Source organism: Eublepharis macularius, chromosome 9, assembly GCF_028583425.1.
Source record: "Eublepharis macularius isolate TG4126 chromosome 9, MPM_Emac_v1.0, whole genome shotgun sequence".
NCBI lineage: Eukaryota > Metazoa > Chordata > Lepidosauria > Squamata > Eublepharidae > Eublepharis > Eublepharis macularius.
The window spans coordinates 64,126,308-64,270,486 of NC_072798.1; the positions used below are offsets into that span (position 1 = coordinate 64,126,308).

Below are 144,179 nucleotides of genomic sequence, written 5' to 3' on the forward strand. Positions count from 1 at the left end.
TGCCCCCCACTCAACTGGCCTGTGGGGGTGAAAGACGGGGGTCCGGGCCTCCCAAGTGCACTCCCGAGGTGGCACAATGATGTCACTCCTGGGACTGACATCATTGTGCCACCCCAGGAGCACTCCTGCACTTTGCAGAGGGCCAATTTGGGACCCAAACAAACCGCATTGGGCCTGTTTGGGGCCCAAATCAGCCCACTGCAAAGCATGGGAGCACTTTGGGGCCCTGCAATGATGTCATTTCCTGGAAGTGACATCATTATGCCACCCTGGGAGTGTGTGCACAAAAACAACAACAAAGGTGAGTGCCAGTTCCTCCTCTTCCCGCTGGGAGGGTAAGGAGGCCTGGCAAGCCAAGATCCTATGCATTGCAAGAAGAGGAAGTTGGAGGAAGGCTCCTTTAGGCTGGAGGAAGGCTGCTTACAGTGCGGTTGGATCCATTCTACAACAAGGAAACTATCTACCTCCTGAGCATCATATGAGTAATAAAAATTTGTTTATTGCTTGCACTGATCCTGTATTTATTTATTTACAGCATTTATAGACTGTCTTTCTCAAAAATAAATGTGAGCGCCAGTGCGGTTTAGTGGTTAGAATGCTGGACTAAGATCTGGGAGACCAGGTTTAAATCTCTGTTCTGCCATGGTAACTTGCTGGTTGACCTTGGGTCAGTCAAATGCTTTCAGCATAATCTATCTCACATGGTGGTTTTAAGGATAATGTTGAGGACAGCAAAACAATGTAGGTCACTTACAGTCTCCTTTGGGAAGAAAGGCAGATATAAATGAAGTAAATAAATAAATGATTCAAGGTGTGTGTAGAAAGACCATTAAGGCCAGTTCATTGAGAACCAATATGATACAGTGGTTGGAATGGAACTTGAGAGATCTGGCTTAAAATTCACACTCAGAGTCAAACTACATGGTATATTCCCAGAACACAGTGCAGCTGCAGAGAAAGGCATGATCCTTTCAATATCTTTAAAACACCATTCCCTGCAGCTGCTTTGTGGCCGTGGGGAAAGCAAGACCCAACTCATCACAAAATGTAACATACAGTTTTGCCATGACTCAGCCACAAAGTTCCTTGGACCAGTTGCTTTTGCTCAACCTAATCTATTAGAAAGGGTTGTTGTGACGGGAAAAAATGAAGAACTATGTATGCTTCTTGACCATGAACTTTTTGAGGAAGGATGAGATAAAATACATAGATATATTTCTGCAGAAAATGCAGACAGTATGACTAGGCATTTACCTAGGATCTTTGTCATGAAAAACCCTTCTGAAAGTGGAATCGGGGAATACATCTGAAAATCCTGCCTCTAGTGATCAGTGGATTCCCACAAATAGCATGGGGTGGGGCTTCAAAAGGATGGAAGAATTGGTAAAAATCATCCCACCCTTCCACAAATTGAAATCATAGGTAGGATTTAAACCCTATTACTTTATTGGCATAGTGTATAAATGCATCATAGTGGAAGGAGACTGTTTGCTTCTGACACTTGCTTTTGACACTTTTGACATCCCCCACTTTAGAGGTAAGTGGGGCTGGCAACTAGCCCGCTGGATTGGAACCATTGATTTCACTCACTTTCCTTCTCAATACCAAATCTGATGAGACTGTTAGGATAGCATGAAGATGAATGAAAAGTAAAAAATTGTGTTACCTCAGAATGCCTCTACCTGACCACACCTAGGGGGGGGGGAGGACAAACATTTGAGAAATTTGTGTTGTAAAATTGGGACAGAAGGCTCACTGTGACTGTTGTTCAGAAATATATGTTTACCACCTGACTTTAGATATCCCAAAACATTATAAGAAAAAATAATGAAAACTTTTCACGAGGCGTAGGAAAACAAATAATGGTGAATAATTGGTGAATACTTTCAAAATTAGTGAAATCACTAAACCAAAGCAAGAGTAGTAGGATTTGCTATGAGGTGTGTATGTTTCTATTTCACTAGTTCATGAAGTTTTCTCCCCATTCTCTTCTCTTTAGAGCCAGTTTTAGTCTGCTGCGATGGACTGCACTTTTAAAAGCCTGAAAGTGCTGTACAAACAACTGTTAAGGATTCATCCCTCACAGAAACAGAGAGCTTTGAGTGACATGCTACTCCAAGGAATCTAATTGGGTAGCATAAGTTAGAAATAGGAGGGTCAATTTCAGCCCTAGCTGAGAGGCATCAAGTGTAAAGGAGTGGGGAGACAGAGTCCTAACTGAGAGCAGTTTAACACTGACAGGAGAACTGCGGAAAAGTTGGCAAGGAAGTTTGGGACATAGGTGAAGATTCCTATTTGGGCCAAATAAAGGGGATAGATCTTTCCTTACCCCAATCAAACAAGAAGGTAGTTCTGGAGCATGAAGAAATTCCTGGTCAGGTGTAGTTGGAAACTGCCTTTGGGGACCTTAAGATTCAGTTAAAAACTGAAGAAAAGCACTGGTGTTTGAAAAGAAGGGGTTTGGTGTACTAGAAAGTGAATACTAGCATTCTTAAAATCCAAAAAGAAAGAGAGTACTAAGAACTAAACTACAAGAGACAATTACACGAGGGTGCTCATGTGAAGGGAGTCTCAACGTTAGCTGGGAAGCCAAGTTTTAAAAGACAGATTGGAAGGCTTTGTCAATTTCCCCTCTCTACAGAGTAGGGATGTGCGTTTCGGCATTCAGAATGCCGAAAGAATGCCGAAACAAAAGTGTTTCGGCTTCTTTCGGGGAATGCCGAAACGTTTCGGGGAATGCCGAAACGTTTCGGGTAGCCGAAAGAAAAAAGCCGAAACGTTTCGGGATTCTTTCGGCTTTCTTTCGGCTTTTCAATGGGAAAATGCCTCTGTCTTCCCGGACGTCTGGGGGAGGCATTTTCCCACCGAATAAGCCCAAAATTGGTGGGGACATTCCTCTAACCCTTCTCTAACAACCACCCAAGTTTCAGACAGATTGAACTTTGGGGGGTCATGTTATGGCACCCCAAAGCAGGTCCCCCCATCCTCCCATAAGAAAGCGAAGGAGCAGCATATTGTTAGCATGCTGCTGCTCATCTTTCTTCATTATTTCCTATGGGGAAAAAATGAAGAAGCAGGCTTCCTTTGCCAGGGGTGGCATTTTGCATGCAAAATGCCCCCTCACCCTCAGGGGCCCTTCTCCCACCCCTCCTCCCACCCCCCACCAAGGCTCAGCCTGCTCCCACTTGGGGGGGGCCATTTCATGGCCTCCCCAAGTAGGTGCTCTAATCTCTACCACTGACAGCTGGGGGAGGCTTGTGTTGCCAGGGGTAGCATTTTGCATGCAAAATGCCCCCCAACCCTCTGGGGCCCTTCTCCCACCCCTCCTCCCACCCCCCACCAAGGCTCAGCCTGCTCCCACTTGGGGGGCCATTTCATGGCCTCCCCAAGTAGGTGCTCTAATCTCTACCACTGACAGCTGGGGGAGGCTTGTCTTGCCAGGGGTGGCATTTTGCATGCAAAATGCCCCCCAACCCTCTGGGGCCCTTCTCCCACCCTTCCTCCCACCCCCCACCAAGGCTCAGACTGCTCCCACTTGGGGGGGGGCATTTCATGGCCTCCCCAAGTAGGTGCTCTTTTCTCTACCACTGACAGCTGGGGGAGGCTTGTCTTGCCAGGGGTGGCATTTTGCATGCAAAATGCCCCCCAGCCCTCAGGGGCCCTTCTCCCACCCCTCCTCCCACCCCCCACCAAGGCTCAGCCTGCTCCCACTTGGGGGGCCATTTCATGGCCTCCCCAAGTAGGTCCTCTCAGCCCCTAAAGTCCACCCCTTACAGCCCCACACAAACCCAATTCCCCCCCAGCTGCCACACACATACCCAAATCCCCACATTAGCCCCTCACAGACCCAAATCCACCCCCACCTGCCCCACACCCATAACCCCAGGAACAGGCTGGCAAAGGCCAGCCCTCTCCCTTTGTTCCCTATGCTGGGAACTTCTAAACTCTCTTTCCCTGGGCAATTCTGCACAGCCCAGGGGTGCCACAAATGTGGGCACAGCAGGGGGGCGCACCAAAGGGCATGATAGAAGTGTACTACACAAAATAATACAACCCACTTCACCGTTTTTGACAGCAGTTGTGTTTGTGTGATTCTCTGATGTGAAGTGAGTTGTGTTATTTTTATGTAGTACACTGCTTTCATGCCCTGTTGTGCCTTCCTACTGTGTAACCTAAAGCAGTTAAGGAAATAAAGTGCTTTTGACAGCAATATTTTGGGGTGATTCTCTGATGTTAAGTGAGTTGTGTTATTTTTGTGTAAGATACTGCTGCCATGCCCTTTGGTGCGCCCCCCTGCTGTGTATCCTAAAGCTGTTCAAGAAATAAAGTGTTTTTGACAGGAATTGTGCTTTTGTGATTCTCTGATGTTAAGTGAGTTGTGTTATATTTGTGTAAGATACTGCTGCCATGCCCTTTGGTGGGGGGTGGGAGGAGGGGTGGGAGAAGGGCCCCTGAGGGCTGGGGGGCATTTTGCATGCAAAATGCCACCCCTGGCAAGACAAGCCTCCCCCAGCTGTCAGTGGTAGAGAAAAGAGCACCTACTTGGGGAGGCCATGAAATGGCCCCCCAAGTGGGAGCAGTCTGAGCCTTGGTGGGGGGGTGGAAGGAAGGGTGGGAGAAGGGCCCCAGAGGGTTGGGGGGCATTTTGCATGCAAAATGCCACCCCTGGCAAGACAAGCCTCCCCCAGCTGTCAGTGGTAGAGAAAAGAGCACCTACTTGGGGAGGCCATGAAATGGCCCCCCCCAAGTGGGAGCAGGCTGAGCCTTGGTGGGGGGTGGGAGGAGGGGTGGGAGAAGGGCCCCTGAGGGTAAGGGGGCATTTTGCATGCAAAATGCCACCCCTGGCAAAGGAAGCCTGCCTCTTCATTTTTTCCCCATAGGAAATAATGAAGAAAGATGAGCAGCAGCATGCTAACAATATGCTGCTCCTTCGCTTTCTTATGGGAGGATGGGGGGACCTGCTTTGGGGGGCCATAACATGGCCCCCCAAAGTTAAATCTGTCTGAAACTTGGGTGGTTGTTAGAGAAGTGTTAGAGGAAGGTCCCCACCAATTTTGGGCTTATTCGGTGGGAAAATGCCTCCTCCAGGCATCCTGGAAGACGGAGGCATTTTCCCATAGAAAAAAACCGAAAGAATGCCGAAAGAATGCCGAAAGAATCCCGAAAGCCGAAAGCCGAAAGAGATTCTTGTTTCGGCTTTCGGCTTTAACGATAGAGAATCTTCTTTCGGCTTTCTACTTTCGGCTATAGCCAAAAATTTTTGGCTTGCACACCCCTACTACAGAGCCAGCAAAGATCACTCCTCAGAGGGTTTGTTTATTTCCACTTCACCTCTGGAAGGCTCTGTCAGTTTCACCTCCCCTTCTAGGAGGTGAAGAGGAGCAATTTTTGCTTCTCTGTAGAGAGGGGAAATTGACAGAGCCTTCCAATCTGTCTTTTAAAACTCAGCTTCCTGGCTAACATTGCGACTCCCTTCATGTGATCGCCCTCATGTAATTCGTCTCTTGTAGTTTAGCTCTCAAAGAAAGTATACTAGAGTATTTGGGGAAAACATGGGAACAAAAGCCTCTAAACATAAGAATTTAAGTATCTGTGAAGAGCATAAGAACTACAGTTTGCACATGTACTGATTTTACCTCAGAAATTTCTATATTGAATTACCTCAGAAATGTTCTACCCCTGATTTCACTTGATCTTTCCCCTCTAACATAAATAAAATAGCTAGTTACTTCTGATTTTTAAAAATGCCTCTGGTTCCATTCCTGCTGTTTAAGAACTAGGAAGAGGGAAGAAGGAGGAGGGAATGTCATGTCTGCATATAGTTTCACTGTAGGTGAGTTACTCTTACTATTTATATCAAGCATATATAGTATCCTCACGCATTAATAATTTGGTTTGTTTCTGTGTGTTGGTCATTCACTGCAATGTACACACAAAGTCATTTTGACCAAGCACTCTGGTGTTGTTTTTCTACCAAGAACTCTTACTCATTGTTTGAACGATGTTTGCTTTGTGTACCTATTCTGTGCCTGCTTCACCATTCTAACTTTTGGTGGACAGGGGGGCACCAAATGCCTCCCTGTGTCCATTCTTTCTTGGGTTTTCCCTTTAGGTTTACCAGACATCACCCTGGTCCGTTGGGCAATTAAGAATTTTAATTGCACAAGAGAGTCCTGTCTCTTATCTCCCTGAAATTGAATAGAGGATTCCATGGGTAAATAGACAGACAGACAGACAGACAGACAGACAGACAGACAGACAGACAGACAGACAGACAGACAGACAGACAGACAGACAGACAGACAGGCACACCTGAAAATGTGTTTCCCATTGAAATCAATGACTGTAAAAAAGTTTAAAATTCAGAAATAATGAAAATAAAGAACATGAATTGGAGTAATAGTGAATAAAATGAACCAAAAACATTTGTGCACACTCCTACTTAAAATTAGCATGCATATGTCCAGATGGTTGGTTGGTTCAAGCATGAGTCTGTCTTCCGCTCCTCTACTTACCTTCTCGTTTACAGACACAGGCTTCAGAAACTCTCTCTCTTGGATTGCTCTAAATGTTAACGCTACCCTTGCCAGGAGAAATGTTCTCATCAGCAACCTGTGTTAAAAATTGCTGATGTTCATGTATGCATTCCCGATTCTCTTTTCTATAGGAGTTTAATAATCATTAGGATTGTGTCACAACAATCCAGTGAGTAAAAAAATTAGTTGATCACATGCTGATCTCTTCCTGGCAGTTTTTAGCACCCAATAACAGCAGCGAGGACAGTTTCAAGACCTTGCAATCATCAGGGTGTAAGAAGACACCTGGCTTGTTTACCAATCCAATCTAGAAGTTGTTATCTTGAGATTTGTGGGTGTTGCAGCCAAACACTCTCACTGACTGCCTTGGGTCATGCACAGGTTACTGTGAACTCTATGGAATGGTATCCATTAGAGATAAAAGCTTGGTGATATTTTATCCCTTTACAGAAAGAGATAACTTGCAGCAGCCTTGGTCTTTCTAGTTTGTTGACTCTTATCTCCATTTCTCTTCACTCTCCGATTCTCCTCTTTGGTGTGCAAACATTTATTCTTTCTCCTGGGCAAGTTCCTTAGCTAGCAGAAAAGCCATATTATACAGCTCTATTGAGTGCAAATCTAAAGAGGCAGATTGGTTAGACAAAGCTTGCCTCTTGAGTGATCTGGAAGTATCAGGTAGAATTATTCACTTACCAGTCAGAGCAGTGTTCAGCACAACACTTATGAAACAAAGACATGGTCAAAGATGAGCAGCACCTATGTCCATTCCTGGACCAATGCCTAGCACCTGACTGCCCTGCACTGTTAGATCACAACAGTCACTTCTCCAAAGCAGGGCAGTATTCATTTATGTAGAATACTTACATGCTACTTCTTACCAGCTCGCAAATAAAAATTATGAATGTTACAACAAACTGTAAAAAACAAGATGGGAATTTGGACTCCAAGTGGGCCAAATTGGGCCTGTTTGAGGCCCAAATCAGCCCATTGCAAAGTGTACACGTGCTCCTGCACCCATGCAATGACATCATCAGAAGTGCCGGGGCCACAACAAAGGTAAGCCCCACATCCCCAGCCTCCCCCCAGCCTCCCCCCAGCACACCTGGCAACCCTAGCTCTGCCCCTCTCGTGGCACTCTGTTGCTTTTCCAGGCCTGCCTGTGTTCCCTTTCAGCTGAGCTGTCAGAGGCTCAGCAGCTCCATTTGAATTCCACAGGCCTGCCACTGGTGAACACATTGGGCATGGTTCTGCCACACACCTCTCCCCTTAAGGTGTCAGTGCTCCCTTCCACCTGTGCATGCCAATGTGACAAGAAATCTGCATTAGAGTGCCCTGAGCCTGCCTGATGTAGGTTTATTTACATGTATGGCTGCAGCGCTAACATCCACCTTGGACCCACTCATTATGTCCTTCATTTAGTGTAGTATTGTGTGATCAGTCATGAGAGTGAAAGGATTGCACAGTAAGTAACACCATAAAGATGTGATGGCCCATTTCACTGCTAGCAACTTCTTTTCCAAAGTCAAGTAAGCCCTTTTCCTGGGGAACAGCTTATGGCTAAGAAATAAGATTGGGTGTTTTTGCCCCTCATGTGTCTGCCCTAGGACTGCCCTAGGACTGCCCCAGTCCCACTCCCACTCCTGGGTCATCTGTGTAAATTGTGAAAGGTTGTAAGAAATCAGATTCCCGTAGTACTGATGGGTTGGTCAGGATTCCAACAATCCAGTCTAGAGCCTCTTGGTGCACTTGATCCCAGAAAACATATACAATAGTTATGAGCTGCATTAATGGCCTTCCTAATTTATTTTGTGCTGTTTGACTTTTTAACCTCTTTTGCCAATAAAAAGCAAAATCACAGGGTCATTGGAGCTGATAAACTAAATGAAACCTTTCTCATACAGCACAGTAACCTGACAGCCGCCAGCATCCAGTGATTCAGAAAAAAAATCTACATTTCCAGACAGATGATATGAGAATGTTTGCAATCCTCTAGATTATCCAAATTCAAATACATCAGAGAGAGGTTCACAATATGAATAATCAAACTTAACCGAGAGGTTTGTGTGTGTGAAGCTGGAATTTAGAATACACTGATTACTTATAGAAAATCTGAAAACAGTACATTATTACCTCTTTCCCTTGAAAGATGAGAGTGGAGTCTGTCCCATAATGATAGCCAGTGCACCAGCTCAGAACAAACAAGGCAGAGCACAGATAGGCATTGGATGGCATGTTAGGCTGTGACAGACTCAACTCAGACGCAGACTGGAAGAGGTGACTGAAATAATTGACCATTTTCAGAAGTTAGGTTGCCTTGCTCTTGCTTTTCTCTCTCACTGATTTCTTGCTTTGCTGAATTATATTTATTTCCTACCACTATTTTCAGTTCACTTTCTAGAGTCTCCTAATGACAATATATTTCTTCTTGCATCTTAGTGATGGGCTGCAGCTAAGTGGCAGAGCACATGCTTCGCATGCGTACATGTCCTTGGTTTAATCCCCATATGTGTAGTTGAAGAATCAGATAGTAGTGTTCAGATAAATGTTGGTGTTGGGTACTTTTCTGATTAGTATATGTACTAAAATCTTGCCATGTTTCATAAAAACACCAACTCAAATCCACTTTTCCGGAGTACTCATTCAACAAGGACCATTACAATAGAATCAACTTTATATAAAGTGCAACCAGCGCTCAGTTTCATCAATATGAATCAACAGTCTATATCACAATAATTAGTAATTAGTAGCAATAATAATCAATAGCATGTAATATCAAAAATCCAATTGGTGGGAAAGAATCTCATGTACACTCATGAAAGAATCGAAACAGTCAATATAAAGCAGTACAAATACAATACATAACAATATCAAGTCTTCCCTAAAGTGCACCCTGTCCAACAATGACTTGACCAAAGTAATATAATTCAAATTGGAATTGTTGTCTGATTGCCTGCAGATGTCTGTAGAGCCGTGAAACTCACAAGTGTCACGCCTACAGGTTTTGCCAGCATAAGTTGTCCAGCCTCGTTTCGTACTTTCACTTCTTCATAGGCATTCTTTTCCTTATAGCAATTCCTTCATTCATGAACGTACCACCATACTGGCATTCCCAGGACAGTCTAATGGGGAAATGGCCATTTAAACTTTCCCTGCCGCTTGCAAACAGCATGTCCCTTTAAACTATCAGCTGGCAGGCGGTAGGGGGAGAATCCACTTGCAAGTGGCCCTTTAAATGCCCAAATCCCACAAACCCCAGCCATCCCCTCCCCCTAGCCCCTGACAAAGAGAACTGTGGTTCTTGAAAGCTTATGCTACAGTAAAGTTGGTTAGTCTTAAAGGTGCTACTGGACTCTTTACTATTTTGCTACTACAGACTAACATGGCTAACTCCTCTGGATAAGAGCACAGTGTCCATTAGAGTCCAGTCCTTAGCCCAGGTTTTTACCAAGCTGGTCAGTGGGTTGTCAAGCCCCTGAAATATAGCAGGGGATGCCAAGACCCTGGCAGATCAATAATATTTCTATTGTTTTGCATATGAGGCTACCACAATAATGTTGCCTGATCATTTAATGATTGGAAGACTTAATAATCCTTAATGTGTCCAGCTTTCAGGATATTCCTGCCGTTACATTCTGGGGGAGGAACAGATAGACCACAAGAACATGTGTAGCAAGTTCTTACCTGGACAGAGGAAGACAGCAAATGAGCAGTGTTTAGGGGAATGCGCCCTTTGTGGGCAGCAACGGTGGTTCATTGGGAATCTCATGCAGGTTTGACTTCAGGTGTTTCTTTGTTCCCACTAAGCTGCTTGTGTGTTTATAAATGTACAGATGTTACATAGATATTCAATAGACTTAGAAGGGTGTAGCTCTGCTTAGGATGGTGCTGTAAACCTAGAACAACTACCCCTGTACTGTACTTGCAGAAGTTGCGTACATGTAACAATACATTCTTCATTTAGAACTGGATTTGCAGTGAATATGAGAGGTTTAACAATCTTGAAGGAGTCAAATAGTCACCTCTTTAATAAAGGCAGCCAAGGTCAGGATAGAAAGGAGCTTTTGCCTGTAGGTCTAGATTTGCTAATTCACTTACGTAACCACTTGATTTAAACAGCTGAACAATGTAAAGGTGCTCAGCAGATTTACCTCATAAAAATCTGAACATATCTAAATTGCACATTTTGCATTGCATGTTGGGATTATATGCTCATAGAATGAAGGAACGTGTGAATGTTTTGTTAGAATTGTGGTCATTGGTCTGAAGACAGAAGAAGCAGAAGATCTACACAAAATACAAGAAATGTCTGCATGGAGCTCTCCAAGCTCTTATTATTTAGCTGAAGTAGGAAATTTGGGCCAAACATAATGTGTCATAGAAAACCTCTGAACCAGCGTTGTGGGTCAGTCTCCACACATGCATACAAATAGGCGATGGAGCAGCACAGCTTCAGCTCAAGATGCATGAGCAAAAAGGACATATCCAGTTCCTGGAAAAAGCCCTTGCCATTGCATCCCAGCAGGGAGGACGATACTTAGCCTACACACACACTCCAAGTGAGACCATCAATTCTTCATCATTTCCTCCTAATCTGAGAATTTCTGCTATTTGAGCACCAGAGATATTAAGACACAGAGTCATAAACTGAAGTAAGCTTCAAATGAACTCTTGAATCCTGTGGAATGACTGAGAAGTCATCTGCCAGACTCCTCTGCCTACAAAGTCATCGCGTGGATGGAAATGCCAGGCAGAATCAAAACAACGTTGATCACAAGGCACGGATCACTGGGCACAGCTTTACCCAATTGGAACACCTGCCTCTTTTGGATCACACACAAGCTAAACAAGAATGGAAAGGCTGGATGGCAGTAGAACAATCGGATTCCGACTGCAAAGTGAAGCTTTCCAATGTTATGAGATGTTGTACATTGTACAGATTCCATGAGGCAACCTTGCTAGATTCCTACTTGCTGAGAAATTGATTTTATCAGGGCTTTTTTTCTGGGAAAAGAGGTGGTGGAACTCAGTGGGTTGCCCTCAGAGAAAATGGTCACATGGCTGGTGGCCCCGCCCCCTGATCTCCAGACAGAGGGGAGTTTAGATTGCCCTCCGCACGGTGGCGCGGAGGGCAATTTAAACTCCCCTCTGTCTGGAGATCAGGGGGCGGGGCCACCAGCCATGTGACCTTTTTCAAGAGCTTCCGGAACTCCATCCCACCACGTTCCAGCTAAAAAAACCCCCTGGATTTTATTCTTGAAAAGTGACATTAAGCTGGGACTGACAACAAACAACAGTTGTACTTAGCAAAATTCATCTAAAAGCACATAAAAAATCCCTTTTTGCAAAGGACCGGTGAATAAAAGAATAAAATGAAGAAAGACAGTAAAATTTTAAATTAATCAGCATGATTGCTGGGACATCTTATTGGTAAGAAAGAACTGAAGTGCTTCGACATCACTGGCCTTCTTCCTGCTAAGACCAACAGTTTCCAGTGACATTAATAATTAATAATTAGGTAGCAGGTAGCAACCCAATAGGTGTAGCTTTCTCAAGTATGAAGATGCAACATTAGGGAAGGTTTACTTAATTTCTGTACAGCCTGCAGCTTTTAAAGGCACTCAGCTTCTACTGGGCTTCTTTAGGATTCTTCCTAGCTTAGAACGGCAACTGCTTCCTTATCATATTGTCCCATGCCCATTTAATGGGTACTAGTTCTGTTCCTCACTATACTAACCAGATTCTCGTAATGATTTAATTTGTTCCTAATGCTCATTTGTAAATAAAGTGAGAAAATTCTCCCAATGCTGCTATTCAATACCCTGATACAACACTGTGGCTCTAGTAAAGAAAAACATCTGTGCAAGAAATTAATGCTGGGGTTTAATTTATCTGTTTACACAACTAACTGCTTGAAATTTCACAGAATCAAATACATGTTTTTGTCTTTCATATTGATATCCTACAATGTAGAGGCATGGGAAACAGGGAAATACTTCACAAGATGTTCTTCTGTTTTATTAAATTACCCAAAGGAACACACCAATAAATCTCAACGTGCCTACAGTAAAAATGTTTTGCTAATCTAAAGTGATGCATGCATTAAACATCAAATATACTAAATGCAACACGGGGAATATGTTCCCTTTTGATCCTTCTAAAGTGAAGCTGTTAAGGCACAAGTATTTGTGTTGTAAATGAATCAGACATGCAATTTCAACTAAATTTCCGTCAAACTGTATACAGGATTGCAACTAAATTAGCAGTATTTCTTGATGACATTGTCTTAAAGTCTGTTGCTAGAGAACACATCTGACAAAGCGGACTTCAATAGGATTTCCTTGTAAATTTCAAAAGGAAAACATTGCCTACTTGCCGAAGTTGCCCTCACATTCAGTGAAATCAGATGATAAAATTGAGGCTACCTGATTTACAGTGATATGTGATGTGAACTCCATAATAATATCCTTGCCAAAACAGAGATACTTCTGCATATGACTTTCTATTATATAAACAGAACCAGCTGCACTCATCCTGACATCCCTGTGATCCTTTATGAGAACCATCAAGAAATCATTCAGGTTGTACATGCAGGTAAGCTGTGTTGGATGCTTTTGACTTCTGGGCTCAGGAACAGCAAGTAATTTTTGATCTTTATAAAGTGTGCAATGAAAAATTGATGATGACTTGCTTGGTTGCCTCTTGTGATAAGTTTATTCTATGATTTATTATTTCACCTACTAATCTGTTTAACTTACTGTATTATTGATTTGTAGTATAAAATATAACAAAAAAATGAGTGAGCCGGGAAGGTTAAGACTGCCATCCCTGCCCACAGTCCTTTTGGAGAAGGGTACTGCCTGCTCTGGGTACTCCAAGGGTACTGCCTGCTCTGCACATTCCTCCACTGTGGCAGAGTCAATGAGTCCCAAAAGCCAGTGCCTCTTCTGGCAGTTTGGCTCTTGTCCCTGGCACACTTTGTTTAAGTGTCCCTTCCCCAAGTAGGCAGCCAAAGTCACAGACACACTTCCCTTGACACTGTGCCATGTTCAATAGCCTTGATTCCCATCTTTAGGCTACCCTGCTTCTATTAGTAGTTAGACATGGGCATGAACCTGAAAAAAACTGAACCATGGGGTTCATGGTTCGTGGGATTTCCAAGAACCAGGAACCATGAACTGGCACAGAACTGGGCCCGGTTACGAACCAGTCCGCGGTTTGTGGAGTTTAAATGCCCCTTTCCAGCAGGAAAAGGGGCATTTAATTGTTTAAGGGGCCCTTTCCTGCCATTTGCAAGGGGCAGGAGCCTTTAAACTATCAGCTGGCAGGCGGGGGAATCCCCCCTGCAGCTTGCCAGCTGATAGTTTAAAGGAACCTGTCGCTTGCAAGTGGCAGGAAAGGTTTAAATGGCCATTTCCCCCGGGGAAATGGCCATTTAAACTGGCCCTTTAATACGAACCAAACAAACCAGTAGTCCAGTTCATGGAAGTTCATGGAAATGAGCTTCCGTGAACCCTGGTTCGCGAACTACGAACCAGCCCAGTTTGTGGGGTTTTTGGGTTCGTATTTAGGTTTGTACCCATCTCTATTAGTAGTACCCACAGTTGATCCTAGATCCAGACACAATAAATTGTATGACTCAGAGGCCAAGCTGTATACAATACTGAAATTCTATGGACGGAATTCACAATGTATCTAAATTCATGTATCTAAAAAGCAGAATATGAATATGAATCAGGGCCATAGCACCAAGAAAAGGGGCATTAATGCCCATCACAATGTATTTACATAATATATATTTAGATATTATGCCCCAATTTTCTCTCCAGAATGGGGATGGGCCTCCCAAATGACACTGTAACCCAACTAAAAATCTTCCCTTATTGTTTTCAGCCCTGCAGCTGTTGTTGGAGGGGGGCACATTATCAATCCAGGAAACAACACAGATTGGAAATTAAAATATCCCTTCCTACCTACCACTGCAGTCCTGATCCTGGTCTGTACTCTACAGCTCCTTTTTTAGGACCAAAAGTTCTAAAACTTTTGGTCCTGGAAGTTCTAGCCACAGAACTTTTGGTCCTGGAAGTTCTAGCCACAGAATTTCAGTGTAACAGGTTGCCAAGCTCCTGGTGGGACCCAGAGATCTCCTGGAGTTAGAAATGATTTCCAGAGAACAGAGATCAGTTCCCCTGGAGAAAATGACTGCCTTGGAGGGTAGACTCTATGACATTATACCCTGCTGGGATCCCTGACCAAACCCCATCCTCCCCAGGCTCCACCCACAAATCCCCAGGAATTTCTGAACCTGGAGTTGGCAACCAGAGCTATACAGCCAGGTAGGGCTAATGAGCAGATACATCCCAGCGGTGCCCCATTGCCCACATGATATGATCAAAAGAAGTTCACTCTTATTGTTGAAATATTTTTATCTTTACACAGACTGGCCTACTAATTAAGTAGGCCCCTAATCAGAAGGGAGCCTTTGAAGTCTAAGTGCAACAGCCCTTGAGAAATGATCGCAGTAAATTGTATTCTGAGGTTCTCCTGTACAAACCCTGTGGACTGAAAACAAACGCTGAGCCATAAATTCTCTCTCTCTTACTGGGTAGATTTTTGGCCCTTAATTTAATGCCTGAAGTGCTCGTCTCCCAGCAGGGCATTATTTCTTTTTGTTCAACAAGACATCAGTAAACGCATAGAAGCGTGTGGAGTTCATATACAAAAGAATGAAAGCTTTTAGCTCAAATGCTGGTTGGGACTAATCCATTTAATTGCACTTTATAGGGTAATGCAACAACGTTTAGGAACAAGTTGTTTTAATTTTCCAGTAAGCACACAATACCATAGTTCTCTTCTACCTTAAGAGCATTAAAAAGCAACCCTTATTGCAGCCAAAGATGAGAAGGCCTGGACTGCAGGCTAACAATACTCTGGAAACTCTGTTGTTGCAAATAAAGTTCCCTCATGGGGCAGCACAGCAGTAAGAGAAGGAAACCCTTGAACCCACACTTCTGTTTACAGACACACACACACACACACATATATATATCAGAACAAAAACAAAATCAGAACAATTAAAACATTAAAATTAGAAAAGCCTATTTGCAAAACTCAAAAGTTTATGTCCAGTTTGCACGATTCTTTTTTTTAATATTCAAGTAATCCCAGTTGTTCCTCCATTAGACTTAGGGTTGCCAACTCCAGGTTGGAAAATTCCAGGAGATTTGAAGATGAACCCTATGGAGAGAAGAGTTTGGAGAGGGTTTGGGGTGGAATGCCATAGAATTTACACTCCAAACCAGCCATTTTTTTCTCCAGGGGAGCTGATCTTCTTAGTCTGGATACCAATTGGAATTCCAGGAGATCTCCAGCCTGGAGGCTGGCAACACTTGTTAGACTTATATGGACAAATATAATAAGAGATTTTGGCATAATGGTTATTTTAAGTAGTAATTGCCATTATCTCAATGATGCTTTTGCTTCCTTCCTGATGACTGCTGTCTATATTTGTGATAGTCAGGTTCACACATTTACTTGGTTCAAATAAAATGCCATACAAAGGCTGGAAAGAACTTCAGGGACACAGCTGCAAGATTCTTTTCCACACTCTTCCTTTTGTATATGGTGATGAACCTAATAGTTTCTCCTGATTTTCAGCAAACACATATTTCACTATTGTGTCTGAATCTGAGATGCAATCAATAGTTTACTCTCTCAAGCAGCAGTTTATTCCTTTTCAGGCAAAGCATCTTTGGAAGTAATACAACTTATGGTTTGCCCAGAAATCATTCAATGTACGCAGGTGGTATAGAGAAGGGAAAAGAGAGATCATGTGAGCAGATCTAACAACTGTTTCGGGCTTGTTTTCATAGCGCCAAACTATGGTTTGTTATTATACCTGAACCAAGTCAGTATGTTTGTCCATATGTAGGTCTGTTCAAATATGTAAAACTAGGTGCTGTGTGCAGCAGCTCTGTGATATGTATAAGCTCTGCAAATTAGCAGGATTGATGCTTGGCATGACTTTTGTATTGTGCTATGCTTCCAGAAAGTCTATTGTTTCTTATTGAATGTGGAATCAGAAACACATGTTCCATGATCTAAATGGGAGCAATGCAGAAAATGTGTTTGTTCACATGGAAGCAACATTTAGAATTTGAAATTACAAGCCATCATAGACTCATTTTGCTTCTAAATAGAAAGCAGCTGTGAAAACATGGTGACTCTTTTGAACACCAGAACAAGCATGCAACAGCCAAAAACCCAATTATTCAGCCTCCTTTCCATTTCTAATCATGCAAGGTTCAGCATGCAACGTTAACTACAAAATCTATTACAACAAACAAGTGAACCAAGACTAAAACCGTTTATATATAGCTCAGGCAAACTTAGACAGATTCTGTTCCCTGATTCATAGTAATTATACATAATTGAGAAGTACCACAGCAAACACACAAAACCACACTGGAAGAGCAACAAAGTGAACAGTGACTGACTAAATATTTGCTATATGAATTGTACGGTCTATATCAAAATTTGAGTTCTGTTATTTTGATGAAGTTGTACAATTTTTCATTTTACCTCTATTATAGATATTATTTCTGTGATTGGTGTAATACTTAGCTCAGGGAAGCAATATGTTTTTTTAAAAAAAATACAAAAAGAGTTTACAGAAGTAAAATTATTCTATTTGTTATAATGTGAGTTGCACGATAAGTACTGTGCCTCATAACATTAAAATTATAACATTGTTATCCTGCCTTTCAGCCTAATTAAAGCTTTCAAGACAGCAAACAATTAAATATATATTAAAAGTTAACCTAAAAAACCGTACATATATAACAGAAATTAAAGCATAAATGGAAGGGGGAGTCACTGAAGGAATGCCAAGCAAAACTAAAAGGTCTTCAACTGCTGGAGGAAGACAATATAAGAGTGCAGACAAATCTCCCAGGGGAAAGAATTCCAGTTTGGTGCCATGACCAAAAAGGCCATTTCACTGGTTGCCACTTGTCTCACTTCAGATGGGATGGGGACTCTGATAACTCAAAGATTACTATAATGGTCATATAGGTTCATATGGGAATAGATTTAGGGTTGCCAACTCAAGGTTGGAAAATTCCTGGTCCCAAGCCACTTTAAACATCAATACCGGCACCTTGAATTAGGTCTGGAAGTAAATAGGAGGCCAGTATAAATGGAACAAGACTGGACTGATATCATCCCTACAACTGACTCACAACAGTCAATGTTCTTATCACAGCATTTCTGTACCAATTGTGGTTTGTGGACACTCTTCAAGGGACTCGCATAGAGTGCATTGCAGTAATCTAATCCAGATGTTACCAAGACATCCACTTTAGTAGCATTTTTTTGATCCATGGAAGGCCACAGCTGGCTCACTTAATGAAGTTAGTGGAAGGCACCCCTGGCAACTGCTGCCACCTGCTTAATCAACAGGAGTCCTGGATCAGCAGCACCCCAAGCTATGTGTAACCCCATCCAGAACAGGAGATACTTTAATTCCTGAGTCAGTCTTTCTGTCCACCAGTAGCACCTCCATCTTCTCGAGATCAAGCTTCAATTTGTTAGCCCGCCTCACCCATCACAGAATTGCCTCCATGCCCCAGTTCAAGGTATCCACAGCCTCCCTGGGATCTACTGGAAGCCTGAGATTGTCACATATTGGTGACAATTAAGCCCAGATCTTCAGATGACAGAACCTTGCACTTTTATGTAGGTATTAAAAACAAAACAACCCTCCCCCCAAATTCTCCTATATTTAAAAAAATATATAAAATATGAGATATATTTTGATGCTATTGATTTAATTTAATGTATTACTTCTAGCATTTGAGGAATGGGAAATTCAAGGATATATGAAAAGGAAGGCTTTGCCCCAATTAAAATATCTACTTTATTTTAAGGTGCTCCTGCATTACAAAGCAGATTTGAAGTTGCTTTTTTGGTGGAATTCTTTTTTTTTTTGAGGTTAACAAATAAAACAATGCTGTCTATATGGTTTTGGTCAATGCTGTAAATGTTTGCTCTGCTAACTTCTCCACAATATAGCATGCAATAAATTGCAAAGTAAATCATTTTGCATTAAAGAATCTCTGATATGTGAGAAATAAAACTTTGGCTCAGATAATCTGTTTCCCATCCTTTGAGCCTCACCAGAACTGTGCTGATGGTAACATGATTGTAAAAAGATTCTCATGAGCTTAGAACAGAAAACTTGGAATACACAACTGCTCAGCCAACTTTACAGAGTTTATAAAAAGCTGACATGGCAAATTACAAACTGTGTTTATGGGAATATTTCAGATTAGTTCACCATTAATATCGTTCGAGGTAAGATGGCCCTAGACAAGCAGTTTGTTTGGAATTTGGGCCAAACTAATTATTTAGTTGCACAGGAGACAAAAGAATTATCCTCTTTTTTTATGAAGAGTAGATCAGGAAAGTTGTCCATTTCAGCATGGGGAAATGGTCAGTTTAACTCTTTCCTGCCATTTCCCTACTCAAAATCACCCTTCCTGTGCTACAAGGAGTTACCTCCTTGTTTGACTAGGTAGGGGAAGTCTTCTCTTCTTAGATCTATCCCCTTTCCTTGGCCCATTTGAGAGTCTTCATTCACTTCCCAAACCTCCTTGCTAACTTTCCCGATTTCTCCTGCCGGTGTTATAACTGTTCTCTCTGTTAGGACTCTGTCTCTCAACACACAACATTCCATTCTGCTAGGAATGGAGTCCCTCTTCATTTCCGTTTCCTACTACCCAATCAGATCCTTTGAAGTAGCCTGTCACTCACAGCTCTCTGATTCTGAGATGAATTGACCCTTATCAGTTCTGCAAATGTGTGTACAGCCCTTCCAGGCTTCTTTGATGTATGCACACAGACAAACTTTATTTTTAAATAAATGGCCAGTGGTATGTTTTGATCGACATCATATGTAGATGGCATGAGATGGACTGTGAAAACACCTATTTCTTCACTTGTGGCATGTTCTTGTAACTTTTGTCTTTATATTCCAATACGTTGTTTTGTTTTTATTGTTGGAACACAAAAAGGACTAGTAACAGAATACTGACCAGCACTTTTTATCCTTTGTAAATTATGTCCTCAAGGCTTTGACTTAGGTTTCCATCTTAGTTAGGGAAGGAAACACCCATACTTTACCTTCAAGCCCACTCCCCACCCACCCCGCCAAAGGATTGCCCACTCCCCCGTGGAAAATTCCTGGAGATTTGTGAGGGGAGCAGTGGCTGGGGAGCTCAGAATTTGGGGAACACAGGGGGTGGGGATGAATTCACACTCTGTATTCCTTCAACAGGCTCTGTCTTGAACAACCCATGATTCCATAGCTGCCCAGCCAATAAAGCATCACCATCAGCATATCTTTTAAAAATACCATGTCATCTTTCAGCATATTTAGGCTAAGGAAACATGTCAATTAAACTGATTAACTTGTATCAAAGCTGAAGTTAGTTATTAGAGACTTTATTAAAGAGAGTTCCTATTTTACTCCTTTACTAATGTAATGTCATGTTTGAGGAATTTCGTTTTTTTGGGAACTTGCGTATGGTAGTCCCTTTATTCAAATATGATGAAAAATGGAAACCAGTTTTAGATGTTTAAAATGCCAAAGAAGTAATCCCCCCAATGCAACAAAGTTTAAATGCTTGTTTATTGTAATTCTTCCAAGAGTTGTTTTGATCATTTCTTTTACGGTTTAATTTTAATCCCTTTCTTGTTTGTATTTTATGGTTTTATCATTTCTTGTATTACATCTTTTTCTTCTTTATTAAAATAATAATAATAAAAAATAAAAATGTTTGAGGAATTTCCTGAGTGCAAGCCATAAATAATGCCACAGGTGTTTATAAGAGAAACTTGCTAGTTCGGCATATGAGGTGCTTTCTGAAATAATTAATTTACCACATAATGAATACTTAAAGCATTTCATAATAGTGTAATTAAAACCAGTTCTACAAAGTGGGTCCCAAAGGCAAACTATAAAGCTTGTTTGACCAGTTAATACTTATTTATGCCAATGACAAAGTTTTAATATAAACATTTCCCTTGTGAAGAAGAGAATACTATAATTATTAGACATTTGAAAAGTGTAATTTCGTTATATATCTACATATATTAAAATGTAGTTAAACTTTCCAGCTGGCTGATTTTAAGCTAGCCAAAGTTAGACTCTTTTACTCCTGAGTCCATTCATTGTTGAAGCAATGTGCAATTTGTACCCATTTCAACAAATGAACACATGCAAATATAAAACATTTATACTTTTTTCCCTTTATGAGCAATGATTACTTGTACTTCTGTGCCAGAATTGCTCCTCCCCTTAGCCTGGAGGGTGCAATAAGAAGTGAAGCAAGAAAAGGTCAAAAGAAGGGCATATTTAATCTATTTAAACTGATTTATTCCCAGCCCTTACAGAACTACAGTTCCCAGGACTCTCTTGGGGATATCCATGATAGTTAAACTGGTAATGCAGTGTTTCCTATAGGTTGCTAGATTTCAGTGCCCAATATAAAGCATAGGTATTAAATGTGTGTGTGCGTGTATGCGTGCACACAATTATGTTCTAATTTTGGGTTCTTGATAATGGAAATACCAGTCATCCTAATATTTGTTTGCTGTTATTTTATTTATTTATTTATTTATTTATTTTGTTGTTGTTGTTGTTTACAATCAATTTTTCACACTGAAACACAATACAGATTACACAATATAAGTCAATGCACTCAAGAGGACAAGACATCTAATAAGCAACATAATAGGACTGGGATTGCAGAAATCTGAAACAAAGCATAGGTATTAAATAAGACATGTTAAACAAGCAGCAAATGGTGTTACATCAGTAGAAATACAATGTACTGAGAACAAGATAATGAATACAGCAACACATTACCATATACAGCAGTTATGTCTGCAGATCTGTTCCCTTCCTTGAAACATCTTGTGAACCATTCTGTTATAAAATGCAGCACCACGCTGTATAAAAACAGATGTCCATCACAAGGAAAGGTTGTTGCACATAATTTTTATCTGTCAACTGTTTACATTTTATATTGCTCCATAGCAAAGCTCTTTGGGTAGTTCTAAATAAAATACCATCAAATGCCAAATAAAATAAACAAAACAACAGTAAAAATGATAAAATGCCACATGCAGACTAAAAATATTAGAAACCAAAGGCAATGATTAAAAAACAAAAACACCCCAGATTTTACTAAAACCTCTCTGGAATAACCAAGTTTTCACCCACCATCTAAAAGCCCCTAGGGAGCATATGTCCTCCCTGTGCTTGAATTTTGATCATGGGGGGCGGACCACGATCATAATGCCCCTTAGGTGATGTTAATTAGAGGAATGCATGGGACGAGGTTTCTTTCAGATAGGCAGGACCCAACTGAGAGTTTTTCTACACGAGACGCCTCAGCACGTGTTTGTCAAGTGTAAGGAGAAGCAATGTTAGCGGAGAAGTGTAGTTTAAAAAGACAGAGCTGGTGGAGATGCTCCTCAGACGGTCTGTTAATTTCATCTTTGCCTCCCTGTCAGTTTCACCTCTTGAGTCTAAAACTGTGTGGGATCACAACCAGAGGACAGTGAGGAATGGAGATGGGCTAGTGCCTGGGCTTGGGCCTGGAGAGGTTATAATGGAATGAAGTTTCCTTTCTGGCATTTCACACAGCTCTTCACACAGCTCCAGTGTATAGCAAAGCATTTGCCCTGCTGCCGGTTCCCTCTTTTTAAACTACCCTTCCCAGCTAACATTGCATCTCCCGACACATGTTCTTTGCATGTCAGATGTCTCATGAAGAGAGACTCTGAGTAGGACTTTAAGAGTTCATTTTGTGTTAAGAAGAACCTCACTTATTTTTGAGGATGTTAATGTACTGTTAAACTACTTGCCTATCTCTTGGAATCTAACCGATAGTCAACAGAAATGCCCTTATAGTTGCTAAAAGACTTTTACTTCAACATTGGAAAAACAAAAGCCCAGTTCCTGTATATCACTGGATTGAAGGCCTTATAAATGTATCAACATTTGAACGTATCATATATAGAAGGCAATTGTGTATGGACTTATTTTTAGATATCTGGAAATCTTTTATAGATATTTATGTATAGATTTACCAATAGTGTTTTTGTAGCCAGCACTGGAGTTTTTTTTCTTTTCTTCTGTTTTTTTTTAAAAATATTTTCTGTTTCACACTCATAAAATAATTTTTAAAATTCACTTTGAAATGGGTCTAGAGACAAACAGATAACATGAAATTACTGATACTGGTTGTCTGCAGTTGTACTGCCAGGTGAACTCCAGGTCCCACTTTGAGGTTGACAACCTTGTGTTACATGGTCCCCCACAGCATGCACCTGTTTTAATGTCAGCTGTTGTCTTTAGGACCGAGTGAAGTTTCTGAACCATCCTCAGGCAGCCCTCTATAGAGTTCTCTGCAGTAGACAAAACTAATCTAGAATGTTGCCAGTGTTCAACCCAAGCCAAAACATCCAGATCAAGTATTAAGAATGGACTGTTTTGTAACCCATGTTTCCAGTTCACTGGTCCTTTCTCCTCCCCTGACTATTGTGAAATAAAACTAAAGTACTGTTCACTGCATCAGGCAGGAGAAAAGGAAGGGTGAGATCTCTTTTAAAGATATGTAGTATAATTGCTAGATGTTTGGGAGCACGCATCATTAGCTGTCTGACAGGGCACATTAGCAAATGTATTATAGCATACAAATTCTTGTGGCTCCATAAACATATACGAATGATAACTATGAATAATAATTTTGTAATTTCCTTGTTATTTGCTATGGCTGTGCTGAAGCAATAAAGATATGTATGTATGTATAACTATGAATTGATATGCTTTTTCCAAACAAGAATGGTTTGGGGGCTTCCTTTCATTGGTACAAACATGGGAGTTTGACCATGGCCGATTCCAGATGACTAACCTTAAGTCGCTTCATGCCGCCCTCTTCCGGATCGCGACGGGGAAAATGCGAAATATCGCGTTTCCTCGCGCGAGTTTTGCGCGATGACGCGCAAAACTCGCGCGAGGAAACACGATATTTCGCATTTTCCCCGTCGCGATCCGGAAGAGGGCGGCATGAAGCGACTTAAGGTTAGTCATCTGGAATCGGCCCATGATTTACAGTGTTCTGTATTCTTCAGTACAAGGCGATTTTCAAAGGTATAGATAATCAGTGAATATACTGTTTACATATGGGGCATTTCACCTACTGGCCCAATCTCTGTGGTGCTTCCAACCTCTATGCATAGGAGCGTACATGTTTAGACTCCCTACATGTGAAACATCATGCCATTTTTGCAAAGTACAGATTAGGTGTACTATGCATGTATACCAGAGCCTATGCATGTTCAGGTATACACTCAAGCCTCTGGAAAACACATCCACCAAGAAGTACAGTGGGCACAATTTGGATTCTCCACCACCATGCCTACATTCCTTGTCATCTGCATAGTCTTTCTTAGTCCACTAGTTACAAAATGTTTTCATAAAGTAGAACTGATATGGCAACACAATTGAAAATAAAAATTGTGGGAGCGGGGGGGGGGGGGGAGCAGTCACAGCTATCCCCACTGAAGCCAAATGCTAAGCACTCTATTTTCCTCTTCCACTCTAGCTAAATGCCTCTAAACTTGATTCAATAAGAAAAGTTGCAGCTAGAATTTAAAAGCCCGTCATAGTGTATGAGAATGTCAGCTTTGTCAGCACCCACACATGCAGACAGAAATGTGGGATGGTTCCAATGCACAGTACATGTAGCTGCTTTAATTTAAAACTTTTTAAAAACATGCTGTTGACTTTTGCAACTTCTAATGTAGATTGAGCCTTCTTTCTCAATGTGTCTCCTTCATTTTGGTTAACTTTTATATCCCAGATTAAAAGATGAGCAGTTAAGCCTTGACTATATTGCTACTGCCCATGCAAAGCTAAGTGTATGCCTTAACCTAAGCACTTTTCTGGAAAAGCCATAATAAGCAGAGGCATACCAGAACCTAAAATGAAAACAAGCTTAGTATCATTTACTACCATATTGCCTCTAGATTCTTGGCATGGAAATAGAATAAGGAAAACCAACAGAGGCCAAGACATTAAAAACTTCATTTCCCTTGGCCTTCTCTTTAGAAAGGTTTAAAGTCTGCTCCTCCCAATGTTACCCAAATAGGAGGTCTCCTTAATCAGTTGGGGGAATTAGCATTAAAGAAGACAAGCGAGAGGGGTAAACTCCACCAAAGTTTATGGGGATTGTATTGTCGAAGGCTTTCACGGCCGGAGAACGATGGTTGTTGTGGGTTTTCCAGGCTGTATTGCCGTGGTCTTGGCATTGTAGTTCCTGACGTTTCGCCAGCAGCTGTGGCTGGCATCTTCAGAGGTGTAGCACTTTGGTGCTACACCTCTGAAGATGCCAGCCACAGCTGCTGGCGAAACATCAGGAACTACAATGCCAAGACCACGGCAATACAGCCCGGAAAACCCACAACAACCATTTATGGGGATTGTTCCCTTAGAGAACGCTCAAATAAACAGGCAGCTGTTCAACTGGAAAGATTTCTTTATTAACAGAGGAATAAAAGGAAGCATACAGAAAACACACACGGCATACACAGAGACCTAACTAAGAAAATAATGAGGAAATGGGAAAGCAATTTCAGAGGAAGGGCAATAATTACCACTCTCGGAGAGGAAGAGGTCCACAGAGGAGCAGCAAAACTACCAGTGTTTCACAGAGAGAAGAAACCCAAATGGATTGGAAGTGCAGGGACTGATACTGAGACACTCCACTCTTTTGAGTGTTTTCTCCTCAGATCAAGATTTGTTTTGGCCATCTACCGTTCCTTACACTGCTTTTAATCCTGTTGTGGGTGCCATCTTTTTTGTCCACACTGCCATGAAATAAAGAGGACTATATGGTGATGTGTGGATGTCATCATTGGCATCACCACCACCCCTTTTGAAAATTTCCACATATGATCAATCACGTTATGATGATATGATATTATGATGACCAGAGGCACCCAGCACTAAGGCATTAGCAGTGGAAAAACAAACAAAACGGAAGTGACAGGAGACCCAACAGGACCCGTGTGCAGTGTTGGTGCAGAGGAATCCCAAACTCAGAACTTTTTAACCTCAAAAGTATATAAAACCTAAAAGAGATCCATGTAACCACAACACAAAGAAACTGTTAGTTCTATCCCCTTTCCTTGGCCCATTTGAGAGTCTTCATTCACTTCCCAAACCTCCTTGCTAACTTTCCCGATTTCTCCTGTCGGTGTTAAAACTGTTCTCTCTGTTAGGACTCTGTCTCTCAACACACAAGATTCCATTCTGCTAGGAATGGAGTCCCTTTTCATGGGACAATCACAAACCACCAGATCGCCATCGCGCAATTGCCAATTTCGTGGGTTTTTGAAGTTCATAATGCAGTTTGTGCCCATCTCTAGGTGAGACCCTGAAGGATTGCACAGCAAGTGCAAAGAGATTAGGAGGATTTGGGGAGGATGTAATATCAATTCCGGGTGAAACTCTAGGAATTTCTCCTATCTGTATGGTAAAGACTGTAGAAACGCTGGGAAATCCCTGGAGTGTCACAATGGAGACCATTTTCCAGCCATCCCCCGCCCCCCATTCCTCAATTTCTTAAGGGAAAGGGGTCGAGGACAAAGATGGAAGGGTTACACTCTGCAAGTGGCCAGATGGCAAGCCTGTTTTCTGGCCCTAAGCTTAGGTAGAGCAGTAGTCTGACCCAATACAAGAATGTGAACCACTTTTTAGTAACTCTTTTGTTTGGGTTAAAACTAACTATGTAAAAAAATATGTATGTCTTTTCTAATGGCCTAGTTTATTGAATAATCACCTTCTAGGCAGGAACATTAAACCACATAAGCACCACTCTAAGGTCATGAGGAATCAAGTTTGTGTCACCGTGTGGTAACGTCTTATCTTCACTTGGCTGATAGTGTGACATTACATCTACTAGCTGGCCACCAATCCCTCATCACTTCAGCATTTCTTTCCAGCATCAGTACCAAATCAACCCAAGGGGAAGACAGAGCAGTTGGAAGGACCCTAAGAAGCTTTTCTTTTCCAGCAGATCCATCATTTCACACATACATGCACACACATATGTGTTTGTGTGTCTGTACGTATATACATATAGGGACTGTAGACTTACTATTGTGCACTATTATCATTTTGTCATGTCAAATTGCTTGTTTTCTTTCAAAACTGTTTTAGCTCTGTATCACATTTCAGCTTTTTTTCAAATGGTTCTGATACTCTATTGGATTGTTTATAGAAATCCCCAGCTGTTGATCAGATTGAATAATACTGGGTAATCCGCCTTGAGTCTCAATGAGAAAAGTGGATATAAATTATGTAAATAAAAAAATATTCAAGGATTCAACGGCGCTTCATAATTCACTGATTTTCTTCCCACCTGTCCATGAAATGAAATATAAATGGCTGACCTCAAAGGATAATTTATTATGGCTTTAATTTTCTACCTTCCTAATGTTTTGATTGGGACTACAAAGTCCCCCATTGCATGCAAGAACTGATGCATGTATGTGCATGGGCTCTTTGCTGACATTTGGCTGAATGCACAGGTGCAGGGGATGGGAAGATAAGGACTGATATCTATAGGACCATGGAGAGCATGAACTTCTAGCTGCTTACTCTGAGCTTTTATAATAAGTATCATTAATTCTCTGTGCTATGTAATAAATTGCTTCTGGATAGGCTTTCACAAACTATTCCCATGCAAGTTTTGTGTGGTTAAATTTCAGCACTGAAAAGAAAAATTCACGACAGAACCAAAACAGGAATCCAGTGATATAGCTAGAACTTGAAGCCATATCTGTTTCTATGGTGTATGTATCTAGGGAGTCTAGAAGCCTTTTGCTTTCATGTCTACATATCCCAGTTTGCAAGATTCTTTTTCATTTCCCCTGTGTCAAAGTCATTATCAACTGACAGAAAATATTTACCAAGCCATGGGGAAAAGGGATTTTATGCATTCCGACAGGTCTTAGGCCATTACTAAGTGTACCCATACCACAGTTGTCAGCAACCTGCAGCCCTGTGCTGTCTTATTTCCATACTACAGATTATTCAGACAATAAATCTGGGCAAAAGGTTTCTGGAGAAACTGAGCTTACAGAAAAATCCCAGGAGGAGCCTAGTTGCTATTTTTGTTTAGCAAAATAAATTTCATTTATTTTCATTTTATTTATTTTTATTTTCAAAATTTCATTTTGATGAGACTGCCATGGAACTCATCTGGACTCCATAAAGAAAATTAGCATCAGCAGGATAGAGGGCAGTGGGTTTTTTCCCCTTTAAGTGTCAACCCTGGCATGGATTCTTTTTTTTTTTAAGATAAAGAGCATGAGCTGTGAGTTATTTTAGTACATGGGAATAGCAGCATGGTATGAACTGAAACAATAAAGGAGTTGCTTTGTTAAAACAACAAGGAAGAAGATCAGACTCCACATATCCTGGCTGTGTAATCAGGAAGTTGTTTCAAACAAATTAAAGCCGGTTGCTTTCTTTCTGTGTATTTTAGAGAAGATGATTTTTTAGCTAGCAGACGGCTCGTTTTCTCCTGGCCAGCCTTTCTTTTCCTGGATCCGGGCCATATGTCATTAGTGACCTATTTTTGCTGCAATGAGATCAGCTGTATGTCGCAGGACCCTGAATCAGCAGCTTTTCCCCAGGCTCTGTCTGCTCAGGCCTTCAGCCAGTTCAAATTCTCCAAATGTGCTGCTTCCATATTCCATGTATAAGTCTGTACAAAATAGCATTCAGCGATAAAGAAGTCAGGTGGGACTGATGACTTCCTTCCGAGCCAGACCTTGAGGCTCAGCTGTAGAACGTACAAGCAACTGAGATATCCCAGTCAGAAATGGTGTCTTCTAATTCAGACTGGCTAATCTTAGCAGAACACTGCACACTTTTGTAGGAGTCCTTCAGGAGAGACTGTCCTTCAGGTGTTATGGAATGGGCGATAGTGGAAGAAAGCATGTAAGAGCAAATAAAGCCAGGCCATGAATCACCAGAATTGAGTCCAAAAACTGTTTGCGCTGTGATACAGAAAGCAAGATCCTCATCCAGTTTGTCATACCACATTTGCGAAGTAAGCGTTCTAACAGTGCAATCCTAAACAGAGTTACACCATTCTAAGCCCATTGATTTCAATGGACTTAGAGCGGAACTACAAGTGACAAAAGGCACAGATCGGACACTTGTCAGCTTCCCTCAAGTTTTGATGGGAAATGTAGGCAGCTTGGCGGAATGTTGGACGTGACAGTTGAAAAGTCCATTGGACAGCAGTCAGAGAGCCAAGCTGCAAGACTAGAATGCCTACATTTCCCATCAAAACTTGATGGAAGCTGACAAGTGCTCAACCTGTGCCTTTTGTCACTTGTAGTTCCACTCTTAGACTGGAGTAACTCTTCTTAGGATTGCACTGTAAGTCACAGAAGGGCTTTCAGGTCTGCACTTTTTGTTTTATAAAAATCACTGATGGAAAGCATTCAGAGAGGATCAATCTAATATTAAAGTATTCTAGAAGTGAAAATGGTAATGATGGGACACCTTATGAACATCTCAAAATGAGCTTTGTAAAAGGCATGAAATTGCAGTGTATGTTCAGCACCTGAACTGGACAGAATTTCAAACAAATATATATTTTTTTAAAATATCATAATTTGTAAACAATTTCGAACTGTTCGTTACTTTGCTTTCGAAAGCTGACTGAAAAAGTTAAGAAGACAATCCAATCCTTTCTGTGGGCACAGCAATGAACAAAGATAAAAATACCTGATAGATAATTCAAACTTGATGCAATGAATGTCACAGAGGTTCTTTGAAAGATAAATATGGTCTCCCTGTGCTGTTCCTAGCCGTTTAAAAGAAGACGATCCAAGTGGAGGGCAACCTCAATTTGCAAAGCTGTGTTGGGGTCAAACCCACTCTCGCTGCCCTTGTGGCTGTTATTCTATGATTGATTCAATCCAAAGTACTCCAGTCATACCAAATGCCAAAAAAATCAATAAGTATCTAAATCTGAGCCCTATCTTTGAGCTTAAAGTCCATGCCAAATGGGTCTCCTGCCCTCTTCTGATTGGTAGAGTTGCCAGATCTGGCTTGGGGAAATTCCTGGAGACTTAGAGGTGGTGCTTGAGTAGGGTGGAGTTGGGGTGGTGGTGCTCAGCAGGGATATCTCATTTTAGAATTTCCATTTCTCCTAGACTCTGTGGTATTGGTATACCATAGAGCCCACCTGACAAAGCTGCCATTTCCACCAGAGGAACTGATGTCTGTAGTCTAGAGATCAGCTGAAATTCTGGGAGAACTCCAATTTCCACTTTCAGGTTGGTAACCTTACTGATTGATCCTGCTTGTTTCATATAAATAAGTCAATATAATATAGCAAAACCCATGAATAAACCTCTGAAGAGAAGAAATTATCAAAAGGTGATAATTTAATTGTTCAAAGGAAGCCTAATAATTGTAGGACAGCATTCAAATCTGCCACTTGCATTCTGAAGTGGAACTGTGCTGTATCCCATTATATTTCTGAATATGTAAACTGGGCCTTGCTTCCAGAGAGATATACTTGAGGTTGTACTGACAATGTGGTAGATTAATGTTAACATTTCTTGTTACATTTTGGGTATATGCCTCTTCTAACATAACCTTTTCTAAATTCATCCATGCTATATATGAAGCATTAAATTTTCATTAAGGCAACCTAGACTCCAGAGAATCCCCTCTGTGGTGGGTAAGTTTGTGCCAGCACATGTATGGCTCTGCACAGATTGAAATAATAAGAACATTTGATTTATATACTGTCCTTCAGGACAACTTAACACCCACTCAGAGTGGTTTACAAAGTATGTTATTATTCCTCACAACAATCATCTTGTGAGGTGGGTGGGGCTGAGAGAGCTCTAGAAAGCTGTGATTGACCCAAGATCACGCAGCTGACTTCAAGTGGAGGAGTGGGGAATCAAACCTGGTTCTCCAGATTAGAGTTCCATTGCTCTTAACCACTACACCAAAATGGCTGAAATGCTGCACAATGTAGACTTTCCCAACTATCAGGAGATCAAATTTAATTTAATTGTTAGCAACAACAGCAACAATGATGAATGTTTATAATGATTAATAATTACTAGTAATTTTACTATTGTTCGTAATATAATCACAACAACAACAACAATAATACCACCTCGGACTAATAGATTCTGAACAAAGAGTCCACTGTCAAAGGATGTGGCCTGAGCAGCTAGGTCAGTGATTGCATTGATCTAAAAATTCTAAGGATCTATTCAGAGGCATACCATTGTATTTTTAAAAAGACAGAAAGCCTTTGATTAATATGTTCCTTATACTAGTAAGCAAGGAAAGCATGCACATGTGGGAAGTAGATGAATACAGTTATATTTAAATCATTACAATCTTTTTCAAATTCTATTGGGTACTACCAATAGTTGTTTGCTGCCTCCAACAGGACTGCTAAAGAATTTTTTCATACTTGTCTCAAAATATCTTAGCGGCATTGCAAGACGACTACAGTGCAATCCTAAGAACACTTTCCTGTGAGTAAGCCCCATTGAAATGACCTGAGTAGGATTCTAAGTAAACCTACTTAATCCTAAATTTTCTTAGTTACTAATGATGTTCAAAGCAATTATCTACATTTTTAGGTAGCACATATCCAGTACAAACTATTGCATATTTATAATGCAATCCTAAATACTTATGTCGATGGACTTAGAAGGTTGTAAGTCAACATTAATTTATTTAGAACGTTAGCCACCTCTCTGCCTTACTAGATTCAATGTGGCTTAGAACAAACATAAAAATACTTCAGTCACCATTTAAAATAACAATTTAAAACTACCAATAAGTAGAAAAACAAAACTAATCAAATGCCAACCTGAATAAAATCATCTTTACTGTGTTTAAGTTTGCAATGTTAGAAATTTATCCATCCATTACTAAATCCTTCAGAGTCATAGAAAAGACCTATATCCTCAGAAAGTTAGCAAAAAAAATATGGAGGCACATTGATCAGAGGGCAGATTTTATGGAGTTCCTAATTTATTCTATCCTATGCATACCTACTAGTGAAGAATATATGGATTCTGAAATATTAGTAAATTTATTCTTTATTCATAATCATTGTAATGTTGATATTCATGATGATTTGGACTTGAGAGCTGATAATGCTGAAACGGCACAAGTAAGTGTGATCCAAATGAGCCCTTAATCTTGAAGTCCCACAATACTGCTGATGGTCACAGGACTCACTTGCCTAGCCAAAGAGCTTTGGCCTATTCATGCTTCATGTTCCTGACCCACAGGCCAGGTGGCCAGTGTGGGACTTTAGCTTGTTTTGATTTCCAAAGATAAAGCAAACAAACAACATGTGATATCTTACTAGGCACAAGATGACTTTTGAGTATTTACTTGTAACTGAGTTTGTTTGTTTTTTTTAAAGAATTTATTGGTGAGTATACCTTTCAAATGTAATACATACATTCCCTTAATATCTAATTAACCCTATCCCCCACCCTTTTCCTCCCCCCTCCCTATCGACTTCCAACAGCTTTCCAACCCTTAACCCCTCTTATTACTTAATGATATCCCTTACTCTAAGCACATTCTAATTTTTTTTCAGATATTGCATCATATATACCCAATATACTATCAATATAGTATACATCTATCAGTTATACTATCAATATAGTATAGTATACATCTTACACCCCTCAATATAGCAGACCAGTATAATATAGTATAATATATAACAAGAATCTTAGTTTGAACATATTCTATTTCTTTTAAACATATATTCTATCAAATATACCGCTATCAATATAATATGTATTATAAAACCGCTACAGTATGCCATGCCACCAATGTGGCACAGCACACAACACAATATTGCACGGTCACATTATATAATATACAATCTGATCCACTAACGTAATATATTATATATAGTATACCCCATTATTTATTTAACTATACTCTTATTCATATACTCTGAATAAAATTCCCCTAACCCTTATACTAGCTTAGATTATAGTTACATTTCCCCTATATGGTAAGATCCCCCCTCTCTCTCTTATCCTTCTTTTTCTTTAAAAATTCTCAGACTGCCACAGTTCTCCTTTTACATCCCATTTTTTCCCCCGTAACTGAGTTTGTTTCTTGTGCCTAGTAAGATATTGCGTGTTGTTTGTTTGCTTCACTATTGGGTCCGTGATACTCTCTGTGTTTGTTTGATTTCCAAGGAGTCAAAAGTAAGCAAAGTCAAAATGAATTGATTACCATTTGTAGGTGCAGTTACATTTAGATTGGTTTTGGTACTACTACTACTACTACTACTACTACTACTACTACTACTACTACTACTACTACTACTACAACAACAATGTTCAATTTATATACTGCCCTTCAGGACAACTTAACACTCATTCAGAGAGGTTTACAAAGTATATTATTATTATCCCCACAACAATCATCCTGTGAGGTGGGTGGGGCTGAGAGAGCTCTGAGAGAGCTGTGACTGACCCAAGGTCACCCAGCTGGCTACAAATAAAGGAGTGGGGAAATCAAACCCGGTTCTCCAGATCACCATCCCGCCAATCTTAACCACTACACAACTAAACACTTGTCCTTGCCACTGAAAATAGAATAACTTTTCGATATATTCTTTGAGATATTCTCTCTGGCATGGCTCTGTTTTCAAAACAAACCTGGTAACCCAATAAAATTGGCCTGAATACGAAGTACCAATAAAAAGGTGATATTTCCATTCTGCAATTAACTCATGTGTTTTGCAAATGTAAGCAATCATTATTCTAGTGAAAAATGCTGGTCTAAATTCTGCTGAGGTACATGTGTTGCAAAATGCTGAATTTAGACTGAAATGCCTATGACCAATTAATATTGACTCCAAAATTCTCCTAGATATGCTTTTCAAACACAGGGGAAAGGTCATAGTAATACATCCTCTTTGTTCTAAGACCATTCTAATTCTGTTTCCTGCCATCTGTATATAATACAAAGCAAAAATGTTTCATTTGAGGGTTCTGAAAAACCCTTTCGTGGGCTAATCTAGCAACTTTTTGTCCATCTGGCAGGTTGCAATATCAGCAATTGACTTTTCCTTTTCATTTGCATGTTGATCCCATCTTTCCCCAGCCTCATCTTCATAAAATGTGTCAAGCAAGTTGACGAGTCATACAGAAAAAGCAATCATGCCTGGACACTAAAGCAAAGCCAACATCTGCTTGGTGGACCCTTCAAACACCAGGCAGCATCCCATTGAGAATGTGTGCGATTGCCATCAATAACACATACAAGCATCTGTAGGAAAGTTTTTCCTTAAAAGCAACTTTGGGATGCTGACTTTCAGCAGGAAAATGGTACTGAAGGGGTAAAAAGTCTTCCATGCCCCACACGTTGCTGTTGTAATTATTGCCACAGTTACTGCCTTCCATAGGAAAAAAGATGACTTTTAAAAGGATCGCAATTGTTTCTTAAATCAATTAACCACTAACAAGGCTGACTTTTCCTCTGCCAGTATTAATAGTTTATTTCTATCCCAAAACTAGCACAGCGGAATGAATAACAGTTAACCCCCTCTCTGCCTATATGCTGCAGTCCCAATCCAAACATCCACCCACCCTCACTCCATGTCTTTTAAAAGAAAATTAAAGAGGTCTAGAAGGCCTGTGACTGTGAGCCTTCTTCAATGAGAAAGCAGGAAACATTCATGCACCAGCATCACCAAGCAGGCAACAGGGCTGTAGAGCCGCTTTGCCAGCTCTATCCTTAGCTCATTGTTTCATGGCTGGTGCAGGGATACCCCTCTGCTCCTCCTGCTAGATGCTGCTTGATGAATACACGAAGCTGCCTTATACGGAATCAGACCATTGGTCCATCAAGTTCAATACTATCTCCTCCAACTGTCAGTGGCTTTCCAGGGTCTCAGGTTGGAAATTTTTTCACATCAGCTACTAACAAATCTTTAAACTGGAAATGCCAGAGACTGAACCTGGGACCTTCTGCATGCCAAACAGATGCTCTGCCACTGAAACATGGCCCTTCCCTTATTAATGGATATATAATTATTTGTTACCTCATTTTTTTCTATGGGTAGCTCTCAGGGGCCAAGATCTCATAGCCAGGAGAGGCAGTCTACTTGTTGCAGGGAATATTTCCTGATTTTTAGAACGGCATTCTTGAGGAAAGGCACATGGGCAGCAAACAAATCTCCACTTTGGCCACTAATACTTTTAAGAGGAGCCAGTGAAGTGGTGAGAAATTGAGATCTCTTCAGCATTACAGAAGTACTTAAGCACCATTCTGCTTTGTGTGGCACAGCCACTTGAGACCATAAGACGTCATGGCCCAGTCCTTGAAAAAGCACATTAAGGAATGCTTCGTTTTGGCGAAGTATTTCTCTTCCAAATAACTATCTAAGCACCATAGCAAAATTGGAGTTGGAGAATTGGCATGTCTTTAAACAAACTTGCAATGTATAGCCAGGAACAAGCTGAGTGGGCTTCTATAATATTCTATAGGTCATCACCTAATCTGGATTGCTATAGTAGTAGCAGATCTACTCTACATTGTCCATATGTAGATTTTGTGGGGTTAGATCATTAACAATGTGCTTCAGTGATCACTTCAGCACCACAGTAGACTTATTGACACAGTAGACTTATCAACCATTGAGATCACATATATGAAACAATATATGAGATCTGAGTGTTAGTCCTTTGTGCAATGTAGTATTGGATAGTTATCTTTCAGCCTCTTGGATGTTATCAGATTTGTCCATGACGACAACTGCTCCTCCCTTGTCAGCTACTTTAATCATGATGTCTGGATTATTTCTGAGGAGATTTATAGCATTTCTTGCAGTTTGGGTGAGGTTGTATTGTGGGAGATGATGTTTCTTGATCCTTAAGAACCACCTTATACTGGAAACCTATCAATCGGCAAACACATCTACATGCCTTGTTACTATCCCAAACAATCCATCATCTACAGCCAAGCATCTGCTCCAATATCTTTGACAGAGATTCTCACCAGCAGGATCTACAACAGACATTTCTGTAAGTACAGTACCCACCTGATATAGTAAGGAAACAGATTGACAAAGGCAGAATGATATCAAGGGATAACTTGCTACAAGGCAAGCCCAAATGAAACAACAATAGAACACCACCGGTAGTCACATACAGCCCTCAGCACAAACCAGTTTAACACATCATCAGTGACTTGCATACTATGCTGGATAATGATACTCTTCTCTCATAAGCATGGGGAGGCAAACCTTTTTTTGCCCACAGATAAACACCTAACCTTAAACAACTTCTTACTTAGTAATGTACTTCCCAACCGTGACACAGACTCTGGGACCAGTCTGCAATAAACCAAGATGCTAACTCTGTCCCCATATTTACTCTGGCAGCACAATCACTGGACCCAACAACACCCGTTATACCATCTCAGGATCATTCACTTGTTCATCTTCCAATGTTATATACACTATCATGTGTCAGCAATGCCCTTTACTCTACACTGGACAAACAGGTCAATCTCTATGCAAAAGAATAAATGGACAAATCTGACATTAGAAATCACAACACTCAAAAATCAGTCGGAGAACATTTTCATCTTCCAGGGTGTCCCATTGCTGACCTAAAACTGGCTGTCCTCAAACAGAGAAAATTTACAGAGATGATTGCATGTATGACTGCACAGGAGTGGAGGAGAAACTGGGTCGACCAGACTCCATTGAGCTCTTTATGGTTATGCCAGTTCTGGTCTGAATTGAGCCTTAAAGAGATTTTAATCAGAAAAGTTTTTCTTTAATTGTCATTCTGCTGATTAGACTCTACCAATATACTTAACAGTTTTACCTGCACCTTCTTGATAGTGAGTGCATTTAGTATTGCAGATCTTATAGAACACTCTTGGGTAAGAGATTTCTGGGTTAACAGCACATTATTGACATTAGATCGCCATCTTCTGGGAGGAAAGAAAAATCAAACTACTTTTTGGAGAGCTGACAGAAATTAAATAATTTAAAATTGCCATGATGGTGTGTATTTTTATGAGGCATAATATTTCTGTATACGTTTGTTAAATGATATATGGTATTCAAACATTCTGGCACTATTTGTCTTCCTACACACACAAGTGCAGTAGAACAATGTTAAAAATCATACTCGCTTCAATCACTTGCTATGTAATCTTCCTCTGAGAGAAGGTGTTTGTGTTGCATGTTAGAGAGGTGACATCAGATGCCATCTATGAGGCAGTGTTACCTTGGGAACACCCATTTCATCTCAGGTGGCCAATTTCTTTCCACAGGCTGCTCCACATGGAAGCTTTATACTTGTGATCATTCAATTATGTCTTAACAAGATTGTTCCTTAGAACATGAAATGTAAACACCATCTATTACAGTGTGCAAAATTTGGGGAAGGATTTTTGTTTTAAATACTAAGGTTCAACACTTAAATGCACTTCAGTAAGGTTTTAAAAAACTGATTTCAAATAAATACACATTACAATTTCAATTAGTTTTACCCTAGATTTTCAAACACAGAATACTCTTTATTTGCTGATACAGTCATCCTGACAGAAGTTTTACATAGGAAATAAAAACTGCCAACTTGTTTAAATTCTTATTCATTTCATCTTGACATACTCAGATCTAAGACTTTTGCCTCTGGTGCCCAAATGAAATCCCCAGCTGAGTTTGCAAAGTCCCCTTTTCACAGACCAACCAGCAAAGGCCCAGGAGAGTACTGTGTGCCACCGAGAGGAGAGGAGAGCTGATTTCATCTGGTGCTGAGTGAAAAAGAGTGATATTGCTGAAGCTCATACACCCTTAGCTCAGACTAGAAGCTTTGGTGACATATTCAATCAGGCCATGATGTTAGCATGAACAGCACACATAATTAGGGAACATTAATAGGAGGCACTGGGGCAGTAGAGGCTATAGGGATGGTTCAGAACCAAAATGAATGATATTTGCATTCACAGGGAGAGACTGAAAAAGGAAAACAGGTAACAGTACCTTAATTTTTTCCAAACCACCTCATATATATGCTTTAATTGTAATGAGAATTCTACATTGATTTTGTTGCCTATTGATGCTGGAGGCATCCTTTACATTTTGATATGAGTATGGCCTGGCTAGATAGTTTAGGTGTTCAACGTTTACACACTTGCTTCCAACCGGTACTTGGAACAGCAGCAGATTCACCAAGAACCTTGAAGAAGTGATAATTATCACCAGATACTCTACTCAGAATAGGACCAATGACTTGATATTGAGAACAAGTGACAAACTAGGTGTTTTATTTGACCCTAATAGGCTCCCTGGTTAAAGCAGCAAAGGTAGCCTTGCCTCTGGTGCCGAGGTCCTCTGGTGCAGAGGGACTGCTTGGCTGCTGTTAGAATCATGAGACTATGCCCCTAAATTGACCTTTCTGTAAATGTTGATTAGCATTCTGCTCTGGTCTACATCAGGTAGTGACAAATGTTCACACATTATTGTCACAGTGACATCATGAACTGAGAACTCATTATTGCATTAGCTCTTCAATTGTGCTGAGGTACTGGTGGTTGAGAAATCTAGCTGTTGTACGTAGTAGCTAGATTGTCAATGACCTGGTTGGTCTCCGGAACGTGACATACAGTAGTTCTTAAGACATCCTTTCACTGCAAAACTGAGTGATTCTGCTTTTAGAGGGGACTAAGGACCAAACTACAAGTGACGAATGACACAGGTTGGACACTTGCCAGCTTCCCTCAAGTTTTGATGGGAAATGTAGGCAGCTTGGCGGAATGTTGGACAAGTGACAGTTGAAAAGTCCATTGGACAGCAGTCGGAGAGCCAAGCTGCAAGACCAGGATGCCTACATTTCTCATCAAAACTTGAGGGAAGCTGACTAGTGTCCAACCTGTGTTGTCACTTGTAGCTTGGCCCTGAGAAAGCTGAAAAGAACAGAATAGCTGAAAACAGCTCATGTAAAAGCCCCTTCAGTTGTCACTGGTTTTGAAAGCGCCATGGCTAAAGGCTTCCTTCTGATTGGTCATGCTTGTTTCTTCACTCAGGAAAAATGGTGGACAAAGTGTTCTGGCCTTCCTCTGCCCTCAGCACATGCTCGCAACTATAAACATCACATGAACGGGATGATGTGCTTCTGGGTACCTCACCATTTTCAAACAATAAGATGCAAAGTCACAGGAATCCTGTTTTACTTCTGTTTTTGCACTTCGACTTTACTATACTACTAGATGCATTAGAAGAGCTTCAAATGTGACTTTGTAAAATGTGAGCAGCCATTTACAAGATAAGAAAGTTTGCTAAAGCAATTGAACAACTAATTTAAGTATGAGCCTAGATGAAAAAAGATTAAATTACATCCACTGAACTCTCAAAATGTCTGTATAATTTAGGCATTGGCTTCTCATGACTGCTTGATTCCGACCAAGATATCAGTCTAAACAAATGGAGGACTGATAGTCTTTCTGGAAGATCTTTAACAGTTTAAAATGGCTGGATTTGCTCTGACCACATTTTTTTTTAAAAAAAACCATAGACTCACTTTTTCATGCATTCACAATTTTTAAATTCTTGGTTCTCTCCAACTACAATTTATTTAGACCCCAGCCATTGACAAGCTTTTTCAAGAACCCTCCTAGCCCTCATTTTAAAATACATTTCCAATCACTCAATGCAGCAACAAATTGATAAGACTGAATAATCGCTTAGATTTTTTTAAACCTTCATGATTTCCAATCTTAACAGAAACTGTCTGAATAACCCAGTTTTCAGATTTGAGGGCAGTGTCTTCACAGGAATATTGTTAAGGAATAAAACCTATTTGTGGTCTAGTTTTGCCAGGTTGCATTGACCATAATGCAAATTGACCGCAGAATTTCAGCTGGTAATGAAGTTTTTGATATGCTAAAGCAGATTTTATCTTTTCTTGGGTAATAATGTTACAGTTAACGTACAGCAATTTATACTGCAACTACAGTGAGGTCATATATGTGTTGGTTTTAAATAGCTATTAAGATGAGATTTTAATTTGTATGTTTTAATTTGTTAGCTGCCTCTGAGGGCAGAAAGGCAGGATAAAAATCCTAGAAAGCAAGCAAAAAAGCGTATGGATCTAAAAGTAAGAGAACAAGCTGATACATGAGTCTTCCACTTTACTGTGACAGTGCAGCAGATTTTAGCATAAAGTTGATAAGCTGTAATACATTTTTATTAATTGTTCCATATGCAAATTTAAATGACAAACCAGGAGAAAATCTAGTCTTCTGCACCAATAACAAAAATGAACAATTCTCATAAGAATTCAGTTAAAAATAATCTAACTGCTACTTAAACCGATTTCAGAAGCCAACTCTCAATTTGTATGCATGGCATGTATGGAAATACTGATAACGAAGCTACAGAACTTGTGCAATTAAGAACTGCATTAACATTTTAGACAAGCCACTTTTGAAGACACGATTACCCTCAACTCACATCGTGGGTTTCTTCATACTCCAAAAATATGCCTTAACACACAGATATTTATAAATCCTTAGCACCGTCTCCATCTGAATGCGAAATATTTCTGCATTTTATTTATCATTATCCAGGAAGAAAATGGTTGTTCCTGAAACCTCTGCTATTCTTTCAGATGCTGCACTATTTTTAATACTCATACATCACTATAAAAATCAACTGAGTTTGTCATGAGTGCACTACACACCTCCAAGATGTGCAACACATAGAACCTTTTTGTTCCAGGCTCCAGAACATGGGACATTGGTAATATTCTTTGGCTCTTATACACTTTGGAGGGGGAAAAAACTTATGGCACAATCTAGAGCGTATTGACGGGCCTCAGTGTTTTCTACATGAAACAGACTTTGAGAATGTGGAACATTGTGAAGAGCTCCACAAGAACCTCTTCAAATTGGGTTAGTGGGCAACAATGTAGCAAATGAAGTTTACTGCAGGTAGGTGTAAGGCGAGGCACACTGAAGCAAAACATGGTAACTTAAAATACACGATCACGGGGTCCAAACAAGCAGTGGCAAGAGGAAAAGAGATCTTGGAATGGTGAATTGGTAGTGGATAGCTTGATTAAAATGCTGTCTCAAATATGCTGCAATAGTGAAAAAGACAAAACTCAATGCTGGGGATTAGGAATGAGAACAAAAATAAAACAATGCCCTTGCACAAAACTAAATGCCCTTTCACATATCTGAGGTGCAGTATCATTTGGAATACTATTTAGGGTTTTGACAGTTGTATCTCAAAAAAGATTTTGCAGAGCTAGAAGACATGCAGAAGAGGGCAAGACGATTAAAAGGTTGGATCACCTTTGCGTGTCAGACTAGGGACACCCAGGTACAAATTTCCTCTCTGCCATAAAGGTTTGCTGGGTGATCTTGGGCCAGTTATACTCTCAGCCTAACCTACCTAGGAGAGTGTGTAAGTTGCTTTGGGTCCCTACTGAAGAGAAAGGCAGAGTATAAATGAACTGGTAGTGGTGGAAAGTGCTGTCAATTCATAGCTGGCTCATGCAAGTTTTCAAGGCAAGACTAACAGAGGCAGCTTACTATCGCCTGCCTCTTCCTGAGAAGTCTCCCATCCAATTACCAACCAAGGCTGACTCCACATAGCTTCTGAAATTGGGCTTGCCTGGGCTGAAGAGGCTTGAACTTTTCAATTTAGAAATGAGACTAATGTGGCACGATATAGGTTTATAAAATTATGCACGAGGCTTTCTTCCTGTTCTATAACAGAACCCAGGACCCCTGGATGAAATTGATGGGCAATAGATTCAGACCAGAAAAAAGAAAAGTAGTTCATTCAATTATTAAATTGTGGAATTTACTGGCAATAGATATAGTGATGGTTGTTAGTACAGATGGCTTAAAAAGGAAATTAGCCAGATTCAGGGAGGATAGGTCCATTAATGGGTACTAGTCAAGGTGACCTTTTTACCCTTCAGAAGGGTAAACACTGAACACCAGTACTAGATGGTAGTATCAGGAGAAGGTCTTGGCTTCAACACACTGCTTGCTTGCCCTCCAGGGCAACTAGTTGGCCACTCTGTGAAACAGAATGCTGGACCACTAGTCTGGTCTTAACAGGGCCTGCCTCATGTTCTTGTTCAGTAACTGTCACTTGGAAACTCCTGCATGTCTTGTCTTAATGAAACAAAACACCCTTATTTAAAGGCCTGCATACAGTGATATTAATATGGAGAAATTATGGACACAGGCAGTCCTATTAATTTCAATAAATACAGCAAAGCTGTGTGTGCCAAGGAATGCACCTGTAGATCTTTCAGCCTTGATTATAATGAATGGGCTAGGTTCTTAGCTGCAGGAAAATTCCGTGTGCATATCAGAATTCCAAGTCCTACTGGAATCACTAGTCTGATGCCTGTGCATCTACATATATGTCAATCATTGACTGCTGAAACAGATTTTCCCATGATCTTAAGATAAAATACCTGGATATTGCACTAGTGCAAAAGTTCTTACTTGAACGTATATTATGAATAAACTGCACATTGTTTTAGATGCAATATATATTTGTAAACTTGTTCATGCAAAATTAGTGCACACAACAGGGAATGGTTTACTCCCATACCTTTAAAAAGAACATTTACTTATGTTTGAATTTTTAGACTGTGCCCAAGTCCTCTGTGCAATAATAAGCCTTACACAGATTTTTTTTCTGTCAGTCATATCAATTTAGACACAGGGTTATTACATAAAACATGGTAGATTTTTGGATCAGAAAAAAATAGGAGGCAAAATCACATCACATTTCTTTAAACTTTTTAATCCTAAACATTACAGGGCAAAGAGATGATGGATCTATTTCCATACACCATGTGTTTCAACCTTTTATTTCTATTTTGTGTGTGTCCAAATCCACTAAAACATGAGTGGCTTACAACTTTTGATTTATGGAAATACATATTCTGGAATCAATGCTAAAAAAGCAAACAATAGGGAAAGCCAAACTGTCTTCATAAAGGTAAAGTGGAACATTGTGAAGATTAGATACTTTTCTGTTTTTTTAATCTTGTCAATTCAGTGCATCATATGGTTCAAATTAATGGTCCCTGTTTTAACCAAATATCTAACTAGTGTCCATTGATTCTAAGTTAGTGGAAGATGAATCTTTCTGGATACTTTCAAAGATGGCTGCAAGCTCAGGATTTGAGCTTATCTGTGACTGAAATTCACTCATCAGTGGACTCTTCTCTGCTTCTGGAATGGTTAATAATGCTGCCACTGCCCTCATAGCAGATCGCTTCAGTTCATCTTGTTTTTCAAACTCTTGCTTCACAGAGTTTGCTTTTACCTGTTATTAAAAAAGAAATGATAATAAGCTTAGTATACAAAGTCAGCAGTGAAAACAAATCACTAAGGCATTCAGACTGACATGTGCCCCACAAGGCAGACTGTGAGGCTATTCAGGTAAGGAACAATGCTGAAAAAAATACTGAAAAAAATTACAAAATAACCCACCAATTTTACACACCAGTTCTGATAATTCAAATGAAGGAGCAGTTACTAAAGACTGAGGGTTGTATTCTAGGACTCCCTTCCATTACAGCCTTCTACCCCCCTTCAAGGGAGAAAAATCTCCTCCAGTGGAGAATTAATTTTTCTGACGGAGATAGGCTTTGTTGAAGCAAGTCTGTTCTTCAAGAAAGTCTGCTCTGATGTACAAACTTGGCAAAAGGAAGTCATAGGTAGGGATGTGCACTGCAAAAATTACCATTTTAGTTCTGTATCAAAAAGTTGGCAATGGTACGATTATTATTTTCATTAAGTATTGGGAGTACTGTTACTGCTCCAGGCAGTTTTAATAAATATTGCAACAATACTTCGAATTTAGTGAAAATGACAATTATAACCTGGCCAAAATGACTAATTATTTACATAATAGACCGTTAACCGAGTTCTGGAAAAAATGGAAGGATCTTTTTGATTATTTAGGTATAATGAATTGATATAGAAGCTCAGAGGAAGGGAGGGGAGGAGAAATGTTATGTATTTAGGCTAAGGGAACTCAAATATTCAATGTTCTTTTTAATTAGATCAAAGTATTGTTTGTTTAACTCCCAAAACTATTATAGATGTATTGTTTACATACTTATTGTTTGTATAAGATTATATAAGTCTCAACTTAATGTCTAATCTAGAATCTGTATAATCTTTTTACTATGCACTTACTTTACTATACTTTCTTTTCTTTTAAATAAAATTCTTTATAAAAGAAAAAAAAACTTTTTGAACTTACGAAAGGAAATTAAAATAATTTTTGAAGCGCTCCTTGTCAGGAGCAGCAGCAGGGAAGGGGTGGAGAAAGACAGGAAAAGAATCCTGGTCCCCAGCAGATCCATGGTGCATTCAAACACCCTCTAAACTGTAAGAAATCGTTAATTTCAATGGGTGGTAGATCTGGTCTCAAGTTCAGCATCTAGGTCTGCTATACATTGAAATTAATGGCTCTTGAATGCACCATGGACCAACATGAACAAGTGAAATGCCTCCCAACATGATTCGAGATAGTCCAATATTTATCAGGAGAAAAATATCAGAATTGGGAAATATCGGGAGTGCCTTTCACAGTATTGTATACTGCTGATCTGATCCAAGCCAGAAAATACTTTTTATCGGGTCAGCAATACCCAACTGCACATCCCTAGTCATATGATCCAATCCTAACTGTTCTCCTTTGCTAACATTTTTGCAATTTTGACTATTCAGGGCAGCTTGCTTTTGGCTCTTGTCAAGGATATTTATATATTTATCTAGCAAGCATAACTTGAGCCTTCTCTTCATATAATGTCTTGGTTCTCAAGTTCCATGTTGTCTTCAATACATGACTTAAGAGAACAGCTAGGAAAAGCGTGCAAGTAGCATGTCAAGAAACAATAATATGTTCAAAAGATCTTCATCACAACTTAGAATCTGTCAACAAAACCAAACACACTAGTGTTATACACATACAATTCTTAAAGAACAAGTAGTGATTAATTTAGTGCAGAAATCCAGCTGCACTAAAATAACCTAATCCAGCTCCTGTAACTTTATTTTATAACCTGGAGCCCTGTAAATTGTTCTCTCTCTTCTAACATATAGAAACAGTTTAACACATTACCTTGGTTGTACATGTAGCCCGTAACGGCTCAACCAGCCTATCAAGCCTCTGTAGTACTGCACTTGGACATAGAGTAGATAGTCTCACCAACATTAAAAATGTTAGCATCTAGTTTGGAAGAAAAAAAATTAGAAATGGTTAAACTGTAACTGTTTCATAAATTTTAAGCTACTTTTATATCATTTTTCTTGTGCTTCACACACACTATCTTCTTTGATTATCCTGCTTCATTTTATTTTATCTGTATCCCATGAGGGTCTGGAGCCTCTGACCTCTCCCACTGTTCATTATGTGTAACAACTGCATTCATTTCAGTCCCTCATATAGGGACCCACACTTGAATGATTTATGACAGCTCTCTCGGCTACAGTTCATTCTCTATTTCCCCCCTTTATGTAATTTTAGTTATAAAAATCTTTTAAAACAATATTCCGCCCACATGCATCTGACAAAGTGAGCTTCAACTCACAAAAGCATATGCTGAAATAAACTAAGTTACTCTTAAAGGTGCCCCTTGTTTTCTGCTCTATTTTTTAAAAAAAGAACAAGGTTAAGCATCAGCAAATTTTACTTGGGATAATTCTAGAATGAAGAAATAAAACTCTACAGATTATTCCTACGTGCTGATTGGACTTTCTGATGCTTTCCTAGTTATCAAATATTTTACAAATGAATCAACTGGAATTTTGTCTTCATTGGTCACTGACCTATAATCAATATCTTCTCTTAGTTTATATTAGGCTATACACCCCATGGCTGGAACTCCTAGAACTGCCATGACCCTTTCTGTCTGATCGTGCCTTTGCTGGATATCACTGATATTGCAATTGTTTACCAGAAGAAAAACAGAAGGGGAGTCCCTGTGGCAAAAGGAAATCACAGAAGAGAACAAAAACCACAGATTCAGTCAAATGTATATTGGGAAATTAGATGGCCTAGGTAGTACTTTTCCTCAGGGCCAGAGTGAATCTATAAACTCTGGAGAAACCCTCTACTATAAGCCTATACAGCTTTCCCCATTCCAGCCAAAAGACTGCCTTTTCAGTTTCAAATAAGAAAAAAAGATTTTTATTCAATCCATGAAGGATAGGGGTGAGTTAAAATGGCAGATTGCCTGGTTTTCTGACAACCTGCAACTTTTGTTATTTAATAACAGCTATTAAATGTCAGCTTTCTCGTTTACTTATAAAAATTGTTTTTAATAAATTATTTTTAATGACTCTTACCTGAAACTATGTTTTACTTTACAATTATTTTTTAGCAGCTGCCTTCTAGGTCCATGGAACAAAAAGGAAAATTAACACACACACACACACATGCATGCAAAATAGAAGCTAACCTTGATATCATAGTGATCCTTCAAACCATCTTCAACATGGTTTAGGAATTCAAAGATGTCTAGTCTATCCAGACAACTATCTAGAAGAGTGTACATACACTCAAAAGCTGCCTTTCTAATATCCAGGCCATCATCAACTGTATGTTTAAATGGTCCCATTTCCACCTGCAAATCAGTTAAGAATGAGAGTCAAGATATTTAATACGTTCAATTGACAAGCAAGTTGCCAGTTGTTAATTAAATCATTGAAGAAGGAATTTGTTATCCTTAATGGTCAAGAAATATAAACTAATGTTTGGATCAGCAATTCGTATCACATCAACAGCTTCCTTGTATAATGAAATGTGTTTATTACTATTATTGCTCTTTTTTGTATCAGTATGATATAGTTTTACAAGACTATTTCATGTGTTTAAAATCAGAAGAAAGCTCAGAGCATTTCACTGATGATCCCCAATGTCTTTTTAATATGGTGACACAAGTTGATCAGTCAATTTTCCAGAAGGATTTAGCTTTTATTGTTCACCTAGAAATTACAGAATAATATTTAGAAAGTGTTACGTATTCTTTGGTACCACTGCTTATTCACAATGTACATACCTCTCTTATCAGTTCCTTTCTGACTTTTGTTTCATTATAAAGATGAGGAAGCACAGTATCTAAAAGGTCCCTTATTAGCGATGGTTTATTGTGTGCTGCAGAATTAAACGTTACCAGAGCTACACGTCTTACATTAAGATCTGGATCTTCCAACGTTTTTAGAAAATCACCTGCAATGATTTTAAGAAGTTATCAGTGTACAATTTTATCATTTTTGTAACTTATTAAAACCAAGTATGTTGTTTGCACTGGCTTTTTACCATCTTTATAAAAAGCATTACACTATAAAATAGGGCCACTTGACATGGCCAATCTGGCCACCTGAACTTACACCACGGTAACATCAAGACTAGATTACAGTAATGCACTCTACTGTAGGTCTTCCCTCAAAACCAGCTCAGAGACTCCAGCTGGTACAGATCACCACAGCTTGCTTACTTTCAGGAGCTAGGCAGAACATGCATATTACTCCTATTCTGCAGTCATTTTCTGGCTACTCATCAGTTATCAGGTTCAATTCAAGGTTTTGACTATCACATACAAAGCTTCATGGCCTTCATGGCCTTGGTTCCTCTTATCTGCAGGATTGCCTCTCCCCCTTTGTTTCACCAGCTTCACTCATCTGAACAGGGTATTCTGCAGATACCATCCTGCCGTTAGGCAAAATCTGCAGCTGCCTATGCACATGCTTTTTCTGTGGTAGCCCCCAAACATGGAATGGCATGTTTGAGAAGGTCAAAAAAGTTGACACTCTTCTGGCTTTCCACAAGTATGCAAATTAAATTGTTCAGGTAATGGGGCTGTGCTTTAAGAAATGGCTCAGAGAGGAGCCCTAGTAAAGGGACAAGGACTGTAGACTATTCTACTGAGTACTGTCAACTATTTCTACTGGGTACTGTCTATTGATGCAGATATCTTCCTACTGAATAGTTTCAGTGTTATTAAAGATGTCACATTTATGCTTTGTTTCAGCAATGTTTAATCTCTGTGATCAGATTTATGCTGTTTCATATTTCTACAACCTATGTGTTCACTGAATGTCCTAGCTGTTGACTTATAGACTTGTACTGTGTAATTTGTCTCAGGTTAAAAAAAAATTAGTGTGTCACCTTATTACTCATGCACAAACCGCTTCTATATCCTGCTGCTTCCCTTGTACCTTCCTTCCAAAGCTGTAATTCCTCAACTGACTTATATTTGTTTTTTTAAATTTTACCTGGTTTGCCTACATTTTTGTGAAAGCAAGGCAGCAATTTGCATTCCACCAAGTAATTGCCATTTTAACACAGACAATTCATTGCATCTGTGATCTGTTCTAATCAAGGTCTTCTCTGCCACATTCTTGTAAACTGGCTTCTTCAAGAGACTTATACCATCAAAAGAACTTGGGGGAATATACATGCTCTTTTTCTCCATAGAAAAGAGTCCAGCAGCACCTTTAAGACTAACCAACTTTACTGTAGCATAAGCTTTCGAGAATCACAGTTCTCTCTTCTGGATCTTTTTCTCCATGTTTCCTCAAATCTGCTCTATAATTAAAAGACTCTGAGGAGCACCATATGTTCTTAGATCACAGTCTGGGTATCATGCCTCATAACTTAACCCTATATATACCTCAGGAAAAAATTCAAAAACATTTAACAGGAAAGGCAAGAGACTATAAATGAAAAGCAATAGATTTTCCAGTTTGGCTGCCAGATTACTCTTCCTTTTCCAGCCTTGAAATACTGAGATCCTACCAACACTGAATACTGATCAATAACTCTACAAAAACTGGGACTTTATGTTTGCCACTATGGAAAAGCTACAATTGGGAGAAAGATTCATCAGAGCAATTAAGGAAATTTACAGAGACCAGACTGCAGCAATCGTGGTGAATGATGAATTGACCAAAAAATTGACGATAAGTAAAGGAACAAGACAAGGTTGCCCGTTATCTCCATTGCTGTTCATTTTAGTATTGGAGATTCTGATGATACAAATACGTCAAGATGAGGAAATTCGTGGAATAAAAATAAAGGACTATTCATATAAGGTCAGAGCATTTGCAGATGACATAATGTTAATTGTAGAGGATCCATTGGAGAACATGCCAAGAGTGATAGATAAGATCAAGGAGTTTGGAGACTTGGCAGGTTTCTTCATTAACAAAAAGAAGTCAAAGATACTATGCAAAAACATGACTAAGCAGAAACAACAATTGTTAATGGAAACAACGGATTGTGAAGTAACAAGTAAAGTGAAATATTTGGGAGTCGAACTAACTGCAAAGAACATAGATCTATTCAAAAACAATTATGAAAAACTATGGACTCAGATAGAGAGAGACTTGATTAAATGGAATAGATTGAATTTGTCATGGTTGGGCAGGATTGCAGCAGTTAAGATGAATGTGTTACCAAGAGTAATGTTTTTGCTACAGACAATACCAATCATCAGAGACTCCAAACAATTTGAAAAATGGCAGAGGAAAATATCAGATTTTGTTTGGGCAGGCAAGAAGCCTCGAGTGAAGGTGAAAGTTTTACAAGATGCAAAGGAAAGAGGCGGAATGCAACTGCCCAATCTGAGACTTTATCATGATGCAATCTGCCTAGTTTGGTTGAAAGAATGGATGACATTAAAGAACAAGAAACTATTAGCCCTAGAGGGATATAAAAAAATATTTGGATGGCACGCATATTTATGGCATGACAAAGTAAAGGTCAACTCGATGTTCCTGCATCACTTTGTTCGGAGAAGTCTATACACAATCTGGAAGAAGTACAGAATTTATCTACAAGAAGGAACTCCTTTGTGGGTGGTTCCATATGAGGTGATAGACCCGAGAGCTGTTGACAATGAACAACAATGTTTAACGTACAAAGAAATAACTAAAACTGAAGCATCCAAACTCAGAATAAAGACACAAGAGGAACTATCACCTAACTACGACTGGTTCCAGTATAGACAGATCAGAGACTTATATAATTTGGACTCTGTAAAGGGAGGTATACGAATAGAGAATTCGGAACTAGAGCAGACCCTTCTTAAAGAAGATAAGAAAAGAATATCCAAGGTATACCAAGTACTGTTGAAGTGGTATACCGAGGATGAGATAGTTAAAACACAAATGGTGAAATGGGCTATAAACTTTAATAAAGAAATAACAATGGAGGCATGGGAATACTTGTGGAAAACTACAATGAAGACAACGACATGTACTAATATCAAAGAGAACATCTACAAAATGATCTATCGTTGGTACATGACACCAAAGAAGATTGCGCTAGGGAATTTGAATACTTCTAATAAATGCTGGAAATGTAAGAAGCATGAGGGCTCCCTCTATCATATGTGGTGGACGTGTGAGGTAGCTAGGCAGTACTGGGGGGTAATAATAAGAGAAATGAGTGAAATTTTACAATTTCAAATTAATAAGAACCCAGAACTCCTGCTACTGAACTTGGGAATGGAGGGAATTCCAGCCCAATACAGGACGTTGATATTTTATATGACAGCAGCAGCTAGACTTTTGTATGCGCAAAAATGGAAAGTACAAGAAGTGCCAACTATTGAAGATTGGATTTACAAATTGCTGTATATGGCTGAAATGGATAAGATGACAAGAAAACTGAGAGATCTGGACTCAGGGCAGTTCAACACAGACTGGGAGAAGCTGAAACAATACCTGGAGAAGAAATGGGAGGTGGGAGGAAAACTGTGGCAGTTTGAGAACTACTGAAGCATTGAAGTAGAGGGGGGAGACTTTACCGGGGGGAGAAGAGATAAATGCGAATTAATAAGCAGTCAGATTAATAGATTGATATATATATAGATATATATAGTCTAACAAACAGAACATAGAGAAAATAATTAATTATAAGGACTAAATATAAGGATTGATTAACTAACAATATTTTCTTTCTTTCTGGTAAGTTTTGTACCAAACTGAATGTCTGAAGATATAGATGGGTCAAATTGATTGACTACGTGATGAGAGATATATAGAATTATTATAAAAAGATAGAATGAGTAATATATAGAGAATAAGTCAAATTGTTTGATACAAATGAATGTATGATCTATATGGTTTATGATATATAGAAATATTTGAAATTGAAAAATGGGATAAATTGTTTATCTAAGATGGAAACAAAGACTTACAGTTTGGGTATACAATGATAAATAGTTAAAGATGTACTGCTTAGAATAATGGAGAATATATATTTGTTTTAGATAGAGGAAGCTAATAAAAGTAAGGGAAAGGGGACAAAGGGTTGGAAAGCTGTTGGAAGTCAACAAAAAGGGGGGGAAAGGGAGGGGGTTAGAGATGAAAAAATTGGGGAAAATTGAATGTAAATGTAAAAATAATGGATTCTAACCCAATAAAAATTTTTTCAAAAAAAAAAAACAATAACTCTACAAAACCTCACCAGAATGAACTGCAGTGCTGAAACAGATTCTCGTGCACACCCATTTTTTTTAAATCTAAAGAGATTCATGTGACCTTTTACTTGAAATTTTGACCTTGTATCTTTGAAATTATTTGTTGCACTCTAGTAATAGTGTACATTGCTCTGAATCATTTAAAGAAATGAAGGATACAATGCTATAAATAAATAGCTTTCAACAGATCATTTGCTTCAAGTTGAATCATCCTTGGTTATTGCTCTAGTAGCTACATTACCGTTGTTATAGTAAGGCTGAAAACATCCCAGATAACAAATATTAATGCTTAAGAATTTTAATTTCTTCCCCCTCCCTTTGTGATTTTTACAACAAACTGCTTGAAAAGGGTGCAATTTCACTTACCTATACAATTTTTTAGAAGTGGGTCTATAGGCTGTGGATGATCAGAGATGGTGAACTTCACAGCAGTGACCACTGAACTTCGAGCATATGATGAGCCTAATACCAAAGTATTAACACATGTAAGTAGTAACACATGTTCTCTATTTTCTCTGTACAACAGTATTAATATTTCTCTGTATGACATCATGAATATTGCAGATACTGATAAGTAAGGAAGTGTTAAAATTTCCTTTACTTGCATCTTCCATATGTTTAATAGTGGAAACACACCTGGGATTCAAAGAGCTAGTTCAGCTCACAGAAGCAGCTTATGCAAACCTAGATGAATTTCTTTTACTTTTTCTTTCAACAACTGACCCCCTATATAAATGCCACATAAATACGAGACTGGGTTGCAATAATTTTCTATTTTTAAAAATTAGATTTGAGTTCCCATTAGGGAGAAAGGTGTAGTATCGATGGAGTAAATAAATAATACACCTTAATAGAATTAACAGCAATGTAACTAACACACACAGAACAGATATACATTTTGGCTTTGACATGCATACCTACTATACAGGATCATGAAATTTTTTTCACGCTAGGAAAAAATCATTCAGGACAAAAGTAAATCTATTGAACTATGTATATGGATATTGTTATTCCCATCAGGAATTTACAGAGAAACTTCCCTACTAGAAACAACTGCTGATAATGTCCAGGAAACTATATAATAGTGTGAAATAATAACTCTATACTGTCAGTTGGATCACCGTCAAGTACATTTTTACTGATTGCTGGTAGTCATTAACTCTAATACATATACTGTGCACACAACCTTTATTGCCATAATTATTTTCAGAGATATTTAATAAGAAACATTTCCCGTGGAGATAAAGGTTCTACTGTAGCTACGTATGGTATTAGAATATAAGATCTGGTCATGAAAACAGAACAAAAAGGGGTTTGTCTAGAGGAACAAAACAAAGATCTGGGCACAGAGAGGCTACAGCCCTAGGCACACGTACCTGGGAGCAAGACTCACTGAATAAAATAGGACTTGCTTCTAAGAAAACATGCATAGGATTGCCCTGAGAACTCTCTCTAGCTCACAATATCTTTTTCAGTACTACTAACTGAAGACTTCCTCCTTTTAATCACTTAAGCTGAAAATCCTACAAACAGCTGCCAAGCAAGCAGCAAGTTTAATATGGACTACATAGCCCAAGATTTATAGAGTACCTAAAAATCCACCTGCTCCAGGTAGAGGAAGACATGCTACGTTACTACTTATAGATGAAAACACACGAGAGGACAGGGCCTCCTAGACTGTCATCATAAGAACCCCTACAACCTATGAAGCCAAAGGTAGACTCCATCAAGTCAAGGAAGCAGGTTAGGAATTAAGAGCAATAAAATGCCATTTTATGACACAACTATGTTCTTGTGAGAAACTGTCACACCCCTCCATCTAGGGCTTGCTGTGTAATTCCAAGAGATCTTCCCCATACCCAAGCCAAATAAATGATTGGTGCTTCTGGGACAATAACCTGACATTCCAATCTATTCTGGGAAAATCCAAATAATATATATCTAACCAGCTAAAGTGCCCTGATGTGGATAGCCCAGGTGAGCCTGATCTCATCAGATCTCAGAAGCTAAGCAGGGTCAGCCCTGGTTAGTAATTGGATAGGATACCCTCCAATGAAGAATAGAGTTGCAGCGGCAGGTCATGGCAAACTACCACTGACAGTCTCTTGCCATGTAATACCTGCCAGGGGAGGTCACCATAAGTTAGCTATGACGTGAGGGCACTCTCTACTACTACTAGCAGCTAAAGTAATCCGAACAATCAATAAGGGTAAGTCTATCTCCTACCATCATTTGCATTTCTCTCAGAGTAACTCTGGAAAACTGACATTGTTCCCAAGGATGTAAGTTCAGTGATAAAAGGGATGCTCTTTAGTCTGTCATTTTAAGTTCAGTTTCGTGCCCTGGACTGCCCTCAATCACTGTGACTCCAGACAGCTCTTGTTTCAGAACCAAACAGTAAACCAACCTCTGCCTCACCCCACTCACCCCAACACCCACCCCCTAACTCCCTCTCAGCCAGTAACAACCCTCTCCCATTTTTCAACTCATCCTTTGGCTCTGTGCCACTTCACCTGCCTTCCTTCCAGCTTGCCTTTACCCATCGCCCCAAAGACAACCCCTGTCCATTTTACTCTTTTCCTCCAAGTCTGACCTTGTTCCTACTCTCTCCCTCTCACAGGCAACTTGTCTCCTTCCCCAGCATTTTGCAACAGCGCCTTGCCTTGCCTTGCCTGCTCTTTTTTCCTTTGAGGTCAATGGGTGGATTCCATATAAACTAGCCATGAGGAGGTACATCTACATAACATCTGCTTCCATTAGAACTATGTAATTTATGCACACTGCATTTTTAGAACTGTGTGATGGGCCTTCTATTTCCTCTGCACTGATTCTGAAATATGTCCCTCTTTCTAGCCTTTTTCTGTCTATTGTTCTAGCTAATGAAGTTTGATTCCATTAACTCGAAGTCTCTCTTTCATACTTCCTAAATATTGGCCCAAATAAATCCTACTGTATACACAGACTTAATACCTCCAAAACATAATGACCATCAACTTTTAATGAGTTTCCACATGGAATTATATTCAAGGTAGATTAAATATATATTATCTGTACAGATTCTGTATAAGCTCGAATTCTCCAATCATTTTAACTTATTTAGCACAAGAGATTTTGTATGTGTGTGAACTGTCATAATATCTGCTAAGGACCGAACAAGCCAACAAATCCTTCCTCTTCTATAACATTTAATCTGAAATCTACAACCCATTTATTTCAGCCAGCACCTATTTAAGAGCTTACAAGACCATTTTGTAATAAATGAGCTGTGGATGCTGCCTCAAGACAGTACATGTGATGTAAATGTCTACTAACCTGATGACAAGTATCCTTTGAGGCGTGGAAGTAGAGTCTCTGGGTCTATTAAAGTAAGCTTGCCCAAGCATTCAGCAACGACATTCCTGGTGCCCTCTTCTGCACACTCACAGTGTTTCAAGAGTAAAGACCAGATGCTCTCCACATATGGTTTGAGACCTTGTACCGTTGCAGAGCTAATTATCTCCTTCAAGGAATGGAGCAGAAGGTATTGCCTTTTAGGTTGGCTAGTTATTTCTTGTAAGACAAATGGGAGGTATTCAGGAAGGTTGCCGACACTGATACTGCCCAATGCATATGATGCTGCAGATTTCACTTCTTCACTTGGAGAGGAAAATGCTTCTAATATTACAGACTTCAGCTCTATTTGCCCACTTAAGTCAATGTGATGTCCAACTTCCCCAAGAGAAAGCAAAGCTAAGAGGCGAATGGAATCTGTAGACCGTGAGTTCTTGACATCTTGAATAAACTGACCTACTACTGCTGGTCCCTCTTTAGGGCATGCTCGCGTAAGGGCAGCTACACATTTGGCAATGGAATAATAAGACTGCTTGTGAGTAAGTGCTGTACTCTGAGAGTACACTGGGCCCGTTAACATGCGCAATAAATCCATATATCCTAAGTTACTTGTTCCAGTCACAACCAGAGCTTGGAAGAATTCTAGCATGGCACTAAGTGCTCCACCTTGCAACAGAGGTGACCTCACTAGCCCAATAAGTTCATTCAGAATGGAGCCACCAATTTTTGAAAGAGAGGAAGGATAAACTTTAGCTAGTGTTGTCAGAAAACTGATGGCCATTTGGGACACATGCATATCACTCTCACTGATAAGAGGTGGAAGCTCATCCAGGACAGCATCAATCATAGAGGCTGTCAAACTGTCACTATAGTTTTTGATTAAGATATCTAAAGCAGAAAGAGTTCCTAGTTTCAACGCTCGCTGATTCTTTCTGAGGAAGGAAGCAAGAATAGGAACACCTTCTCCCAAGACTGGCCTCAGGTCTATCTTCAGAGGAGAACCAGCTATTAGAGTCAAAGCCTTCACCGTGGTTAGTCGAGTGATTTCATTTTTCAGTCTCTCTAGGAAGATCTGGAGTGTACTGGGTAGGTCAGAGCCAAGATTGTCACCAAGACTGCAGATGATTTGGCCCATACAGGAGATAGCCCTCTCTTTTACTTCTTGGTCAATGTCAGCAGCTTTCAGTCTCTTGATTGTACAAGTAAACAAATCTTTGATATAAGGATTGGCATCAAAAGAGGACGGCTGATCCAGAGGGCGAATGACCTTCACAAGCTGTTGAGTTACCAGAAGTGCCTCTGATGTTATCTTATAAAATGGATCCCCAACACATGCTACAACAGGAGGCACTAATGCTTGAACATGTGGATGAAAAACTTGGGGAGCATGATTGCACAGGATCACATACAAACATGACAAAGCATCTATCTTCAGATTTGAAGAACTTGATTTGTCATTGAGTGAGAAAATTATACCTGTAGAAGAATAAAGAATTAGTCCACAAAATTCAATGTCAGAACACCTTTGCTTTGCATAATTACTCAACTTTTATTTAATTTAACCACAAAATATAATCTTTAGAACTTGCACTAAGGCAACATAGTAGTTTGTTGGTTCAAAGCTGTCCATTAGCAGCCAAAATTTTATCTACCTTACCACTCCATCCACTCAGTAAACCATCATCCCCAAAAAAAGCTTCAATGATTCCTTAAAAGTCATACTACAGATGTGCTGGCATTTACAAAGTGACTCTATTAAAGTTAATTTACTGCCATTATCACAGATGCTAGCCTTCTGTGAAACTCAGTGAGCAGGTACTGGTTATGTAAGATTTTAATAACGTCATACAGAGGGACTGTGCAATATGAATACCATGCTGTTTTTTATTGTATATGTTTTAATTATTATGCTGCTGTTTTATACTTTTTCTGTGATCCGCTCTTAGCCTGGTTCTCAGGGAGAGTGGAATACAAATGTAATAAAATAAAATCATTTTACATAAGATTAAATCTTAATTTTACTTCTAAACCAACTGCAGTTTAGCAATACAGTAAAGCTTTTCTATTCCTAACAGGTTTCACATGATTTTGATGAAAACTGGAAGTAGTTCTAGGATAACAGCAATACGCTTACTACTCTTACTACTCTTCTACTTCTTTCTTGCTTCTTCTAATCTCTATCAATTCTTCCATTCTCACCAAGTCCTGCTCCGAATCACACATTCCATTCTTTTGCCATATTATTATTTTTCTTACAGTATTTTATATAATGAAGCTATGTCATGCAATGGATTTGAAAAACAATATACACTTGCCTTTAGTCTCAAAAAACAGCGGTCTGTTACTTTTGCAAAAACAAATTGGCCAAGTTTTAATCCTACCCCAATTGGAGCCATCTCCCAAGCTTATTTTTTTATTTCTCTATTTATAACTAGCCAAAACTGAGAGCAGTTTTCTCTGAACTGACTCATCACTACAAAGAACCAATTAGGAACATGATTTTTTCAAGAATTCTTCCTATAGACACACATAAACAGAGTGCATGGGTTCAAATCAAACATCAGAGGGCATATCAATGTATAAAGGCTAATGGAAAACATACAGCCACTTTGATATTTTCAGTTGAAAATATACCCCCAGATACCTTATCAGTATTTTCAAGGCATATGCAGGAATCCAGTTCTATACCTACAATTCTCGAATATACTGGTATTCTAATCCTGATTATTCTTGAAAATGTTTGGGAATAACTGGAGTTGGCATTTTAAAGGTTATAGCAATTTGTTTTCTTTGCTATTTAGAGGTTTCTCTCAGGAAAAAAAGGGAAGGGGAGGGAAGTGACTTTCACAGGGGAATGGCATTGCATATTAAGGAGAACTCAACTGCTTGGGAATATGCATCTGACTTCTGTTGCAAGGTTGATTCTGTTGGGATTTATTGGTCCTTTTTGCCTTGGGAGGCCTTTGGTCAGTGGTTGCTCTTGTGTGTTGGGGCTAAGGCTTCTTTGCCCTGCAGAAAGCATGGCATCTTCCCCCCAATAGAAAACAATGGAGACCAGCTAGGGGATCCTTGTTTAGAGGCCTGTAGTACTGGACACCTTGACCCAATCTAGTTAAACTCCAGAAGTTGTTAGTGGACAGGCAGCCACTGCAATTTTAGTATCATCTGCTTCAAAAACAGCTGGCTCCAGCCACTCAGAGATCCCCCCACAGAGAATGGACATAGTTTCAGAATCTGGGGGGAATAAAACCAATACGAATACCAAATTGGTATGGGAGGACCAGAATATCAGGAATACCCATATTTACAGCCTTCTCAATCCACAAAGCTGAAAAATATTGATTCTTAATGCACATTCCTAACATGAGATCTACAAATGTAAAAATGTACATATAAATATGTCAAAGTAGAGGCAGGTATTAAGATTAAAAGTCTGCAAACTTCTATAAAATAATTCCAAAATTTTCCTTACCTGGGACAAGTACAGGAATGTGTTGTGTGAGGGCCCCAGGTAACACATTGACCAACTCTGTCAACATGTTAAAACAACACTGACGTGTTTTCACACTTTTTTCCTTCATCTGTTTATGCAAGGCTTTAACAATGTTGGGAACCTGTAATCATTATATACTTGTTACATTACTGGGCAGCTAGAATAGTCTTTGCACAAGCGTACAGATTATGGACTGCCGTTATATAAGTATAGTAACCTCAGATATTTAGAAACAATTAGCCAACTACTTTTGTATTCTACATTTTGCTAGAGATAACATATTTCTTGGGAACAGTCCAGTAGCTGCCAGAAACAGTAAACATTTCCAAAGACATTTTACGCTTCTACAAACCAACAGCAGTTCTCAGCACAACCCTAAGCAGGACAGCAAAACTTGTGAAGCTTCTCCATTTCAGTGTCTGCTTACAGATACTTCAACAGAGTCAGAAACAATACAATTTCTTCATTACTTTCATAAAGTGCTATAGGATTAATAGTTGCATCATTTTCCATATGTAGTCAAGGAAGAGTGAACAATGCGGCCTTCCAAAATATTGACATTTAATTCACTAACCTGACTCTGAAGCATTGTCAAAGGTGTCTCTCCTTGTTCCATTGCATCGGGGTCACATAACCAACTCTGCACAGGCCGAGTTTGTTTTAAAAGAGAAAGATATGCATGGAAAACATCTGCTTTTACATTCTCCTCTCGCTCTTTGAATCTAGCAATTAAAGCAGGAGACACTGTCTTGTAGAACTCTGGTAGCATTTCATGCCGTGTACTGACTACGGCATCCAAGCACTTAGCTGCTGCTCGTCTTACTTTCCAACTCATGTCATCATCATCACTGTATTCATCATCGCTCCCTTGGGAAAAAATTAGAAGGATACGATGTTATACATATTCACATTTAAACTGTGCAGTCTACTGATTGTTCCTTGGAATTTAATAGGCTCTCTTGATACTATTATTTGGACATTTTAATTTTTTGCCTTAAGTTTACTTCAATAATTCAGTCCAAACATGAGTTACCTTGATCATCATCATCTCCACCATCAGCATCCATAGCGTTCTCATCTTCATCTTCATCATCATAATTGTAATTGGGATCATATGTAAGGTACTTAAGACAAATGTTTATAATGGTAGTTACATGAGGGTAAACTTCTTTGGGACATCTGTATAATAAGCATTACAATAATTAGGTAACTGTCAAATATAAAACATTGAATATACACATTGAATACATATAATTAATTCATGAAAAAACTATAAATAGACAGAGCTAGTCATCATCACAGCAGGTACACTTTACTACTGCAAAGTCGAAAGCCATTTACTTGCTCTGAAAATGAATTAAATAAGAAAATAGCTCTTGCAGTGTTCAAGCTACTAAATTACAAGCAATAGCCTGCCAACACCTATCTATTACCACTTATTTCACTCACTTGAGGAAGCTGAAATGCTTGCTAGGAATTTACTTGAAGTCCAGAGTCATTTTAGTCACAGAATAACTGTTCTTCTCTAAAAGGCTTTACTTGGGAAGAATCTACCTTGGGATGAAAATCTGACAAGCACCTGTCCCACTGGAAAACCAGACAGCAAGAGCCTCCTTTCTTATAGGAAGGATGATTGTCAGACTGAAAGCAATAAGCAAGTTTGTCATGCGCATCTTCTGGACTGGACACCACCACTTTCCAACCAAAGTCAAGTCACTCAGGACAAATCCAGTATGCACGGTTCCTACTTTTCAGAGGCGTTAAGTATAGATTAAGTCTGCCAAGAAAATGTCGTGATGTGACGTCCCCCCATGGGTCAGTAATGACTCGGTGCTGGCACAGGGGACTGCCTTTACCTTTTAAAGAATAGATTATTTCCTGCTGGGAAAAGTGCATGCCAGTTAAGCAGCAGCAGCAGCAGCTTGCACTTGAAACCCAGAACATACTCAGATAAGGCGCTGGCGTAGGGCAGGCAGGGTGGCTGGACAGAACATTGAACTGATTCTGGAAGAACCCCATCCATTACTGTGAATTATGTAAGGAGCTTATATTTAGCAGAAACAAAATCCTTATGCAGATGTGCTCACAAATTCAGTGACGGTTGGGTGAGAGATTGATGGATCTCTGTGCTGTTACCAGAACTGCTCTTTTATTATAATGGGGAATTAGCTGCAGCAGTCTGTAACTATTAATATTAAGCGAGGATCATAACCTATGTTTACGGAGGTCCCGATCCCAGACACTCTAGTGAAAAAGAGGCAGACAAGGAGTAAGGTCCAAACACGTGTATTAAGTGTAGCGTAAGCCTAGCTTGCACAATCATACAAAGAACATACAAGGTCTAAGAAATATAGCGTAGGAAATACAGAGACGTTCGCATTAGCTGGTTCCCAACGATGGTAGGGGGAATACTCACTTATCCTGGAGCGAAGCAGAGACGCAGCAGCGAGGGTGGCCCAATGCCAGCACTGGGACCACAGACGGACAGCAAGGAGGTCTGGATAGGGAATGGCCTGAGCACCGAGTGGTCTGAGAGACCAGCTTAAATACCCCAAAACGTACCCTGGGGCTGGTGCTGTACTTGGTGGTTCTCACAGATTAAAACAAAGGGTCTAATGGGCTACTGAATGGCTTGGATGGGCCACTTTGGTAATCAGATTGTGATAAGTGACACCTCAGGAAGAGGGGACAAAAGAGGGAGGGGGAAATCCAAGTGGGCTGAAAGGATGTTCCAGCGGACAGGGCTTGTCCTGATGTCATCAGCTTTGGAATGCGGAGGTTTCTTTGAGATGCATTCTCTAAGTGCTTGGGATGGTCGGCACTTAGTTCCTTCTCCGGGGCGGCTCCTAAGATATGCAGAGCGGGGCGAGGGGCTCTCGCTGCGGACGTGGTGTGCCCGCTTCGCCGAAATGGCTTCTCAAAGCAGTCTTCTTCCCAGGGTCTTCTGGCTGCCTGGGAACATGGATGCCGGCTGGGCATAGCTGGGGCTGGATAGCAGGCTGCCCGGTAGCGAGGGCAAGCTCGGCGACCTACCCGCGGGAGGCTCCAGGCGGGAACTGACCAGGGAGCGCCTAGCCAGGCTCGCTGGAGGTTTCCCCGGCAGGCGCCCGGCTGCTAGCAGCGGCTTGGGCCCATATGAGGCAGGCTTCCATGGAGGCAGCGGGAACAACACTTTAAAACACAGTCCAAAGCAGGGAACAGGCACGGTCCGTGGCAGATGGCAAAGCAGGCACGGGGAACACAGTCCAAACACACACTGGGAATTCCAGATACAGGCCAGGGCAGGGCTTGCCCAGGAAGAGAGTCCTTTGTGCAGTTAACCAAACATGGAGTCAGTAAACTACACAGTCTATAGCGGCAGCAAGGTAATTGACACGCAGGCAGGAAACTGACACGTGTATCAGAACACACACGTGCAAAGCAGTCTTTGTGCAGCAGTGAAACAGTAATGCAGGAAACTTTAACACAGTTCATAGCAGGCTTCAAAGCAGGGGAGGGGGCCTACTTGGCAACAATTCCCCCCCTCGGAGACCCCGGGACGTCAGGCGCGCGGGTCTCCGAACTTGACTTCAAAGGCGAGGTGGTTGGCAATGTCCGGTGGTCGAGCTTCGAGCGAAGAAGGAGTGGGAAGGGAAGGAGGGGGAGGCGTCACTCAAAAATTTAGTTTGGAGAACCACCTAACCGAATAAGTGCAATTTAGATCAGCCAATGGGCTGCAGGTCTCTGGGTTCACACCAGGGGGTGTGCTAAGTGCAATCGTCAGAATAAATAGCAATAATTCATAGCAATAGTAATTCATAGTAGGCAGCAATGATCAATTCATGCATAGAAATAGCAATAATTCATAATTGTGTACATTGATTAATTCATGATTGAAGGTAATTCATATGGAATTCATGATGGGTTAAAAGCACTAAAAACCAGGAGCAATTAATATACATGGATCAATTCATGGATAGTTAAAATCATAAATAGATACATAGGATTAAAAGCAGGGATAATTCATACAGGGTAAAGTGAGAGGTGCAAGCATGGCATAATTCATTGAGGGTAGGCTATTTCATAAATGGTTAAAATCATAAATACATATATGTGATTAAAAGCAACAGTTCATGAAGTTGAGAGCAGCAAGGATAAAAACAAGTGCGTGGAAACAATTCATGAGGGGTAGGCGGCGGAAGGGCTCATGGGGGCAGAAAAATACACTCTGCAATTAAAAACCAAATCATACAGTCAAATTAAAACCAAATTCAGACAGGCTAAAACCGATGTTTAAATACCCAGTAAAAGAGACCGTTCAGGAGGGGTCTCATTTAAAACCAAATTCATAAAACGATAAATAGGCTAGAATTACCTCGGCGGAGGGAGTCAGGTTAAAAAGGCAATTCAAAAGGTTAAAATCAAATTCATAGGGATGAAGTTCATGGGCGCACTTGCGATAGATAGAGGGGGGGACTAGTTCGGGGCTAAATTCATGGGAGTAAAATTCATGAAAGCAATGCAAAGAAATTCATAAAACAATAGAGCTACAAAGATCACAGACGGCTCAGTCTGCAGTACAGCTGCTGGACTGGGTTGCATATATACAAGAACAAGCAAACTTAGTCCATGTGTTCCAAAACACACTTCCACCCCCCCTTGCTGTCTGTGTCAATCCACAGAGCAGGGTCGGCAGGCGGCGAGAAGGGCTCCAGGCACACAGTTCTAGTCCTCATGGAGGTGGCGCTGCTGGCGGTCGTTTGGAGACGGGCCGTGGGCTGGGAGGCAGAGAAACATGTCCCCCCCTAGTCCACAAGAGGGCCTCGGAGCGGTGTCTGGCAGCGGAGCGTCCATGGGGCCGGTGCAGGATTCATACACATAATAATAAACATAATCATAGTCCATACCGGCACAAGCAATAAAACAAACAAGGGTTAAAGGAGGGTGCCAAGAATAACCATTAGGGCAAGAGTGGGTCTGGATTGTATCGATCCATGCGATAAGACAGCTGGAGTTGCTGGAGCTGTCGGCGGCTCCAACAGCCCAAATAAAGTAATGAGGCACATAATAAAACTTGAAAGGCCAAAATCACAACGATCGGGTGCAGAGCCAAATTGTAAATTCCAGTGGCAGTGGGGCTCCAACCAAAGAGGGTCTCCCACCACGAGTGCTCGCCGGTGGTCTTAATCCGCTGGACAAGATCCAAAATCTCCTTCCCGTTGTGGGACACAACCAAAGCAGTGGTGTCCCCATCTCTCTGGATGCTCTGGAGGGTGCGGTGGAGCTGCGGGTGGGCCAGGAGCTCGTGGATTAATTCCAGACCGATGCCAAGGGCGACAGGCTTCACATAACGATAGATGGAGGGTGCCACCAGGATCTCTTCTTGGGTCCAGACCGGTACCGTGTAGGTGAAGTCGCAGGCTGCCACCGAAGACAGGTTGCAGAAGCAGCGGTTGACTCCCGGGATCACGGGCTTAAGCTGGAACGAGTTCAGGATCACAAAGTCGCAGGCCGTTCGCACGCAGGCACATCCTTTCCCAAGGTAGACCACAGCGGAGCTGTTCTCCTGGACGACCTCGAAAGGGCATTCGTTGAGGGCGTCGACTTGCGGGGCTACACAGGGGTGATGAGGTGCAAAGGCTTGGTCCTGGCAAATGAAGCCGGTCTGGTCTCGATGCTGGCACCCTTGGAGGCTGACGAGCTGCCATCCGGTCGGGGTGAAGCGGGCCCAATGGTCGGGGTGGCGAGCGTAGAGGACCTCGGTGTCGCTGACTTGGAGTCCCAGAGGCACGACTGGATACACGTGGAATGACTCGTGCGCACTGGCCGTTAACAAAAATAATTTAAGCTCCTGGGTGGCCGGTGAGAATGAGGAATTTACGAGAGACCACCAGGATTCAAGCTCCAGTTCTATGGGTGACAATTTGGGCATAATCAATCTTTTAATTTCCAGGGGCAAGTGCCCATCCGTGGCTTGCCGAATTAGCCCCATGGCCACAGCCTGGTTTAATTGTTGGGCTTGCATACATGCCATGGCTATTGACACGTTGCGTTCAAAAGACTGTGTCCCTTTGAGCAGCAGAGAAAAATCTCTTTCAATTTGACTCTCCCAGTTAACTAAAATGGAGCTGATCTCGTGTTGCCCATTCGAAATGGAATTTAGGGACTGCACCACCGGTTTACCTAAGTCAGAGATGCTAGTCGTGACATGGGCAAACTTATTAGCGAGAGTCTCAATGTCGACCGAATCCATGATTGCTAAGCCTCCGGCTGCAGGAGCAGTCCAGTCGGCAATGCTTCGTCTGGCACGCGAGAGAGAAGGAGAGGGATCGATCCACAGTTGTAGCCATGCATTCCAACCCTTGCTACCGGCCTCCAGATAGGGAGCGCACTGCGGCAGCCTCTGGGTTATATTTAGCTCAGCTAAGTCTATGCGGATCTCTTTTAAAGACATTTGCGGGCGGACTAGAACTCTCTCTCGAATGTCAGTTTTCAAAACATGGGAGCCCACTATATGCGTGCCGCCTTGGCTTACTTGTTCATTGCTAGCAATCAAAGGGTCAATTTGGATGGTGTGGGTCTCCTGGGTCCGGATCAGCAGGGAATAATTGCCTGGTTCATGAGTCAAATTTACAAAGAGCAGCCCAAGCCGGTGAAATTTCTCTACTAGGGGCTTGGTTTGGCATTCGGGCGTCTGTTGAACCAGTATCCAATCGGGTGGGCCGTGTTTGGCTAGGTCTTCCTCTTTTACAATCCAGGTCAGGTTCTCCCAGCGCTCTATAGCAAAGGAGAGAACTGCACCTGAAGGGGGCGTGATAGTGACTGCTGCCGACTCAGTGGTAGTAGTGCCTAGTAGGATGGTCATTCTAAAGGGGTCTCCTGCCTTCCATACTGCGGCCGACACTAAAATAACTTCACAGTATGGTCCGAAAGCCTCAGTGACAAATGGCGAGGTTTCGAAGTTGGCAGGGGTGGTATATTTGTCTACCACCGGGACTGCGGTGGGGGCTGGCCTTATACGGGGAAGAAACATACATGGAATTGGAGCCAGTGGTGACACTGTGTCAGTAGGCGAGTAACACACTAATTCTTGGGACAGAGTCTTTACTCCCACACATAAAATAACAAGCTCTGGGGGTCGGATCCACTGCTCTTCGCAACTGCGGAAGTTAGTGCGGTCCGTGGGGGTGGTCATATTGCTCTGCTGCACAACCTTGCAGACCATCATTTCGTTCCCTGCCAGGGTATTGATACATCTCCAGTGGGGGTAGGGCATTAATTTGGACGGGCGTCCCTCTATTAGGGTGCCTGCCAGCACGAGCAAACACAGAGTAGCCAGGTGCCTCATCTCCTGGCCTTCTTTTCCTTTCTGTAGTGAAAATATCCTGGGGAGACCTGCGGATATAAGTACAGGTTCCCTGAGTTGGTTGCAGCAAAATAAAATAAAGTGAAGTAGGGAAAAAGAGAGGGGGTTTCTCTGCCAGCACTCTTACTGATTGGGGCTCGAACGAGAAGTCCCAGAGCACTAAGCGAGCCTTCCAGCTTGTTGCTCTGGGGAGCTCCTGTGCGAAGGTTCCTTTCTGAGGCATGTATATTTCAGAGGGTGAACGCCTTTGCGTCGGGCAAGGGTCGGCTGTGCGTTAGGCGGGATTATGCAAACTCGCCCCAGGGGTCTCTGGGTGCCTAGGCTATGTGGCCCTCAGGTGCCCCTTGCTCGGCGGCGGGCTGCTTTTACTTTGCGGGCTGAGAGCTATCGGTCCGGCTCGGCCTGGCCTTGCCGTTTTGAAAGGAAAAAACTAAAGAGCGGTTTCCAGCAACTCTAAAGGTTGCTGCTAAAGGAGACCTTTGTTCCATTTTTCTAAAATAATTTTTAAGTAGGGGTGGTTAGGGTTGAAGGTATGTTTTATGATGGTTTGCTTTTGCTTTGCCTTTTTCCCTCTGCTTTTTTTGCAGGACCTCTTGTGTGTATTTCAGCGGACCATATTTTTTCCTAGGATCAATTTTTGGAGGGACTCCCTCGGGAGGTCCCAATTTCATGTTAAAAGAAAGAAACACACAAAGCAAAAGCACACGGGCATGGGTTATTTTCAGGTTGCCCTCACTTGGAAGGCCTGGCAGGGCTTCATTATAACTTCAATATGTCTCCCCCCCTTCTTTTCCCTTGTGCGGTACAGGCAAGGGAAAAGATTACGTGGGGCGGGCGGCTGCTGACGGAAAGGGCCGAAGTGGAGCCGAAGGCGCTCGGCGGCGTTTATCGAAAAGCGGCGGAGGCGGCCGAGATCTGCCGGCGCCACTGGGTCTGGGTTATTCGGGGGTCATCTTGGCGCGGGGGATTCTGGCTATGTAAATGAGGCACGTTGCCCCTTGTGCGTAGCAAACGCACCTCAATAACATATTCCAGAGGTAACATATTTACATAATACTGGCGGGTCTTTTACCTTTGCACTAAAGCGTACTAAGTGGTGGCGCCGTATAGCAACTCACCATGACGAATATGAACATTAGTAAAAGAGAGGTGTTGGGCTATCTGGGGGACCTTTTCCAGGGGAGGCACGGCCCTCAAAGCCAAAGCCGACCATCATGCGAAAGCGTGGGTCTGGCAGGTGAGACCCCGAATCTACGTAGATGCGGGATCTTCACCAGCACGGCGGGTGAAATGTTTTCAAATACAGAGATCACCTTTATTGGTGTGTCTCCAATATTGGAAATGCATTCACTCTTGGGCTAAAGCCTCTCCAACCACTTTCACACAGCAAATCTCTTTTGCCTGTGCAATTTTTTCCGAACATGCGGCTTACAATCCAATTAAGAATCACTTTCGGTGGTGGTCCTATTTGGCTTTGATTGCCGTGTCTTCCCCAAGGGTCCCAACTGTGGGGCCCGCCTAATGAGGTCAAAGAATAGAACTGGAAAAACTTTTAACATTTACACCGATATCTACATATTCTACTGTTTCTTTTATTCTAAAGCTACAAAAGTCTGGTCTAAGGGGACACACGGTATCTCTGGCCCAGGGTGGAGTGATATCTGGCGAATCACTGGGCAGAGGGGGGCTGGGCTGGTGGTGGTTCCCCCAGGGTCATACACAGGAGGGGCGGTTTGCAGCGGCTTCCCTTTCCATTCTTTTAATTGAGAGGCATGAAAGTATTTTAGCCACGTTCCTCCTGTCTTTCTCTGGATGGCTACCTGATAGACAGCTGGGGAGACTCTTTTTGTGATAGGGACTGGGCCTTGCCACTTGGCTGCTAGTGAATGCGCCTTTTGTGAGAACTTCCTGTACAGAACGAGCTGTCCTTCCTCCCACTGCCTGGGGTTCCTGACCCATCCTAATTTGCGGTCCATATCCTTCTGAGCTGTGCCCAACTTCTGGGCCACTTGCATGTGGACGGCGTGTATAGACGAGAGCAGATCTTGGACCCAAGCATCATTAATCACTACGGGCTGCATATCGGAAGGGAGCTGCGTATCTAGCCAGAAGGCTTCCGGGAGCTGCATTCTTCGTCCTGTCATTACCATATGGGGTGTGAGCCCGTGAACTGCGGTAGTGCCTCTAATGGCCATTAGGATTATGGGGAGTTTTTCATCCCAGTCTCTCCCGGAGGAGCGAACCATCTTGCGGAGAGCCTCCTTGAGGGTCCGGTTGGTTCTTTCTATGGCGCCTGAAGCTTGAGGGTGGCCGGCTATGTGGAACCGTTGCTGGATGCCTAGTGCTTTACAAAGCTCCTGTGTAACTTCTCCGATAAAGTGTGAGCCTAAATCGGAGTCCATGACTCGCACAATGCCCCATCTTGAAAAGACATTGTTGAACAGTAGTTTGGCGGTAGTGGCTGCATTGTTGCGCTTGCACGGAAACGCTTCGACCCATTTGCTAAAGGGGTCTATGACAGTGAGGCAGTAGCGATTGCCGCGAGCAGTGGGGGGAAGGGGGCCGATAAAGTCAATCTGTATGCGAGCCCAGGGTCCATCAATTCTCTGATGCTGGAGGGGAGCTCTAGGTCCGGTGGGGTCTGCATTGACCATAGCGCAGGACAGACAGTTGTCTACCCATTGCGCTACTTCGGTGCGCATGCCAGGCCACCAACCAACCTCTTTTACCCTTTCCAGAGTCAGATCCTTGCCTCGGTGTCCCTGCTCGTGGACAAACTGAATTAAGTCAGCCCTAACTTCCAATGGCACTACCCAATGGCGTTCGCCGGCTGCATCTACTGCCCAAACTATGTCTTCCTCTTCTCTGATCATGAGTCTCCCTGTCTGATCCCTTCCTGCGGCTAGGAGGTCAGTTATTTCTGGGTCAGATTGCTGCAGTTGTGCTAGGTCTAGTGTTCCTGCGGTTCCCTGAGCTTGGCTGCGGGCTTGTGCCCGAGTGGTGACAGGGCGGAGGGGACAATCGGTGGCTAGTTCCGGTGGGGGAGCACTCTCAGTGGCGGCTGCCTTGGCTGCAAGGTCTGCCTGGTCATTCCAATAAGCGGTCTCTGAGTTCGTCTTCTGGTGTCCCTTGACATGGGTCACCTGCGTTGGGCCGGAGCGAGACTGGAGGAGTGCTGCTACTTGCTGCCATAGCTGTAGGTGGGCTACGGGTTTCCCATCGCTGGCCCTCCACCCCTGATTTTGCCACACCGGGAGCCAGACCGTGGCGGCTTTGGCCGTCCAATCCGAGTCTGTATAAATGGCAAGTGGGCTTTCTGGGGGCTCAAACTCAAGCACCGCCAGAAGCGCTTGCACCTCAGCCGCTTGGCTGGAATGGGGGCGGGCTGGACCTTTGAGGGTATGGGCGTCGCTCACTCGCACGGCGCCGTAGCCTGTCCGAGGGGAGCCTCCAACGTGAAAGGAGGAGCCGTCACAGAACCAGCATGTGAAGCCGTTCTGTCGGGCTTCCTCTAGCGGGACTCCCCAAGTGACTGGCCAGACAACCTGTGGTGGCGGGTCCAGGGGGCACTCGTGCTCGGTCCCGGTTACCAATAGGCCATAGGGGGCTGGAGGTTCAGTGGTTTCCTTTTTGAATTCTACTCTGCGGTTGACCAGGGCCAGGGTCCACTGGGCTATGCGAGCGTTTGAAACTTGTCCGTCTTGTATCTTTCCCGACAGGATATATTTGAGGGGCGTGTGAGTGGTTTGCACTATTGTACGTGAACCTCCTATGATAAATTCCCAATGGGTCAGACTCCAAACCAGAGCAAGGCATGTCTTCTCGCATAGGCTAAACTTAGTTTCTACTGCGGTTAGGTTGCGAGAGGCATAGGCTACTACTCTAGCGGTCCCTGCTTGCTGCTGGGTGAGCGTGGCTCCTATGCTCTTGTCTGATATTGCTAGCTGGATAAAGAAGGGCTGGGTAACATCTGGATGGGCTAGGGCCGGGGCTGCGGCCAGACTGCGCTTTAGCTCAGCTAAGGCTGTCTGTTGCTCCGGTCCCCACTCCCAGGGGGTGTTCTTCTTGAGGAGAGCATAAAGGGGGCGAGCTTTGTCTGCAAAGGACTCGATGAAGTCTCGGGAAAAGTTAAAAGTTCCTAGAAGGGCTCTGAGGGAGGGGACATCGGTGGGTGCAGGCAGCTTGGAAATGACCTCCATTCGCTGGGCGTCCGGGGTGCGACCCTCGGGTCCCAGGGTCAGACCCAGGTACTTGACGCTGGTCTGAACCAATTGGGCCTTTTCCCTGCTTGCCTTGAACCCAGTCTCGCGGAGGAGTTCCAGGACTTCCCTGGTGATTTGGCGGGCTAATTCTTCCGTGGGGGCGTGGACTAAAATGTCATCCACGTAGCTCAGTACGTGGGGCCTCGAGGAGGGTTGGAGGCGTTCCCACATCTGAACTACATGGGCATGACAAATACTGGGGCTGGAGTGGAATCCCTGGGGTGTCCGTTTGAATGCGTATTGCTGGCCGCGGAAAGTGAACGCGAACTTGTACCAGCAAGACTCATGCAACCGGATGGAGTGGAAAGCATTGGCCAGGTCTATGACCAAGTAGAACCGGGACCCAGCGGCAATGGCCGTTAGGATCTCATTATACTTGGCCACAACCGGGGCAACTGGAGGGGTGGTGGCATTCAGGGCACGGAAGTCGACCGTCATTCTCCAGGTCACTCCATCTGCTTTCAGAACTGGCCACAATGGGGCGTTGCAGATGGACTGCATCGGGAGTATGACGTCCCACTCAAGGAGTCCCTCTATGGTCTTGGCTATCCCTGCCTCAGCTTCTGCTGGGTACTTGTACTGTCTTTGGGGAGGGGGGTCCTTTCCTTCAATCAGGACGCAGGCGCCCTTCACTATCCCACACTCGGCCTTGTCTGTCACCCACACTTCGGGAAAGTCCTGAACCCAGGGGTCTCCGGTGATGGGGGCGAGAGGAAGGGGGGCCTTGAGGGCTGCGCATCGATGGACTGCATTAACAAAGTCTGGGCCTCCCGGGATGCGCCACAGGAGCCCGTTTGCTAAGTCAATGGTCAGTCCCTCGGCACGGAAAAATGGCATGCCCAAAAGTCCATCGTCTTCTCTCCGGTTTGCGCATGCCGAAATCCGGGTGGTCAGGTTCCCAACAGAAAGGGGGATATCCTGCCAGACCGGGGATTCCTGCATGCCGCCTCCAAAACCGGCGAGCTGCATTGTAGTGGGGGTCTGGGTGCCCTTTGTGACTAAGGTGGGCCGGAGTATATTAAGTGAAGCTCCGGTATCTATGAGGAGGGTGGCAGGCTTCTTCTTTTCCCCGGGAGTCCCGATCCCTGCCTTCACTGTCGGTCTCCCCCATGTATCCGGCTTTAGTTTGGCAACTATGCCCACGGAGGGAGACTGGGACTCGGGGCAACCCTATTCTGATCCTGCACCCTGATCGGTGGAAGCGGCGCTTCCTCTAAAGGGGTTGTTGGGGCTCGGGCGTTCCCGAACCGCAGCTATCGGGGGACTCGAGAAGGGAGGGTCCGGCGGCAAAGGGGGCGCCGACGGAGGTACTGGGGGCTGCTGCTGGTCTTCCCATTCCATGATCGCCTTCATTAGAACGGACGTGGGCTTACCGTCGAAGAGCTCCATGTTCGCTCCAATGTTCTTGAGGCGCATCCAAAGTTCCCAACGGAGGGAGTCCCTGGACTGGGGCGTGCTGCCGCGGTCCCGGTATCCCTCGTGGTCGCCCTGCGATGCTCCCCAAGCATTAGACTGATCTGGAGGCGGGTAGACCTGATGGTGTTACGGGTGCGATGCTCGCGAGTGAGAAGGGGCTATGGGTGCATCCTGTAGTCGGGGCTCGTGGGGTCCCTGCTGGGAGGAGGAACTGTAACTCGGGGTAGGCGCAAAGGAAACTCCCGGACGGTAGTCCCTCGGTCCTCTTCCCCGGTTAAAGCTACTGCTCCTTCCCCTCAGGATTCCTCCCCTTGCCTCCGGATACGGGCTGCGTCCCTGTGGTCGGTACTGAGAGTGGGGGCCATGATTGGCATAGGTAACCGCACTAATCGGCTCGCTTTCCTTCCTACGAGAGGCTGGGGACTTCACATGGCGGATGGCGCCGGTCTCTCGCAACAGGCCAGCAATGCTTCTGATGCGGGATTCCAGCTCTCCCCATGTAATGCTCCCGGGCTCGACTCCTGCTAGGGCTAGGCGAGTGGTGCTGTTGAGTCCATCTATGACTGCTCTCCTGAACTCTAAGTCGTCGAAGTCCGGCATGTCACTTAAATCTAAATCTACCTCGTCTGCTAGTTCGGCTAGGAGCTGTTTCCTGGCTAAATATGCCTCTGGATCCTCTCCGGGTTTTTGAGATTCTGCAATATACAGGGCCTTTAAACTCTTGGTGGGCCACAGGAAGGCGCACAACTCTTTCATGGCGCCATACTGACTGCGAGTGGCTAGTCTCCGGTTGGAAATATATGCGTTAAGAGAGGTGACTATTTCGGGGCTGGCACAATGGCGGGCCAGCTGAGCTACATCGGAGCCACTGGCGGAGGGCTGGGACATGGTCACGTGTGCAAACCATTGTATAGCTGAATCTCGATTCAGGGGCCCCATGCGGTCCGCTATGGCTTGGAGCTCATCGGGCCTCCAATTGCGGGTTTCTTTAACTATTCGGTCTGTCTTCCTGCCATCATCGTCTGTGGTGACAATTTCTTTGGTAGCTATCGGATGGAGGGGCTGTGGAGCTTCCTCGGGCTGGGGCGAAGGAGGTGACCAACTGTCGGTACTACCTTCGGGGAGGGCCAAGAGGGCTGCGGGATGCACGGCGGAAATTACGGCCTGCTGCATTCCCAGGTGCTGCTTTAGGGTCTCTAGCTCCCTCTTACAAGCGGAATGGTCTGCAGAAGCTACCTTGGAGTGATTGTGCTCTGCCATGAACTGGGCGGCATGGGTTAGCTTGGCAATTCTTTCCTGTCCCTCGATTACTGCATGCTCTGCCATGTCGGCACGAGCGGTGGCCGCTTCAGCCTTGTGCTGGGCGTCCTGGAGGGTGGTAGTTAATCCTTGTTTTTCCAATATGAAATTGACGCGTTCGGCGCGCCACTCAACTGCTTTCTCCTCATGGTCTCTCTCCTGTTCGACTAGTTTGGCCCTGAGACTCTGGATTTCTAGACGCAGGGCGTCCTGCTCTCGTTTTGACCTCTCCTCTAACTCCTCCTGTGCTGTTTGCAACTTGCTAATTAGGGACACGCTGTCCTGCAGGGCGGTGAAAAGTGCCCAGGCTCCATATCTGTCCTTTTTGCTAGATCTAGGTTTCTCCTTGTCACAGAAGTCCTGGAAGGCGCTTCTAACTATCTGGAGTGGGTCGGGCCCCTTGAAGGAACCGGCTTCCCAAGGGCAATCTCCCTTCTTCACTAGCCACTTCTCCAGGCGGGGCACGGTGGGGTTTGCCCGGTACATTTTTCCTTTTACTTTAAGGCTGATCTCGGGGAGGTTAAAGAGTAGATCAGCGACACCAGGGGTGGGGCGATTAAAGCTGCTCAAGGGTTTTAACAACTTCTTCCTCTCTATGTTCCTTTTGGGAGGTTTATCCTTCCCTCAGGTCCTCAAGGGTTTTTACCAGGGGGTTTTAAGGTTCTACTTTTAGGTTCACAAGGGTATTTTTAAGGGTCCTACACTCAGTTCTTCTCCACCGGGGGAGAAGGGAAAGTTCCTATTCCCGTTTCAAGCTTGCCTACAAGCCACGGGACCAGGAAAAGTTTACTGGCTCAGAGGGTGCTCTCAAGCTTTCTAAGCCCAAGAACACAAACGCTCAGTGCTTCCAAGCCTCTGCCTAGAAGCTAAAGCTCAGGGGTCTCCCAAGCCTCTACTCGGAAAACCAAAGCTCAGGGGTCTCCCAAGCCTATGCGCTCAGAAAACCAAAAAGTGTTCCCAAGCCTCTGCCCGGAAACTGCTACTAAGGGGGTCTCCCAAGCCTATGCTTAGGCAACCAGAAATGCTCCCAAGCCTCTGCTCAGAAGCCAAAATGCTCTCAAGCTCTCTAAGCCCAAGAACTAAACTCAAAGTGTCCCCAGGCCTCGTGCTCAGAGACAAACGGTTAAACTGTCTCCAAGCCTCGACCAAAAGACTGAAAGCGCTCAAGGACTGCCTCTGCACGTCCCCAAGCAAAAGTGCTCAGGAGTAAAGCTTACTGTACTCCCAAGCGAGGTGCGCTCAAGAGTTCTAACAACTCCCAAGCAGAAGTGTGCCCAAGAGTCCCACTGACTCCCAAGCGAGGTGCGCCCACGAGTCTGACTTAAAACTCGCAAGCGGAAAGGCGCCCAAGAGTCTAACTTAAAACTCTTAAGCACGGTGCGGCCGGCTGCCGCGGGGCTTCAGGAACCTGGCTTCAGATTCCCAAAGCTAACTAACTAAACGGACTATCGATCCCTTCACGTTTCCTCCGGAGCGGGGATTGAAGCCTAAGTGCTGGCAGGAACGGGGTTTGGACGGACTTAGGAGAGACGGGGGAGGGCGGAAGAGAATTTTATATGTGCTGCTTCAGGATATATATCTATAGAGCCTACTTCTGGGATCCCACCCACATAGACGCGTTTAGGCGGCCCGGAAAGTGGCCAGGAACTTCACCAGTTCAGAGGTCCTCACCCACAGTACACCGGTTATAACGGCTGGAGGGCCTCGCGGTGCACCACAAAAGGCAAGTAGTCCAAAGCTGGCTGAAGGAGGAAATGGGGAAAAGCCAACCCACAAGATAGAAATGCTCACTAGAGCCACACACACTCACACTTTTAATTCCCTGAGCTAAATTGCGCTCTTTACACTGAGGTCTGGAAAATTTTCCTCTAAGTCAGTTCGCCGAAGACACGCGTGTCGACTCACGTGCATTCACACGAACTGGGTTATGCCCGCATTCTCCACCAGTAAACTGTTACCAGAACTGCTCTTTTATTATAATGGGGAATTAGCTGCAGCAGTCTGTAACTATTAATATTAAGCGAGGATCATAACCTATGTTTACAGAGGTCCCGATCCCAGACACTCTAGTGAAAAAGAGGCAGACAAGGAGTAAGGTCCAAACACGTGTATTAAGTGTAGCGTAAGCCTAGCTTGCACAATCATACAAAGAACATACAAGGTCTAAGAAATATAGCGTAGGAAATACAGAGACGTTCGCATTAGCTGGTTCCCAACGATGGTAGGGGGAATACTCACTTATCCTGGAGCGAAGCAGAGACGCAGCAGCGAGGGTGGCCCAATGCCAGCACTGGGACCACAGACGGACAGCAAGGAGGTCTGGATAGGGAATGGCCTGAGCACCGAGTGGTCTGAGAGACCAGCTTAAATACCCCAAAACGTACCCTGGGGCTGGTGCTGTACTTGGTGGTTCTCACAGATTAAAACAAAGGGTCTAATGGGCTACTGAATGGCTTGGATGGGCCACTTTGGTAATCAGATTGTGATAAGTGACACCTCAGGAAGAGGGGACAAAAGAGGGAGGGGGAAATCCAAGTGGGCTGAAAGGATGTTCCAGCGGACAGGGCTTGTCCTGATGTCATCAGCTTTGGAATGCGGAGGTTTCTTTGAGATGCATTCTCTAAGTGCTTGGGATGGTCGGCACTTAGTTCCTTCTCCGGGGCGGCTCCTAAGATATGCAGAGCGGGGCGAGGGGCTCTCGCTGCGGACGTGGTGTGCCCGCTTCGCCGAAATGGCTTCTCAAAGCAGTCTTCTTCCCAGGGTCTTCTGGCTGCCTGGGAACATGGATGCCGGCTGGGCATAGCTGGGGCTGGATAGCAGGCTGCCCGGTAGCGAGGGCAAGCTCGGCGACCTACCCGCGGGAGGCTCCAGGCGGGAACTGACCAGGGAGCGCCTAGCCAGGCTCGCTGGAGGTTTCCCCGGCAGGCGCCCGGCTGCTAGCAGCGGCTTGGGCCCATATGAGGCAGGCTTCCATGGAGGCAGCGGGAACAACACTTTAAAACACAGTCCAAAGCAGGGAACAGGCACGGTCCGTGGCAGATGGCAAAGCAGGCACGGGGAACACAGTCCAAACACACACTGGGAATTCCAGATACAGGCCAGGGCAGGGCTTGCCCAGGAAGAGAGTCCTTTGTGCAGTTAACCAAACATGGAGTCAGTAAACTACACAGTCTATAGCGGCAGCAAGGTAATTGACACGCAGGCAGGAAACTGACACGTGTATCAGAACACACACGTGCAAAGCAGTCTTTGTGCAGCAGTGAAACAGTAATGCAGGAAACTTTAACACAGTTCATAGCAGGCTTCAAAGCAGGGGAGGGGGCCTACTTGGCAACATGCTGCTCTTGAAATCTTGTAAATTCGTAATTTTAAATATTTATACTGTATTTTTGTGGTTTTAAACTTGTTTTAAATGTAAATATTATTGGTATGTTATGAAGTGTAATCCACCCTGAGCGTGCTGGTGTGGGGAGGGCGGAATATAAATTGAAATAAAAAAAAAACATGCAGGCATTCTGCAACTGTTTCCACTAAAACCAGTAAATGTTATTTTGGTTCAAGTTAAAGATCAATACAAGAGTTGCTAGTTTGTCTGTATCTATGTGCCTCTCAAGTTTGATTCCATCAAGAGTAAATGGATGGTGCTAGCTGATGTAGATTAGCCCCACGTTCCCCTTCCCCAAGCAATCCTTGAAACACCTGCTGGAGTCACAAGATCTATGTGACCAAAACGCCACAAAGGCTGAGGGGTTGCAATAAAAGAGGGGAGGGGAATCACCCTTCCACAGTCTCCCATCAGCAAAACTGCATCTGCAGCAGAGGGGGGAAGGGAACATGAAGTGCTTTCCAAAGATGTTTGACTGGATCTAAATCAACAAGCAGCATTAGTTAGAAAATATTAAATACCCCAGACATTATGTGATTCAACAGGGAAAATCTGTACTTTACTATAACCTAAGTGACTCTAAGAATTGCTGGAATAGTTGATTAAGGAAAATTAAGAACATGTATAACAAATCTGATAACCTTACCTCCTAACAAAAGATTCAAATGCTTGAATGCAGTATTCACGTAGTTCATCATCATCTACATTACAAAATTTTACTACCAAAGGGATAATTTTCTCAAGGTATTCACCTAACAGCAGAAAAAAGAAGTTATCATTCATATGAAACAGTTAGCAACCATTAATATAAAACAGCAAGAGTTTAAATATTAATTTCTTTACCTATTCTATGACCCGCTTGCCTACTGATAGCAGCAATACACTGTATGTAAGTCCTGGTTGTCGACATGGAATCATTTTTAGAAAGCTCTGTCAAAAGATGCTCAATGAGGTCAACAAACACAATGTTGCCACAACTCATAACAAGATGACCAAGAGCAATGATGGTTCTTTTTCTCACAGCAAGTCTTGGACTTGTCAGCTGAGGAAGCAGACAGGTCAGAATGGAGGGGTGGAAGTTAACGAGGAGTCCTCCTTGCCTTAAAATAGATTAAAAAGTTCAAAGAAGTAAATAAATCACATTGTGCCATCCAGTTATTTTCACAATAGGATTCTAAGGATACGTTCCAAGCAAGTCTTATAGGCTCCTTGTGTTCTATCACTGAGATAAATTCTCTTAATCACTAAAATAAAAAACAATTTGCATTAATATTTTCTATGCGTTAATCAATTACACTCACTCAGCTTTATTTGTGTTTTCTTCAGAAAACAATTTCCATACATTTTAATTATGCAGAAATTACTTACAAAACTTAGCAATTTAGTAAATTACTATCTACTATCATCTTTCTAGAACATATTTACCTGCTCAACATATCAGCCATTATGTCCAAAGCTTCTAGCTGAACAGACACATCTTCCTGTTTAGCGATAGCACTAGTAAGACGCCCAGTGATTTTCTTACATACATTAGCTGCTAAAGCTGAACCTGGATGTACAACAAAAACTGTATTATGCATTTATTAGAATACACACATAATTTTAACAAAGCTGTAAAAATCTATAATTATCAGCATACAGTTGATGGGGATTTCCAGTATGTAATTTGCCAAAACAAGTATGTCGGATATTATGAAATACTGCTTAAAAATACTTACACAGCACGTTATTCTGATTGTTTAGCCATTTGAAACTCATAATGCGCAGAATGTTGGAAAGAAGAACAAAGCAATTCAATACAATCTATATGAATCCCTCCCCCACACCTTCATTATAGGAAAATTTATTTTCAAGGTTACTCAGAAAAAACTATTAAAGAGGTAAACATGTAAAGCAAGGTCAATCAAAAGGAAATACTTGAACTAATGATTTTTCCAATTTTCAACTTGGATTAAAGATCACAATTGCTTTCACCCTTTTAAACTACTATCAGCTAAATTTATCTCCAAATTTTCATAATGCCAGTATTCATATTTCTGTTAAATGGCATATTGTAAACCACTGGGAATTGCACCATTATTTGCTGTACTGTTAGCTGCCTTATATTTGAGGTAAGACAAGACAGAAATGTATTAACTAAATAACCAACTTTAACTGAATTAACTGCAAACAAAAATAAATCTATGGATTTAGTTAATATCTGATAGTTAAAGCCTGGTGTCATCATTGGACAAATCAATATGTAGCACTAAACAACAGACAAGAGAATAGAAGCATGCTGAGACAAAAGAGGTCATCTGATATTTAACTGAACAGATGATCCAACAACAGGGTTTTTTAAAGATTCGGCCATCTCTTGGTTTTACTGGTTTACTATTTTACTGCCTTTTAAAAGATACTACTATTTTAACATGCTGCTGGGTTTTAAGTACTATTTAAACTGTATTTAGTATTATAATATTGTTATTTACTTATTACTGTTTTTAGGTAGATGTTTATAGTGATGGTTTGATGACTGAAAGCCACCTTAACTATTTTTTAAAACAGAAAAGTGGGTGATACATTTTCTAAAAAATATAAATAGGTTAAGAATTCTGCAAGTGAGATTACAGGGGTGTGCAGTCTGGGTCTAGGATTCAGACAAAAAGCCAGACTTTTGCCAGTACAGCTTTCCAAATTAAGTCAGAGAATTATGGATTCAATCCAGAAAACCAGCTCCAGACCCCAGATCAATCTGGGTTTATCTGGAAATGTGGCTTCAGCCTCAAGCTGGCTTCTTCCCAGGCTTCTCCTGCATTTTTTCCAAAAGGGGAGGAGAAGGGAGTGGCCGATCTGTGCAGGGCCTTGTCTGCTGGATGCTTTGAATGACACTGGTTCTCTGGTTTAATGTTGGTCCCCTTGCTTCACTTTGGTTGGGGGGGGTGTCCACCCATTCTCTTGCTTCAGTTTGGTTCTCTTGGACTTCCTCTTGCATTTGGGAGTGCACCTTTGGCCAGCAGCAGCCTTGCCCCTGTGTGTTTCTGCCTGAGAACCTGCTTAGAAATGTTTTTCCCATGGGTAACAATGGAGAATGACTAGGGGCACCTTCTTTAGGGGTCCATAGACCCCATAAGCCCATTCAAATGCTGCAGACCACTCACACCCATAAAACTTCAAAATGTCAAACAGTACAAGTGAAAATTATACCACACAATGTAGGTTTTGGCAAATTATACCACACAATGTAGCCCAAGGTTTTGGAAACATGTTATCAGGGTACACGGACATTATATTACCACAGCACACTCACTTTCAAAAGTAATCCTGGACTAGACTATTCCACATAATTATATCACACAATACTACAAACAGCATGTAAGTTACATCTAAGTACCTTGGAGGGGTTTTGGCACAGCAGAATCGAGGCCACACTTAACTATTCTTTAGGCAACTAACTTTGCTAGGAGATGCTACAGTTAAAATTTAAGAGTCAAGGAAATAACTTCCATATCCTTTAAAAAGCACTGAGCCAGCCCTCAAAAATGGATCCACAGCATGCAGTTCAGCCATCCATCGCAGAAAGAGAATTGGGTCTACACAGTATACATCGGCTATATTTGCAGAAAGGTTTGCTACAGATGAAGTCTCAGACAAGGACTAAATAACAACACATCCAAGGCTTCAGTTCTTGAACTCTTCTTGCCTTCTCCCTCCCAACAAAAACATCCCAGCTAGATATTTACAATAAGGACACAACAGTAAGAATTAACATCTCCCCAGCATCAGTAATGGATTCTGAGGTAGCAGAAGTTACCTCCAATAAAGTTAATCTCAGAGTTACCTTAAAGTTTATCTGATCATTAACCTAAATGAAACTGATCATTAACCTAAATGAAACTGAAAAAATAACTTTATAGAGAAGAAAAAAAAATTACCACTGGAAGCAGGAGGAAGTTCTCCAATGACTGTTTTAAGGCCAATGCTCGAAATATCACGCAGTTGCTCTTTATCAGAAAGCATGTTAGTACAGAGGGTATCTACAATTGTTTCCACTTGGTATTCTTTCACTTTACTCACCAAGGGCCCGAGGCTGTAATAAAATCCAAACAATATTCACTGGAATTTAAAAACTGATTGCATCACATTTAAAACTTTAAGTTTACACTCTGGCTAAACAGTGTTCTTCAACTGATCTCTCATTCACTGAGAGATCTCTGTCTTTTGGTGCTACACCTCTGAAGATGCCAGCCACAGCTGCTGGCGAAATGTCAGGAACTACAATGCCAAGACCACGGCTATACAGCCCGGAAAATCCACAACAACCATTGATCTTCTCATTTACTTACATGTAAAAGTAAGGCTAAAATTTAACATAAACTTAGGCATGTTTAAGCTCATTTAAATTAACTATACACAGGATTGAAGGCTTTATTTTTATTGTAGTATTAATATTAATCTAATTTCTACATATTCTTAACTGGGAAAAATTGAACATTTCATGGTTATGCTATCATAAAAACAATTAGCAACTTTATCACTGGTTAAAAATATATTCATAAACAAAAGTCAACTACAATTTAATTTACAAGTGATTAGAACAGTCAGTTATCTACATGGCCGGCCTAATAAGGTTTACTAATATTTTTTTTTATATTTCCTTAATTTATCTAAGGATTGGGGGGGGGGGAAGAGAACTTTAATGTAACTACTGTAAATTTAATTTTGGCCTCAACATTGATTTTGCTAGTGGTAACAAAAGGACATTTGTGATATATTTTTCTTCCATTCTGCATCATTTCAATTTATATAGTTATTGCCCATATAATACAGATTTCTCTTTAGCAGCCAAAATGGACACAGATGAGTTGCATTTTACAGCTATTCAACTGCTGCTTGGATAAAATGCTAGGGCTAGTTTAACAGCTCATGAAAAAGCATCTTCTGCAGCAAGCATTATGGATGCTCTAGAACAGAGACTGCCTTCCAGCCCATAAAACAGATGTTTGATCTGTAAAGCAGTAAAACAAGAAATCCTCCAAAATGTTCAATGGTTCTATGGCTCCTTTGCTAGGTATCACTTACTTAAGGATGTCTCTTTGCAGAAAAAAAATATTTCTTCTGATTTAGTTTATAGGTGATTTCATTTATAGCTGGTTTCCCAAGATTTTCTTCCATTTTTACTTCTTACAAAAGGCCACAAATACCACATACCAGGCCTTGGTAATTAGGCAAAAGTCTCCTCTTTAATTCAAAGTAAGAGCACTGTGATTTACCATATAATTAAAATAATGTTCACACATTTCAATGCCACACTCTGCCACAGGCACAGGTACTACAGCTCAGTAGTAGAGCACAACTTTCAATCTTCAGCAAGTTTGTTTAAAAGATCTGAAGTAACAATTTTGAAAATATTTCTGCCTGATGCTTTGAAAGAACTTCCAGTAGTTTAGACAAAGAGCATAATACAGAATATGAAAGTTTTGCATGCTCAAATGCCCAGTTTAATGGCCCACATATTGCTACCCAAATTAGTGTTATTTAAAATAATAATGCTTCTTTGTACCTATGCTTTGTAAATGAAAAACAGATGCATTAAACTGATTTGAACTTGAACACAAGTTTCAGTTAAATTGATTTTAACTGAAAATAAGGCATCATTTTCTGGAGAGGTTAATATTAAATCTGACTTTTTTGAAAGACAGTAATCAGAAAAAAAACCAAAACAGAGTTTATAATAAAAGTTGTTAGATACAATACCAGCACCCTCAAACCAATTAAGTGAGCATCTATCATTTCCAACAACACAGATTACAGTTAGTGATGAAATTGGAAGCTACAACATCAGGCCTACATACTTCTGAAAAATATGACACTGGGGGGAAAATGTGATTACTGGAGGAAACTTCTTTAACTAGATTATTTTGCTCTTGCAAGCATCATTCAAAACATTTACCTCATAATTTACTACAGATTGCAAGGTTCAAACATATTTAGACAAAGCACCTGTGCTTAAGCACAAGAAGTAGAGTGCAAACAGCTATAGTTAAAGCTATACAGTGATAGGTGGCATAAAATGGCAACTATTCTTTCAAAAAAGAATTAGGCTAAATCCAGGGATAATGTTCTCAAGCAAGGCCAATAGAGGAAATAAGCATGGGTTAATATGCCTACAAGATTCACAAGTATGCCACAAATATGCAACCTAGCAATCATACCGAGTTTCTCCTAGTTTCTCCTACAGAAATTTTCTTGAACACAAATAGGTTAGGGTAGAATCATCAAAGTGAACCAAAAAAATTGCAAAGACATTATGATAATAATCAGTGGTAAAACATGCTAGGTATGAAATAGACAATGAGAATGTACATGAAAAGAAACCTTAAGGCTACTCCCAGCCATTTGTGTAGAAACTGGACTAGTCTCATTCTGGCAATAATTATGCTGAGTCAACATAAGAGAAGTATCCTGCCTTTTAAAAACCATATTCACGCTTTTGCCACCTCTGGTACAGCCACAGTTCAAGTAGGAAAGACAAGCAAGTTTTCTGTAAATGTCATGAAATTTAAAGCTTGAATATTTCCTTACCAATGTAAATTGTGTTAAAAAAACAAAGTTAAATTTTACACATGGCCAACCTACAGAAAAGATTCAGTAAGTACAAACTTCTTGGACTTACTATTCAAAAGTAGAGGTGGGCACAGACCAGAAAACAGACCTGAATTTGACACAGACCAGCGTGGTTCGTAGTTTGCAAACATGCGGTTTGTGAGACCACGTTTTCCACGAACTTTGGTCCATATGGGTTGGTCCGTCAGTCCATGAGTCCAGACATCTTGGCACCAATCTATCAATTTCCTAGGCAACAGAGGAGATGTCCACAGACCTTCTGCAGCCCTTGGAACACACCAATCCTAGCCCTTAAAACTTATTAAGCAGCTCTGGCTGCCAACCAGAAAGCTCCCATTCTTCTCTATGTGAGCAAGGAACAAGAATTAATTCCCTACGCAACAGCTGGGAAGATGTCTGTGTAGTGAGTGAGGGGGCTCTTCCCCCACCCTTTTCCGCTTCATTGCAACTTTTTGGTGCTGCAAGCCAATGCAAGTCAATTGGCATCTGTGACTCCTAGTATCTACTGGAAGTTTCCTGGGGGCGGCCACTTTGGAGGTCTGTAACTTGGACCTCCAAAATGCAATCTTGGCCAACCTTAGAGGGTGGCTGGAGGAGAGCCTGCTGAAGCCTCGCTGCAAGTTTGGCATCTCTGAGTGCAAAGGGGACTGTCCTAAAGCACCCAGAAGTGCCAGACCACAGACGGACGAACTGGTCCATGAATGAGGCAGGTACGTGAAAAATTCATGGTCCATGAAATGTGACAGACCATGATCCGAGGGGGTTTTTTTGGCCCATGCCCACCTCTATTCAAAAGGGTTGCTGCCACACACTTGCTCCTTGACATATATATTAATTTCAAAATATTGCGTTCGTGTCATAATTAAAGAACACAAAAATTAAAACTTCTAATGTAAAGTGAAAATTCTGTTTATTATATGCATGATTATGCACAGGCAGGGTCAGTCAGCTGATTTTGATCCTGGAGGGGAGGGGCTTGTCCCTGGAATCACCAGTCTGTTCTGAAGCCCTGACTCCCCATCACGATACCAGAAGGGAAAATAATAACTCCCCTCAATTTTTTTAAATAGAAAGATCCCTCCCTTGAATCCACTGGGAGGAAGACTACCATCCTAACTCTTCATCCAATCCTAGAAGTTGCCCTGCAAGAAACTCGGGTGGGCAGGACTACCCCACTCCTGGACCACAGAGAAAGGAAGCTTCACAGTAAATGAATACAAACCTTCCATGCTCTGTGGTGCCAGGAGTGGGGCAGTAGTTTCTTTTGGGACATACAAGAGCAGTGTACCCCAGGGTGGGTAATCCGGCTTCCAGGCCTAGAGAGTGTGTAGTAGTACCCTCCTGCTAAAGGTTGTCTCTGGAGAAGACAACTTATCTATCCTATATTTCTTGATGAGAGAATATACTGATTTCCATGTGACCACCTTATTGATCGTTTCTAACGACTAAAGGGTTTATAGACTGTCTGTGTCGCTGTTTCCCTTAGTGAGTGCGCCCTGACATCTATGGGCATCTCCAGACCTCTGGCTTGGCATGCCAGAATTATGTACCCTCTGCTTTACCTACTTAGCCAAGAAAAGGACACTCTGGGTCCCAAGAAGGACCTTCTGCAAACACACAACTAGCGTCCCAGACTTCTGAAACACTGTTTAGTCCTGCCCAAGTGGAATCTCACATCTCTCTATATATCAAGGTAGTGAGATTTATCTATTTATTTTCTTGTGCTTTGGATTAGATTAGAAGGAGGGAAGTACAACATATGCTGGGTTGTCTCCATAAATGCGCTTGAGGAGCTTGTCCTTGGTCTGGGTCCACCGCGTCCCGACATCGACAGGCCTCCTACCTCCCCTCGCCATACCATTGCCAGTGGGAAGGGGCACCTGCAGGTTTCTCCGTGTCGGAACCGAGGCCTTCGACATCGAGGTCGACGTGGGCTCCCCCTCCGCACCAGGTTCCGGAATCCCAGCTCGGTTCCGATGAGGAGGATGTGGAGAGCTTTGGCTACCAGTCGGAGTCCTGGTCCGAACCATCGCCAGCTGAAGAGCTTGTACCATCTGCGGACTCGCCATTCGAGGACCTCCGCATCTACGCCGACCAGATGGCGAGGATGGCCAAGGCTCTCGAGATGGACATCTCCTCGGCGGTTCCCCAGACCAAGGACAAGCTCCTCAAGCGCATTTATGGAGACAACCCAGCATATGTTGGCTTCCCCATGCTCGAGGGTCTTGAGGAAATCGTGGAGAAGGTGTGGCAGGTGCCCTGCGATCAACCTCCAACATCCAAGAGGATTGAGCAGCTCTATAAGATCAAGCAGGGTACCTGGCCGGCGCTGGTGAAACACCCTCCACCTTCCTCCTTGGTCACAGAGGAGTTCAACCCCAGGCGATCGGGTCACTCCTCGGTACCTGCTGATAAGGAAGGCAAGAAACTGGATGCCATGGGCAGGCGCCAATACATTGTTTCTTCCCTAGGTCTGAGGATTGCCAACTATCAGACCATCATGGCAGGGTACCAGCTGTACCTCTGGGAGAAGTTGGCATCCTATACGCGAGACCTCCCTCCTGAGCAGAAGGCTGTGGTGTCCCTGCTGCAGACAGAGGCTGTGAGGCTGTCTAAGCAGCAGATGAACGCTGGAAGCCACGCTGCTGACACTGCTGCTAGAGGAATGGCTTCGGCGGTGGTCCTCAGGCGCCACTCCTGGTTGCGGTCTACGGCCCTGTCCCAAGAGGTGCGTTCCAGAGTGGAGAGCATGCCATTTGAGGGGGACTCGCTCTTTTCCAAAGCGACCGACGAGACCCTGAAGAAAAAGAAAGAGGACCGGCAGACGGCGCGGAGAATTTTCTAGAGCTTCCATGGCTCCGAAGGGGCCGTTTGTCGCGCGCCTCAGCGACCGTTTTCCCCGCCCAAACGGTCACGTGATCCTCCAGCGACCAACGGCCCCTTCCCTCAGTTCTCCCTTGCCGCCGCTTGACCAACACACTTCAGCCGTAACACCTTAAAAACACCAATATCCGTTACAGCCATCACAATACCGTGCATTGGAGTTCACAGCGGGGTAGGAGGGAGGGTTGTGTGTCAGCACAGAAGAACTCGATGAACATAAGTTACAGGTATGTTAACCCTGTTTTCATCTTCGTTCTTCTGTGCCTCCACACATGGGAGTGTACCAAGCTTCACACAATAAGGAAGGCGGGGGTGAAGTCCAACACAATTTTATTAAGCAAACAAGATCAACAATAAATAGATATGCATATATACATCTATGTAAAAATACTGTGTAAGGACACATAAATATTCAATATTTACATATATACACATCCCCAGGTACATATATACACACTTTCACTCAAGGGTACCCAGCAGGTACGCCAAGAAAGTCATTCCAAAACTCCCTCAGGAAAAAAGGGAGTGTAAGACAGCCTTGGCCACAGATACATCTTGCTCCGCATTGACATCAACGGCGTAATGCCTGACAAAGGTGTCTGCAGAGGACCATGTGGCTGCTTTACAAATGTTAACCAGGGGCACCCCCCTGAGGAGTGCCGAAGAGGATGCTTGGGACCGCGTGGAGTGGGCTCTGACATGGAGCGGGCAAGCCACCCCTGCCAGGGAATAGGCCTTGCTAATGGCCGTCACAATCCACCTAGACAGGGTCTGTGAGGAAGCCCTGTTACCCTTGTCCTTGGCCCCAAAACATACAAACAGGTGAGGACAGTTGCGGAATCCCTTCGTCCTATCAAGGTAATAGGCTAGGGCCCTCTTCAAGTCTAGGGAATGGAGGGCCTTTTCCCCCTTAGAGGAAGGTTAGTACAATATTTACATATATACACACCCCCAGGTACATATATACACACTTTCACTCAAGGGTACCCAGCAGGTACGCCAAGAAAGTCATTCCAAAACTCCCTCAGGAAAAAAGGGAGTGTAAGACAGCCTTGGCCACAGATACATCCTGCTCCGCATTGACATCAACGGCGTAATGCCTGACAAAGGTGTCTGCAGAGGACCATGTGGCTGCTTTACAAATGTTAACCAGGGGCACCCCCCTGAGGAGTGCCGAAGAGGATGCTTGGGACCGCGTGGAGTGGGCTCTGACATGGAGCGGGCAAGCCACCCCTGCCAGGGAATAGGCCTTGCTAATGGCCGTCACAATCCACCTAGACAGGGTCTGTGAGGAAGCCCTGTTACCCTTGTCCTTGGCCCCAAAACATACAAACAGGTGAGGACAGTTGCGGAATCCCTTCGTCCTATCAAGGTAATAGGCTAGGGCCCTCTTCAAGTCTAGGGAATGGAGGGCCTTTTCCCCCTTAGAGGAAGGTTGAGGAAAGAATGCAGGCAGTGAAATATCCTGCGAGAGGTGGAAGGCGGACACCACCTTGGGCAGGAACCCGAGGCAGGGACGCAGGACCACCTTGTTGGGATGAAACACCAGAAAGGGAGGGTCAGACCGCAGTGCAGACAGCTCACTGACCCTTCTGGCCGATGTGACGGCCACCAAGAATGCTACCTTGTAGGATAGCATATCCAAGGGGCATGTAGCCATAGGTTCAAATGGAGGCAACATGAGACGTGAGAGCACCAAGGACAGCGACCACTGAGGCACTGGCGCTGACACAGGTGGGTAAAGATTGTACATGCCCTTAAGGAACTGGCGGGATTGTGGGTGAGAAAACACCGTAGCACCCTCAACTCGGGTGTGAGCAGCTGATATCGCTGCCAGGTGGACCTTGAGGGAGGAAGCCTTCAAGCCCAGGCCACGCAAGTGGCACAAATACTCGAACACAACCCCCAAGGGACTGTTGTCAGGCACCACTCCTCTGGCAAGTGCCCAGAGCTCAAACCTGCGCCACTTGGCCGCATAAGCGCGCCTAGTGGATGGTCGACGAGCATTCAGGAGGACCCTCTGCACCTCGTCAGTAAAGCCTACCGGGGAGGAATGATCCGCCACGCCGTTAGGTGCAGCTTCCTGGGATCGTGGTGGACTAGGCTCCCGTTTAGGAGAAGGTCTTGCCGAGGGGGCAGACTCACATATGTCCGTTGGGACATTCGCAGGAGCTTCGGGAACCAAACCTGCCGTGGCCAGAAGGGGGCCACCAGGATGCAGTCCGTCCCGTCCTCCTCTATCTTGCACAGGACCCTGGGAATCAAGGGGAACGGAGGAAACATGTAGTGCAAGCCCTGCGTCCACGTAAACTGGAAGGCATCCCCAATAGAGAGGGGGTCGCTCCCTGCCCTGGAACAGAACGTGTGGGCCTTGGTGGTCGCCGCAGTGGCGAACACATCTATCACTGGATGACCCCACATCTGGAAGATCGGCCCAACGCACTCTACGTTCAGTTCCCACTCGTGTTCCAGTAAAGGGACCCTGCTGAGGGCATCTGCCCGGGCATTGTCCGACCCAGCCACGTGTATAGCACGGAGCGACACGCCGTTCTTGATAGCCCACTGCCAAGTGAGTGTGGCTTCCCGGCACAGGGCCATGGACACTGTGCCCCCCTGCTGATTCACGTAGTACATGGCAGTCGTGTTGTCCGTCTGCACCAAGACATGACGATTTCTCAGCAGTGCTGTAAGAGACACAAGTGCGAAACGAATGGCCCTTAGTTCAAGCACATTGATATGGAGGGTCTTTTCCCTGTCAGACCAGACATCTTGCACCGACACATCACCACAGTAAGCCCCCCATCCCAACAGAGAGGCATCAGTGGTAACCGTGATATCATGGTGTTGATACCCGAAAGGGGTCCCTCTAAACAAGTTGTCGTCAGACAGCCACCAGTCCAAGGAGGAGAGGATGACCCTCGGGATAGAGAATTTGAGGGACGGAGGGTGCAGTAGAGCATCATACCTCCGCACAAACCAGTTCTGTAGAGGGCGCATACGCAGCCTAGCGAAAGGCACCACAGAGGTGGCCGCTGCCATATGCCCTAGTAAGCACTGGATAGTGCGCACAGACTGGAACCGGTTCTTTTTAAACATGGACACTAGACCCCTTAGGGACCGAGCCCTCTCCAAGGGGAGCAGGGCCTTACCCTCCACAGAGTCTAAAAGTGCACCAATGTAGGACACCTTGCAGCTGGGCACCAGCTTGGATTTCTCCAAGTTCACCAGGAGCCCCAGGCGTTGGCAAGTGCTAAGTACCAAGCCAATGTCCTGCACCAGCCTAGACTCTGATTCAGCCACGATGAGCCAGTCATCGAGGTACGGAAAGATGGTACAGCCTTCTTCCCGTAGGAAGGAAACCACAGGGGCCACACATTTAGTGAACACTCGTGGGGCAGTGGACAGGCCAAAGGGGAGCACCTTATACCGGAAAACCCGTTGCCGGTAAACAAAGCTCAGGTACTTCCTGTGCTCCTTCCGTATGCCCACGTGAAAGTATGCGTCTTTTAAGTCAAGAACCGCAAACCAATCCCCCTGTTTCAGCAAGGCGATCACAGCCGCCAACGTTACCATTTTGAATTTGGTCACCTTGAGGAAGGCATTAAGGCCCCTCAGATCCAAGATGGGACGTAAGCCCCCATCCTTCTTAGGGACCAGGAAGAACCTAGAGAAGAATCCCTTTACAGAGTCCTCATAGGGCAATTCTTCCACAGCACCTTTGGCCAAGAGCGACACGATCTCCGCATCCAGCTCGGCCATAGTGTTATTGACAGCTGTCAGGGGTGAACTGCATCTAGGCAGCTCAACGAACTCCAGCCCGTATCCCAGTTCAACAATAGTTAAGACCCATGAGTCAGATGTTATTGACTCCCACTCAGAGAGGAGTGGACTAAGTCTGTCCGAAAAGTTCGGGGATACGGCTGGCGCGACCCGTCAGTACTGCCTCCCGGCGCCCTGCTGGTCTTTCTGCTGGGCCGGTTGCTGTGCCTGACGAGGCTTGAAGGGCCGACGCCTCCTCTGCTGTTGTGCGGGAGGGTAAGGCCGCTGCTGGTAGGCAGGATACTGATGGTAGCCCGGCCGCTGATGTTGGTATCTGCCCTGGTAGTGGTAAGGGCCAGATCGGGGAGCGTACCGTGACCTGGAGGAGGGCTTGTCCGCTGGAGCCAGACCCAAAGACCGCGCCGTCTGCCGGTCCTCTTTCTTTTTCTTCAGGGTCTCGTCGGTCGCTTTGGAAAAGAGCGAGTCCCCCTCAAATGGCATGCTCTCCACTCTGGAACGCACCTCTTGGGACAGGGCCGTAGACCGCAACCAGGAGTGGCGCCTGAGGACCACCGCCGAAGCCATTCCTCTAGCAGCAGTGTCAGCAGCGTGGCTTCCAGCGTTCATCTGCTGCTTAGACAGCCTCACAGCCTCTGTCTGCAGCAGGGACACCACAGCCTTCTGCTCAGGAGGGAGGTCTCGCGTATAGGATGCCAACTTCTCCCAGAGGTACAGCTGGTACCCTGCCATGATGGTCTGATAGTTGGCAATCCTCAGACCTAGGGAAGAAACAATGTATTGGCGCCTGCCCATGGCATCCAGTTTCTTGCCTTCCTTATCAGCAGGTACCGAGGAGTGACCCGATCGCCTGGGGTTGAACTCCTCTGTGACCAAGGAGGAAGGTGGAGGGTGTTTCACCAGCGCCGGCCAGGTACCCTGCTTGATCTTATAGAGCTGCTCAATCCTCTTGGATGTTGGAGGTTGATCGCAGGGCACCTGCCACACCTTCTCCACGATTTCCTCAAGACCCTCGAGCATGGGGAAGCCAACATATGCTGGGTTGTCTCCATAAATGCGCTTGAGGAGCTTGTCCTTGGTCTGGGGAACCGCCGAGGAGATGTCCATCTCGAGAGCCTTGGCCATCCTCGCCATCTGGTCGGCGTAGATGCGGAGGTCCTCGAATGGCGAGTCCGCAGATGGTACAAGCTCTTCAGCTGGCGATGGTTCGGACCAGGACTCCGACTGGTAGCCAAAGCTCTCCACATCCTCCTCATCGGAACCGAGCTGGGATTCCGGAACCTGGTGCGGAGGGGGAGCCCACGTCGACCTCGATGTCGAAGGCCTCGGTTCCGACACGGAGAAACCTGCAGGTGCCCCTTCCCACTGGCAATGGTATGGCGAGGGGAGGTAGGAGGCCTGTCGATGTCGGGACGCGGTGGACCGGACCGATCGGACACTGTCCCCAGACCGACGTCGCTCACGACCGGCAGCTGGTGGAGACGGACGGGCAGGCGACGGACGGCTCCGACGAGGAGACGGGCTCGGTTCCAGCCTCGGCGACCGAAGAGCAGGCGATGTTCGGATCCGACGGCGCGGGCTCGGCTCCGGTCCCGAAGAGAATTCTGCAGGCACCGTCTCGAAGGCCATCGGATCCGGCACCGGCACGGAGATGTCCTCTGGCTCCGGGGAATCCAGATGAGGGGAAGGCGTGTGAGGAAGCACGATGACCTCTTCCTGGGGAGCGGGATGTGGCGACCGGTGATGTTTGGTCTTCTTCTTCTTCTTCGCCGGTTCCGAAGAAGACCTCGGAACCGACGCGCTCCTCGCCTTCGAAGGGGACCTCGGCCTCGATCTCTTAGATTTTACCGGAATCGACCCGGTCGTCGGTTCCGATCGGGGACTCGGTAGACGGATCCTCGGTTCCGATGTCGGTCTCGGATCCGACCTGGTGGAAGATGCGCTACGGGGCGGCCGCACCGGTCCCTGCGCTGGAGAGGCCGTTCTCGACGCCGAGGCACTCGGGGGACGCGGTTTCGACCCCGACCTCGCGGAGGCCACTGAGCCAGCTCCGGAATGCCGTTCGGCAGAGGGGCTAGGGCCGGCCTTGGAGGAGGGCAACGGGGCGCCTCCGGACATGACCTTCTGCCACAGGGAGGAGTTAAGACGGGCCTTGCGCTCCTGTCGGGCCTTGCTGGTGAAGCCCTGGCAAATCTTACAGGCCGTTACATTATGGGTCTCCCCCAAACAGAACAGGCACAGTTCATGGCCATCGGTCTTGGCCATTTTAGTGTGGCATTGGAGGCAATGCTTGAAGAGAGCCTTTGAGGCCATCTTCAGGGGCACGCAAAAGGAAGGTCAACAAACAGTCCGAGTCAAATTACCGAGTCCACAACAAAGTCCAAACGAGATCCGAAGAATAGTCGAGGTCACGAAGTCCGAAGTCAAAAGCCAAACAATCAGTCAGAATAAAGCACGAAGCACAAAAGCACAGAGCAACGAAGCTCACGTTCTCTCCAAGCGGCGGCAAGAAGAGAACTGAGGGAAGGGGCCGTTGGTCGCTGGAGGATCACGTGACCGTTTGGGCGGGAAAACGGTCGCTGAGGCGCGCGACAAACGGCCCCTTCGGAGCCATGGAAGCTCTAGAAAATTCTCCGGCGGCTGGCCTGCGCCTGCGCAGTCCCCCATGTGTGGAGGCACAGAAGAACGAAGATGAACCCAGACTTCTGAAACACTGTTTAGTCCTGCCCAAGTGGAATCTCACATCTCTCTATATATCAAGGTAGTGAGATTTATCTATTTATTTTCTTGTGCTTTGGATTAGATTAGAAGGAGGGAAGTACTATCTCTCCCAACCTATGAAAACATGAAGTTCACCTTTGGAAGAAAGTTGTTTTTGTTCATAATTTGCTCTACCATCTTGGAGGAAAGGGCATGACTCTCTATTTACTGCTAGTGCCTGCCATTCTGACACTTGTCTAGCTGATTTTATTCTCATCTGCAAGATGTCTTTAAATGTCAGTTCCTTTAGGGGACATGAGGTCACAGGCTCAAGGCATCTTTTGTATAATGCTCTCAATACCAGATAAAGATTTCACGTGGGAAAAAACCAGCGAATCCTTGGAAGATTCTACAATGAGGTCCCCTTTTAGAATCCATTGCCATAAAGGTGATATACAAGGGAACGTCCCTTCCTAGTTTCTCCAGACATGTTGATATCTTTGAAAGGAACCACAGTTACTTTGGCTTTGGGGCAAATAGTCCACATTCCAATTTCTAAGCTAAATGTTGTGTCTGGTTGCCTGAAAACCATGGTCCTTGTTGTGATGGTCACTACCTGTTGTCTAAGGGTGTTGGTATTAAGACTTTTCTTCAACCCCTATTGAAATAAGGATAGTAACTCCCTAATTAGCCCCAAAAGATTACATGACTCTATCCATGCACTCTTCTGGGAATTTGGCAGGAATTTTTATAGACTCTGTAGAACTCTTCCTGGAGGCTACCATAGTACCAATCATGCCTTCTGTTTAGTCCAACCCTATTAGCTGTTTGTGTTCGACCTCCACACTGTGAGGCTTGTCAGAGCTGATCAGGGGTGTCGTATTGATCCCTGCATCAATGGGCCCTCTGGCAGTGGAGGTGCCAGAGATCCATGCTTGAAAGATTCTTCAGGTTTTGAGACCATGTCTTTCTGGACCTAAAGGTTGCTATTAGCATCACTTCTGCACTCTACTGTGTGATCTTCTGAACAGCTCTGTGAAATAGCTGCACTATGGAAGACATACAGGATGCGTGAAGACAGCTTGCTGCTCACATCATCTATCCCTATGGTTTGAGGGTTTCTTCTCCTTGTGCCTTGTTGAAAACTGTGGCAGACCAGTTGAGGAATCTCTCTGGATAGCATCCATTCTGCTTGGTTCATCACTCTCTGGCTTAGCCAATCCGCCTCAGAGTTGTCCTCTGTATAAACATATAGTGACCTGTGGGAAGATTCTGAGATTCTACCATACCATGTCTGATGGCTCTGAGTTCCAAAAGGTTTACCCTGCTGATCATTTGTCCTTCAGCCAGATGACCTAGGCCATTCTTCCTTGGGTGTGGGATCCCCATCCCCAAAGACATGTCCATGGCCATCACTGTTCTCTCTGGTTCCTTGAGTGGGACACTATCATGGGACTGAATGAGGTACAGCCACTGGTTGTTTTCCTGTTTGAGGATCTCTGGTAATTCAACTATCTTGGACCTCTTGTGATCTAACGCCCCATGGTATGGCGACAGCATTTCTGAAGTACACAGATCAAGATGTCATTTGGATATGGGAAAGGAGCCACTCTCCGTGGCCTAGCCCTGCTGTCAATGATACTAGGATTCTGATGAACACCATAGGTGGCGTTTTCAGCTCAAAGGAAAGGGCCCAATGCCGGAAGTGCCTCTGAGAGATCGATGGAAGCCAGACAATCTCCCTTCTGAATGGCAGTCATGACAAATTTCAGCCTTTCCATTCCGACCTTGTTCCTATGCGTCTATTTTATTTGACCAAATTCCTTTGGATCTAAGGGAAAAGGGACCAGGTGGCACAGAATTGAATTCCACTGTTCACAGTATCCAACACCTGCCTGTTTCTTATTATTAGCTGCCAAGGGTTTTCCAAACATTGTAAGCACCCCCCAAACACCATCATGCCTGCTGCCTTGGTGTGTAGACACATTGAGTTCCCTTATTTGGCCCTTGGTATTCTGATCGGATTTGTTGAGGGAGAAGGTACTACCCTCCTCTCGATGTTTGGTCTGCTTTCCTTAATTTAGAGTTTCTCCAGACATGTTGATATCTTTGAAAGGAACCACGGTTACTTTGGCTTTGGGGCAAATGGTCCACATTCCAATTTCTAAGCTAAACGTTGTGTCTGGTTGCCTGAAAACCATGGTCCTTGTTGACCACAGCATAGAATATTGCCGGCGCTATTTTCTTAGTTTTGCTCTTTGGCAGGAGTTTACTGCTTACTGCAGCCAGGTCTGAGACCTGAGAGAATGTGACTCTAGGAAGGAGTGGAGCTGTCCCCAAAGCTCTGAAGGATGTAGCAGAAACTTCCAATTTTCTGCACATAGCCAGTTCAAACCACTTGATGCTGGAATCCTAGGTAGTCCGTCCTTGTCAATGGGCAGCAAAGGATTAGAAGGCAGGCTGGTTACCAGATCATCCACCAATGGCAGCTTGATCCTCTCAGTAGCCCCTGGAACTAATGTATAAGACCTGGGGGGGGGGGAAGTAAGGGTAGTTAGTTTTGCTGAAGTTTCCCTCTTAGACTTCTACAAGTATGAGAGACTACTGGGAATCCCTGATGGGATTATTCCTGATTCTAGGGAGGATTCTCTCCAACCCCTTAGTCCTTAAGGGAGAAGACTCCAGGATCCTCATCACCTTAGGGAGCTTTCTAGGATATGGCTCCTGAGGAAGACCTGCTAGGGAATTTTCCCTTCTTTTAACAGCTCCCCTTTCTTCTTGGCTGATGGAGAAAACTGATAGCTCAGGGTCCTCAGGTTGAAGGCTTAACCAAGATATGTGCTCTTAATGGCCCTTGCCTCCTCTTTAATCTGGAGAGGGGGCACCCCTTTACCTATCTGGAATCAGATCCCCATACCAGAATGCCTCTCTTGCCCATCTGAGAGTCTAGCCACTAGACTATTTATTGATGTGCCTTCAGGACCTCTTTGAATTCCTTATTCCATCCTGGGCCATGCCAGTTCATTTGTTAAATAGTAACTATGGCTGCGACTATGTAAATAGGGGGCATGTAATTTCTTTCCCCTTAGTGGTGGAAAATGTCATCCAGTCATAGTTGCCTCTGCAACACTGGTCTTTTTTGGAGGTCTCCCATCCAATTGCTAACCGAGGCCAACCCTGCTGAGGTACTGAGATCTGATGAGATCTGGCTTGCCTGGATTGTGATATCACAGTCAGGGGCTGTGATAAGGTCAGAATCATCATTATTCCCCCAGAACCGCTAGGTAAATGAGACTTTTACCCAAGGTCAGCCACCAAGTTCAAGTAATTATGGGACTCAAACCAGCAGGGTAATGATTCACGGGCCAGCACTTAACCACAACATTACAGCTACTCATTTCAGGCTTCCTTGCCTGGTGGATGCAAATCCCAGACCTTCTCCCTTTCACTAATCCCTTGAGACGCCCGGGAGTAGGCTGAGGCCTGGGAATTGGGCAAGTTTAGGCCGCAGGCTTGCACTCTCTGAGGCCTGGAAAGAGGCTAGGCCTGCCTTTGCTGATCTACCACCAGCAGAAAATTTTCCAGGCATTCTTACCTGACGGGTCCAGGTCCTTGGGCTTTTTCTCTTTCGCTGGCCTATTGAGAGGCCTAGAAGAGGCTGAGGCCTGGGAGTCTGGAAAGTCTAGGCTGCAGGCCTGCACTTTTAGAGGCCTGGGAGATGGCTAGGCCTGCCTTTCCTGACATTCTGTCATCCAGGCTCCTGGGCATTTCTCTTTCACTGGCCTGCTGAGAGGGCCAGGAGGGGGCTGAGGCCTGTGAGTTTGGAATGTCTAGGCCGCAGGCATATGCTCTTTGAGGCCTGTGAGGTGGCTAGGCCTGCCTTTGCTGACATTCTGCCAACAGAAATTTTCCTGCCAAAAGGAGAAATGAAAGTGAAAGTGCACCTCACAAATCCCAGCTGAAAGAAAAGACAAACAAAGAAGGGCTCTCATCTATTTAGGGCGAGCTGGTCCTGAGGCTTCTGCTACTCTTTTCTCCTTCCTTTCGCGGCCCCCATTTCCCGCAGGATCAGTCTTACCACAGTTCAGTCGGGGCTGCCGGGGTTGGAGCAGGTCCTCTGCTGCTGCTGGAGACTGCTCCTTCCAAGCCTGAGGAAGTTTCCGATAATATCGGTCTCTACAACAGGTTACCGCGGACTCAAACACCACACCCTCTGGCCATCTGAGGGGGGGGTTCCTCCCAACCCAAAGGTGGGGAACCTCGGTGGAGTTTTGCAGTTGGGGCCGTGGAACCTAGGAGCAACCTAGGGCCGTCGGCTCTAATGCAAGCTCCGCGCCGCCTGTGGCCTTGGCCTCCCTGAGTACTGGGATTACAGTCGTGTGCTGCCATGCCCGGCTCATCTCTGGCAGTTTCTTCTTCACCGAGATCGCTGCGCTCTGCAGAGCGTTGCTGAAGATGTCCTGCTCAGGGCCAGAAAGACTGGTGATTCAAGGGACAAGCCCCTCCCCTCCGGGATCAAAATCAGCTGATTGACCCTGCCTTCGGAGAGGAGCTATATCCCAAAAGTAAGTACTGCCCCACTCCTAGGACCACCGGAGAATTTAAGCTGAATGCACCATCACATTAGATATAAAAATTAAGAGAAAAAAATAAACTATCTTTAGTTACACTGCTGATCTCAACACCTAACTAAAATATATAGCGGAACAATGACAGTACTCCATGATTATATACATACCAGGTCCAAAGTTATTACAAATGACTTTCCGATAGTAATAACTATGGAGAGCTTTTCTTGTACTCACATTGTCCAAAGAGTTAATAACGATCTTTACCTTTCGCCTGGAATTTAATAAGAGGAGCCACAACATATTTTCAAAATTATGAACTACGCTGAATAAATATTTTCCCCCTCTCAACACCAGAGCTCAGAATCATCTGATGAAACCAACTGGCAAGAAGCTCAGGGCAAATACAAACGTTTATGTAACCAACCTATAGTATTAATTTCCACAGGAGACTGTATGGACACTAGTATGCAAAGCATCACAAAAGGATTCAGCTTGGACAAATGTATGAAATATTTATCTTCATCCTGCCCTGTTGGCGAAATTCTCGAAGACATGAGGCTTGCCATTTCTGGAGACAGAATGTTGGATTAGACTGACCACATCAGAACTGGCAAAGCAATTCTTATTTTGGTAGTGTATAATCAAGTTAGTGCACAAAGAAGAGAAGCCCTTTAGCCACAGAACTATACTTACCATTTGACTGCTAAATTCTGCACTTCACCATTCTTATCTTCCAGTAACTTCAGAATCATTTTCACAACCTTCCTTTCACTATCATCATCCAACTTAATAGAATCTTTTTGTAGTTCAGTCATCAAGTCATTTGTTGCCATGAACCTATGTATATAAAAAGACATCTCAGTTCATACACAACTGTTATATGTCACAATCCAAGCAATCATTGTTTCATAAATCCGTTAATAAAACACAACAAATCTGGGTTTGGATTCCAGAATGCCTTTCTTCCACTCCAAAAGGCTTGCACCAGCAGAAGGTAGTTTTTTAAGGGTTTTTTTCCAGCACGGAAAAGCACCAACACTAGTGGAATGATCTATGGAACACAACTCATGGTTGTGCATTTTTATCCCCCAAATACATAATGAGTAGGAAATACAATACTGTTGACTGATCAAATTGAAAGAAACTTTTTGATTGATATAACTGCCGCCCACAACGGCACATTCTTGTTCAAAATATTGCAATATCTTATTAAATGACTGGAGCTAGCATATGTGATCTTCTTTGTGTTACTATTATCATGGAATCTTGGAATTACCAATACAAACTCAATTTCTATCATCAACAAAGTATCATAATTGTTTGCTTTGATTTAATTAATCCAGCTTTAACAGATAAATATTATTTCCTTTTCCATTCATCTGCCTACCCATCTCTCTATCACCATGGCACATGACCATCTAAGCATTCTATTTTGGTTTTAAAGGAACTGTTTAATAATTAACAAAGCACATTTATTTTAGAAATTGACTGTGTTTCAAAGACCTAGGAAAGGGATGACAGTAAAATGTGGGATAGCAGGTAGTTGCTCAGAATCATTCACATTTTTAAACAGTAATTAATCTGGATTAAGCAATCTTGAGTACACCTGATTTACAAGCACATCTGTTCACTAATATAACTAAAACATTACAACAGTGGTTCTCAAACCTCAGCAATCCAGAAACCTCCATTTTGAATTTAAAATTTTAATGGGTCTCCCAAGATCTTCCCTCCTTCCTCACTACCAATCAAATACGTAGTGCCAACCTTTTAAAGTGCATAGTAAGCTAGGAAGGCTCCATATTGGTCTCAGGTATCTTCTATACAGTACAATGAGAAGCAGATCAATTACATTTTAAAAGCATGTTTAAGTAAAAGGTTTGTATTTGTCTGTACCTGACCTTCCCTTACAATCTCAGAGAGGAATTGATTCTACAGAGCCACAACACAAAAGACCCTGACCCAAGTTCTAATTACTCTCACCCCTTGATAACTGAGACTGAAAGATACACTTATTGGTTTATACCTTCTAGATAGAGGCCAGCTGAACAGGAGAGGGAAAGGACCAGGAAGAACTTTCAGAGCTGAATACAGAAACAGGAAAAGACCAGGGTCAAACAAAAACTGATTCTAGTATTCAACTGAAAATTACCACTAATTATTATCCATGGACACAGTGGCCTCTCTCTATGCAGAAATCATTTGCACTTGAAAATAGAGTGAAAAGAAGCTCAATTTTGTACCAAAACAACAATATGACTGTATCGGGACTGCACTAAATCGGTGCCATTCAACCAACTAGAGAGTCTTCAACCTGTGATATTGGAACCTGGCAACCAATCAGTGTATTTTCTGGATAGTACTCTAAGGCGATCCCATCCTTCCAGAGAAAAAGAAGTAGATTCTGTGCCCTTACCCAAGTGAAGAGCTCCTGCTCATTTTCCTAAAACACTGTTTTTGCGCCTCTCCTCCCTTCTCATGAGCACAACGTAAGAGAAGATAGGGAAAGGCACAGAAAAGTACTATGTAGGTTTCAGAAATGTAGTGCATGATTACATGTTCTTTTGTGTGTATTCTCACCTCCTTCTCTTTTTGGAGATAAACATTAAATCAGGACAAATGTAAATGCTAACCATGTGAATTTCAACCAAAGTTTACAAACTTGCTCAAGCTCTAGTTTGAACGTAACCATAGATAATTAGCATTAAAATGGTGCAGAAATAAAGCTACACTGTGCGTAGCTCCAAGGGAAAGCATGCAAATCTGCAACATACTCTAGTACTGTTTATGATTGTAATACTCCCAATCTTCTATCCGCACAGGTTAAGAATCATAAAATCAATAACCAAAATATGCTGTAAGCAGCCACGCTAACAAAAGGTTAGTAATACCTTTTACTAGGACCAAAATGATACATAACAGCTCTCACATGAGAAGTCAAAAAGAAGCCAGCTCAGAAGAACTTAAGTTTGGGTGACATGATGCGCATTCAGCACTACAGCCTCTTGTCTGCAAACTCCATCCACCAGTCATTGACCAGCCATAATCATGGTTAATGCTCATTTGGGGATGCTATTCTTAGGACTGCATTAAACATGACAAATTCCTACACTGAAAGCTCCATTGTGTACAAAATAGCATATGACCAACAAGTTAACTATAACATGCACAAACACACACATATTTTGATATACACAATAATTAAGATTACAATGTGTAATAATTGAGTTTGCATGGTATTTTCTACATGCATATGAATTCTGTGCAATAATTTTATTATGTCAAAAATAGCCTTTACTTTACATACAAAGGTCATAAACTATGAATAACAGTCCAAAAGGAGAAGTGGAAAGTCAATGTTAAAAAATTATCTTTATTAAAAATTATACTAAACAAACTATGCTGTAAAGAATTAACCACCACATTGCCTGTACCTATACAGAAGAGAAGGGAGGACTGGGGCCTCAATTGAAGAGCACATGCTTTACATGCAGGTCCCAGGCCAATTGTCAGTTGAAGAATAAAGTTGAAGCTGATGTGAAAGACACCTGAGATCATAGGATCTCCATCACAGCATACAATACTGAGCAGGACAAACTTGGGGTGTATGGCAGCGTTCGTTAATATATGTCAACTGAATACCCATTTGGGATTAACTACAGATAAGAATTTTGCTCCCTACTTTCAATCAGGATTCAGCTTACCCTTGCAGACTTAGGTAAGAGCCTGGGGATGCCTTCTACAAACTCAGTCTAGCCCAGAAGATGGCCCCATTCCTCGACACAGGTGATCTAGCAACCTGGATCCATGGCATGATAGCACTGACACTTGACTACTGTAATGCAGTCTACATAAGTCTCATCTCAAAATCCACTCATACTCCAGCTGCAGCTCGACTGTTAACAGGAGCTAGGTGAAGCATGCATTACTCCCATTCTACCGTCATTCCATTGGCTACTCCTCAGTTAATGGGCTCAATTCAAGGTTTTGGCTATCACATACAAAACCCTTCATATTTACCAGTCTCTGTATCATAGTCACCAGTCTCTGTATCAGGCATCTGATGAAGAGAACTTGATTCTCGAAAGCTTATGCTAAAATAAAATTGGTTAGTCTTAAAGGTGCTACTGGACTCTTTTTGATTTTGCTACCACAGACTAACACGGCTAACTTCTCTTCATATTTACAGGAATGCATCTCCCCCTATGCTCTGCCACACAAGTTATGCTCATCTGAACAGGACCTTCTGCAGGTACCACCCCACAAATAGGCAAAATCAACAACTGCCTCAATACACAAGTTCTCTTTAGTGGTCTCTAGCCTGCCTGAAGAGGTCAGAAAAGCTCCCACTCTTCTGGCTTTCTACAGACTGAGCAAAAACAAATTGTTAAAGAGGGCTTTCTTACACAGGTAAAAGGGCTGTATTATAAAGAAATGTTTCAAAGCGATGCTTTGATACAGAGATAGAGACTAAACTACAGTACTGTGTACTGTCTATTAATGTCATTTATTGTATCATGTAAATTGCTTATGTTTTGTTATGTTTCAACATTGTTTCAGCTTTGCATAAGATTTCGGTCAATAGGGTCATACCCTATTGTTCTTTTTACTGAAGTCTCAGCTGTTGATCATATTGAATTACACTGTGTAGGTCGCCAAGTCTCAGTGAGAAAGGTGGACTATAATAGTAGGGATAAATAAATATAAAATTACACTTAAACAGATGTATTCCCTATCGCCTTAATGTTAATGTTACTACTACAGATGTGAAAAATCACCAACATTATATTTCACATTTATACAGTACCCATCTTTCTGCCAGTAATCTAAAGGTTGACAATTTAATAATGGGCACAATGTAAACATTAAAATTATAACAACAAAAGGAAAGTAAGTAAACTCAATACCAACTCATATCAATTGTTTATGGTTGACACAGACTGTACATACATGCAAGATTTATCAATGACCAGAAAATATTATAATGTTATGCTACACCTTATGCCACCTTGATCTAGATGGCCCAGGGTAGCCCAATCTCAGAAGCTAAGCAGGGACAGCCAGGATAACCAAGAAAGCCCAGGCAATGGCAAACCACCTCTGCGCCAAAAAACCTTGTGGAATCACCATAAGTCAGCTGTCACTTGATAGCACTTTCCACAACCACATTTTACACAGCTTATATATTTATTAAGTTCTACCTAGTTAAAAAAAAAACCTTACTTCTAAATAAGCATCATGTAGTTGCTCACCCCAACTTCAACACTTTGGATTCCAGAGTTTTTCCATGTATGGTTTATCTTCACAACTATACAGTTTAAACCACTGTTTTCATCTTTCAAATAGAGATACACCAAAAAATGCCTATTCACTACATACTAAATTGGGATTGAGTATAAGCCTTACATCTGCATCAATACACAACGACGAATGAACATGACATCTAAGTGACACAAGCTTCACTGCTGACTTGTAGGAAGTCCAGTACCGGAAGGAAAGGTTCCCTTCTAGAGGAGTCAGGAGTCTCTAATCATGACATTCTACCTCCCTTTTATGCTCACGTTAGACGGCTTTGTGGAAAGACAACTAGGGCCTGCATATGAAACCAAATGTTTCCATATCCAGGCCCATTACAGTAAAAAAAAAGTTACAGATTCGGCAACAGAACCATTAATACCTAAAACGGTAGACAGGAAGCCAAGCTCATCTGACAAATCCCCCAACTATTTACGAAGCAGCGCAGAACGTGCATGGCAGGGGGTGCAAACTCGCAACCAACTTTTTCAGAACGAGGAACGGCAGGAACGCCGCACCAGGGCCTAGCTCTTAACCGCACCTCTCTTTGGAAAAGAGCGGGCGCGCCGAGGCAGAGCCCGAGAGCAGGATCAGCGGCCTCACCCCAGGCCGAAAGCAGGCTGGGTGGGGCTGCAGACGCCAGAGGGGGAGAGGGAAGCGGCCGCGGCCCGGCAGGGCGGAAAGCAGTTAGCAGCAGCCCCGGAGGAGGGCCGGGCCCGGCTTCTCACCTGAAGTCCTTGTCGCTCGACGTCATTTTCTCCAGCAGGTTGGAGATGTGGTACGAGGCGCTCGCCATGTTGATGGTCCCGGTGGGGGGCGCGTCTCCCTGGGCTTCAAGAGCGCCACTTCGCCCGACGCTGCGCGGCGGGGGGGGGCTGCCTGGCGGGGGCGCTTCCTCGGCGGCTCCGCGCGCTCCTTTCCCCGAGGCGGGGGTGGAGCAGACGGACAGAGGGGAGGGCTAACGCGCGCGCCGGGCGGCAACCAGGACCATCCTCCGCGCCTGCCACTCGCGCGGGAAGGCGGAGAGCAAGGGCAGGGTGGCGAGGAGAGATCGGAGAAAAGCCGCTCGCTCGAGCCACGAGAGGGCCGGTAGAGAGCCCAACGCCCCGCTGTCTGTTGCCTCGCGCTCGGGCCTGAGGTCAAAGTTCAAGGAGGCCCTCGCCAGCCGCGCCAACCTCGCTCCTTCGTCGCTTCCGATTGGCTTTCCTCGGCGCCGTGGGCGGAGCTGCCCGCGCGACGCTAAGACGCACGCGGCGCAGGGCAAGAGGGACGGTTATAATGAGGGGCGGAGGGAGTCTTCTGCTGCCTGAACATTCGTTAGAAGCGATGACTTCAAATCCCGTCATGCAGTTCTGTTCGAAAGCGGGAGAGAGGGGCTGCGAGTGCGTTCGTGAATAAGACGGGGATAGGTCAAGTTTATTGAACCGGGTTCCAGGCGGGTTGTCGGTTTCGTGTGAATGAGAAAAGGCAGAGTCGTGTTTTCTGTGAGGTGGTGTCGCTTGGTGGGTGGGGAAAAAGCGAGAGCGCGGCGGGAAGATAGCCGAAGCGAAATTTAGTAACCGGCTGAATATCTCTTTAACTGATAACTGTAATATATTCCTAGTCTTTCGCATTCTAAGCTTTTGGGGTCTACTGATGTCATGAATCCCAGAATTTTGGTTCTGGTGAAATGGAGGAAGACTGAAATGTCAGCAGAAAGCTTTATTTTTCTCGAGGTGTATTGATTCTGCCTTTTATTGTCTCCGTTACAAAGCAAAGGTTAGAGTGATTTCTTTAAAAAAATTATTTCTCTGATCTGTTTTGTTTTTGGAAAACGTATATTTTAAGGTTTGATATTCAGGTTTGATATTAGAGTGAGCCACAGAAACTGAGTAGTGGTTACTCCTGTAGCACAGTGGCTCCTGTTACTCTTCACTGCGCTTCCAATGCTTTCCTTGACTATGAAAGAAACTAGGCTTCAAGTAACTGTAGGGGTAAAGGTAGTCCCTTGTGCAAGCACCAAGTCATTACTGACCCGTGGGGGGGGGGGAATGTCACATCACGATGTTTTCTTGGCTGACTTTTGTTATGGGTTGGTGTGCCAATGCCTTCCCCAGCCATCTACACTTTACCCCCAGAAAACTGGGTACTCATTTTACCAACCTCGGAAGGATTGAAGGCTGAGTCAACCTTGAGCTGGCTACCTGAACCCAGCTTCTGCCGGGATTGAACTCAGGTCATCATGAGCAGAGCTTGGGCTGCAGTACTGCAGCTTACCACTCTGCACCACAGGGCTCTGTAGGGGTCCTGTAGGAGTAACCAGGATAATTTGTAGAGCTGATTTCTTGGAGAAGGGCACTGAGTTTTGCTGACTATTTGAAAGTACTTATGTATCAATTTTAAAACGTTTATTTTTAATCTCCTTCCCACCCCAATTTTCTCTCCAATAGAGTCCCAAAGCAGTTTACATTTTCCTCTTCTTTTTTTTCTCTTCACAACAAACTCTGTAAAGTAGGCTAGACTGAGAATGTGGATGGACCCAATGTCACCCAGAGCACTTCTACAACAGAGCAGGGAATTAAACCCAGTTCTCCCATACTGTAGTTCATCACTCTATCCACAGTACTTCACTGACTCTTAATTTTTAGTACATTTAGTATTTATTTATTTATTACATTTCTAGACCGCCTTCCCCATTGGATGGGCTCAGGGCAGTGTAACAACATACAATTTATAACATACAGTTTAAAACAATAAAACATTATAAATAAACACTTAAAAACATTATCCATGTGCAATAACATTTCTCATATGGCGGATATAAGTGTGTCACACTTTATGAGCTCCTGCATGGGTTGTGGATGGTCTTCAGTAGTATGGCCGGCAAGAGGGCAGCCTAGCCCCTACCAAATGCCTGGCGGAACATCTCCGCCTTGCAGGCCCGGCGGAAAGATAACAAATCCTGCCGGGTCCTAGTCTCCTCAGACAGAGAGTTCCACCAGGTCGGAGCCAGGACTGAAAAGGCCCTGGCTCTGGTATAGGCCCTGGCTCTGGTATAGGCCAGACGGACCTCCCTGGGGCCAGGGACCATCAGCAACTGCTTACTAGCTGATCAAAGTGACCTCCGGGGAACATATGGGGAGAGGCGGTCCCGAAGGTATGCTGGACCCAGTCCGCATAGGGCTTTATAGGTCCACACCAAAACCTTGAACCAGACCCGGTACTCAACTGGTAACCAGTGCAGTTGATGGAGGATGGGTGTTATATGTGCCATGACTGGAGATCTGGCAACCACTCGTGCAGCTGCATTCTGAACCAGCTGCAGTTTCCGGATCAGGCCCAAGGGAAGCCCCATGTAGAGTGAGTTACAGTATAATCTGGAGATGACCATTGCCTGGATCACTGTTGTAAGGTCATGGGTTGACAAGTAAGGGACAAGTTGCTGAGCCTGTCTTAGGTAGAAAAATGAGGATCGAACAACTGCTGCGACCTGCGCCTCCATAGACAGGGAAGCATCCAGGACCACCCCCAGGCTCCTAACTCTTGACACCGGGGTAAGTGGCACTCCATTGAGAGCAGGGAGCTGGAGTCCCACACCCATGGACCCCAGACCCACATGCAGGACCTCCATTTTCATGGGATTCAATCTCAGCCAGCTCTGCTTCAACCATCCAGTCACAGCTTCGAAGGCACGTTCCAGGACATCTGGAGCAGAGTCAGGCCGTCCGTTCATCATCTGATACAGTTGGGTGTCATCTGCATATTGATGGCACCCAAGTCCAAAACTCCATGCCAGCTGGGCGAGGGGGCGAATATATACGTTAAATAGCAAGGGGGAGAGTATTGCCTCCTTGAGGGACACCACACACCAGCGGATGACAGGATGACAACTTCTCCCCCAGTGCCACCCTCTGTCCCCCACCATGGAGAAAAGAGACCACTGCAAGACCGTCCCTTGTATCCCCATATCAGCAAGGTGGTGGGTCAGCAGGTCATGATCGACTGTATCGAATACTGCTGATAGATCTAACAGTATCAGCAGCGCCGACCTGCCTTGATCCAGCTGTCTGGAAATCGACCATCAGGGCAACCAGTAAAGTCTCTGTCCCATGTCCCGGACGGAAGCTGAACTGGAAGGGATCTAGGGATGAGGAATCATTCAGGAAGACCTGCAGCTGCTCTACCACCACCCGCTCAATCACCTTACCCAGGAACGGGAGGTTCGAAACTGGGCGGTAACTGGCCGGGTCAGCAGGGTCCAAGGATGGTTTTTTCAAAAGAGGCATAACCACAGCTTCCTTTAACGCTTCAGGAAAAATCCCAGAGCTCAGAGACATGTTGTTAATGGCCTCCAAGGCATCTCGTAGCCCATCTACGCTTGCCTTCACCAGCCACGAAGGGCACAGGTCCAAGGAGCATGTGGTAGGCCTAACTGCTCGCAGGATCCTGTCAATCTCATCCCCAGAGAGTGGGCTGAAATGATCTAAAATTATCCCAGAAGGCGGCCAAGGGGCCTCCAGTTCGCACACTGTATCAACTGTGGCTGGGAGACCATGGTGGAGAGAAAAAGATTTTATCAGCAAAAAAGCTCCCAAAAGCCTCACAGCAAATATCCGAATTTAAATTTTGACGGTCCCCTCCTGACAAGGAGACCAAAGACCGAACCACATTAAACAGTTTTGCTGGGCGTGAGCTAGCTGATGCAATGGAGGCTGCATAAAACTCTTTCTTTGCAGCCTTCACTGCCATCTCATAGGCTTTCATAAATGTCCTATAGGATATTCTTGCCTCTTCGTCATGAGTTCGCCGCCATACTTGCTCTAGCCATCTCAGTTCCTGCTTCTTCCATCGTAGCTCCTCTGTATACCAGGGGAGCTAGTTTGGTACGGGGGCAGAGAGGGTGACAGGGCGATTTTATCAATGGTTTTGGAAAGACAGACTTGCCAATCTTCCACCAGCTCATCCAACGAACCGCCAGGGCGCCTCGGATCCTGCAGAGCATTCTGGAAGCCAGTTGGATCCATAAGTCTCCGCAGGTAAGCATAAATAAACTCACCGCCCTTGCACAGGGAGGGGGAGAATATCCAGCCGAGCCTTCAGGACCACGTGGTCTGACCATGGCACCAACTCTGTTTCCAGTACCGCACCCATCCCCATTCCAAAGATTAAATCCAGCGTGTGGCCTGCTTGATGTGTAGGGGCCAAAACAATCTGGGAGAGTCCAAGTGTGGCCATGGAGGACACCAGGTCCACAGCCCGACTAGTGGTGGCGCCAGCATGGACGTTGAAGTCACCCAACACCAATAATTTTGAGTGCTCCAAGGCCCATCCAGCCACCACCTCTAGCAGACGTGGCAAGGCATTTGCTGGTGCACTAGGCGGCCGATACATCACACAGGTGGCTAAACTCTCCTCGGCACCCCACACCAGGCCTACACAATCAATGCTGGGGATCTCTGGGATGGGGAGCTGCCTGAAGGAGAAAGACTCTCGGACAAGAATTGCCACCCCTCCCCCCTGGCCTCCCGTTCGGGACTGATGAAGGACCGAGAACCCAGGTGGGGCCAGTTCATTCAGAGCAACCGTCTCACGCTCCCTCACCCAGGTCTCGGTCACGCATACCAGGTCCACATCATTTGCCACAAAATAATCGTGTAATGTTCTGGTATTATTTATGGACCTGGCATTACACAACATCAGTGTCAAAGGGGGGTATATTTCCTAGCTTCACACCGAACATACCTCAGGATGAGACGCAGGCTAAAAGGACACCAAGCCTCACCATATCTCCGTGTCCTTCTCACCCTTCCCTGGGTCCCACCGCCATACCTCCCTCGTCCCCAGAGGACCGGGATCCCCAGCCCCATGCCAACCACTCTGTGTCCACCACCCTGCTGCTCACACCGCTCGTCCAAGCTACCAGCTCTCTTTCAATTACAATGCCAGTCACAGTATATAGTCATTAGTGGAGAGTTCCCTATCAGAAGTTCAGACCAAAACTTCTCTGCCCATCAATTAATTCTCTTATGTCTGGATTCTAAACCACAGCCACATTCAATTCTATGGTTGGAACTACAACATCCCCCCCCCCAACCAATATCCTTTCCCATCCATCAAAGTTTTGCATCAGTTCAAAATCCCTATTCAATCATACCCACGACTATATCAGATTTTTTTCTTTCTTTTAAAATTTTTCAATGTTAAGTTAAGGCTGCTATACAAGGAGTATGGCCTATAATGCATACTCAATCTGCATTAATTAGTGTGTTCCAGTGGCTTCCCAGCACTCAATATTTCTTCTTATAAATGGGTCTAAGACCTGAGATAATAACTCTCTTAGGCCTTATATCCACCCCCACCCCACCCCGGTTCTTTGATAGGTCTGATAATAAAGTGATTTTCACAATCCCATTTACAATTTCTCAACTCTCCCACAATAACTCCTGCAACTCTAACCGGTTCTTATTTTCTCTCAGAGACGCGCGATGTTTTCCATTGTTTTCCATTGCAAATTAAGTAGCTCTGTTGTCCATGCCGAGCTGGTGTGGGCTCAGGCTCTCAGCAATTTCAGCAGCTTAAGTTAGGTGTTATTTAGATGTTACTTAGATATTAATTGCTGCTTCTGCAGCAGGAGCTGTATCATTAGGCTCCTATCCGTGCCGCCATCTTGATTCTTCTTCCTCCCTCCCTCTCTGGCAACACAGGCTCCTGGAGGCAACGTTCTTAAAGTACCTCAGGCACAGAGAAGGGTGGGGCTGAGAGGCCGGCTTCTCTCTCACCGGCAGGCGGTGGTTGCTCTTCTCCCTCCCTCCCTCTCTGGCAGCTTAGGCTCCTGGAGGCAACGTTATTAAAGTACCTCAGGCACAGTGAAGGCTGGGGCTGAGAGGCCGGCTTCTCTCTCACCGGCATGAACACATAAGGAAGACTTTGCATGAGGAAACCTAAAAGATCCACCACCCATATCTAAGTCCCCCAAACCAGAGAGCCCTTCACAGGCTGACCTGGGACATGGAAGCCAGCAACTATGGGGCAAACTGACCTCTGTTGGGATGGATACTGAAGCAGCAAACAGTAAATACTTTAAAAATCATGCTGCTTTTTCTTGTGCCAGAAGTGGCTACCCCCTACTCCCCTGGGCCCCAGGGCTTTTGCCAGTTTTTTTAAAATCATCATTTTCATAGTGTTAGATTGACCTACCATTATAACAATACATGGAGCAGATTCTCTGAATTCCTAGATTTCATTTTTTTAAAAGCAAGTCTCTAAGCCATTCCCTTGCAAAAATATAAGGTTAAAGGCATACCTCTGCAATGGAAATGAACTAAAGGTTACTTTTTTAACAAAATGTGTAAATTCAGAGAATCTGCTGTAGAGACCGTAGAAAGTTGATATAATGCTTTGAAAATAACATTTTTAAAAAATAGGAAAAAAACAGGAGAGGGAAAGAGAAGAGTGGTTCAATGATGATGAATAACCAATCATCGAAAAGTGGGTTGGCGGTGGGTGGGAGTGAGCGGGACAAACAAAACCAAAAGAAACATTACGGATGAGAAAAAATTGACTCAAAATTGGCTTCCAGAAAAAGATTGGAGTAAAAGTGGGTTTCAAAAGAAAAAAACAAGAAAAAAAACATTGAGCAAAAACTAACAGGAAAAAAATGTGCAGAAATTGGTATGCAGTGAAGCAGTATGGAGCCAGAATTGATGGGAAAAAATGTGTGCGGAAAACTTTCTGGTCTGGTCTTGCATCTGTTTATCCACTGCTAAATAGGCGATTGAAGCAAAGTGGAAAAAAACTGAATCCTCTTTCAAATGGTGAATGATTCCATGAAATATAGAATATTGCATTGTTAAATAAATTAACATACTATCAAAGGGCTGAGAGAAATAATTCCCTATATTCAGTTAAATGTATTTCGCTTTGGGTAATGTTTTAGAATGTGATGTGATTGTTTGGCTGTATTCAAATAAAGGCGCTTTTAAGCTGTATTCTCTTCACTGAATAAGGATCCAGGATTTGGCAAGCCAGGCTGTGGCTGCTTCCACACACGTTGGATAATCCACTTTCAATACTCTTTAGTGAACATTTGAAACTGATTTTCCATGTGTGGAACAAAAAATCCACTTCAAAAGGATTGCGAAAGTGCATTATTGAAAGTGCATTATTCAACGTGTGTGGAAATGGCCTTTCTGTGGTGTAGTTAAGGAAGGAGCTGGGACAGCAGTGTAGGGATCTGCTCTGAAGTGGGGGAGGGAGCAGGGAAGGAAATGGCACCCTATCAACTGCTCCAATTCAGCAGGAAAATAAGCTGGGTCAGTGAGTAAAGCAGAACAATGTTGGGCGTCCTTGTGCTGCACCTTTGGCAGCTGGGGAAGGAGAGAGAAATGCCGAGGAGAGGGTAAAATTGCAGTGTTCTACTTCCTTCCCCGGCATCGCCATCTCTCTCTTCCTCTTCCGCGTCGAACTGGGTGCAGCACAACCAGGTCAAGTGCTTCTCTGCTTTATTCCCCGTCTCACTTCTGGAGAGACATGCTTGACTTCTTTGTGCTATGCTTGGGTGGGTGCCAGAGAGGGAGAGTCAAAGATGCTGAGACTAGAAATAAAACACTGCACTTTACTCCTCCCTCAAGGCCTGCTTCTCTGTATTTGTGTGTATGTTTCATTTCTCCTTCTCCTCTGTGCAGAGACACTTTTGGATGATAGTTAACTTGGGGAAGGGAACAGCAGCAAAGTGAGGCATTTATTCTCAGTGAGCTTCCCAGAGGCACCACTTGGCCCCTGTGAAAAGCAGGATATTAGTCTGGTGAACCCTTTGGTTTTGATCCAGGAAGACTTCTTGATGTTTTGTGCTTCATTTCAAGATAAGGCTTGATTCCAGGCCTCACAGGAAAAAATACCCACAGCATTGGTGTGAGTTTCTGATATCTGGTGCACTCACATGACAATATACAAAAGCGCTAAGCATGATTCTTCTGAAGTAAATTGCACGGAGTTCAATGGGGCATTACTACCCCGGAATGTGTGCATAGGATTGAAGCCCTAGTTCTGATTCCCCACAGTTACTGGTAGCGTCGGTAGTAAAATCTGACTCACTGTTCTTGAACTCTATCTTGCCTCCCCCACAGCTTTGCTCTCTCTATGGTCACTAGACCACTATGGCTGAATGGGACCATATGATTTTTTTCAGGGCAGAGAATCAGTTTATCAAGGGATGCAATAAAGCAACTATATTTTTATTTTTTCAACTCTGCTGTATTGTATTTAGCTCTTCTTCTTGTGGGTTCTTGGGCAGGTCCATGTTTGTGATTATGAATTTCAGAACTTTTAAGAGTGTATGATGCATCGCTGGTATTTATTGTTAACAAAGATGTTTCCCCAATAGCTTCTAGTACTGCAGCTTCTGTCTTTGATTATACAGCTAATCTATTTCCACCACTGCAAATACCCATTTTCTTATTTTATGTATTCCACTGGGTATAAACTTTATTGATTTCAGGATATATACAACTTATGTATCATATGTCAATAAAATTTTAGTCTACTTTTTTCTATTGTTCCATCTGCAACGTGGTGTTTTAGTTCAAGATGATTGTTAGCAAAAGTTGCTATGGCTATACTTGGGATGAAGTATCTGCCACACTTAGTTAAGATTTGTATTAAACAAATACAACGAGAAATATCTGGACAGCCCGTTTATTCTTAATTGCAAATGCTTTGTTTTTGCAGGTTTTTTAAAAATCTGATTTGTATCCCACTCTGTTTTATGGACTAGATGCCTTTCCCAAAGGACTTACAAGCTATTACATAGTTTGGAGGATAAAAATTTAAAAGAGATTGGCTGAGGACCAGAGTTCAGTCCAGATGTGGCCGTGATGGTATAGCTGGAGCTCTGGCGGGGGCGGGGGGACATAGACCTTCCCAACTCATGGTATGCCTCTCCCCTCCAGTAATAACAATAACTCTCAACAAAAGCCATCAGAAAATGTGCTGCAAGATGGGATGGGATCAGTGGAGATGCCAGAGCTCAATCCCAGGTGTGATAATAAAGGAGTTTATAATGTAATTCACATCGCTCAGTGCCTCAAGGAAACACTACTAGGAGATCTAATATGACAGCACAGCAGGGGAATGGCACTTCTAGGAGGAGGGCCCCTAGTGTAAGGATCATTAACAACAAACTACCCCAAGGGTTTTCTGAGAGGTCATGGCACCCCTTCTTTTCCCTATCTTCAGTTATATAAAGCATTAGCAATAAAATGGGCAGTACTTTATAACAAGCAATCTGTTCCTGGTTGTCACAGACTCCACTAGTTGAAGTAGCAACCTTCCAATCTCGCATTCCCTTCGTTGTCATCTTTCAGCTTCATGATCAGAGGTGGGCATGACCAAAAAAAAAATACCAATCAAGCCGTTCATGGATCCGGGCCGCTGCCAAACCCAGGTCACCGATTCTAAATGATCAAGTCCCATTTCCGATCCGGAATCAGGAAGGCCAAAGCGGGAGGGCGCCCCGCTGTTTCCAGCGATATAGGAATGGTGGTTGGGGGCAGCGGCCGCTAGGCCCGGCAGGCAGGGGGAGGGAGGGGACATTCACACACATGCACACACACACACACACAGAGTAGAGGGGGGGAGTTTTTAACCCGGCAACGAGCTGCCTCCCCTCAGGGAGGGGACATTCCCAGGGCCGGATCTACGGTTGCCAGCGCCCAGGGCAACCGTAGTCAGGCTCTTGCGCGCGCGCACATGCTCCTGGGTCGCCCACCCCCGCCCACGCAGCAAGCCGGCTGTCCCGGTGCGCTGCGGAGCTGGCGGCAGCGTGAGTGGCTTGGAGGCTGCCTGCGCCGTTCACCTGCCCCGCAAGACAAGGGGCGGCCGGCTTGCCCATGTGCCCCTTGTCCTGAAGAAAGGCGAATGGTGCAGGCGGCCTTCCAGCCTCCCGTGCTGCCTTTTGCCTTTCCCCAGGACAAGGGGCAGCCGGCTTGGCCGCACGCCCCTCGTCCTGGGGAAAGGCGAACGGCGCGGGCGGCCTCCCAGCTTCCCGCGCTGCCTTTTGCCTTTCCCCAGGACAAGGGGCGGCTGGCTTGCCCACGCGCCCCTTGTCCTGGGGAAAGACAAACAGCGCGAGCGGCCTCCCAGCCACCTGCACTGCCTTTTGCTTTTCCCACAAGCCGGCCGCCCCTTGTCCTGCGGGAAAGGCAAAAGGCAGTGTGGGTGGCTGGGAGGCCGCCCGCGCCGTTCGTCTTTCCCCAGGACAAGGAGCGCGTGGGCTTTTTAAAAAAAAAAAAAAAGCAGGGACAGAATCCTCCAATCCATTCCTCCCCACCCAATTTTAAAAGCAAGCAGCCAGTCTTCAAAAAGCATATTTTAAACACACACAGAATCGTGAATGAGGTTTCCCCACAAAATACAGTGTTTTAAAAGCAGGTTAAAAACAGAGAGTGACAGACAGAAAAACACCCATTCCTCCTACAAAGCCCCGTTTTTTTAAAAAGCAGCTGCTCCGTGGTTGGAAGGAAGCCTGCTAATCAAGGAAAGCTGGGCTTCCATTCGTGTTTCGAGGGCGACAGAAGGAGGGCAAACACAGCTCAGACATTTCCCTGGCTCCGTTGCCCCAGGAATAAATTACTGGTGCCAGAGTGTCTGCAATTCCGAACAGAAACCAATCCATCCGATCAAGTCCCAAACAAGCAAACCCCCGACTGCTGGATCGGTTGCCGTGGACAGAACCGATTAGCTGAGTCACGATGGCGCAAACGCCATTATCGGGGGGGGGGTCACATTGTGATTCCGATCGTGCCCATCTGTATTCATGATACTACACTGCAAGAAGGCCATCAAAATCAATAACCTTTTATGAGGGTCAGTGACTTTTAGAGCCTCATAGATTTTGTGTAGCACTGGAATACAAGGTGGTGGTAAATAATATCACTACTTATAGTGTGCTGGGAGTGGTCAGATTTGCATACACGGAGCTGAATTACACCAAAACCTTATTTGATGTTTAGAGTAATAATTGGTAGATGGCAGATTAGTACATGTTCAACAATATGGAAAGGATTGAGCATGGAGGATTAGGTGCAAGTTTGGTGCAAGGAAAATTAGAGTCTTGTTCTCTGTTTGACTCATGGTATTTGATTATGAGTAAATTTATGAGTAAATAGTGATTATTTGCATTTTACATAATGCATTCTACGTGTTTGCCATGTTTAATGCCTGTTAATAGCTTTCTCTTTTCATACAGTGTATTTTAATATTTACAATATTTTATCCCACCTTTTCAACTAGTTCAGGGTCCTTAAGGTGCTGAACAATCAAAACACAAACAAATTTTAAAATGCATATATATAAAGCAAAAAACCATATTTATTCAAGAAACATACACAGAAACAGGAGTGAGGGACACTCAGGGAATGCCAAACAAAATGGAGAAGTTTTTGCTGGGGGGAAATAGTGATAAAGGCAGACAAGCAAATTGTGAATTCCATAATTTCAGAGCCGTGACTGAGAAGGCCCTTCTTGAGTTGCCACCTATCTAATCTCAGTGGTGGAGCACCTGAACACAGAGACTCCAGTGATGACTGTAGTAGTGAGGGAAGTTCATATGGGAGTGTAGGCAATCCTTGAGATATGCTGGCCCCAAGCTTTGTAGGGCTTTAAAGGTCAGTACCAGCACCATAACTTGAGCCCAGAAAGAAATTGGGAGCTGAACATGACTTAAGTGTTACGGTCTCTTAGACCCACTCTTAGCATTTTGTCCACAGCATTTTGAACCAGCCTCGTGTAGAGCACATTGCACTAGTAGATGTTTCCAGGGTGTGCACCACATTGGTACGATATTTCCCCCCCCCCAAGAAAAGTACCCCCTGGCCACTGCCACCACCTGCTCATTCAATAGGAGCCTCAAGTCCAGCAGCACTCCCAAGGTTCAGACTTACTCCTTTAAGGGGAGGACAACCCCATCCAGAACAGGAGACTCCCCAACTCCTCGGTCAAGTCTTTCTCCCACCAGTAGCACTTCCGTTTTTGGAATTAAATTTCATCTTGTTTACCTTTTCCATTGTAAAACTGCCTTCAGGCACTGGTTAATGGTTTCTGCAGCATCCCTGGGATCTGTGGGAAGTGCAAGGTAGAGCTGAGGAACATTTGCATATTGACGTCAACCCAGTCCAAATCTCCAGATTACCTCTCTCAGCAGTTTCATGTAGATGTTAGTGAGCATGGGGGATAAGACGGTATTTTGTGGGACTCTGTACCCCAGAGGCCAAGGGATCAAGTAGAAATCCCCCTGCACCACCTTCTGGAATCTGCTTTCTCTGTAGGACTAAAACCACCACAGAACAGTGCCTCTCAGTCCCAGCCCTGAAAACTGGTACAGAAGGGATACCATGATTGATGGTATCAAAAGCCACTGAAAGGTTCGGGAGAACCAACAAGGTTACGTGTCCTCTCCCCACTCCACCCCCATATCCCAGCGTAGGTCATCTACTAAGGCTGTTTCAGCACCATAATCAGTCCCGAAACCAATTTAGAAAGGATCCATACAATCAGCTTCATCTGGGAATACTTGAAGTTGTCCAGCTGCCACTCATTCAGTCTCCTCACCTTAAGAATGGTATATTCTCCTAGATCTGGAATGGATTTAGGAGGAGACACTGCTGCCTGTTTCAAGGCATGAAAATCATACAATTGGAAACAACATTGAAATAGTTTAGCAGGCCATCGATAAAATTTTGGTGACATGGGAAAACACATTTAATTAGACAGACTTCTGTTTGGTTCTGTTAACTTGTCAGGCCAAATGAAATAAGGCTTGTAGTAAAGCACAAAAATTATAAACCATCTACTAGCATATAATCCCAACATGCCTGCATCAATAAACATGGCTATACTAATTCAATTCTTAATCTCAACAGGCAATGTATTCTTGAATTTATCAACCTAGCTGAGCTCTAAAACTTTTTCTAAGGTAATATTTTCTTCCTTCATGGACTTGATCTTCCTAAATTTATGAAGCCCTGTCAATCTCAAACACATTGGTGGGGAGGTGGCTGTTGGCTCAAGCAAAGGTTTGACATCACTGCTGGAGGACCTATTGGAAGTTATACCTCAATGTTTGTGCTATTTAACACTTTCATGCAGAGATTGCACCAACTTTATGACTATTACAGGATGACAGCTTAAGTGGTGGTGCACCAGAAGTCCTTCTGCTGCATGGTGACACAGAAACATACAAGCAAAAGAAGAGGACGTGTTTCTTGGGATGAGGTGCCAGTTCCACTTTGAACGGGGTTTGGATGCAGACAGGGAATAGGCATAGAGATCAAAATACTAGAGTAATACACATCTTTGCTTCCAGTATGATGTGGAGGAATTCATCAATATCCATGTGTTGCACAGCCAAAAAAAAGGGCACTATGTGGTGGGTGGACACAGCTGTGTTTGGTTGGTGGAACACACTATAAATTTGATGGTGCAAGAATGTCGCTGTTTATTATTGATAGAACCTGCAAATGGCATATTTGTTTCCTAGGTTACCCTTGGTGCTTCAGACGTGCCTTGCCCTGTTCCAGAGCCCAGCCTGTTCATTTGCTGTCTGACACATCAGCTCCTTGGGCGGGGGGTGTCTTTGTTCCCAATTTCTTGCTTCTGATTTGTCTTTAGGTAAATTCTTGGATCACAGTCTGGCGTTTTGCCCTACCTGCAACTTTATATATTGGCATCAGTTCATATTCTGACCTGAACCTGAATGTTTTTGAGTCTTGACATTTGTTACTATTGCAGAGATGGCCAAGCTAAATATCCAAAGTAATTCATTGACAGTTTTAAGAAGTTCATTAATCAGTTATACTTCTCTTCCCCCCCAAAACTGAATTCCATGTTGGAATCAAAACCAAGGCCAACTTCATTAATTTCAGCAGATGGATTTGGCCCATTTGGGGCTGAGTCCAGCATTTTTCATGCAAGGAAAGAAAAGTTTTTGTAGCTAAAATTCATGCTGATATAAATTGCTGGAATTAACTAGCATAGTTCATCCATCATATAGGCTTGGTTCTCCAGCATATTCAAGTTGTGCTTGCACAGCAGAAGTGGAATGAAAGTGGATGGCCTCATAGTTTTTTTTTTTTTTTAATTCTTGGTTAAGTAGAAGTTGAGATTCTTTTTAGCTAAAGTCTTTTGTTGGAACTTTTCATTTGGCCTGGGTTACATTTCAAGGTTTTGACATTTAGCTTGACTGGGATTAAAGAATAATGTGTCTCTAGCTCTTTAGCTAATTCAAATTTAAATATAATGTCCTCCTTTTTCTAAAACTCTGGCTCATAGCATCAGCTATGAACGTTCCACGAGGCCAGTGTTCCAGGCTGGTCCTTGTATGCCTCACATGAGCGACAGGAAAGTCTTTGCTTGGTATGGGCCAAGACTCAGAGCAGAGACAGCCCATTTTGCATCAGCCTGTGGATTTTTTATTGACTTGAATGTGTAACTGAGAACTTCAGTTCTGCAGTATTAAGGGGCAAAACATGGTAAGACAGGCAGAACAAGATGTGCCATGAACATGACAATTTTTTGTCAGACAGTTTCTCCCTGGTCCATAGGTTAAGCAAATTTAGTATTAAGCATAAGAGACTAGGATGCTTTTGAAAGACAGCAGTAAGTATGTGTTTGGAAGAAGGATGCTTTGAAATAAATGGAATGGTTCCAAGGAGATGTGTTTTAGAAGTGACAAATATCTAAATGAACTATGGATTACTGTTAACAATTGTGTGTGCTTATTTATCATCATTGTTAACATGAATACTTTTTTAAAGGTATGAATGGAAAAGTGTAGTCTTCCCTGATTTCATGTGAGGGATCATGTAGGATAAAGTGACTCACAGCTATTCTTCTAGAGCTTGGACATAAGTTAGTCTGCCAAATGACAGCTTGGATCATCTCTGTTGCCTCTTTTAGTCAAGCACTCTGCTTTGATTTCAGTTCCCATTGAAGCAATAGTCCAGGATTCCACTTTAAGGCAGTAGTTCTCAGCAACTCTTGTGTTTGAAGTTCTGCTTCTTGTGTAGCATTTTTGAGGCAGCAATAATAATTTAGAATTGATGAAAATCTGTTAGCCACTGTTTACAAAGTGGTTGCTGAAAGGCAACTCACCAACCTGTTCCACTCTATTACCTGCTGTTCTTCCTCCCTTAAGCAGCACTCAGCAAAATTAGTGCAGGGCTACCCTAGCTCCTGTTCTGGTTTCTATGATGATTTTCTCCTTGAAGAAGAATTACACACTCCCCAATAGCACTTCACGTGGTTGTGATCCTTCCCTGGACTGGAAAAAGCACCATGGGGTCTTGAATTAAATCTCTTGGCACTTAGAGGAGTGGCCTTCAGTCTTTCCAGAAGAGAGAAAGTTAAAGAACTTTTGTGGGGATGGACAGCATCTCTGATGCTGACTGTGCTAAAGCTCCAGCTGCTCCTTCGGCATGTGTGCAAAAAGAAACAGGCGGTATCTCATGCTTGTTGTCTATGCATGTGCACTAATAGTAGGTTTTTATTTTAAAAAGTCACACTGGAGAGGTACGTTGGGACACACTGGAGTATCCCAATACATTGGTTGAAGGTCACATCCCTTAGAAGGCTTAGAGATGCTACTGTGCTATTTAGCCCATTTGTAAAAGTGGGGTAGGAATGCCAATTTTTCCTTTCCATTTCATTTTTCTGTTGAGTGGTGTCAAATGTCCTGGAAATTTTCAGTGTTGTGCAGAATGACTGGGTGAACATATTGTTGGATACTGCACTATTGTAATAATTCATATGCATTTTCCTATCTGAACAAAAATTACAACAGCGCAATATCTAATTATGTGTATATTTGAACCTAAGAGGAAGACAGATTGGCAGTCTTAGATTCATAGATGGTGTAAAATTGGGAAAAGATTAGTTAGGGTTTCAAATGGTTACATAAGGCAACCGGGGTGTGAAACAATATGATAATACATTAATGGGGGGGGGGAGTTGATTGAGTCTATCAATTAAGATGACTGGCTGTGTGAAAAAAAGACATTTTAATACTTTGCTGGAAGGAAGAGCTGGAGTTATTTAGGTTACTAAGTTCACTGGATGCTTTTGAGATTGCTGCTGTCTCTTAGTTTAACTTAGAGGGTACTTAAGAGGATAACATGGGAGCAGTCCCATGCAAGCCACCATCATCTGCCAGAAAAATCCACCTGATGCCTTTTTGTCTGTAATGTTCACATAGACAACTGGGATTGAGTATTTTTTCCTTGTTGCCCCCTTCATGGTTATTTCACTGTTGTGCTGCTTCTGGCCTAGTTTTCAGCTGCTCTTCCATTGCTGTGGTGTTGGGGCGTTTTGATGCATTTTACTGAATTGTTTTTATTGATTGTAAATTTTGCAAAGAGTGCCTTAAATGGCTGGCTGTTCTCTCCTTCTAGCATTCTTATCATAAACATGATCACTTGATTAAAAAAAAAGAGTCCAGTAGCACCTTTAAGACTAACCAATTTTATTGTAGCATAAGCTTTTGAGAATCACGTTTTCTTCGTCAGATGCACGCATCTGACGAAGAGAATGTGATTCTCGAAAGCTTATGCTACAATAAAATTGGTTAGTCTTAAAGGTGCTACTGGACTCTTTTTGATTTTGCTACTAACTCCTCTGGATCTATGATCACTTGATAGTAAACCTCATTGGGACATGTCTAAATCCATATCATTGTGATTGAGAATGAAGAGGTTAAGATCAAAGGACTTCCTAACCAAATGAAAGTTATTAACAGAATAGATCAAATATAAAGAACGTCATCTGAAATTATGTCTACAGATGTAGAAAGATCAAGAGAAGCGGGGAGAGAATGCTCCTTAGAAACCTGCAAGGTTATACGGAGTGCAGTGTGTCAGGCATCCTATCCTGTGTTGACTTGGCCTTTTGATTGCAGCTTTAAATGTGACAAACACAAGTGAGAAAATCTCTGCTGTGAAAATCCATTCCAGAAAGAATCAGAAATGTTTTTGTGCTAACAGTAATAGCTTCTGATATTGCAGGAGGAGCAAGCATGCGGAGATGATCCTCTTCCTTTGCCCTTTCAGGGTGTACCTCGTGCTGTAAATTGTGCTGCTGACAGAGTTACAATTAGCATTCCAGAACCTCAGTGGGAGAGTGTGTAAATCATGGTCTTTGTAATGCATGTGTATGCATTAAAGATAATAAGACTGTCAAGAACTGACCTGTTCTGCAATACAAAAAAACATGTACCAAGCATTCTATCAAACAGCCTGAAAATGTAGCCACGAATTTTACAACCCTCATTAATAGGTTGAGAAAAATTCTCTTTAAGGAAAACTAATGTGAAAGCTTGATAGCTATGTGATTCTATAGAGTAAAAAAAATAAACAAATATTGATGGAGTATACATTAACTTCACTTCAATGGCTCCATAAGTGTTAAGGGTACTTTTGGAAAGGTGATCCCTAGCAATCCATTACCCAGTAGTGTCCTGAAATATAAATATATATTAAAAAGTAGCATAAAAGTAGCATAACTGCTCATCATATTTGACTCATCACTTGCTAAGCTGTTGTATATGTGCACATCTGAAAAGATGGCTTCTTATTTGTTTTTTAAATGCTTTTCTGTTCTTCTGATCAGTTAAGCATCTGATACTGGAATAAAGACAACAGAAGAAAACTGCTCTCCAAATGAACACTGTTGTTCATTTGGTATTTGTATCCTGCTCTAATTCTTGCTGTCGTTCTTAGATAAGAGTACACAGTTCCTGACCTACTAGAAGTCCCTGAAACAGCGAAAGGGATAAATAACCCGTTAACAGCAAATTTGCAACCAGAATTCAGGTTACAGTAAGATCTTTTGGGAAGCTCTAGCCTAGGAACCTAGAAATCCTCCATGCATTCTCGACAATGGTAGGGCTGCCTACCTAACTCCAGTCGCACAGGAATAGAACTGAGGCCCTCCTTATGTTACCTTAAACTTTTACTTCAGGAGGGCTCTGAACACAACTGTCATGATGGGGCCATAGGCCTTTTTATATAAAGCTAGCCTATTATTCACCTTTTCAAATCCAGCCCTGGGAAAGTAGGAATGAGAGGGCTGACTGACACCCTGCAAGGGATGTTGTTCTACCCTTTTGGTACTATCATAAAACCAGAGGCAAGAGAGATGAGGACAATGTGACAAAGGACCAGTTTGGGAGGAACTGGTTGTATGGGAGGGAATTTCTCACTCCCCTGCTTGGGAAACGGGGAAACAAAAAAGTAAAGAGTCCAGTAGCACCTTTAAGACTAAACAACTTTATTGTAGCATAAACTTTCGAGAACTACAGTTCTCTTTGTCAGATGCATGGAGGGTATGAAGAAACTGGACAGAGATATATAGGTGGTGAGGGAAGGGGGGAGTAGATGCAAATCAGTTGCAAAAGTCATGAAAGAAGTGGAGCGCACAATCCAGGCTGGGTGTGACCGTTCCCCTCCATAGCTTAATCTGAATGGAATGCCTGAAAGGCAGTTACTTCTGATAATTAGATAACCATCGAGAGTCTCTATTCAATCCAAGTTTGAATTCCAATTCAGCAGCTTCCTATTGGATTCTGCAGAATCCAGAATTCCAATTCAGCAGCTTCCCATTGGATTCTGCAGAATCCAGAATTCCAATTTAGCAGCTTCCCATTGGATTCTAGAAAATCCAACAGGAAGCTGCTGAATTGGAATTCACATGTAAATTTGCATATATGAATCTGCAGAATCCAGAATTCCAGTTCAGCAGCTTCCCGTTGGATTCTGGAAGGGCTGTCATATAGAGGATGGTGCGGAGTTGTTTTCCGCTGCCCCAGAAGGTCGGATCAGATCCAACAGCTTGAAATTAAATCAAAAGAGTTTTTGGCTAAATATTAGAAAGAACTCCCTGACAGTTAGAGCGTACCCTCAGTGGAACAGGCTTCCTCAGGAGGTGGTGGGCTCTCCTTCTTTAGAGATTTTAAAGAAGAGGCTAGATGGCCATCTGACATCAATGCTGATTCTGTGAACCTGGGCAGATCGTGAGGAGGAGGCAGAATGGGTTACATCAGAGCTTAGTTCTCATGGCCCTTCTTACATGCCCAGGGTAATGCCTATCGCCTATCTTGGGGTCAGGTAGAAATTTTCCACAGGCCAGTTTAGTTAGGGATCCTGGAGGTGTTTTGCGTTCTTCTGAGCATGGAGCAGGGGTCATTGGGGCAGTCGGGGGGGGGGGCGTAGTTGTGAATTTCCTGCATTGTGCATGGAGTTGGACTAGATGACCCTAGAGGTACCTTCCAACCCTATGATTCTATGATCCACAAAGCAGAACACTTATTCTAGCTTGTTTGACTGAATTAGACTGTCTCAAGGCTTTCACATAGATTGTGTGACCAAGACAGAATGAACACTCTCTCAGCACTCTGACTAAAAACTGCAGGTTACTCTACCCCCTAGGATACAGTTACCATCTGATCACAGAACACTTCACTCACCCATCCAAGGGTTGTGAGCCTCCAGGTGGTGGCTGGAGATCTCCCAGAATTTCAACTGATCTCCAGGTCACAGAGATCAATTCTCCTGGACAGTATGGCATTATACTTTGCTGAAGTCCCTCCCCAAACCCTGCCCTCTTCAAGCTCCACCCCAAAACCTCCAGGAATTTCCCAACCTGGAACTGGCAACCCTAAGTCCCCTCCTCCTTTCTTTAAACGCCTGCACTTCTAAACACAGAAATAAAACACACATTTATTTGGCAAAGAATTACAAGGCAGAAGGGGGTATTAGGCTTGACTCTCCTGGAGTCTTTAAAGCTGAGGGCACAGTTCTCTTTCCACCCTATGGAATCTTTTGGAGGGGATATTAGGCTCTGAGATTGTGCCTTTGAGCCAGATCCCCTAGTTTCTTTTTGCCCATTGTGTGTTTCGAGAATGAGAACAAACTTTGCCACATGCCCTGATTGGAACTGTAGGTTTCTAGGCTGGGGTTTGTATAGTGCTTAGGAGGGGCTATGATTTTTTATTTTATTTTTATTTATTTATTTATTTATTTCATTTATGTCATTTATAGTCTGCCTTTCTCACTGAGACTCAAGGCGGATTACACAGTATGAGGTTAATACAATCAGTATCAAGTAAGTACATTTCAATACAATACCATAAGGTAAACATATACAAGTTTAAAGACATAGCATTAGCAAGGATCCAAGACATAGTAGACATACTGAAGCAAAACATAATCAATTCTAGGACTAACATTAGACAGCATGGAGCGATGGTTGTACATAGGAGTACATATTTAAAGCAGCAGATAATATATGAGGCAAAAATGGTGATGAAGTCTATGATCCTCAACTTGTTAGTGAAACCTGAGACCCCATCCCTACAATGCAGTCCTCCCATTTGAGTAAAAAGCCTTTTTGAATAGTTCGGTTTTGCATCGTTTACAGAAAGCCAGGAGACTGGCTGCAGATGTAGTCAGTAGTACCCTAAACTGCACCTGTACTAGGAGTGGAATGTAGGCCAGAGAGGATTAGGACAGTCACTTAAACCCTGCTCTGCCTCCAGCATGCCGCCTGACCCTGGTCAAATCCACATTCACCCATTACCCGCATGTTTATCAGATATCTTCTGTTTGCCTCCAATCCGCGATTTTTTCCTCTTCGTTCACATTCCTGCTTCCAATCCGTCTTTCTCACACGTCCCTCCGGTCACACAGCCGCTCGAAAACCGCTTTTTTGGGTGGGACCTTTTTTCCCGCCTATTTTTTTAAAAAAATTTTGAGCGCACTTTTCCGTTATTTCGATCTTGCCTTATAAAGAAACATCACTGAAGATAAAGATGCCTCTCTTTCCCCCACTGACAGCACTACTGATGGCTCTCTCCCATTTCTTTTTTGGAAATTTGGAAGCATGTGGGAAGCTTTCGTGGGCATTTCCTATGCAGGACAGTTCAGTGCCTGAATTTTACTGAAGTTTCACTTCCTTGGAGTGTCATTATTTCGATATTTCGTAATTTCGATATTACAGTAATATAAAATTTAAAAAATAAAAAACAGTTAAAAAGGAAGTTTCGCGAGTCCGTTCTGAGGATGGATTCACCCCAAAATGATTTTTCAAACTACCAGATTTGATTCAGAGACAGCATAATCAATAAATCCAATGCTATGAAGTCAAAAACAGTCTTTTGCAGACTACGGAGCACTTGCAAGTTGAATCAGCCAATAGGAACGGAGAGACAGGAAGGGGGGTGGGTTTTTAAAAAAAACCGCGTAAATTGCGCATTGGCCCATTCACGGCCACCGTGAAACTCCCATTGAAAACCTGTGACCACATATTCGGGAGAAATGCAAATGAAATGCATCTGTTTAATGAGGTAATGTGACCAGCTCTCAGGATTGCACTCGGGATTGCGCGGGGAATGCGGGGAACATGCGACTTAGAATGAGTAATGTGGATTCGACCCCTGTCCATTCCTGTGCTACCATTATGTGGTTGAGCGCTTCTGTCCCTTTTCCTCCAACCACATTACTACTTAAAATTTGTAGTTACTTCCTCTTAAACAGTCATCTGGAATACTGGAACTAGTTTCTTACCATTTAAAAATTAACCAGTAACAAATAAAAGTCAAATCGAAGCTGACAATGAGGAACTGGCCGGTATGATTTTATTAACCAAATTTCATACAACTTGATAACTCAAGAATTGTTCAAGCAAATCTCCAAATATGAACAATTCCAGTAAACTCTTATTAGAATAAATGACCCTGCTATAGTTGGCATCTCATGTGCATCATATTCGAAGACTGGATGATATTTCACTGATTTATTTGATATAATGGACAAGATCATGAGGGTAGTGATGAGCAAAGAACACGTAATGCAGACCATGCCCTGTAGCAAATGCCTTTAGCAACTTCCCAGCCACTGCTTAATTTTCAATTGATTTATTAAGAAATGCTGCTGTCCTGGTTAAGCCTAAATGCAGTGTAGGAAATGTTTATGTTAAATTGTGGTAAATCCCTCAAACATTGGTTTATCTCACCAGTGACTTTCAAAATACCTAGAGTAGTGATGAAATATGCCGTTATAATGAAAAAGATGCCTTTTCATGCCTGTCTTATGCGTTTCTATTAAATATCTGCTTGCCTGCATTTTCCTGAGTCATCAGAACATCCTGCACCGCAGCAAACTTTAAATTGTCTGGAAGACTTTTTATTTTGAACTCTAAGGAAACACGGGGACGACTAAATAGGAACAATCAACTAGTTTATTAAAGGTGAAATGAGGACAAAAATATGTCAAACTGTGGGAAAAGACTGAAACCTCTTTCCATGATTGCCAAAGCAAAAAAAAAATCCATTCACAACACTCATGATGTCAAGCACTAAACAGTGTCAAGAACAAATTGAACGAGCATCTCTCACTTTTGCCACAATGTCACCTCTTATAGGAAAAGAAAACTTACTCGGAGTCGGGAGTCCTATTTCATTATCTGATGGCAGAGAGCTGTCGGACTCATTTGTCACTGGAGTTCATGTCACTGTGTCTATCAAAGCCAAACTCGTATAGCTAAAAGACACTCGTCATTCCAGCTGTGTTTCTCATTGTTTCCATTCAGAAAATATTTCCAAAGAACCAGTATGTTCTTGGCCTCTGTTAGGATTCCTTGATTCATATGGCACATCCAGGAAAAATATGTTTTCATGCTGTGACTTAAACATGGGAAAGACATAAAAACAATATTAAAATCAGCACTGATGTATTAAATCATTATATCTTCATGAAAATCACAATGTGTTTCAAGTCTAATTCATGCTCCTACAGTTAATGCTCCCAGTATGTTCAGATGAATCACATTCCTTGCCAATTGCGATAGTATCTCTCATGCTCTCAAAAAATCTTGTAATTCCAGTAATACAAACAATTTCACACAAATCTTGTATTTTTATTCTTATCCCTCCCAGTCAAATCCAGGATCTGATTCCAAAGCAGACATGGGCAATTATACATCACATCTTCACTGATGCAGAAGTCTTGAAGAAATACAGTAGTATTAAGGCAATCCCATCAGCCAAGGTTTATCTATTTCTTTTTCCAGAGTTGAGAAATAAATATTACTTTGCCTTCTGATGAACTACCTTAAGATTTGGAAATGGATTACCACTATCCATAATAAAAATCATGACATCAAATCTACCTCAGTTTGAACTATTCTTAATATTGACAATTTAAGGAAAGGCATGTCAATTTGATGAGCAGGACAGTTCGGGGATAGGGAAGGTCCTCTTCCATTTCTTTTGTTCCTACTCTGAGTTGGACCTGGAGTGATTGTAGGAACGGAAAACAAAATATTAATGATACTTTTCTGATAATGAGTGTGTTAAATCTCGTGTGTTAATTTGTGTGTTAAATCTATCTCCCTGTTGTGTTGTAATTTTCTTTTGTTATAGATCAGGAACATATTAGTGCATCCTAAATCTTATTATTAGGTCCAATTCAATGCAAATTATTATGTATCAGCTATTTAGATTCAGACTTGTAACACTGTGTCCATGTTTTTTTTTCATTCCATATATATTCATCATGCTTAAAATTGTTCTCAAAATGGCTTGTGTGTTTGTTGTTATTGTTTTTAAACCTTTTATGTTAATTAAAATACAGGCTGTACAACTATAGACAAAGCCCATGGGGCAGAAGGATAAAAAGTTCGGTTTGAAATTGCAACTACATCGTACACTTGAAGTCGACTAAAATAGTCCCCCCTGGAAGTTAGCAAAGCATATCTTTTAGTATTCATGTCATCCTTCTGTTGAAGTGGTAGTGGTCTTGGTTAATAAACCGTACTTTGGTCACAACTGCTGCCTGCGACATGCTTAATCCTTCTGGAGTGAGATTCTGATCTTGGAGTCTTCCAAGCACTTTTCAGTCATGCTGTAATATGGGAAATAGGTCAAGCTGGAAGAAAAAGTGCTGAAAGAAAAGGAACTCAGTAAAGTTTTGGAGTGTCAGGGTTTAAACAACTCTAGTCAAACAATACCGCCCCCCCCTCCACACACACATACTGCTTCAAGATCCCTGGACATGAGTGGAAAACTAATTCATGCAACTTCATACCTGCCTCTACTTGCTCCACAAATGATCATTTTAATTGCTCATAGAGAACTGATATATTCTCCTACTTGCCTGAAATTTGGGAGAAAGGATTCTAGGGGTGAGGGATACAGTCCCCAAGACTTTCTTTCCAACTGTTTTATGTACGTGAAGCTACCCTCATTAATGTTTTCCAGTAAAGCCAATGGAAATAACTGCTGGATAGCTATATTAAAGAATCGGCGACATTTTAAAAACTTGCATACAAACCAACTCTGAATGCGATTTCTTTTTACAAAGCACTAGCTCAGGATATATGTTTAAATTGGTAGATGTTCCCAAATTGCCCATTAAGAGTGCTAGTACACACAGCCATTTTCTGTCTGATCACTTTTGCAGTTCAAATCGGAGCCAGCACATCTTCCTTGTTATTGTCGCTGTTCACAACTTTTTTTTTGCAGATAAATAGGTACTCTTTTCTTGAAAATTCATCTATGGACAGTGTGAAATGTGTATAGGAATTATTTTCTGTAGGCCTTCACTGTTGCTTTTGAGGAGCTGACAGATTTGTGTTTAGTTGAGTCACACGAACACTGGATGCAGTCAATCTGTTCTTTTTGTAATGTCATCTGTTTAATTTATTAGCAAAAAGTACTTCTTGTCCATTACAGGTCTGAGCTGGTCTTTCTCTCCAAGTCAGTGACTGGGACTTGTAAAACCCAATGGAACATTTTGCTTGATACATAATTTCTAGTGCTATTATATTCTTTTATTCTCTCTGCTCTTACAACTACAGTCATGCGCATCAACAGTTCAACAACAAAGAAGCAATGATAATAATAGCAACAAATAATAACAATAGCGACAAATATGACCATTACAGCTAAAATACTGGGTTGTTCAGATCTGGATATCTGTTAGATTTAATTACACAGGAGAAAAATTTGGCTGCTGCCAAAGTAGTGTTATAATCACTTCCAGCCAATAAAGTATCAGAATTTAACTTAGAAATAAATTGGCTGTTCTGCTTTTCAGTCATGCACTGTCAGACCTTCTTGTTGACATCCAAATTGCAAAATTAAAAATAGATTGCAAAGTGAAATTAAAAAGTCATGGGGAAATATGTATTTATTTACTTCATTTATACCCTACCTTTCTCCCCAATGGAGACTCAAGATTGCTTACCTAATTTTCCTCTCCTCCATTTTATCCTCATGACAACCCTGTGAGGTAGGCTGGTGATGGAGAGTGCCTTCAAATCATAGCTTATTTATGGCACCCCCAGCGGGATTTTCATGGCAAGAAACTAACAGAGGTAGTTTGCCGTTGCCTGCCTCTTGAGGTACGTTAGGCTGAGTGTATGTGACTGGCCCAAGGTTACCCAGCAAGTTTCCATGGCAGAGTGAGGATACCAACTTGGGTCTCCCAGATTCGAATCCAACACTCTAACCACTACACAATGCTTTGTGTGTCTGGCCTTGACCAACTCTCACAAATTATCCAAATTAATCATGGTTTATTGGGTCCCCTTTTTTTTGTTCTTTCCAGCTTAGTATATTTGATCTGCTATGCACAATTTTTCTGCCTTAGCTTTTATTTGACTTTCTTCCCTCATTTATTACAGCCTTTATAAAGTTCTACAAATCAATGTCCATGAATAGCACATCAGTATTAGTTTTGAATACTCTAAGACCATTGGACAGGGTAACATAAATGTAATGATTCACTAGTTTCATTTGCACGGTAGCACAAATTAGTCTGTCTTCTACAAAACCACTACTGGTGACCAGTCTGTAGTAAGCTGTTTCTCTTAGAGTTTGTCTACACAATACTTTTGACACATGTTCTTTATGTGTCAGGAAGAGATGCAATGTTAGCCAGGAAGCATAGTTTTAAATGACAGAGCTGGTGGAGATCACTCCAGAGAGGATGGATTCTCTCACAACCCTCCACCGCCTCTGGCATCTCCCCCTCCAGAGGCTTTGCCTTGCTGAGGCTCAGTTAATTAAATTTTAAGCAGTGAGGGCAGCAGGTAAAAACTCCGAAAGGGGAGACAATCCAGCCCACCAGAGGTGGCAGAGGCTGTGAGAGAATCCATCCCCTCTGGTGTGATCTCCACTGGCTCTGTCTTTCAAAACTATACTTCACAGCTAACATTGTGTCTCCCGACACTTGATGGACACATGCCCCCGCGTCTCATGTAGAAAGACTCATAATTATGTTCCAGAATGGATTCATTGACCAGTTTAAAACATTTGGTACCCGATTTCTTTCAGTTTCAGAGGGTTAAGAAAAATGAAATTTAAACACTAACAATATTTATCTTTAATATTTATTTAAATTTAAAGGTTCATTTTGAATAATATTTAATAGTACCAAATTGATTCTTTGACTTTGAAAACCATAGAAACCACAAATGCACTCTCATGTGGAAAGGTTTATTTTAAAAGACTACCATTTTATGTAGCCATTTCCCAGGATGCAGTCACATTTGAAATTGATGGTAAATGCTACTTATATCTGCAAAAGCAGGCCTTCTTATCACAGTTTGTATTCCCCCATCCCACCCTCACAATCTAGCATTCCAATAATAATGGAAAACTGTTGTTACATAACCAGCCAATTCACTGACTGACATTAATAGTAGATGAAACAATGTTTGAGAAAATATTATTCAATGCTATGTATAGTCAATTGGATAACTGCTAAGACAAGTAAGGGTTAATTTCCAGGAAAGAAAATGACATTCCCATAGGGGATTATACAGCTACCTCAGTAATTCCATACAAATGTCAAATGACAATCACTGTCTAATCAAGTCTTTGATATTTGTTAATGGAGTTTTATGTTTTACATTCTTGCAACTCATTGCACTTTTAGATGCCTTGAGTCTAAGGAAAGAAGGTAGAATATAAATATTTTAAACAAAATATACAACATTTTTATTCCAGAATTCTAACTCTACAAGCAAGCTATCACCACAGTACAGTGGATGAGAAGATTCCGACATTATCAGGGCAATCAAACTGTCCTTAGTTAACAAAAACACAGAGTCACCTCCTCTCATAGATTAAGAGAACCCAGAGGGACTCCCAATGGAATAGTACCTACTCATCATTTTCAAATGACATGGCCTCTGAGAGTTTTTGAAGATAAAAGTATGCTCAGGGCCCTCAGATTAAGCCAGTTTCTCCCCAAGAACTGTTTTTATCACAACACAGTAAGACCTCAGCACTGAGACCATGCTCATGCTACTAGATCAGGTAAAATATGAGCCTCATATATCCTTACTCCTCATGTCTTCTCTCTCTCTCCCCTCTCCCACCTCTTCAACTCCCAGTAGCAGTCTCCACTGACTGTCCCTTCAAGACTTTCCAGGCCTCTGAGTCTGTAGCCCAGTGGCATCCTCTTCACCTTCCCATCTCTGGCCATGTCCCTTCCTTCCCTTTCACTTTCCCATTTGCTCTTCTAATCACTGCTTCCCAAGCCTTTCTCCTCTCACTTCAGCAGATCTCCATTCCATTGCTTCTTCTCACCCATCTTTTGTCTCAAATGAGAAAGGTGGGATAGAAATTATATTTAAAAATGCCTTCCCTTCTCCCCACCTCAATTCACTCTCATCCTTGACAGTCTTCTCCCTTGTCCTGCTCTTTTCCCAAGCTTCCCCAATAACCACTTCTGTACCTTAATTTTCCTGTTTTCTGTTTTTTGGATTACACTCTTCATGCAAGCACAATACTCTTCATGTGAGAATGCAGGAGTTCCCAGGATCCCTCCTAGGCACCCGTACCTACTTAGCACCAACAAGGAGGCCTCCAACCACATTATAGGCATAGTGACAAGTGCCGTGTTAACCACAGAATAAGAGGGTAAGTGTGTGCACTCATTCACAAGTGCATGCCTAACTCCCATATAGGATATTTTAGTTTATAGGTGAAGAAATATATAGAGAATCACCAACTTGGAAATGAAAGGGAAGCAATTCTAATTATAAAAGTTTGCTTTTTATTGGCTACAAAAGGGATAGAGCAAAGGTCGGCTTTTTTCAGCTGGAACGCAGTGGAACGGAGTTCCGGAACCTCTTGAAAATGATCACATGGCTGGTGGCCCTGCCCCCTGACCTCCAGACAGAGGGGAGTTTAGATTGCCCTCCACGCCACTTGGCACAGAGGGCAATCTAATCTCCCCTCTGTCTGGAGATCAGGGGGAGGGGCCACCAGCCATGTGACCATTTTAGCAGAGGGCGATTTAAAAACTCCCCCTTGTTCCAGCTGACCCAAAATGACATCATTGGTCCTGGGAGCATGCACACACTTTGCACGTGCACATATGGTACCAGGGGCACTACCTTCTGCCAAGAGTTGCTCCCTGTACTAGCAACCCACTGAGTTCCACCACCTTTTTTCTCAGAAAAAAAGCCCTGGCAAAGGTACAAAAAGACCATTTAAAATGTAATTTACATTAAATTAAAATACAACAATTTATAAGCAGCAGAATACCCAACTGGAACCAGCTCAGAAAGACACCTGCTGAACGGAAAAAAACTTCACAACTCTCCTCCTTGGGTTCTATGATGTGAGAAAAGAAATAAATGTAACAAAATGCTTGCAGACCCATTGGATTTGGCTCCATGAATGAGGAAGCAAACCCACTTCTATACTTATTTGTTTAACATCAGCCAGTTATTTGTGCATAAACAATGTGCCCAACATATTCTGAAAACTAAACAAGTTTCTCCTGATGGCTGCTCCTTCTACAGCTTTAAAAAACTGTTGAGCTCCAGTCTGGTCATTTCTGTTCATCTTGTTTATTCCCCCACAGTTTTAGGAAAGGGAGAACTTGAGTAAGTCATCAGAAGGCAACTGAAGTTTGCCCCATGGCCCACCGATTGCTGGCAAGAGGTGGCAAGCTTCCTGGAGATTGCCTGCCACCAGCAGACAACCCAGGAAAACATGCACCAGGTGCTCCTGGTGAGGCGTGATGATGTCACTTCCTGAAATCACCATGTCAGCCACAGGTGTGCTCCCTTGCTTCACTGGGGCAAATTTTGGCCCCAAAGAGGCTGAATTTGCCCTGCGCAAAGCACGGGACCACGCTCATGGCTGGTGTAATGACAGAAGTGATGTCTTCATACAAGCGCCAGGAGCACACCCACACATTGTGTACACACAAAAACAACCAGGGCTCATTTGGAGGCGGAACATGCCAGAACGGCGTTCTGATAGCTCTGAAAAGAGGTCATGTGGGTTTTGGCCCTGCCCACGTGATTCCTTTTCCTCCTGGCTGTCCTCATCTTTAGCAGCAGGCTCTGCTGCTTTATTTTCATTTGTGACTTGTGGGAGAGAGAGAAAGAAAGAAAATGAGTGAATGAGTGCAAGCCGAGTGGGGCTGGGACGTAAGCTGCTTTGAATTTATTCTGCTCTGCTGCTTGCTTTATTTTCATTTGTGACTCGTGGGAGACAGGGAGAGAGAAAATGATTGAGTGAGTGCAAGCCGGGTGGGGCTGGACTCCAATTCTGCTGCTTTATTTTCATTTGTGACTTGTGTGTGTGAGAGAGAGAGAGAGTGAGTGCGTGCCCGCAAGCAAGCCGGGCTGGCTCTCCAGAGGAGGGTAAGCTGCTTTGAGTTCATTCTGCTTTAAGGAAATACCTGGAGATTTTTGGCAAAAGGGGCCTGAGGGGTGGATGGTGCCTTCTGACACACTTCCCGTGATGTCAGGGGGTGTGGCATATGCTAATGAGATATGCTAATGAGTTCCTGCAGTTCTTTTTCTAGGAAATGACCCCTGAAAACAACAATCCACAAGGCACAAGATAAGTGTCAAGAACCCCCACCTCTCCTTCTGGGAGGGTATAGGGACCTGGCAACCCTAGGTTGGATACATGTTGCTGTTCACAGCTCCCCCCACCCCTCCTGTGTATCTGCATAATGAAGTTTTACTTTATGTATCTGATAAAGCGGGCTCTAAGCCTATAAAAGCTTATTCTACAATAATTTTGTTAGCCTTTAAGGTACTACAAGACCCCCTTTTCCCCATCTATTTTATTTTATTCAAAAATCTTCTGTTTATCCTGTCTCTTAAGATGGTGGCTATTTCTAAAAGCTGCCAAATAAATACCATAGAGAACATCTTCCACGGGGAAAAAGTGACGACAGATCCACTTGACCAGCGTCAATTAACTTTGCTTGCCTCTGTTTTGGGAAGTATTGGATAAGACCATGAAGATTTCTAGAAGGTCTTTAAATAACAGAATGTAACAATAGCAAGAGACCAGAAGAGATTACCTGTTGACTTCAGTACCACTACATTTGAATTCTTTATTGGTCAGAATGGCCTGCCTGAAGAGGTCAGGAAAGCTCCCCCTTGCTAGCTTTCTGCAAACTATGCAAAACTGAATTATTCAGGAGGGCGTTTCTACACAGGTAATAGGGCTGTGCTGTGAGGAAATGGTTCAGAGAGTTGCTTTGGTAAGGGGATTGTACAGTATATTATTGTGTTGCTGCAAGTGTGCTCCTAATGGGTAGTTTCTTTGTCATTTAATACGTCATATTACATTACTTATGCTTGGTTTCAGCTCTGTATTATATTTCTGCTTGGTTTCAAATTTCTGTAATCCATACCCTATTATATTGTTTAATGAATGTCCCAGCTGTCAATTGTATTGACTTACACTGTGTAATTTACCTTGAGTCTCAGTGAGAAAAGGGGACTATAAATAAATATTGTTCACGTGAAGCTGCTCACTGCCTGGGCCTGCAGATTACCAGCTCCTAATTCCACCTGCAGAACTTCAACCCCACCCCCATCTACAGACCCATTACCTGGAACTGGGGAGGGAGAGGCTGCTATCACCTCAGCCTGCCTACTGCCAGCTTTTCTAATTTTGGTCTCTGTAGGTGAGTTTTGGTGGTGTATTATTTTCCCCCAAGATCAGCTGAGGCTCTGGAGATCTCTTTTAATTGTTGAAAATAAGTTTTGAAGGAATGAACTATGTAAAAAAAAAAGGAGTAGAAGTCAGTTTGAATTTTATATTAGGTGAGTGAGTAATTGATGTTATGATATATTTAGATTTTCAGTTATTCAGCCCTTAGTTTAGATTGTTTTTTACTTTAAAGCATGTAAGCCACTTTGAGTCCTGTGTTCTAGGAGAAAGGTGATATATAAATACTGTAAATAAATATGATAGGAACTTCTATTTAATTTTGAGCATTCTATGCAGTCATGGTTATTTCATAAGCTGTTAACTAAATGATGGCAATTAAAACATAACAGAAAAATGAATGTTATACTCAGTCCTTTTTTCAAGAATCTTAGCTGACTTGCAATCTGTCCAAACTAATTTTTACTTCTTAAAAGTGTGGCAGAGAAAATCCCCATGAAACTGAGCATAATGTACAGTTTGTTCATTTTTCAGGGCCAATCTTACCATGAAAAGACATTAAGCAGTTACTTTGAGCAAGTTATGTATATATATAAAGGCAAGTGTCCTCCTGACTGACTCATCAACGCCCAGCCCCAAACCCTGGACCTAGAAGCATGGTATTTGGGGAGGATGTTCCTTTTGTGATGTAGAGGCTCTCTATGAAGGAATTTTAAGAAATCCGCCCCCTAAGGGGTAAAAAGGGGTAAAATGTGTTTTCCCATAGGGATACAGCTTCCCTGTGTGGCTGGGAGGCTGCTCATTCCCCTTCTCCCCCAACTGCCAACTCAGCCACTCTGCCCTGAGATCATTTGCATATGCGGGCTTGATTGGTCATCATCCCAACATTCTAAATAGTATGCAGGACACATGCAATACTCAGGACACATTCAATGACTCCCAGTCATTGAACATGTCCTGAGGTAAAAATACATCTCCCCTCTAGGTTTGCCAATCTCTCTGTGGGGCCTGGCTTTCCTGTGTGGCTGGCAGGCTGATGGGTCAGCTGTGGAACTGTGTTCTGAGGTAAACATTAGGTCAAGGAAACTACAGACAGTTGAAGAAAGACAGTATAAGACTCCTGAAAAGGGATTTTATATGAAAGTCAGTATGGCAGCTGAGTTTTTAAATGTTCATGAAGTAATCGTGTATGCCCTTCCTAGGGGTCATTTCAATGCGAACCTCTCACATGAACCTGCCGAAGGGTCCACCATGCCACCCCTCCCTCAGTCCAACTCCACCTCACACCTCTTGCAGCCATCACTTCTTACTGCCCCCAAGAAGCCTCTTGGCAGACTTTGTGCAGGATATACCAATGCTAAAAGGAGGAAGCAACTTAAGAGATGCGGCAAAGAAATATGCACATCATACTGCAGTGCACTGAGCAGCAGTGGGCAAGTACTAGGAAGTCCTGAGTCTAAGGGAAAAGTGACCATCTCTGCAGGCCTGGGCACAGTAGTGACGACCCTAGCAGACCTAACAGTCATGATATACCCTGATATCGTCACTATCATGAAGAAGTCCATGGACGGGCTGTGCGAATGTGCCACTCTGACCCCCAAGAAAGACAAGGCTGCCATCATTAATGAAACACAACTCCCTCGAAGGGGCAGAAATGGATCTGTGGACTCAGTGCTGCAAATGGATGATGCAGTCCACTACCCTGTGGAGTTATTCAACATGCTCAGTCCTCCTGGCTTCCCAGCCCACAAGCTTCTCCTCAAAGTGGGGGCTCCAAAGTGGGGTAAAACCACTAATGAGGTCTACAAAGAGGTCCTTCAGTAGAAAAATAAGGTTGTACATATTTTTCATTTATTTACTGCACTACAATCTTTTCCTTTTAAAATTCTCTTAAATAAATGTTACATTTCGAAATTCACTTCATCAGTTTTAGGCATCAACATGCTTCGCTTTATTCAAACACTTTTGTGAAGCTTGGGTACTATGCTATTATACTACAAAACCAACTCACCCCCCCCACCCAAAAATGTTACTTACCCATAAATATAACTGGATTTAAAGTAGTTAAATACCATAGCAAAGCATGGGCATCAAGCTAGTTTCAAATAAAAGGTATTATTACACGGATTTTGTGTTTGTGTTTTTCTTTGGACCAACATGGCTACTTTTATTTTAGAGGGATTTCATTTTCTGCCTCTAACTTAAGTTCCTGTATGTTGTTAAAATTAGCAGAAGGGAAGTGTGGTGTAAAAATATCTGAAATTTGCCCTGTGGAATTCCCATATGTATTTCTTTGTAATTCAACAGGATTTTAGAAGTATTTATCAAAGAAAAAGCATTTGCTGTATGCACTGAAGAAAGACCATTACAGCAGTAATCTGAGTAACACAGCACACCATACTTAATGGGCCCATAAGTCTCATCTTGCAGGCCACTTTTCAGTTGTAAAAAGCTAGTAAAGCAAATAAATGAACAAGGGGACAATTTTTACTTATCCTGTACTGTAGTACAGCATATCTGTCTAGGCTTTGCGCTTTAGCATAGGCTCCCAGCCATAGTGAGATTATATATTACATGCTTCCTGCTTTTCTGAGTGACAAGAAGTTCAAGAGCAGCACTGGGTAGATTCCCTTTGGAAAAGAGAGAGAGCACTGGAAACTAACATTTTAGAATATTTGCTTTATATTCACATAATAAAACAGAGAACAGATGGAAGCAAAGAGGCACTGCTACTATTTGACAGAGCTTTACCAGAGCACCAGAAAGATAGATCCTATACCTTCATGAGGCTTCAGGCAACCCACAGGTTTTCTCCATCCTTTCCAGAGTCTAAACATCTTTATTCACACAAATATTCACATCTACCTCTTTCTTTCAACTGGGTAAAGTCACTTCCTCCAAGTCTTGATTTGTGCTTGGACAGACAGAACCATTTTCTAACCCTTAAGGCCTATTGAGGTACCTACAATTGTTAAAAACCGTTACCATTTCTATGGTCATAGGCTCTGGTTTCCCACAGATGTACCACCTTAGACCAAGGCCCTTTTCACACTGCTTACCTGCTGCCGGAATGTCACAAAATATCACGCAAAAAACGTGGAAGATAGTGTTTTCTTGCGAGAGTTTTGCACGATGTCGCACAAAACTCTCGCGAGAAGACGCTATCTTCTACGTTTTTTGCGTGATATTTCATGACATTCCAGCAGTAGGTAAGCAGTGTGAAAAGGGCCCCAATTCCTTGGTTAGACCCATTTACAGTATGATTACCCACTCTCAAAGTAATATCATATTTCTCTCTATCTGGCTGTATTGGGATTGTTTGAAATAATTTATACATCCGTCAAAGAATCATGGCAATTCCCTTATTACTTTAGCAGGAACCAAAGGGCATGTTACCATTTCTTAAGATGTTTAAAATACTGGGATTATGATCAGTGTAAAGAAACATTCTGTTTATGCTGTTCAGAGTCCCATATTTTAAATGTCTTGATAAACTGAAGAATGTAAATTGCTTCCTGATCAAGTAATAAGGATGTGGAATTATAAGCAAGCCACGTGGAGCGCAATAGAGCGGCATACATTATCAAAGTAGGGAACCTCTCTGTGTCTTGAAACCTACTAAAATGAAAATATGTTTCATTGGACTGACTTTCACTGGAATGATACCTTATGGATAGGGTTGCCAGCTCCAGGTTGGGAAATTCCTGGAGATTTTGGGAGTGAAGCCTGGAGAAGGCAGGAGTTGGGGAGACAAGGGAAGCAGCAGAGTATAATGCCATACAGTCCATATTCCAAAGTAGCCATTTTCTGCAGGAGAACTGATCTCTATGGTCTGGAGATCAGTTGTAATTCCGGGAGATCTCCAGCCACCACCTGGAGGCTGGCAGCCCTACTTATGGAATGGACTAACTGTAATGGTCAGGAAAGGTCCCACTCTCTAGGCTTTCAGCAAATGATGCAAAACTGAATTAGTCAAGAGGGCTTTTTTACTCAGATAGAAGGCCTGAACTGTAAGAAAGTAGTCTTAGAGGGATACATCCGTAGAGGGATAGGGACCGTCCACTTTACTACTATGTGCTGCTATTTGCTATCTGTTGCTTTGTGCATGATCCTACTGGGTAGTTCTAGGTTGTTTTATTTTGTTTAATATGTCAGTCTTAGAATTGCTTGTGGTCTATTTCAGCATGTCTCCAACTATGTGTTAGATTTCTGCTGGTTTTAAATCCTTGCACATTTGCAAGGGTAACAATGTTGACTGAATTACAATGTTTGTTGAAAGGTCCTTGAAATTAACTATATTAACTCATGCTATGTAATCCACGTTGAGTCTCAGGAAGAAAAGCAAACTATAAATAACGTAAATAAATAAATAGTAAATAGGTTTTAATCTTCTTCATCAGTTGCATTATATTAGAGAAATGGGATGTGAACAAAAGGAATCACCTCACTGGGGAAACAATGTTATATGAACAATTACTCCACTCTCATGTGTGATATATGGCAATACAAAATACAGTGTTAAGCATGTGCATGTATATTAAAGTGCTCAAGTGCTCTTTTAACAATAGTAAACCATACACAATAAAAGGATGTCCAAATATTTCCCTAAAGGAATGACCATAATTCAATCGTTTCAGCCACGATGGCATTCATTAACTGGTCCATTACTACCTATGTGATACAATAAATATGAAAATGCAATAAATAACAATAAATACAATGCTGAATAAATACAATAAATACAAAGATGAAACCAATGTACAGTGAAACAGGCTATACAGTAAAAATGGGGGTCTCCAGTACCAACAGTGAGTCTCTGTGGTATCACTCCAAGCAGCACAAGATAGTAACGTTGGGAATACAGTATAATGACCCAGAACCAAGTTGTTGGCTGTAGAATATACTAGTGTTGGTTAGCACAGCCCTTCCGATGTGTAGGTGTCCAGCAGGGCTAGGTGTGTCTGTACAATCTCCAAGTTGAAAACACTCACATTGCAGAAACTGGAGGCAGTTCCCAGATAAGTATTGTATACGAAGGTAAGTAAAACTGAAGTAATAATAAATTATTTTTTCTCTCTTTTTCACAGGTTATTGCATAGAATCTTGGGGTATGGATGATCATCCCACTACCCTGCTGGCCCAACAAAGCGCCAGCGATGATGAGGCTCGTTTCGGTCCACTCTTTTTCCAAGGCCAGAGATAGGTGTAACCCAATTATCTAGCAAAGAATTGCATCCACGAATGCTGTTGTCTCTCAGTCCAACATAGTGCCCATTATTGTGGCTACCAAGGTGCTGCTTGGAGTGATACCACAGAGACGCACGAGAGTCCCCCTTTTTTTTACTGTATAGCCTGTTTGATTGCACATTGGTTCCATCTTTGTATTTATTGTATTTATTCAACGTTGTATTTATTGCATTTTCATATTTATTGTATCACGTAGGTAGTAATGGACCAGTTAATGAATGCCATTGTGGCTGAAACTATTGAATTATGGTCGTTCTCTTAGGGGAATATTTGGACATCCTTTTATTGTATATGGTTTACTATTGTTAAAAGAGCACTTGAGCACTTTAATATACATGCACATGCTTAACACTGTATTTTGTACTGCCATATATCACACATGAGAGTGGAGTAATTGTTCGTATAACATTCTTTCCTCGGTGAGGTGATTCGTCTTGTATATGTCCCATTGGTTTGACTGGGGGTGCCTCTTGTTTGTTAGATCAGTTTATATTAGAGAAATAACAATGGGTTTGGGGCAATATTGAAGACTACAAGATTTATGATGGCCTAAGTTTTTCTGCACTTCATTGGCAGCATGAAGTATGTCCTCTGTTAGTAGATACATATATGCAGGAGTACAGAGGAAAATTGTAAAAAGTAGGGGCAAAATAATATGAAATGCAAGGGGTGTGGTTGGTGATATTTCTCTGCAAAACTCAAATTCCAAATAAGCACAGTGCAGTGGTAATAATGCAATCTTCCTAGACTAACAGTGTGTTCCTGAACAGACGTACAACTTCCTAAGCCCATTGTGACTTCAATGGATATAGTATGTTTAGACTGCACTGTTATGATGCTATTTTAATTCCTAAATTTGGTTATTTAATGGAACAGATCCATCCATACTTACTAATAAGGATCTGGTCCCTATACTCATATTTTTGCTAGTTATTTTAACTTAAATCATTTCTTGTCTATTGGAGGACTGATGTTACAATCAGAAATTTGCATTTCATAGGCTTCACTTTCAGTCACTTCCAGAATTTTAAGCGAGCTTGCCTTTTCAGCATTCCTTTCCTGAAGTAGAACCTGGCATTCTGTTGTTCATATTTTTTCCAACTAAAACTCAATTGTAAACTTGATTAATATTCTTTCCATACTATTCTGCTTTCTGGGCTAGTATAAAGTATGTGACTGCCTTAGGCAAAAATTAATTTTGCTGCTCCTACCTTGCATGTTTTTACAAACATAAATTGCTTCCTTCTCAATGAGTTTCTCCATTGCATCTCTTTGGATGGTCAGAGCAGTTCCTGCAACTGGGAAAATTAATAGTGTAGAACATACCTGCCTCCGAGTCCTGACCAAGGTGGTGGTGTCCCAAATATCAGGGGTTGTCTTACAGTGCAATCTTAAGCAGAGTTCCTCCCTTATGAATCCACAAAAGCCAATGAGCATAGAGGAGTACACCTCTACTAATTTTTCCTGAAAGTGTTTTTTTAGGGTAGCTCAGTAAGTCTTTAATTGTGACCCTCTTCCTAGGTAGTTGTTTGTGCAGCCTGTTGAGTTGGGCCTGTTGGGGCAAAGTTGCTTATTGACACAAACTAATGTAGTTCTGGCAGCCCTAATTACAGAGTTTGACTGAGACATTTATTATTTAAATCTGGGAGCTGTTTCAGTTTTATTTTTACATTTTGGCATGTAGCGCTGTTTCCTATGCTTATTAAATCCACTCTCTGATAATTACATGCAAGAGAGCAATTAGAACAAGATAATTTAATCATGAAGAATTTATAATTTTAACTGCTAACTATCCAGAGATGATGAGGAATGATGACATCTACCTTTCTTTCTGCTGAAAATACTTGGGATACTGGAATGGTGGGGCCTATAAATGGAGATTTAAAATAAACATCTATTGGAATGTAGTTTGAGTGATAATTTATAAATTAATATCTGACAAAAGTAGCCATTTTGATTTATTTGTTCTCTAGCAAAGCTTTATATATGCTCAGCTTTGTTCAGGATACAAAGTAGTATAGGTTATGTGTTCATAAACTAGTAACCAATACAATTTATTTATTTTATTTATTTACTTCATTTATACTTCACCTTTTCCCCCAGCGGGGACCCAAAGCAGCTTATGTTATTCTCCTTTCCTCCGTTTTATCCTCATGACAACCTTGTGAGGTAGGCTAGACTGAGAGAGTATGACTGGCCCACAGTCACCCAGCAAGCTTTTTATGGCACTCTAGGGATCGGAACGTGTCCTAGTCCAGAAAAGATCCTAGTCTAGATCCTAGTCTAGAAAAGAGCAAGAGTCCAGTAGCACCTATAAGACTAACAAAATTTGTGGTAGGGTATGAGCTTTTGTGAGTCACATCTCACATCTCACGAAAGCTCATACCCTACCACAAATTTTGTTAGTCTTATAAGTGCTACTGGACTCTTGCTCTTTTCTACTGCTAGAGATTAACTAGCATGGCTACCCATCTTGATCTAGATCCTAGTCTGACACTCTAACCACTACACCACAGGCAATTACTACTTTCCAACTAAATATAGGAAACAAAATGCAGCTTATACATGTTTCCTGTTACGCATATTTGGAAGGCATAGGTTCAATGTTATCTTTGCAGCACTGAATAATGGGTGCCAGCAAACATTTGACATGAGAGACCGAAGGCAGCTGTTCTTAAACGCCCAGTCTTATGATTCTGAGACTCTGATCTATGCTAGTATGATTTTAATCACTGGGATGATGACACATCTAACACTGATTGGCTGAAGTGATGCGATGACATGGAGACTCAGAGAGCAAAGCTGTCAGAATGCTACAGTCCAGACTTGGAAAAAGTGAAGGAAAAATATCAATTTAGCTTGTTAATTCAAATATGAACTCAGAGAATGAAAGAACTTTCCTGACTCCTGCTGTAGTCTCCTGAAATTCTGTTCTGGGGGTGGGTGGTCAGGGAACCCTCACAACCACATGGGAGTAAATACAGGTCTGCAGAGGAAGGGAGAGCTGGCAAAATTGTCCACTGGAAATTTCCACTGGTAGGAAACAGCAAGTTGGTATAACCTAATTAAAGAAAAGAACCAGTCAGAAACTAGGATGAGTTCCACACAGCAATGGCACTCTGTGACTTTCTCATCGTTGCACAGACTGCCAATTCAATGCAGCAGCAGGGCTCCTTCCTGGTGGGTTACCCTACATTTTCCCTGCCTCCCTGTTTCCCATGGCAGCCATTTCTTCCCCTTACTAACAGCGAGCATTTTCAAGGTTTTTTTAAAAAAACAGTAATGGGAAATTGCTATAGTGTTACAAGTTGTCAATTACCATTTAAAAACCCCAAAAGGCCAATAGTAATGCTGGGCGGCGAGAGGGAGAGGGGTGTTGCTGCAAGGACTGGGGCAAGAGAAAATGGTGCTGGTGTGGCTGGGGCCAGGAAAGATCAGGAGTTTTCCTGTTCACCTTTGCAGCAGTCTTTCCTAAAAAAGAAGGTTTAGGAAAGATTGTGGGAAAGCAGGGGAAAAGAGAGGAGGGTGCGCTGTGGTGAAGGGGGAGGGGCTCCCTTTCCATCAGCAGCAAAGAGGGAACAAATACCCAGTGTGGAAAAGAGTTAGGAATGCTCTGGAACAGAAGATATGGGAAGGAAGTGAAAGGATAATATGTCATTGGAGGGCTGAGAATTGTAAGGTAAGATGCACTCTAGTGTCCAACAGAGCTGCTGTATCTTTTAGACCTATGTAAAAGGAAGATTGTGCTGGTTGTGTCTTCTGCATGTCCACCTTCAGAGGTGATGAGGACCACAAACAATGGGAGAGCACTGAGCTTAATATACTTATTTGAACTAAACAGCCAGTTCGTTCCCTGTAAGCTTCGTGTGCGTGTTTGTTATTAACTATTTGCAAACCAGGGTCGAATCCACATTACTCATTCTAAGTCGCATGTTCCCCACATTCCCCACGCAATCCCGAGTGCCGGTCACATTACCTCATTAAACAGACACATTTCATTCGCATTTCTCCCGAATATGTGGTCACAGGTTTTCAACGGGAGTTTCACGGTGGCCGTGAACGGGCCAATGCGCAATTTACGTGGTTTTTTTAAAAACCACCCCCCTTCCTGTCTCTCCGGCCGTTCCGAGAGTTCCTATTGGCTGATTCAACTTGCAAGTGCTCCGTAGTCTGCGAAAGACAGTTTTTGACTTCATAGCATTGGATTTATTGATTATGCTGTTTCTGAATCAAATCTGGTAGTTTGAAAAATCATTTTGGGGCGAATCCATCCTCAGAACGGACTCGCGAAACTTCCTTTTTAACTGTTTTTTAAATTTTTTTATTTTATATTACTGTAATATCGAAATTATGAAATATCAAAATAATGACACTCCAAGGAAGTGAAACTTCAGTAAAATTCAGGCACTGAACTGTCCTGCATAGGAAATACCCACGAAAGCTTCCCACATGCTTCCAAATTTCCAAAAAAGAAACGGGAGAGAGCCATCAGTAGTGCTGTCAGTGGGGGAAAGAGAGGCATCATTATCTTCAATGGTGTTTCTTTATAAGGCAAGATCGAAATAACGGAAAAGTGCGCTCAAAATTTTTTTTAAAAAATGGGCGGGAAAAAAGGTCCCGCCCAAAAAAGCGGTTTTCGAGCGGCCGTGTGACCAGAGGGACGCGCGAGAAAGACGGATTGGAAGCAGAAATGTGAACGAAGAGGAAAAAATCGCGGATTGGAGGCAAACGGAAGATATGCGATAAACATGCGGGTAATGGGTGAATGTAGATTCGACCCAGGACATAGTTTTAAAAATACCATTGGGGCATTTCCTTTAAGGGAAGAGGATACCTAAAATCAATGTTGGGGAAATTTTAGCAAGGTAACAAAGAACAAATGGATGTTCAGTTTTCAAAAACCCTTGATATTGAATAGAGCTCTGGTCATCTTCCCTTTTGACCACTGAACCTTCTTCTTTCTGGTGTTCCTTTAGATTATAATGGTGTGCCTAGAAGCAATGCAAATGTAAGAAAAATTCATCTGTTGCAAGGAATACAGACCTCTCGCTGTGGGGACCTCAAAACTTAAACTGCAGTTGGGTGACCCACTGATTCAATGCAGTTCTAATCACCTGGACCCTTTGTGATTCTCGCAGGCACTTATTAGACGGTGCCAAAATCATTAACGATGTTAAGAGATACTACCTTTCCCCATACCTACACAATGGTCAAGCGGTTGCTTTTAATTTTTTTCCAAAGGTCTTTCTAGGTAAGGCTTTCTTCACGTACAACAACTCTCAGGCAGTCCTTTAAACATGGTAAACAGGAAGAAGACTAACCCTCACCCAGCTGCAACATCTCACTGTGGAAAAACCTTGTCGTTACATTTTCCTTTTTTGAATGTGGGTATTACTTGTTT

General features: G+C 43.0%; 1 protein-coding gene across 1 annotated transcript; it reads right to left on the reverse strand.

Annotated features, from left to right (window-relative positions):
• Positions 1-42,536: 42,536 nt before the first annotated feature.
• CAND1 (cullin associated and neddylation dissociated 1) lies at positions 42,537-102,720 on the reverse strand. Its single transcript, XM_054988181.1, has 15 exons — positions 102,297-102,720; positions 96,967-97,110; positions 79,651-79,805; positions 77,162-77,285; positions 76,580-76,836; positions 76,383-76,488; positions 59,063-59,208; positions 58,604-58,896; positions 58,009-58,150; positions 54,519-56,012; positions 51,573-51,668; positions 46,779-46,948; positions 46,179-46,343; positions 44,840-44,947; positions 42,537-43,030 (listed from the first exon to the last, which is right to left on the reverse strand). The coding sequence occupies exons 1-15, from the start codon at positions 102,362-102,364 to the stop codon at positions 42,806-42,808; spliced, it is 3,693 nt and encodes a 1,230-aa protein (XP_054844156.1). The 5' UTR covers positions 102,365-102,720; the 3' UTR covers positions 42,537-42,805.
• Between the last annotated feature and the right edge of the window lie 41,459 nt (positions 102,721-144,179).

Excerpts from the sequence above, each read along its gene's own strand:
- CAND1 (XM_054988181.1), bottom strand. The coding sequence starts at position 102,364 with ATGGCGAGCGCCTCGTACCACATCTCCAACCTGCTGGAGAAAATGACG. Across the intron at positions 76,489-76,579 it reads GCAAGCGGGTCATAGAATAG|GTGAATACCTTGAGAAAATT; the intron begins GTAAAGAAATTA and ends TTCTGCTGTTAG. Across the intron at positions 44,948-46,178 it reads AGGATCACTATGATATCAAG|ATGCTAACATTTTTAATGTT; the intron begins GTTAGCTTCTAT and ends CTTCCAAACTAG.